This window comes from Synchiropus splendidus, chromosome 2 (genome assembly GCF_027744825.2).
Source record: "Synchiropus splendidus isolate RoL2022-P1 chromosome 2, RoL_Sspl_1.0, whole genome shotgun sequence".
Lineage (NCBI taxonomy): Eukaryota > Metazoa > Chordata > Actinopteri > Syngnathiformes > Callionymidae > Synchiropus > Synchiropus splendidus.
In genome coordinates this window covers 15,321,551-15,465,729 of record NC_071335.1, presented here as the reverse complement: position 1 = coordinate 15,465,729, position 144,179 = coordinate 15,321,551, and the positions used below count along the sequence as shown (strand labels likewise).

At 41.6% G+C, this 144,179-nt stretch overlaps 3 protein-coding genes across 8 annotated transcripts; 1 reads left to right on the top strand and 2 right to left on the bottom strand.

Moving 5' to 3' along the window:
* Positions 1–38,671: 38,671 nt before the first annotated feature.
* Positions 38,672–49,857, bottom strand: LOC128753800 (xaa-Pro aminopeptidase 1-like). The gene is made up of 20 exons (XM_053855900.1): positions 49,730–49,857; positions 48,779–48,897; positions 48,289–48,352; positions 46,815–46,919; positions 46,637–46,729; positions 45,024–45,167; positions 44,120–44,215; positions 43,415–43,496; positions 42,543–42,753; positions 42,183–42,272; positions 42,053–42,103; positions 41,796–41,854; positions 41,405–41,482; positions 41,267–41,338; positions 41,121–41,181; positions 40,624–40,693; positions 39,313–39,486; positions 39,165–39,241; positions 39,003–39,101; positions 38,672–38,936 (listed from the first exon to the last, which is right to left on the bottom strand). The coding sequence occupies exons 2-20, from the start codon at positions 48,893–48,895 to the stop codon at positions 38,817–38,819; spliced, it is 1,863 nt and encodes a 620-aa protein (XP_053711875.1). The 5' UTR covers positions 48,896–48,897; positions 49,730–49,857; the 3' UTR covers positions 38,672–38,816.
* An 848-nt stretch (positions 49,858–50,705) lies between these two features.
* On the bottom strand, positions 50,706–64,207 carry LOC128754461 (uncharacterized). Its single transcript, XM_053857090.1, has 11 exons — positions 64,134–64,207; positions 62,426–62,515; positions 58,076–60,140; positions 57,297–57,396; positions 56,108–56,182; positions 55,748–55,849; positions 55,431–55,563; positions 54,303–54,417; positions 53,408–53,532; positions 51,147–51,227; positions 50,706–51,017 (listed from the first exon to the last, which is right to left on the bottom strand). The coding sequence occupies exons 2-11, from the start codon at positions 62,484–62,486 to the stop codon at positions 50,932–50,934; spliced, it is 2,943 nt and encodes a 980-aa protein (XP_053713065.1). The 5' UTR covers positions 62,487–62,515; positions 64,134–64,207; the 3' UTR covers positions 50,706–50,931.
* Positions 64,208–64,518: 311 nt separating this feature from the next.
* Positions 64,519–133,420, top strand: LOC128753680 (gamma-adducin-like). Of its 6 annotated transcripts, none has more exons than XM_053855616.1 (16): positions 64,519–64,597; positions 106,635–106,854; positions 117,955–118,093; positions 118,434–118,585; positions 119,436–119,516; positions 121,226–121,375; positions 121,814–121,957; positions 122,480–122,578; positions 123,164–123,340; positions 123,427–123,684; positions 124,091–124,195; positions 124,289–124,375; positions 124,768–124,785; positions 125,206–125,329; positions 128,689–128,775; positions 131,928–133,420. In XM_053855616.1, the coding sequence occupies exons 2-16, from the start codon at positions 106,669–106,671 to the stop codon at positions 132,170–132,172; spliced, it is 2,052 nt and encodes a 683-aa protein (XP_053711591.1). In that variant the 5' UTR covers positions 64,519–64,597; positions 106,635–106,668; the 3' UTR covers positions 132,173–133,420. The 6 variants fall into 6 exon arrangements, with proteins under 6 accessions (XP_053711591.1, XP_053711590.1, XP_053711594.1 ...); XM_053855615.1 differs by lacking the exon at positions 64,519–64,597 and adding an exon at positions 83,686–83,932; XM_053855614.1 differs by lacking the exon at positions 64,519–64,597 and adding an exon at positions 100,149–100,561.
* Positions 133,421–144,179: the final 10,759 nt, after the last annotated feature.

The following is a 144,179-nucleotide window of genomic DNA, read 5'->3' as shown; positions in this document are numbered from 1 at the left end:
TTTGATGAATATGACTTGCTTTGCGGGCGTCAAACTACAATTTTTGTTGTTTCAGAATGGCTAAATCCGACAGATGAAGAGGGTGAACAGTAAACTGGGTTCAAAATCAAACACGTTTATTTCACATCCATTGACGTAAACCATCAGTTTGTTTGTAGGTTTATCCATTTTTTCTCTACCTCTCATACCTCTATCCATCCACCAACCTTCTCTTGTGCTTTTTCCATTTTAACTTGGGCAGTTTTTAATCGTTCTTATTTTTATATTCCACATTTATTGTTCTTATATCTTCTTTACAAATGTTCTCCAAGGTTAAAAGTTGCTAGCCACCCACTCCTTGGTTGCTCCAAAACGTTGCACCACTGGGTCATACATAATTGTAGTCTTATTTTGGAACAGAAAAATGTCATTACCCTTTTCCAGTCTTCCACTACTTTACAAAGTATTAACCAGCATGGGCAAACATCTGTCTCTCCTCTATGGAGCATGACACACGCAGCAGCGTGGCCCGACGCGCTGACCTCCGTTAATGGAAGCAAGTGAGAAGAGAATTTCACTCCAGGGATCAATAAAGTAGCACACAGTTATTGACAGGAGCTGAAGTGATTCAGCAGATGCAGTGACTGATGCCACTTCACTGGTTCCTACGGATGTAACTCTATTTTTATTTTTATTTTTATTTTTATTTTTATTTTTATTTTTATTTTTATTTTTATTTTTATTTTTATTTTTATTTTTATTTTTATTTTTATTTTTATTTTGTCATCATCTATAATGTTAATTAAATAAAACTTTTTTTTTAACTGGTTTGTTATCTATAACTTAACTCGTGTAACTTCCTTGTTACTGTGTTGTGTTCTCCCTTCAGAGTTTTGTGTGTTTTTGAGTGTTTTCTCTGCCACATACAGTTTATGGAAATGTAACTCTCTGATAATCTATATATATAATCTATTTATCTATCTATATATATGTCCATACTCTCACATTTATGCAGGTGTGATATAACCAATGCCACTGAGTCGACCTTTTGTTTTGATCCCCATCACTGAATTACTGAGCTGATCATTGTTTGTTTTGGACGATAAACAGGAAGTGGACGTGCTGCTCTCAGCCCGCCAGAATAAAGACAAGCCACTGACATCAGAGTGAAATACTAGTCGCAATATTCATCAGTGGGATGGTGGGGGGACAGAAGTCCCCTGGGCAGGTTGATGCTCCGCCACATATGGACTGATAACCACTCACTAGTATGGACAGTTCAAAGTCATTGATTCACAGTAAGTTGGCTGAAGCAGCATTCAAATGTGGAAGTCACGTCTCCCTTGCAACGTGAAGTAAATTGATGACGCCCAGGAAAGCAAGTGTCAGGACGGATCTTCATTCAGGACATTAACCTCCAATGGGCTGTTACACAAGTTTTTTTTTTGCCCAAGAAACAACCTTCCGCCAATTTACTAGTCTCCATGTGGTTCCGTTGACCTGAGCGGGTCAGTAAACTAAACAGTGGGTCCAGCAGCTCAGGTGGGGAACTGAACACATCCGTCCGTCTGCAGCAGCCGGGGCCCAGACTGACTTATGAAGCTCCGTGGGGCGCCACGACTCGCTCTGTGTTTATTTACACTCATGTTTAACAAGCTTTATAATTCAAAAGTGAGAGCTAGTGGCCTTTAGGGGCCCAAATATTTATGTAAGTTGGACACACACACACACACACACACACACACAAGCACGTTAATCTGTTTTCCACTTCGCCCTGTAGCCATCTCTCATTATGAGCATTTTGAGCATGTGGCCCCCCAAAACACCTCAAAGCGGACAAGTGAGATTAGCAGCTGATGAATGGTCGAACACGAGTGTGTGTTTGGAGGAGAGAAAGTCTGAAAGAAGACAGACGCAGGGGAAGAATGAGCAGAGGAAGAAAAGATGAGCAGAAATATTGTGACGGCACTAAGGATCCAGAGAACTTCTCCAGATGATACAAAAATAATAATAATAATAATAATAACCATAATAATAATAACAATAATATAATTATTATTATTATTATTAGTAGTAGTATGTGTTGTGTTTTTATATTTATACTGTATATAATTTTTCTGTATTTATTCTTTCTTTTCATCAATCAATATTATCAATTATATAAAAAAAACATAAGTTCTAGTCTGCATATACAGCTGTTGTTGTGCTTATTTGCACCTATTGTTATTGAGCTCATGAATTTCAGTTTTGTTTTTTTTAAAAGTCAACAATGATGGGCTGAGCTACAAATAATAAATAATTTTATACACTTATATTTAGCCTCATTTTTATTTTATTTATCTATTTATTTTTGCCTTTCCTGTACATATAAACCATAAACAATACAATCTAAACATATAAACTTAAAACAATTATTTAACAATTTAATTTCAATATCACTCTCCCATGTGGCGACACCTTGATAAAACCCCGGCCTCAGAGTCGGCTGAAATATTCTGGATGCTCGCTCAGCAGCTGTAAAGTTGCTCGTCCTCAGGAATGTGGATCAGTGTTCAATTGAGCGTCTGTGTGAGTTAACCTTCTCCAGACGGTGGATTTACGAGCCCTAATAATCCCTTAATAACCTCGGAACAGATCGGTCTTTACGGCCTGAATCATTAGAGCCGGGGTCAACACACTTAACACCAATCTCTGCTCCATCACTTCTTTCTCACTTCCTCTTGTATCTGCTGGCCAGGGGAGCATGAAAGTGAGAGCTGCTTGTTTCCTCTGTTTACAGAGCGGATCGCTTCCCTAGTTGTCGCCAGGACTTCGTTCCCAAATCATGACATTTGAAGGACGTCAGAAACACTGTAGCTCAGGGTTACGTTCCGCCGCTGTTGGCTTTAATCAGCTGTTGGTTTTTGTGGTCAGGACTGTAGCGTTGCTGAGGGACACTTGAGTCCACATCTGGGTGCAGGCATTGTTTTTGTTCAGTTTCCCAATCACTCCGAGAGCCAAACTTGTGATTAGCTCAACCTGGGAATAAGCTAGTGTGTGCTTAAGAACCGCTGCATTAAAAACTGTTATTACAACGGTCATAATTCGAGCATTAGCGCGTCATTATAGCACCGCCAAGCCGCGACATGATCACATTAGATTCTGGTCTGTTCATTGTAATTCATTTCAACAGGCCCCATAGAGGGCCGCTAAAAGGTTTTTTTGTTTTACACCCATTGGGCCGTGAGGGCCGCGAGATGCTCAGTTTTTATACATGAGCCAGCGAAAGACAGCGATGACTCCAAAACATGACGGAAAAATATCCAAAATATATACTTAAGTACAAGGACAGAATGAACCTAAGGAGATGAAATGTGACTACGGATATATAAGAAGTGTAAATATGCCATGAAACTTATTGAAATATTTCATTTTATATGCACTTAATTTGAATATAAATCAACTATGGATGAGACATTCATGATAAAAAATATAATATATTTCAAAATATATTTTCATTATTTCTTCAATGTGGGGAACAAGAAAAATAAGACAAAAGAAGAACATTTCAGTCTTAAAACAAGAAGATGCTATATTTACTGCTGAAGTGGTGGTGATGACTAAAAGAGAAATAACAAAAACGGGAGAAAAATTAGGACATATTAGTTTTAGTCTGACGTCAAACCGTCCATGAAAATACAGGCATCTGGCCACATATGGCCCCCGGGCCACACTTTGCCCAGGTCTGGTTTAGGCAGATAAGAGATTGAAAGTAAGCAGAGAAAGACATTGACATGCTTCAAGGAGTCAATGTTCACGCTAAACATGACAAAATAAACGTTATATTACATTAGGTTATGATATAATTCTACTCTGTGTGGAAAGCACTGAGATATGAACATCAAGGTGATAATTTAATACAAGTTAGGGTGAACAAAAGTTCTGGAAATTTGGGAAAAAACTTCATACATTAGCCTTCCAACTAGAATTTAGTCTGGAATTAAACTCCTAAATACGACGATGCAGCAGTGAAGGACAACGCTCTCAGTGAGGAGTGTTGCCTTCACTTTGCTTTGTTTCTCAGTTTCAGTTTCATCCGCAAGAATCACCGAGTGACTGTCTCCAGGTGGCGCTGTATGCACCTAAGCCTCGACAAGTGTTTGGCTAAACACGACAAATATATCCATAATTGTCTTGGGAACAAAAAAAGGCTAGAGAAAAAATGGGTTGAGCTTCTTAAATTTTCACGAAAGATGTTTCGTAGCAGAGCTAATAAATCTTGTTTTTTTTTTATTTACATTTCCTCAGTTAAATTAGAGTGTCTGTGCATGGAAGAATGAACGGAGAGTGAACTCCTCGACTGTATGAGGTCCCTCACAAGGCGTAAAGGAGAGGTTCAGTGAAGTGTTTTTTAAACGACTGTGATGATGAGAAGATGTGTAGGTCATAAATCCTGAAGACAGCTCCATGTGGAGGAGGAGACGGATCGGGTCTGTATCAGCAGTTATGATGCCACGGTCAAACTGGAATCAGATTGGAATGTGCATCACTAGTGAGAGTTTTCAAACCTCCCCAACAAGCAGCTAAGAACTGTCAGTCTGTTGTGTGAAGTCGTAACAACTCACTGTCACTGAGTCAATGTGAATTCAGAATTGGAAGTCTCGTCATGCCTCCGTGTCTGAGGATTAAGCTCAGTGTTGGCACACAGACCCCGGACTACTTTAGTCCTCTGCAGCCTGTCTTTTGTACGCCTCTCGCCCGGAGCTCAGACCTCCCCTTGCTGAGGCTCCTCCTGAACCCCTCTCTCCTGGTAGATCAACAGATAACTCCATATTGCACTTGGCAAAAAATCCCATTGCTCGCTTAAGGCAAAAGATCTGGAACAATATTTGGATCAGATGCTGTTTTGACTGCTTCAGACAAACTTGAATGCAAAAGATCGGCCAGCGAAATGGGACTGTTGAGTTGCCAAGACTCCAAACAGGGTGGAAACAGGTTGTTGTGTTAAGCAGAATAGCGCAATGTTTTTGGAAGTACAGCAATGTAAATGATCTTAAGCTTGTGTGGCAAGGTCGTTCTAGGTCAGGGGTGGACAATTACATTTCCACAGGGGCAATGAATATTATCTTCATGAGATGTTTGTGTATATTATTGTCGCTTGTTTAAAATAAAAATAAAAATAAAAATAAAAATAAAAATAAAAATAAAAATAAAAATAAAAATAAAAATAAAAATAAAAATAAAAAAAATATTATGAGCGCAAATGTAATATTATAATAAAGAGTGAAACACAAATGTGTTTCTGAAACTAGAATGTTTTCAAGCAAAAGACACATTTTTTGGTTAAATAGGCCACATAGACTCGTGGAATATCAGATAATTATTACTTTAAGATGTAACATGGAAACCCTAAACATCAGAACTGCTGGAACATAAACATTGGAAAGCTGAACATGGCCACTCTTATACAGGCTTCATGACGGTCGGACACTTTGGTGTCAGAAGACCACTGCTCTTCCACACTGTGTGAAGCTGACAGTTGAGATGTCGGAGGCATCTTCAGGTCCCATTAGGAGGGTGCCCAGGTGCAGACCCAGAACATGATAAGCTCGCATCCAAATGTGGACCAGGTAGAGCATCAGCAACTTGGGAGAGGGAGGTCTGGGCTTCTGGGCTGCCCCCACGACCCGGCTGAGACTTATTTTTCAACAGCAATGAGATGAATGGGTTTTCCGTTGAAAACACCTGATATCTGAATCTTCATATGTCATTGGTAGATCGAACACGTGTTGATGGATAAGTGAAATGTTTGCCCACTAATGCGGCCTCACACCGTCAACAGAAACACTTCATAGTGACCAGCCAAGTGGAACCCAGGTCCCCTCAGAATAGCATTAACCCCATGACTCTGCCAGACAAAAAAAAAAAACCCTGGCCTTCTATGGACCCTCTCAAATGGCTGTTGGTTTTGTGAAGTTCCCTGGCAAACAGCAAACAAGAGTCCTCCTTTACCATCTTTTCACTCCACATTTTTCCCTCCACGCACACAGACAGCCGTCATTCAAAACACACCTCGCTCCACAAAGGCTGAGAGGACGAGCCACAATGCAATCTCTTAAGTCCACGGTCAATCTTTGAGCACTGGGCTGTGAAAGAGCTCTGCTGATGTTGATGAAAGCCATTAAGGGTGGTCTTCAGCGGCACCTCAGTCCAAAGGCCACGTTCCATTCACCCCCCAAGGCTTCTGTTTCCAGATCACCAACCTCCAGTTTAGGTCGTGGAAGCGCTGATCCGCATGATCTGTCCATGTGTGCCTCACGTCCCTGGTCGGACAGATGTTTTTTGTTGCCTATAAAAGTTGCTGTGAAGGATTACAACATGGTTAAAACCCTCCAAGTGTGGTTTTAGGGAAAAGGAATGAGTTCTGTAGCACATCTGCTGCGTCGGTTCACGCTCTGACTCACGTCTTGAAGCTGGACAACTCAAAAGGAAACTCTTTGTAAAATTCTTTAAGAGGTGAGCGGCTGCTCCCGCGAGCTCCCTGTGCTTTCACTGCATCTTTACTTCTTTAAGTGGATTTACACGACACCTTTATGTGATCCATTAGTCAAGCTCGCGGCAGGCAGCGAGATAAGTCAGCCCCGCTTGTTTATGTCGTGTTTCATTCGCTGCTGCTAGTTCATTCTGGAGGAACTTGAAGAGGTTGTGCCTCCAAATCAGGGATTTTTCTGCTTGAAGTTTGTTATGTGGACGCAAGTTTGCTCTTTGTGCTCTGATTTCCTCCCACTGACTTAAAACCGACACAGGTGAAATGATGACCTGTCGTAGCCGGTGGTTGTCTGTCTACAATCATAAACTGCTGGACTGGTGTCCTTTCCAGGGTGTCCCCTGCCTCTCACCCTCTGTAGCTGGGACTCCATCCTCCCTGCATCCATGTCATGTGAATAACTACCATGTAGCTTAAGATATAAATAATATTACTGGTATAAAATGATCACATGAAATGACAGGCGTCAAACTCGAGGCCCAGGTCCTGAATCTGTCCGAGTTCTGGGAGACTCTCTCCCACTTTAGTTCCACTTAAACTGGAATGGGTAACAGAACCAGAACCTATATATAGTTATAAGTATTAAACCACATGTACAACTCAGTTTGGAATGCAATAACTTAAATTAGTTTGTAATTGTTTTACAATCGAATTAAAATTGTTGTTACGAGTGCAACGAAACATTCTTAAAAAAATATACACAACAGAATTTTAATATTATAATATTATAACAGAATATATAATATTATAATAGAATTATAGCCACTTAGTTACTTGCGCTACTATCTGAGAGCAGTGAGACACAAACGAAACACACCTTTCAATGTGCACCATGTTGCTCTGGCGTCGCACACCATGAACAAACTGACAAACTGAGAGATACCACAGGCTGACTTCATTGTTTGAGAGAATAAAGGCATGTGAAAGGCATTTATCTTCCATGTTTCCACCAATCATGTTGCAGCCTAATTCCAAAATGTAATTAAACATGTTTTGTCCTCAAAATTCCACACAAAACACCACTGTCTTTTTGTTTTAAAAACCAGTAATTCATTATTTTTATTTTATTAAAGGTATATTTATTCAATTTTAACTAAAGCTCAGGTGCCACCTGTTTCCACCGATCGCCGCCGTCTCCCTTCTCGCCTTGAGTAGAAGAGGCTCACACCTGTCTCTATATTTCAAGCATGAAGTCCAATAGTCAGCAGACGTCCAAGACAGCACTGTCTCCTGGCACAAACACTGCATCTATTCAACCCTGTTGACTAATGTTTGGAAACCGTTCAAGGACCACTGCCACTGTAGCATTCCTGAAGGCCTTCAGCCCGCTCTGCTGACTGTGCCCCCCCACCTCCTGGTGAACCGTGACGCTTGGCCAAAATCTTTTTCCTGCTGAGGAGGTCAGAAGATCGTGGCACTTGCTTATCTTCATCAACCAGTGCAGCATCAGTGCTTATCTTGTTCGCACCTCACTTGCCATGACTCCACACAAACTAGCTGGAATCTTTTTAGCTGCATCAATATGAACGTGACATAGTTCTTGCAGTGCATGGTGGAGTTTAGGCAACGTTTATAGTGGTAGATCTGTGATGAAGATGGAGCTGTTTAAACCGATTGTTTTTCAAAGTAAATCATTCATTTCCATCAGGAGGATTTGAATTGACACTCATGAGGCAGAGAGGCAAAACTGCTTTGTCCAATAATGTGACTGTGATAAAACTCCCATTTTGCTACTTGACTTTTGTAGTTTGCTTTGGAAGCAGGTTTCTCGCTTTTTATTTTCCGGCTGATGAGGATCACACATGGATCACTGGACATGTTGCTACACGCTGAAAATACTCTGCATGAATATTAGTATTTCATTGATCATTTTCCATCCCTCAGTTATACCAGATATACTAGTCTGCTCATGTGTGCGTAGTAAATACAGAACATTTCAGGGGGTGTGGTGACCATAACTAAGTCCTTCTCAAATAATGGGATTTTTTTTTCAGGCAAATTGATGCACTTCAAGTCTTTTCTGTTAGACAAAAATAATGTTCATAAAGTCATTCTTTATTGGTCTATATTACTTTGTTTTCTCTTTTCTTCAATTTGTAGTTTTGTATCAAGGTACTCTGTTTATATAACAAACTGTAATATGACGGTGATGAGGACAGTCACATGCTTAAACATGTCGGGGCTCAATACAGGGGCACTTTCTCCATGCAAACATGATACATCCGATGCTCATTTCTGGTCAGTCAGCTCCTCTGACATGCTCTTTTTTTGATGGATAAACCTTGAACTTTTCTCTATTGTTGTGCAGTTGGAAAATCTGAGACATAAACTCAAAGTCAAAATGTACATCTTTCTTTTTCCATTAAAGTCCATGACAAATACACAAGAGACTAATGTTGAACTTTGGCCGTGTCCTTGAAAACGATGGACTCCATCGCATCAGCACCAGCATCAGCATCGTGGTCACTTGAGAGATGGAGTCTACACAAACACGACTTTTCTGTCCCTGTCTGAGCTCGCTCCACCACCCACTATCCAAACAAGCATGTTTCATATCTTCGGACTTTATCCTCTTATCACAATCCAGATCAATCTTACCTTGGATTCTTGGGAGGAAAATCTCAAATTTGAAACAAATAGTCCCTCAGAGTTGAGGGGTTCTTATTTTCACAGCTGTATAGACAATAAAGGAGAGTGCACAAGTGAAGGCACTTCATTAGGACATTAAATCACTCTCCGGCTAAAAGCACAGTTTGACTTTTGGGACCTTGTGGAGGCCGTTTGCTACTTGACATAAGTCAGGGAGGTGAAAGAAAATGACCTGCTGCATCAGGATCAGTGGGGAATCCTAAACATCACTGCGAAGGAAATAGTGGTGTGTTTCATTTCTCTGAGTTTGTGTGCTGGAGACGGAGATTAAAATGTGACTTTCCACGGCTGGAGGGATCAGAGCGGCTGGACCTGGGTGAGCCAGAGTGGGCGAACACTTCCTCCTGCTCCGGTGACTGAAGGAAACCATCTGTCATGTGAACATGCCCTGCTGACCTCACCCGCTGCTTTTACGACGCCCCAGACCACAATCTGCCTCTGTGTCCAAGAGCATCAATTTCTTGGTGTGCAGGTAAAAACCGAGCTGCCGAGTCTGAGCGACTCAAGGTCACACACCACGTCGCCATTTGAAAGGCAGCTTTACGCTAATATTTACTGATTTACATAAGGAGGAGAAAAACAAACAGAGGAATAAAAAAGACACGATCCGCTCAAATCCCAGTCGTTCTGTTGCTGCCCGAATAAACGTCTTTACAATGCAGAACACTGCAATATTTTCACAGTCCTTTTTTCATTCCCGAGTCCTGTCAGACGTTCAAATATTTTCCCAAACTTTCCAATGTTTCGTGAAAAGACCGGACGTCATTAACTTGGATGTCTTTTGTTTGTAAGGTCTGTGAGCAGCGCTGGGGAACCATTTGACTCCAATTTAAATATTAGTTTGAATTTGCACTGAGTTTCCTTCAGTACATTATGACAGTTGTTTCATTTGGGATTGTTCTTGGATCAGTTATGAGCAATGAATATCTTCGATTACAGTCCACAGAATTTTGTCATAACCCTGCTTCATCGACTAAATTCTCACAAATGTCAAGCAGAAGGGATGCTGTGCAGGGCCCTTAAATTTGAAAAAAAAAAAAAAAAAGACACTCTGGGACCATGTCCAATGAGGATTGTTGGCATGCTTCTTTTATATATATATATATATATATATATATATATATATATATATATAGAGAGAGAGAGAGAGAGAGAGAGAGAGAGAGAGACATACTGTATATATGTCATAATAATTCTAAGAATAAATAAATATAAATAATAAATAATATTTTTGAATACAGAACATTTTGGTGGTGACCCTAACTCAGTCCTTCTTAAATAGTGGACCGGGCCCAGCTCAGAGGGCGTGGTGCGATGCCATTTATTATCTTTATTTATTATAACAAAGATAATAAATAATACTTTCGGGAACATTATTTTTCTTTTTTTATTTATTTTCATTTTTTTTTTTTTACTTCTTATTTTTCGTTCTGTATTTTTAACTCTTTTTTATATTCATTTCTGTCCCACAAAATTAGACAGAAAATGATCAGAAAGACGCTTGTATTCATTTTAATAGCGTTCAGATATTTTTCCCATTCACTTCATGTTTTGAATGAAATCATCAGTAAATATGAAGCTAAATCTCTCAACCTTAACTTTCCTATTTAGAGGTTTATCACAGAGCGGAGAACAGAAACACCAGGCCAAGAGCTTGAGCCAGAGGTAGGAGTTTTCCTGAGCAGTCTATTTTCGATTTTTTTTTTTTTTTTTAAAGACTCACTACACTACAAGTGCCATAATGCACTGCAGCAGTAAAAGTGCTACATGACTTGAGTCAAAGGTGTTTGCCACATTGAAATTTGATGAGAAGACTGTCCCGATGCTTCTAAATGCTCATGCTGTTCGAGACTAGAGACGTGTGCTGAAGAGGATGAAGGTGGGGTCTTCTCCACCCTCATGAGGCAGAAGCGTTAAATGTTATCTCTCAATTCAGCATTGCATTTATGGACCACCTGGTAACCTCAGAGGATCCCGGGTCCACTGGGTTGCTCGTAAACTGACTTTTAAGAGCGTCCGGGAATGCTGCGAGCCAACACTTGAAGTTTGGTTTAAAGAAAAAAAGTGAGACCCCTCATGGTCCGACAGGTTTATGAGACCCCCTTCCCCCACTATGGGCTCGTAGCTGTCTTCTCCTCCTCTGCTCATCCAAACAGGGAATTCCAGACAGTAGTGATCCAGAACAAGTGGGATCAACGCTTCCCTGGATCGACTCAATGAGCTAAAGAGGCGAGGGTGAGGGAGGAAGACACCGCTAAGATAGTTTACTTCCTCACGTGGTTTCACCACTTTGCAGTGTCAACAAGCTGAGGACATTCATCGTGTCAGTCATGTTCCTGAGTTCCGCTCAAGCTTCACCTTCACTGGATCTGAGCGAGAAAATCTCTCACAGCGAGAGCCGTCTTTGATCTTTTTCCGACGCTTTATTTTTCCACTCCGCTTTTCATCAGTGGCACTTAGGCTCTGCCGCCTCTCAGAAGAAAGAAGGAAATACAGTAGAATCGCTCTAAATGGATCTGTTATCGAGGCGATCCAGATGTGAGCGTGTGCAGACGTCCAGCCCTGACAAATGGTTTTCTCCTTTCAGCTCAGACTTGTTTAGCAGAGCATGATCACGCCGCGCTCATTTATCAATCTCTCGTCGTTCCACAAGCCAAACAGGCAGAAACTGTGGAGTGGTGCTCTGACACCCAACATTATTTTTAACAAAGCCCCGAATACTGCCATCAACCCGGGGTCAAATGACATATTCTAAGAGACAAGCAGTTCGGAGAAAGCAACTGCAGCCATCGACTCTCAACTTCATTCTGACTTTTCAGTTCATTACATGTGAATTCAGTAAAAAATATTCTTTGTCTTATCATTACATTTATTTGTTTTTGTTATTTATTGCACCCATTTCTTTTTTTTGCACCAAAAAGACAAAACATTGTTTTTCAAGTATGAAAGACCTGTGAAAACAGAAAACACAACACAAAGTTATATCTACTGGAGTTAGTCATGATAATGATGATGATGCTGATTGTTAATAATAATAATAATAATAACAATAATAATAATAATAAATATAATAATAATAATGTTATGTTCTATCCATCTTGCTACTGGTTCCATAATGCACTACAACAGTTGAAACTCATCTAACTGGTAAGGTGTTTACAAAGTGTGTATTCTAATAAAGGTGGTCATTTTCTGATAAGTCAATGGAAGTCAATTTGTTTTGACTCTATCCCCTGCTGAGTTTTGGTTTTTCCAGTCTCAGGTGTAGCCTGTAGCTAACAGGCTATTATTATATTATATCATTTTTTTTTATTATATATATATATATATATATATATATATATATATATATATATATATATATATATATATATATATATATATATATATATATATATATATATATATATATATATATATATATATATATATATATATATATATATATATATATATATATATATATATATATATATATATTATTATTATTATTATTATTCTTAGTGGAGAAAAAAGTATGATTTATCAGCTTTACAAACTTCATTTTTTGTTGTCCACATACTATTCCTTACATTGTGCTAAAATGTATATCACACAAAACACCAGAAGAGAAGTCTCTATGAAGATAAGCAGTTTACTCCATAAAAGTAAAAGTGTAAAATGTTCCGAGAGCTTTGTTATTTAATAAGTGATGACATTAATATTTATGGCCTCCACGTCCTGCTGCGTGTTTCTTCTGTCACGTCGATAAAATACACAGACAGACGTTCCGTCGATCGCCATAATGGCGTGGCTTCCCCGTTAATGTGCTCGGCGAGAGGCCATGTTTTTCTCCGAAGATATGGAAACACGATCCGACGCTCCAACAGGCACTTTGGCAAAAATGACAGCTGGTATTCTGCATCACTTCTTCTGGCATTCCTGCACGGCTGATATGGATCTGAGGTCCTTAACAAGGCTGAGTGAAACAGGAAGCACGGACAACGTCTGCGGGATTTGTGGATCATGGTGGTGGTTTCCTCCGTGAATCTGCTTGAAGTGAAAAAGATTGTGATCAAGGGGAAGGCAAACTTCGATTAGGAAAACCAGGCAACATGAAGGAAAGACTGCACAAATATTTTCTGAGGCTAGATAGTATTACTTCAGGGGAGGTGGTGAATAATGACCTGCCACAAGGTCAGCTACTTTCTACGGGGCCCTGCAGGGATGAGACAACAGTTCAAATCCTCAAGGTTTTTATATCAAACATTTGAACTCTATCAACTTTAAAGCGGCACCTTGGTGTAATCGTAGTTTTTTTTTCTCTCTGTGTCTTTGCATTCACTATCATATGATTTAAAAAACAAAATGAACCGGTTTCGTTGAGTTTCAGCTGAGAAGTTCTGCAACATCAAACCACTCCCAAATTGCCGACCCTATTTTTCTTGGGGATTTTTCCATTTTCCTATTTCAAATACATTTTATTTAAAGATTCTAAATATAAATCATAAATATCTTAGCAACAGAACTATGGATGAAACATGTAAACACTTCTATTATAGAGTAGAAAGTATACATTTTTAGTTTCGTTTATTCATTTTGAGGGTCAAGAAATACTAAAGTTTGATCATGACTTTTTTCAATGAAATATTCCGCTTTCATATCACTATTTCACAAGGTTGCAGCTTGAACATTGTTACAGATAAAGGCATTCTGTAAAATAGACGATTTTTCATTGTGACCCACATTTTGGGATCGGAGTAAAAATGCTCATCTAATTTGTATATTACAACTTGACACACAGTGAATTACATTGCTTTTTTTAAATGTTTATATGAGGTACTGAGATACTTTTCCTCATCGCTCAAGTAGAAGTCAGACTTGCATTCCAGGTGTTTTGCTCCTACACTACCAGCTGCCTCGTCTCCTCCACCAGGGGCGAGTTTTTAATATGAATTTACTCCAAACTTGGATAAAAACACGCCCTTAAGTGCTGCTCAGATCGAAGGTACAGGTGTCGCCATCTCTTTGTGTAAAGTAGTAACCACTTCAGGCTCCATATTAGCACCTTGACTTGCCTAAATATCACCATGCTGCCTGTCGCAGTTTTGCAATGGTAGAACAGAAAGGGTTCGTTTCAATGAAAAAAGAAAATTTGACATGAAATGGGAGCAAAGAAAACAAAGACTTATAACTAGTATTGAGAATTCAAATGCTTAAAAATGTTTAAAAGTGATATTTTCTTTGGTAGTTCCGCACAAATCGGCCGCGTGTGGCCGTACTTTGCGACGTCAGGAGGAGGTGTGGCGTGTTAGTGTCCGTTTAAATGCGAGACAGAACCATGACAATCACATGATCGTGTTGTCTGACATTGCAATTACGATCGCGATACTAAAAATACTATAAATGGTTGTAGAGTTCCAGAATTGAGGTCAAAAAAAGCAGGACGTGAAGAAGAAAGTACAGAGCTTGGGCTGCATTTTAGTCTCAGTTGAATCCTTTAAGGCTTTGTAGCTGACAATGGAACTCTGGAACACCATCAGTTCATTGGTCCATTTCCTATATTCCCTGAAAATATCACTGAGATCTGTACTTTTGTGTTCAAAACCTTCCTAGCGGACATTAAAAATAGGGCCTTGTCCACTTGGTCAAAAATGAAACATCTGCAATGATAAAATAAACAAGAACCACAATTCTTTTTATGACACAACTCAATATCTACAATCTCCTAAATGTTTTACAGATAAACTGTAAAAAAAAAAAAAGGTTGGTAGTAATATAAATACATAATGAATCCAGGCCAACAACACACATTCCTTCAGCTAACACCATGTAGAACACAAACACAATCTCAGGACGTCAGGATTCATTCGCTTGTTCTGGAGCACAATGTCACAGGCGACTTGTTAGGTTACCTCATGTTCCTCAGTTTTATCAGCCACCATGTGGCGCTGAGATGAGAGCTGCTCTGTGGAAGTGGTGCTGCGGCTGTTTATTGTCCTGTTAAACCACATGGGTCCCACTGCATGGTTGACTTAAGGATCTTTTCAAGAGAAACAGGAAGACATGTCTTCCCCTGCAGAGTGGAGTTTGATGCTTGTAAATGATCAGAGAAAGACGAGAACGGTGGAAGATGAATTATTTTGATTCAATGATGCAGTGTCTGTTTAGGCATTTTTATTTTAACAACTTGCAAAAATAAATCATGAATAATTGTATTTACATTTGTTTGAAGCAATGGCATTAGCATTCGGGCAAAATTTTAGTTTAGTTAAACACAAAATAAAAATGTCATGGTTATTTAGTAAATCAACAATAATAATAATCTACTACGCACATTGAACAACAAATTAAGCATATTTAAATAGTTATTTAACTTCACTTGTGGAATGTGAGTTGTCATCAGTATGCTGTAAAAATATTAGTCCAGTCAACATGAAATATATTTAGTCAACATAAAGTGCGTAGCTCGCGTCAGACGGATGTTTTTGTGCCAGAAATCACCAAAATTAAGTGATATTCTTTCAGTGTTACCACTTACTTACTGCTCCGTACTTATTTATTAGCTCTGGCTCTTTGAACAGCTTCGACTCCTACAGTGCATCATGGGACCTGCAGTTGGAGTGCTCCATTAATAATAGACATTATGAATATATGGCCTTGAGTTTGACACTGCTGGTCACCTCTTGGACTTTCAGGGTTTTGTTCAGAATGGTCTGGGGTCAACACCTAATTTCCTCTCTGCTCTGACCTTCATGTGTGGTCAAGCTCAGCTTTTTCTTGCAGCCCACCAATAATCCGGCCGAGGTAGGGGGGATGTAGGCAATTCCACTGAGGTCAGAGGTCAAGTTTGGCCCCCGAAATGGAAAGTTTTCCTTCGAGCTGCGAATCACACTCAGCCAATCACAACATCCTGCCTCTCCCACTGGAAATCGCACACAATTGTGGCGTGAGTGATGTCATGACGACAGAGAGAGGAGGAATGTGTAGGATGCAATATTGAATTATGGCAGTCTTACAGGCAGCGGACAGAGCGCCCAAGTGACGGCTGATATAAAATAACAGGTATGGTCAGTTATTTATTGAGCTTTTATTCGTGTGCATTCAATCTCAGCTGCACATTCTTTGACTTAAGCCTCTTACTCAGAGAGCCGCAACCCTCATGTTAAATCTTAAACTCAGCGGGGGTCTTTATAACAAAAGATAGGTTCAGCACCGGCATCAAGCATGTGGGATTAAGTTTCAGTAAAAGCAGCAGCATGGCGGGCCAAATATGTGACTCGCTGGTCTCATGTGTGTACGCGAGCAAATGTATCTCGCTTGTAAGAGAAGGCATCCTCCGAGGAGTCGAGATGGGAGTGAATTATCTGCTGCCAAATGATAACTCAATATAGCTTGGTTACGTTTGGAGCTAAAGTTTAGCATAATGTAAACAGGAGAGGGCCAGGGCCTTCTGCGATCGAGGGCCGGGGTGGAATATATTTGACAGAAAGTGTTGTTGAAACAGTATCTATTAGACTGGGGTTGAGTTCAGGGGTCACCTACATGTGAGATGCATAACAAGTGAAGAGGTTCGGAATTCTGTGCTGGGATCTTTCACCCTCAGACAGAGGGTTTGCCCCTCTCCTGAAAAGATCCAGCATCATGACACGCAGCAGGGATCTCAACAGTTTGAAGTTGATCTGTATTTAATGATGAATCCAAAGCTGAAACTGGAGAAGTACCTGGAAAATCTAAGTGGAAGAGTGGGCTCCACCTGACTGTGGCGCGTGTGGGGCTTCACGAGTGTATACGCAGTGGAGGGAGCGCTCGTGTCACACGCAGCGGTTCATATGGAAGTAATTGTCCTTAACCTGTGTCTCTTTAGAAGCCAAGATTTCCATTTATGATGATTTATAGCCCCTGATGGCGTCTTCCAATGACCCCCAACAGGAAAAGTACATTCATATAAATGCATGTAATAGAGGCGAAATTATGGACAGAGAAATGTGTGCATTAGCTGTCTGGTTTGCATCAGGGACAATTGATTTGTGATATGTTTCAAGTGTTCTCTATAATCTGGAGTGGAAGTGAGGAGCTGGTTATTAAGATTTAAACAGAGAAATGAACTAGAAAACTAGTACTGTGGCCCATCTCAAAGAAATTTCTGCCTAGCTTGTTCATTTGCTTTGGAAAATCAAATATATTTAAAGAATTTCTCTTAAAGCATCACAATATGAATCTTTAAACATGGAAAAACAAAGCTTTTTGGAAGAACAAATACATTCTGTAGTCTAAATAATTGAATAATGAATTATTATATATTATATAAGGCAATATATATTGTCTTTTAAAAGTACAAATATGTCCCGACAAGCACTTAGAAGAAGACTTGGAACTCAATAGTGGGGAAATGAAACCCAGATTAAATAAGAGAAAAATGAAGCAAAGTATAGATTAAAGCAAAGTGGACCTTGTTGGACCCGAGACGCCAAAGTCTGTCTGCACCGCAGAGCTAACAAAACTTTATTGACACTCATGGACTGTCAGAGTTTGCTTTGTGGTTTAAAAGTTGGCAAAAAGCTATATGCACAACAACATAAATGTGCTCCAAAATGTGAAGAGAGAAAGAATAACTGCAAGTTCAGGCAAAGATTGCTAAGGACTTGTCTGGAAACTCAAAAACCACAATAAAATCAAAAGAGAAGTGAAATCATCGAAACAGTAAGTAAATAAATAAATAAATCATGATATATTTTGGCATCTTGCCCACCCTTTTCTGAAGTCATTTGAAACAAATAGATTTTCTGCTATTTGTTTCTGCAGCAAACAGCATGGCAAAATAACAACTGAGTGTCAGCAGCTACAGTTTTTCACAAATAAATAGGGATTTTCTAAAGGACTTTAAGCACAAGTGCGCTTTGGCTGAGGTTCTGTGGTGGTGGTGCCATGGCTAGAAAAAGGTTGATAAACACTGGATTAAAGTAACATGTTCTCACAAACATGGATGAATTCAAACATATTTAAATGACAATAAAATGTGCAAATACAAACCAAAAATGTGCAATAAAAATAGGGGATTAAATTCACTAACACTGCATCCATGTATGCATTCTTCAATGTTTCCTGGGAGGAGAAAATGTGAATTAAAATCCCATGCACAATCTGAGTATCCAATTTTTGTCCATCTAGAAATTAAATCAACATGGTCTAACCACTTCGGTCCCCCTGGCCTGATATGTGGTCATTACATTTTTGCCTTTCAGCACCATGGTACTCAGCCAGAATTCAGGGACATAATGTGTCTTCATATGATGGGAATCTGCATTAGTTAATGTAGCATTATTATTAATAACTGTAGTCATAGTAGTCCATATAAAAGGACGTTTTTCTATGAAAAAACAACTTTCCTTACAAGAAGTTACTAGCCCAAATTGCAAAAACTCAAACTCTAACACGTGGGGCTGAAGAGAGTAAATATTATATATGCATGACTGTGTGAGGTGAGGTGCCGTCACATGTTTTTGGGGTTTAATTCTGTTGATTCAGTTGCATCTCACCCTGCAGGAACAGTGACACTCCCAGTCTCTGATTTAAAGCTCCATCGATTTGTGCACCGTCTGTAGCCGTCATTTTAGGAGGTTTTCTGATCCAGTGGTCCGATCCACACCTTCACCTGCATTTTTGGCCATGGTATACTCAGTAGATAAAGAGAATTAAAGCAGATGACTCCAATCATTTTGCACTCACAGTATGGTTCCATGATCAACCCTCCCTAAAGATAAGCACCTCACCTGCCATAATATTGTGAATGCTCCGGGTCTGTGATGGATTGTGGATCTATATACTGGTCATCCGTCCACTGTGTCCATCGCCTCTCGCCTGCAGATGTTGGGACAGACTCCAGTCCTCCTCAAGAGTACTGGGTGGAAATTTTATGTGGGGGCTCCCGAAAATAAATCCTCTTGTGTCCTGAGTTTCCTCCTCCAGTGCCAGCACTTGGTGTCATCGTGCCAGAAATGTATCAAACAGGTTATTGTGTTCTCTTTTTTCTTACCTGCTCTCGGACTTTCCCTCGGGATTTTGGATACACTCTCTCTGGACGCTGATCTGCTTTTGCCCGAGTCCAAGTCCTCCAGGTTCTAGACATGTTGGTCCCAGGCCCACTCGAAGACCATTAAAAGTCTCAGAATCTATTTAAAAAATATCACTCGGGGTCGATGGAAGGTCACCGCCACCCAGCTACACCGAACCTCCACTGCTCTTGTGTGTCTTGTGTGAAATGATGACAGATTGAAGGGTGGGGACGTGCGCACCACAACACTCACCCTCGATTACCATCTATCACTCTTACATTTGCTCAGAAAGTGGCTGTAAAATAAATAATTGGGAGAGCGAAAACCACCTCAGTTCTCCACTCCAGCGCCTCCAGATCTCCAGCTAACACGGGCGCCATCTGCTCGCTCTGATTAAAACTGATGCTGATTTTATAGGAGCCAACACTGGAACTGTTTGTCTCCCTCAATACTTAAACACAGGCAGGAAACTCAGCTTTTAATAGATACAGTTAAGGAATGCAACTGCAGAGGACTTTTACTGGGCGCGAATGCATTCAATCAAAAAGACAGGATTGCCAGCTTCAATATGAAGTCACTGCTTAAAATCTTATACTATATAAGGGCCACTATTTTCTTTTTTTATTTCAGATTTCAATCAATATTTAATCTTGATATTGTATGAGGAAGTCTGGAGTGGCAGAGAAGTATGTTGGAGTGGTGCAGGACATGTTTGCCAGGTGTGAGACGGTGGTGAGGTGTGCTGCAGGTGTAACAGAGGAGTTCAAGGTGGAGGTGGGACTATACCAAGGCTCAGCTCTGAGCCCCTTCTTGTTTGCCATGGTGATGGACAGGTTGACAGATGAGGTTAGACAAGAAGCCCCTTGGACCATGATGTTTGCACATGACATTGTGATCTGTGGTGAGAGCAGGGAGCAAGTGGAAGATAAGCTAGAAAGGGGAAGAATGAGGTTTAGCCGCAGTAAGACGGAATACATGTGTGTGAATGAGAGGGAGCCAAGTGGACAGGTGAAGTTACAGGATGCAGAGATAAAGAAGGTGGGGGGGGTTTAAGTACTTAGGCTCAACTGTCCAGGGTGATGGAGAGTGTGAGAAAGAGGTGAAGAAGAGGGTGCAGGCAGGATGGAATCATTGGAGAAAAGTGTCAGGTGTGACAAAAGGGTGTCGGCAAGGATGAAAGGGAAGGTGTACAAAAGGGTGGTCAGGCCAGCAATGTTGTATGGTTTGGAAACAGTGGCACTGAGGAAAAGACAGGAGGCAGAGCTGGAGGTAGCAGAGATGAAGATGCTGAGCTTCTCTCTGGGAGTGAGCAGGATGGATAGGATCAGGAAGCAGTAGATCAGAGGGACAGCACATGTGGTCAGGTGTTTAGGAGGCAAAGTCAGAGAGGCTCGATGGAGGTGGTTTGGACATGTACAGAGGAGAGAGAGACAGTACATTGGTAGGAAGATGTTGAGGTTGGAACTGCCAGGCAGAAGGTGGAGAGGAAGGCCAAAGAGGAGATTTATGGAGGTGGTGAAGGAGGACATGAGGTGTGTAGGTTTGAGAGAAGTGGAGGCAGAGGACAGGGAGAGATGGAGGAGGATGATCCACTCTGAAGGGAGAAGCCGGAAGAGAAAGAAGAAAGAAGAAAGAAGATTTTTTTTTTATCTGAGTGACAGCAGCGTACCTCAAGGGACAATTTTAGGTTCATTTATTGTTGCCTATGCTCACATAGCCTCATACACACTGGTGCCAACTCTGCACAGGATCACGTCACCATCTCTCCCTCAGCTCTGAACATGATCCTGGGAATAAAAAAAATGGCCATGACATTGAATGTTTGTTATACACCTCCCAGAACTGAAGTGCACAGTCGGACACCTACAGTATATCTTGTCCTGTTGTTTCCGGATGCAGAGCAGTAAAACCCTGTGAGAGAGAGCAGAGATGGGACCTGCTGCAGACGCTCATTCATCACCACTGCAGAAACATCATCTCCGTGTAGCTCAGGGTTGAAGTGGAGGTCTCTGGATACTGTTGGACCAACATACCAGCTGGTATTTGAAAGCACCAACTAAAAAAAAAAAGGACCTCTAGCGCTCTACAAATTTAATCATTAGTGCTCAGTGTCAATTGAAAAATAGAAAACAGGCAAGATGGAAACCAAATGCCCCTTAGGAGAAGGTCCCCGCTGGTGTGGCCTCCACTCTGACTCAGTCCAGATCTTTAAATAGTGTTCAGCGGCTCAAGCATGTTCATTCTGTTGGAACACTGATGAGCAGGATGCTTCATGTCATTATTGCTGCTGCACAGGAACAGTTTGTTTGTCAAGCAGCAGAACATTGTTTGGAGTCATTGTCTTGTGAGTCAATCCAACTCAAGATATCCGTATTAAATGGTTGTCAACAAGGTAATATTTCAATTGACTTAAATGAAATATTTAATCATAACATATAAAAATATAAAACAAAAACATAAAAAAATATATTTTTATTTTTTAAATACATTTTAATAAAACCTAAAACTAATCCATGTGTCACTACAGTTACTGAGTAGATTCAGCACAGGCTGTTCTCCTTTCCTCAAGATTTCTCCTCTCAACCTCATGACGCTGCAGGCTCACCTGATAAACATGATCTGTCGTCTGCTGTTCACACACAGGATGACGTTAAGGTGGAAAACACTGACGGTTTTCCTCCGTCATCTCTCTCACCAAACAATCTGAATTGTAGTTTCTGGTGAGGCTACTTTTTCATTGGCGTATGACTGACAAAAAAGACAGGAAGCCTAGCTAGTAGTGTCTGAAATGAAGGTAGTGTGCTGGAAAGAAGACGTTCGGAGACGGTGGATGGTGGATATGGCTGGCAGAGAGACAGGGGAAGACTGTTGGGGAAGATACCAGGTAAAAAGTGAAGGATAAAACAAACTGGCTTTGGTGTCACTGATTCATGTAGGCCATGCTGAAATGAAACTCATGATATATGGGACTTTTAAACTGCTGTAAGTAACTCATGTGGAGACACAAAGGAAAGGCTTGTGTTTCTCCTTCGATAGCAGCAGCGCTCTCTCATCGCTCATGAAGCTTCTCCGTCCAGGGAGTGTTGTTTATCAATCCCCCTACTTATTTACACAGAGGCTACAAAAACATCATGTGGTTCGGTGTGTGTAATTCAAGTTTTATTTTCAGCGTCTATCAACTTCTGGACATCAGAGATTGTTTTCTCAATGGACCCGACGATCACAATTACACTTGTGCAATAATAGCCGCTCCTCCGTTTATTGCTGGCAGCCAAAGGTTTATGTGAGTTGTAAAGATCCGACGGAGCAGGGAGCTCAGCTGGTTTCCATTTTTCTGTCATCATGGTTTGGGGTTTGAACACAAAAGGCTGCAGAAGACAGCCAAATCAATACCTCATGACGGAACGCCGCGTCGGTTAATGGTTCTGTTTCTTTGTGCCGGTGGCGGATACAAGATGGCCACTACGCTCCAGAGGGGACAATCTCCTGAGTGTGATTTCTGGATGTTGTGATATGAGTGTTACCATGGAGACGACATGATACTATAGTAGCCCACCCCGAGGACAGTTATTGACCAGTGAGTCGGACGAGCGCTTCACATTAATGTTATGAACGTTTATTTAATCGTTCTAACAGATGAAAAACAGAATTACGGTTCTGGATATGGCAGCCTCCATCTTGTTTTCATTTTGCTTAAACTTTTAGAGGAGAGTGAGGCACAACTCCAAAAGTCCAAAAGAGAGAAAGTTCTCTCTCTCTCTTTAAAACAATAGGGAGAGGGAACTAAACACAGGAATTAACAGCCCAAAAAAAGAAAGATAACATTATTTTTTTTAAAAAGATAAAATTCTCTTCATTTCATGTGAACCAGAAAACACTGAAAGTATGAGGTTGTTGATTATATTGTTTAGATTTGGAGAAAACACCTCGGAAAAAAACATTATTTTAAATAAAGAAACTAAATATAATGGTTTATTTATAAAATCTAAAGTGTCTGGTCTCTCCCCTCTGGTGACAAATATATCAAAATAGGCGACGCAAGGGTTATAGATTCTACTGTAGTGGTAGATGGCTGTGTGAGAGTGAGATGCTGGAATACCAACCTGGTCTCAAGGCAATTTGTTCATGTGGTCACGAATATTTAATCTATTGAATCGTGCATGGGGTTACGAGAAACGGCTTTTTTACGTGCTAGCGTATGAATGAGTCGCAATTGGAGCCCCATTCATTTTTTTTTGTGGTCCTCAGCACGTAAAAAATGCGTTTTTCGTAACCCCCATGCATGATTCAGTAGATTAAATATTCGTGGCCACATGAACGATTCGCCTTGAGACCGGGTTGGGGATACTGTGCTGCCGTAACTGTCGTACACGTTGCTGGGCTGCTACGTGCTGCGGTGCCAGACATTGGATAAAAAAAAAAAAAGCTGCTGGCCGTGGTCGTAAGTACGGGTGAATGTGAGTCGAGGAGGTCATAAGTTGGATGTTACTTGTAATAATATGCTAACAGAAACGTCATCTTTTTTGTAAGTTTGTTGTAGTTTTTTATTATATTAGTATATTGTTTTAACTACTTGGCTCTGCCTTGACCACTTGATGCCTAGCAACACCTTGCCTTACACCATAATAGCTTTTCATCCCTAAAAAAAAGGCTCTAATATGGTAGATAACTCTCCAAATCCCTGTACGATAAAATACATAAAATGTGTATAAACACTTCAATCTTGAATTTAATATTAATATTAATGTATACAAAACACATTTTGATGTTTTGAGTTTTCCAAAATCTCATGCAAATCTGGGATCTCTCTCTTCATGTTATTAAATTCAGCACAGTGTCATATATTGTGAAGTGTAAACGTTGTGTTGTGTGAGTGTAGCACACTCAGTGTCGGAGGGTCACCTCTCTCTCATCCTGCTCTCTTTAATCGGTCACGTTTCCTCACCAACTCCTTCTATCTTGCGCCAGTTGTTTACGGCAGAGACTAATTATGCCAAAGACATTCATCTCTGACCTTTTTACTTTTAAATATGACATTTGGCCGCCGCTGCGGGCTGCGGCGATGGAATTCAGACCACATTCCTCACCTTGTCAGCAAACAATGAAAGCAGGTCTGCACCGTCTCAGAACCCTTTTACAATGTTGTTTAGAAATAGAGCTCCTCCACAACAGCCATTAAAATGTAAGTCACATTTAGGTTGGTTCACGTACACCTGCCATCTCGTGACCTATCAACCTGTAAATACAGACTCGCTCCTCGTGATGATAGATGGTGCCCCACATGTGCGATTGATCCATGTAAGCTAAGACTTTCTGTAAAGAATTGGTGGGCAAACAAGGAAGTCTGTCAGCTATCAGTCTGTTTTATTCACAGAACTTTCTTGTAGATCTTGTAGATATAAGTCATCTTCAGCAGCAGCCTCCAACTCAGCTTACGTGGGGGCCACTCGAGCTAGTGTCTGGGAGGCGGGGCTTCAGCCACAAAACAAAGTTTCAGGTATTTGAGACTTCCCTGCACGCTCTGCTTCAACACCCTGTGGAGCTCAGGACAAACCAACTGAGCATGTCAATAAACGCCGCTGGCAGCTGCCAACGGTCTGAGTCTATAAACTATTTTTCTTATGGTGAAAAGAACGGTCTGCACCACGCTCGCACCAAACTTTGATGGGGGCTGCAAAATAATGCCCACTGGGGCCACAGAGTCGAGTCCCTCAGATTAGAAAGAAGAAGAACAGTTTTGCCTGGGAGTAACTTTTAAGCAGGATATTTTGAGAATGTGGAGAGGGGTTGGTTTTGAGCATCTGACTCCATCAGGGTTGTTCAGCTCCATGTCAACATTGGGCCACAGTTCATATCTTCAAACTCAAAGCCTCTTTGAGGCCCTATCTGCAGCCACTTGGCTGGGGACCAAAGCAGAGGCCATACTGATCAAGGGCCTTGACTTGGCTGGACATTTGGACGTGTCTAGAGAGCATGTAAACAACTGAAGCGTCTCTTCAACTGCCATAGTTTTGTAGGCTGAAAATGCTGTCAATATTGTTGAGGATAGAGCATATGAGTATGTTATCATAAATAAACCACTTATTCATATGTGTATCAACCAGTAAGTACTCATCATACAGTTCTATAAGCCTCTTATTTAGCTTTTACCCTGGAATAGTCACCAGATTTTACTCTAAATAACTCTATAATTTATGATTATTAACAGTAAACAGTCAAGTAATCCACTGCAGTTCACAGGTCACATGACCACACCAGGCCCGTCCAGGACCTCTCTTGTCCGCGGCTGCTTTTTTCACCCGTATATTCCCCGCCTGTCATCACGTCCCAGTGATTCTATAGTGACTTCATCCCTCACAGACATGTATAGCAACAGGATAAGCCGCCCATTGTAACGGTTTCTGACCGCTTCCTCCACTCGAACAATTACGCTCATAAAACTGTAGCCACCTTAGAGATTGTTGTCTGACATCATGGCTTTATCCTTCCAACAATTTCCTCCGTCCACAGCCTGATTGTTCACGCGGAGGCAGCAGGCCAGATGGAAACAACTTGTTAAGAGAATGAGGAAAAACATCGTGATATATGAAGTGGGGCGTATTTGTTAAGGACATTCAGCCGCAGCCAAGCCTTGATAACCAGAACTGTGTTTGGGTGTAATGTAATATTCCCCTACACACACTCAGTGGAGAGGTTTTTATTCTATTGGAAATGTATCTTCACCACCGCAGACTCACTTGCCCTCATCTACATGCAGCTTTTCAAGACTTTTTCTCCTGTTTTGATTAATGACTGAGTTTAAATGATTTTGTTAGAACAGGCTGAGGCAGAATGTGGGCAAATGCGGCCCTTTGACTGATATATGTGGCCCTATAACTATAAAAGTGACATTGTCTCTGACATTTTTTGTCTTTTGCATTGTTTTAAGGAGTACTTCTTGTCCTTTGTAATACATCAGAATCGAAAGTAGATTTGGAAATGTGTGCGACACATCGAGAATCTTTTGAGGTTAGACGCCGGTGCAATGAGCGCTGGACGACAGAAGGCGCAGAGTCCAGATTAAATTAATGATTTAATGGACAAAGACGAGGTTATACACAGACGAACAGGAACGAAGAACGAAAGACGCCGGAACCAGAACACGTTAGTTACACGTAAGGGCCGGGGAAAAACCTGGAACATAAAAGAGGCGAATTATAATCAAGCCTTAAAGACGGAGACGCACTCAAAAGTTACTTGCAAGACCCAATTAACATAAAACGCTCGGCGGTGGAAAACACACACGCACGAGGAAGTAAGTATATCAATGAGAAAACAAAAAGTGAGATCTACAAAATACTGACACGCGGAAGGAAAGTGAAAGGAAAGGAGAGTGAAAAGATGAGATCTTAGGAAGCGGCTGAAAAGGAAATCAAGCGTGCACAGACTTTAGAATATTCAGAAACACGAGAGGAGCGAGGGTCGAGAGAGTTTACCATGAGGACTCGAAGCAACCATCTGGTGACACAAGCTGGCGTCCAGGAGTTGATATCCGTGGACGTCCGATTATCAAATGCACATCAGCTGTGTCGCTCGTAAAGCTAGAGAGAGAACAGGAAATGGAAATGAAAGAACAACCTGGAATCACAAAAATAAAAGCATGGAAAAACGCGGACATGACCTCTTCAAATGGAATGTGGTTACAATTAAATAAATCACAACAAACCAACATTTTCTGTGCATTTTTAAAGTGTGATTTCATTTTGTCATCACTTGATTTCTATTTTCAATGTTCTCATACCCTCCTTTCTTTGGGTGTGACGGCCCCTTTCAACGGTCACAATATATAACCTGGCCCCTGAGGAAATTCAATTGCACACCTCTGCGTTAGAAGAGTCATGAACAGGAAAAGGTTGTTTGAGTTTGAGGGCCGCTGATACATACATGTGTCAGCATTGACACGATAATCATCGGATAAATAAGAAGGTGACACATTGATGTTTCTCTGTGGTGAACGAAACAATGCATCATTAAGAAGCAGGAACACCCAGGACCGGTCCATTCACTTTCCTGCACGATCACGTGAGGCGTATTGCACTGTTCTACAGCTGATATCAAGCAGGTGACTTAGACTGTGGGAAGAAACCAGTGCTCATAAGCACGGAAACATGGTGCAAAAATGCCCCAGACTCTTAACTCAAACACAGCGTTTGTTTATTTGAATAACCAAACTATTCTGCTGGGTCTCGGTGAAAGCCGTGTCCTGATAAACCTTGGAATTCCAGGATGGATGTGTTTCTCTGGGCTCTCTGTAGGTGGTGACGTGCTGCTCAATTATCCATGAAGACAAATATGAACTCGGCAGATTAATCATCACAGACGTCCTGAAAAAACACTCGGAAAGTCAAATCCTCAGGCGTCTGTGCGACACTGTGGATTTAGTGGCTTTATCTCCAGAAGCTTGTTAAAGCTCCATGATGGCGCTGATGATAAAACTGTCACCAGAAGCCTCTGAGTCAGCAGTTTAGGCTGAAGCAGAACCAGTTATTCTGTCAAAGAAAAGTAAGCTTTTGAGGCAATTCAGCGGAAAGTCAGGGGGTTGATGCTAAACTATCACCTGACATTTTGGGGAAAATATTATGAAATAAAATGCTTTTTGAATATGGAAGTATTTTATACATCCAGAAATATTTTCTGTCACTTTATTAAAGAATATATATTAACTTGATATTCGTATTTTAACTTCAATTTATCAATCTACTACATACTATGCAAAATAATAATAAAGAAAAAAAATGCATGGACACATCTTTATATGGCATTTTTCTTTTTGTGTTATTGCCAGAAAAGAAAGAAGTGTATAAATAAGTTTGTGTAGTTTTGATTTAGGGGCAAAATAGGCAAATTCTGTTGAAAAAAATGCAATTTTGTCCTCAAAGGTCAACATTAAGTTCCGTTCCTCTTTGACTTAGTTCTATTATAAAATAATGAATTCCATCCATCACATGAACAAATGTCAAAATAGTCGATGTGTCAGTGACCTGCAGCGAACGCGGCTTTCCTCAAACACTATATGTTTTTAGTCATCACAGCGCTGCCAGTAATTCGGATCTCCGGAGATGTGAAAACAAAAACCTCCCTCTGTCCATGTTTCCACGCTTGAACGAAACAGACTCACCACTTTAAGAAAGGAAGTGTGTGATTTCACAGTTGGACAGCGAGAAACTGGTGTCAAGAATTAAATAATGTCTGTGTGAGAGCACATTAAATTTATGGTTTACGGAATAGATTGTGACAAACACCTCTTAAGAAAACAGCTGTGAGGCGTTGAATGACCATTTCATACAAGTAGTTTTCACAGATGTAGCTGGACGCCTTTCAAATCGTGAGACGTGACATAAGACATATTTGCTTGTCGTATAAAAACAAAATCTGCATGTAAAAAAACTACAAAACAATAGTATTATTCTTTGTTTTCGTCATTATTATTGCCAACTCAGTTAGAACCAGGCAAGCTCATGACTTCCACCACTGTTTTTGCCACTCAGCACTTGTACAGTGTATAGTTTAGGGCCTCTCATGAGTGGTGATGGACTCATGGCGCTTCATGAAGCGTCACATTCAGGGCCCACTAGATGGCGCTCTCTGCTCAATAACATTGAAAAACAATTCTCATTATACATTTTCAAAGCAAGCGCGCCTCCTACTGAGCCTCTGAAAATAAGTTTCGTCAGGTCCTCACAACCTCTGAGTACTGTGCTCCGGTCCATTGTTGACATGACTCATAATCCAAGACATATATCTGAAGCTCCCTGGGGATGAGAAAAACAGAAAAACTCTTCGATGGCTCCCAAGCGACGGGCCTGAGCGCCTCCAGTGGGTTCTGTTGCTTGTTTCCCGGGCTCCACTTCTAAAAACAAACATTGGGAAACCGCTCGTGTCGTCTCGTGTTAAAACTCTGGATGTATTTTGGGGCTCAACTGTGTCCCACACAAACTCATTTCCTCCAGGGGGATGAGGTTTTTCTTTTTTCCACAAGTCATCGCATGCATGAACAAGTGTTTTTGGCAAGTTAGAAGGTCACACACTGATGGTAGTTTGTCAGGACAGAAGACTGTGTTCTACATTTTTAATCATAGTGTAGTGTAAAGAAATTCCACACACCGCACAGGAGATCACTTGTTGCTTCTGGCGCATGATTCCGGAGCTTCTCCCTGGTTACTTGAAGACTGAGCGCAGTCTGATCTCAGTTTTTCGGGAACAGAGCTGAAGCACAGTCCAGAGAAGCTTTAAAAATAATCAATAACTGTTCACTGGGTGAGCCAATGCAAAGAGTAAGAACAGCTGCTTTGTCATCGGTTTTGGGCTTCTTGGGTTCACCGCAGTTTCGTGAAGCTTTGTTTCAGATGGGGAAAGAAGCTGGTGATATTTCAGGATTTGGTCCCGTGACATGACAGCAGTGAGCACACCATCTGTGTGTGTTCTTGAGCGAGTCCATGACGCATCGACAGAGGAAAAAAAATCATGAGGGAGTTCAAGATATTGACGCACATTACAACCGCTTCTGCATCGACATATAAAACCAGACGTGGGCAAAGTGCAGCACTTTCAGCTTGTTGTTTCTCATGCAGCTTCTTAATTTCTACCTATACTTGTGCTCTGACTTGTATCATTTCTGATTTCTTCCACTGCTGCTCAGAGTTTCAGAGAACTCATGTTTTGTGTGATGGAACTGTGGATCCAAGCACGACAATCTCCATGTTTGTTTAGCTGGCTTGACGTTGTTTGTCTGCACAAACAGAAAGAATGGAGCACTCGAGAGCAAAAAAGTGTGCCGGCTGAAAACTATAAACTTGTTTAGATGGGCTGCTCTGAAATGCAGCTAATTTGTTGGCGTGTTCTCTCAAACTGAGGGATCACGTCGGGGTTGTTGTTTTAGCTTCATATACGGAGCAGATCTAGAGAACCCTAGAGGAGGAGAAGTCTCCGCAGGGTTGAGAAAAACCATGGTTCTGTGAAGGCACCCATCCTTCACTGAGCCAAAACTGTTTTGCTGCTCAGATAAGTGATCATGTGACCACATTAGGAGAGCATTTTAAAATAAACACAGACTTCTCCTTTGACTGAGATCAACAGAGCCACGGGAACATGGTGGGCTGGACACCAACAGCCGCTGTTAGAAGACCTGCTATTGAGGGTTGACAGTTGTTGACAGCATATATGGACAGTAAATTAGCATTAGCCCTGTGATAGACCAGATGTCCCTTGCCTCTCGCCCGAGGTAGCTGGGATAGGTCCAGACCCCATAAGCCCCAGGTAGAAGATGAACGAATGAATGACTTAAAAAAAAAACATCCTCACATTCCAGAAAAATACATCCTGAAATTATGAACAATAAACAAAAAAAGCAGGACATCTTTATACATTTACTACATTTTTATTAAATCAGTTATCACCATTAATGGCAATACATGTTAAAATATTTTAGTAAAATAAATAAAATAAGTCTTTTCATGATATTTTATCTTCCCTGTCGGGACATTTCTGGGTTTTATTTCTCGCAGTCATTGTCCAGCCAGAGATTGTTCTCTATTATTGTTTGATATTGGAGTGAAAATTCAGATCTACGTCCCTTTCTTTGGATTATTCTTGAGCCAGTAAAAGTTTTTTCTAAAATAAGAATAGAGACAATATAAATGAAGCAAGTTAGTATCAATGTGTGAATGTCGCTCTTACACATTGATTCTAATTATTTTCTTTAAAAAATAGAATTAAAATGTATTTAAAAAAAAAAAAAAACATATTCAACTTTTGGAATTTTTTTAAATCTCAACTCCCTTTCTTTAGATTATTTACAAGTTAACCACTAAAGGGTTTACCTAAAATAAGAATAGAGACAATGTAAATGTACCTAGCTAGAATCAATGTGTGAATGTCGTTTTTACACGTTGATTCTAATTATTTACTTTAAAAAATAGAATCGAAATATATATTTAAAAAAAACATTTGGAACTTTTGGAATTTTTGAAATCTCATTTATTCAATAGTTTATTTATTTAAATTGGAAGGAAAGTAAAGTTAACTGGGTCATTCATGAATAATCTGAAGAGTTTGGACCATTGAATCTGCTGGAGGCCTTTTACATTACAGCAAACTGTCACAGTGTTAAACCAGTTCCAACACAGAGCACTTTGATTCACTGTTGGTTCCAAGCCAAACGTCCATTTTAAAACCCCCAAACTTTAATGATCCTATCTTGCTCGGCTGTTTTCTTGAATTGGTGATGATTAATGCCCTGTCCGACCGGCAATGCCACATGTTGAACATAGTCTGAAACTAATGCGGTGTTAGCTTGGGTTAACACCAGATTCTGGCTTTTAAAAAAACACTACTCTATTATGTGTCTTTCCACAAAAGTGTCTGCTTGGGCTCAGCGCTCTGTTTTGGCGTCTCCTGTTCCTGGCCTGCAGAAACTTTGGCAACAGGAGGATATTTTTGCAGAAACCGTTTCGCTCAGACTCCCCAGTCTGTTTGGTCACACACACACACACACACACACACACACACACACACACACACGCTCACACACACAGCAAGATGAATTGATACCTGATGGAGCCTTGTAGATAAGGTGGAATTTCAGGAACCTTTTGGTGCATGAATACTTTCACTCTGGTATAGGCAGTGCTCAGCTCAGCAGGAAAGTACCTTTAAAATGATTTTATTACATGAACAAAAGCTGCGACACTTACTCCGGTTTATACTTTTCCTAGTGTGAAGGTGTGACTGAAGTTGCTGTTGCATGTTTCTGCCACTGGGAGGATTCATGACTCACAGACCCCTCAATTTACACTTGTACCAACAGTTCTGCACTTGAATTTCTTTAATGTATAATAATGAATATTTATTTAAATCCCACATCAAACATACATACAACAACAACTCTTTCATCATCAACGTGATCTGAGGGATCGAAAAGGAGCAATGAAAAGAACAGTTCTTATAATTCCTATATATATATATATCTGAATTATTATTTGTGCCACTTCTAAGTTCCTGGAAACATCTTGAGTACTGCATATGTGGGCCATAAATGTGATTCCAAAAAAAGATCTGAGCTTTTGTAGTGCTTCTTTGGTCAGCTGGAGCTAGATGAAAAGGCTTGGTCGAGAAGAAACAGAGTAGAGAAGGGAAAACATTTCATCAGGGTTTCCTCAGTGACATTGGTCAGCGCGTGCAGATGATTCTCATTTTAAAGCATCATTGATGTTCCACACCATGTGCCAAACTGGCTTGACGTAGAGATGGTTGGTTTCTCAACCAATATAAGGTGTTCAATGTAATTCATTGCATTTGCTATCTGTTTGGTGCATTGGACTGTGTTTTAAGTTTAAGTTGAGTTTGTGGTCCTTTTTTAAATTCTATGTTTACCTTCATTTTCTGTTTTCTTCTCATCTCAATGGAGTACAAAATACATTTTCACGGCTCAATTACCTTTACCATGATTAGACACAGTCTGTACTTTCTCCCCTCATATTCTTGATGTTGGTTTCAGATCCAACTTGGTGCCGTTTAAATTTGCCTGAGGTTATCCAGTGTCTCCATTCGACACAGTTAATGCTTTGTTTAAAGAAAGTGTAAGTAAGTAAGTGTGCGTGTGTGTTTAAGCATATCTGTCCTAGTGAGGACCAATTGTGGGGAAAACAAAGCACTTATGGCTTTGTGGGGCCCTTTTGTCGGACCCCACAAGGTTAAGACTCAATATGAGGATGAAGACTTCAAAATAACTGGGTCCTGGTTAAGGTTAGCCATGTGTTTTGGATGGTTTCGGTAAGGGTGAGATGTTGGGGTAAGCACAGTCACTGAGGTGTCCTCATAAAAATAGCAAAACAAACATGTGCGTGTGAGTGTGCACCTTGTTTAAAAGAATTCTTGGAAGCCCACCTTGCATAGTTAGGACTGTTGTGCCGCTCCAAACTAGTTCAACCCTGGTTACATGGATGGAGACTTCAAAATAACCGGCTCACTATAAACGGTTCTATGTTTGGTTCAGAGTCCTGGTCAAGGTGTTTTGGTTGGTTCTGTTTTGCATTACGTCAATGAGAAACCTCTGAAAGTCCTCACGAGGTTAGAAATACAAACTGGTTCTGCAGGGTTTCTTTGTTTTATGTCGTATACAAACGTAGGTAAATACAGAATGGAATCTGCCTTCGATACATATAATCAACGAATTAAAGTACATCCAACCGCAGGAACGCATATTTACACACACAATGGTCGGGAATTGTTTTTGTAAATATACAGAGGCGAGTTTGTCAGGCTCAGGTTCAATGTGAGGCTTCTCTTGAATGATCGATGGGAGATCGTGCTCTATACACAATGTTATTTTAAGTAAGCGTTTATAGCTTCATTCACACAGCACACACATTATAACAATGGCTAGTTTCAGTTGTCTCACGCTCTGACCAGGTGGAAGAGTCAAACCAATCTGGAGAAACCCAGTCCTGACCAGGCTTTTAGCAAGGGGGCGTCCCATGGACTGCAAAATGTGAAAAATTGGACCCATTTCTCTTTCATTTGGACCCAAATTTTTCATCCCTGCCTGCGTAATGCCCCAGTCGTAGTCTCATCATATTTCCGTCATAAATTCGCTGCGTCTCAACCATGCACCGGCACCCGAACCTTGGCCACCGCTGATGCCATATTTGTTCACGGGCCAAATCTTGCTGTTATTCACATCTCGCGATTTGCGACAGGTAAGGTCAAATCTTTTAACAATCGTTTACAAAACTAACTATAAGTCTTTTCATTGGTCGAGCGACATGGCGACAGCTTGAACTCCACAGCTGTGTGAGAACTGCGCTGGAGAGTTCATGCAGCATTTGTCGAACAATGTATGAACAATGTATGCATATTTTATATAGAAATATTTACAGTTGTTGCTGTACTTTTTTCATGTAAAGGCTATAAAACATTTTCCAAACCAAAGCTTTGTGTGAAAAATGAAAAACACAAGACAGACAACACGCTTCTTCCTGAAGGAAAAACAGGTCAGAATCATTGTTTTTGTTTGAATGTTTAAATGTGTGAAAGTTCAGAAAACCATCAGAGATTCACAGCTGATACAACTCTGTGCTTGTCTTGCACAACTACACGAAAGAAGATGAACAAAACTGTTGTTGAGATAGCATACAGTAAGAGTAATAATAATAATAATTTTTTTTTTTTTTTTTTACACAGCAAGTTATGTTTGTGGACAACATTCGTCCTGGTGTGTTGTGGAGGGGAATGGCCGGGGTTATGGGTTGGGGGCGGGGCATGTGGGCGTGGCTATGGACACCCTGTTTCAAAATCCTCGCTAAAAGCCTGGTCCTGACTGTGTGAAGTCTGTGTCACCTGTCTAAACACGTACAGAGGCTGATGGATGACTAAACTGTCTGCAGGTGTGAATATGTGCGAAGGTCTGTTTGCCTGTACGTGGCCCTGCCTCTCACCTCAGGTGCCTGACCCCTCCTGGCTCCATGGAGGGGGCACACTCAGAGAAGGACAGCTATTTTTACCTGAACACATCAAGGGCAGCGATGAAGAGAGTGCAGGCAGGGCGGAACATGTAGAGACAACTGCCATGACGCATGTTGTCGACTGACCAAATGACAGGAAGTTTTCATGGGGAATGAGCGATAGAGAGGATGAGAAATATGTCAGAGAGGAAGAGAAGATAGAAAGATTGCATTATTAAAGGAAACTGTCGTCTCATATGTCAACAGGCTTCAGTTGGAGCCTCTGAGATTTCAAATCGTCACAATGAAGTCCCTAGACTCAAATGTTCATGTTCAAATGAACATTTGAGTCTAGTCCCCCCCCCCCCCCCCCCCCCCCACACACACACACACACACACACACACCTTTAATGTGTTTACACAGAGGTTGGTGAGGAATTAATGTCCTGGTGGGAAACATTTATCCTGATGTGGTTCAGCAGCGAGGTCCGGCTTTGATTTATGACACTTGTCAAGGAAGCAAGTCCACATCTGGGCCAGCACACCTCCGTCGGGTGCCTTGTTTTGGTTTGTTTGGTGTTTTTTATGTCTTTTTTTTTCCCCCTGACACCTGGTCATCGATATTGCGGTGTCACTGGATAACATCCAGGTCAGGTAGACTTGTCACTCTGGACCCGTTTCATTGATATAAACCCTTGAATTTGCTGATCACACTCACCAAGCCATTACAACAGAATTTACATGTCAGAATCTGCAGTATTATATGTTCAGACCGCATCAGGATTTGCATGAAAGAAGTTGAATTTCTTGTCATATGTTTCAGTTACTTTGCTGTAAAAATGCTCTGTATTTTCCCTGCCGAATTATTGCATAATTTATACAAAAATGATATGAGTTTACTTAAAAACAAAATACAAACACAATACTTACATGGCCTTTTTACTGCTGAAACGGGAAAAAACAAAAGAAAATTCTCGTTCAAAATGATCAACTTCAGCGAGCAATAATCGTTAGCCATTGTAAATAACAATGGATGCATTTCAGTGGAAAGCAAATTGAGACGAATGGGTCTTGTTCACCACTCAGCTAAGTTGTTGGTTGAACTTCGAGCAATTGGAAGATGAAGCCGCTACATGACGCGTTATCATGGACCGAGCCACGGATAACTCAGGTGAGTGCTGACACCTGGTGGACAAAGAGCGCACCTACAGTCACGGACTCACGGCTATATCTCAATTCAGATTCATTTTGAAGTGTTGTAATTCATGTTCCCATTTTAAACTCTAAAAATGTAGTCTAAAAAATATTCTAAAATGAGTGATAAAACTTACATTTGTCCATTTTAAAATTCTCAACCACTAAAATAAAATCCCATTTCTTAGTTTCACCTGTTCAGTGTCAGTAAAAGGCAGAACGCACTTACTTTAAAGTGAAGTTGAATTATAAAATATGGGACAATTTTCCTGAATTTTGAAGAAAAAAACTCATGTCATCAAGCATTCACTGTTGATTATTGACAGTTTACCTTTGATATTTTGGAAAGAAAATATAGCTAGTAGCATTTCTTCATGCATTTCTGTCAGTTAGTGCGTCAATGTAGTGACAGGGAGCTGCAGCTGAAGGGACACCAAAGGAATCCGAGTTCATCCATAACCCAGCGTTGCCTCGGGCTCAACTTGACCCACGACCTTCTCGTTGCGCAGACTCTTATCTGGATTAAACCTCTCACTTACCAGTGGATTTGAACCCCTGACCCAAAGATGTGTCACCACGTTTATCATCTCAGTCTGCTCGCCAGTTCCCTAGCATCAGCTTGACAGTATATTTCAGATTGACGCCTCAAAGGCGATGATGAGAACCTCTGATTTCGGGGCAAACTCCATTAGACTGAAGTAATTGGAAATTGTGTCCAGAGGGAAGCGAGGCGAGGCGAGGACGCAGAATGTGGTCTTTGTGTGAATGTTTTTGAGAGTCAATGGAGAGTCATTTGACGCACTGGTGAACCTAAAAAAAACCTCGATGGCAGCAGAATATGAAGGACTGAGTCGGTACAGTTGAACCATTGATGAGTGCGTCCAATCTTGTGTCATCAAGTGCAGTTTGCTCCTCTCATGTGGAGCTTCCCCTCGCTGGAGTTGCAGACATCCCTCATGCTTGAGTGTCGCCACAAAACAGAATAATGAGCAGTAAACAAGAGAGGGTGAGGGGGGGCGCCCAACTTGAAATAAGGGGGTGACAAAAGAGGGGGCGTCTCCACGGCGACCGAGACCAGCAGTTTGAGTCACATGACACAAGTTTCTGTTGGAGCCAATGACAGAAGCCTTGGCTTTTAGTTCAGTTTTTTTTTCGGGCGATGATGGTTGCAGCATGAGTTCTGAGCAAGATCACCGAGAAATGTCCCCGGACCAGCTCCCTCTGAACCAGACTTTGGAGGGAGCGCAGGAGCAGATCGACCCGGCGTTTGGTATGATCTCATTCACCAGCTCTTCATCGCCGCTCGTAAATAACTGCCTCATCTCTCACGCAGAAGTCCGAGTCTTCAACATCGTCATCATCTCCCTGGCCTTGTGCGTCCTCACCATCACCGGCGTCTACTGCATCACCGTCTGCTACAGCCGCACCAGGTGAGGCGTCTTTGGCCCACAGAAGGGAATTCCCAGACTCTTTATGATCAAGAATATTGTCATTTGGATCCTTCAACTTTAACAAGAGCTTCAGTTGTTGCAGTGTATTATAGTACGAGTTGTTTTTTAAGGTTCCTTTATGGTTGTTTGAACATTGTCCTGAAGACTGGAGCCCAACCCAACCACGTAGGCCTGGAGTCTGAGGACACCCGAGACTAGTGGTGGCCAGTTAAATGTCTCAAGAGGTCCCATGTTTTTTTTTTTGTTTTTTTTTTTTAAAGCTAACATGGTGGGTGCATGAGGACCGTCATGTTTTCCCAGGTGGCCAGTCCCTTACAATGAAGTTACCTATGCATGTAGCTGGACTGAAAACTAACCATCACAGTATTCCACTCACTGGATTGCCTTGGCTCACGGTCACCACCAGCTCTTAAAGTGTAGCTTGTTCCTGACTAGCTTCACCTTCCCCACCAGGCAGTCGAAAAGAGCTCAGGTGTATGAGAGTGCGGTGACCCGGGACGAGCCGGTGAACCCAGTCGCCGTCAAAGCCGTGAAGAGGTCGACCAGCTTCGTCAACCCGCTGGCCTTCTTCAGGAGAGGGGAGGAGGCGAGGGACAACTCCAGGATCTACTACATCTACAGCAACCCCTTACCTGTGGGGGTGAAGGAGGAGGAAGAGGCAGCGAGGCGCCCCGTACTCTCAGTCCCTCTGTCCATCGAGGAGTACGCCAAAGACCCCAACACAGGGATCGTCCTGGACCCTCCAGTTTTTTACATGCAGCTTTAGAAAGCAATAAAAAATGAATAAAATCTGCTGCACAAAATTACTTGTTTTTATGAATATGGTTTCAGTCAACAGTGATTTAATATTTGAAATATTTGGAAACTTTTAAGCATAAATTTGTGCACTTCCATAGTGTCAATGGGTCATATTTATTTCTCAAAATAATGTATTTTCCTCTCATTATTTTGCGTAGATTCTCCTGTGAAATTTGAAATACTTCAATGTTCCTTTTCAAAACTATTTTGCTTTCATGACGTTATATTTTGTTGAGTGCGCTCCCACAGGTTACCACAGGGTGGTGACGAAGACTCACTGGCGCCGAGTCCCTGACTCAGGACGGGAACGGTGGGAACAGAGAGGCCCAGGGGAGGAAGATTCTTCAACGAATCATGCATAATTTAATGCAGCCATTTAACTTAGCTTCAAAAGTATAGTGTGGTGCAAAATTATTTCAGCCAATGTCAAGTATATTTAGTCAAAATAAAATATTTGATTGGTGCAAAGATACCAAGCTTAAACTATGGTTGTATATGGAGAACCAAAAACCGTTCTGTATGTAACAGAGTCAGTTAAAATCCATATTTAACCATGAACTTTAATAAAAGCGCTGACACAATGTGCTTTACAAAATCAAGCATGATACACAAACACGATGAGAGACATACAAATGATTATCACTGCACTGCAATCCGTACTTCCTCCGCCTCCTTCAGTGACAGGGATCGCTCAAGCAGTCCCGCCTCAGACGATGGGCTGCGTTTCCCGCTTCAGCCACTCCAGCGCCTCCATCCTGCCCTGGCGCTCCAGTTCGCCGCCGACCACTTCCAGACACGTTCGGTGGTACTCGTTCACCCAGTTACGCTGCAGCAAACACCAGGATCAGACTTGATCAAAATTTTAAAAAAATGTAAAAAGCCATGCACTGACCTCCTTCTGAGTGAGCAGTTGTGTGTCCATCATCTTCACTTGAATAGGAACCAGTGTGAGGGGCTCAAAAGTCAGACTGCCTCGGTTTCTGTAGTTGTACTGCACAGACAAACACTCGTGTCATAACTGTAAAACATTTCATTGTTCATAATCGTAAACTACCTTGGGCTTAGCAGGTACCACCAGCACCACGTTCTCCAGACGGATTCCAAAAGAGCCGTCCTCATAGTACCCAGGCTCTATCAAGAAATATCCCACAGTGAGCGCCTGAGAGAGTCTGAGTCCAAGTCTGAGTCAACATCTCTAGTACCATCACTGACGATCATGCCGGCTTCCAGGGGTTCATCGGCGAACGTCTTGTAGCTGATGCCGCACGGCCCCTCGTGGACATTGAGGAAGCAGCCAACACCGTGGCCTGTGCCATGAAGGTAGTCCAGGCCTGAATCCCACAGAGCTGCTCGGGCAAAGGAGTCCAAGAGATGACCTGAAAAAGATTGGATCAGAATTCAGCAAGGCTTTTATTAAAGAAGCACTTTGATCACACACAGGTTTGAGCCTATTGGCAGCAGAAGACGGCACTAGTTGGGTTTCATTTTAATGGCTGAAGAAAGTGCCCACGTCTCAATTGTTTATTGAAAGTTACATGAATGACAACCTTTTTTTGTTTAAATAACATCCATAAAATAACACTTGCATTATAAGAAAACCTGCTTCTGATTAGTCATAACTGTAGAACTGTAGAACCAAGTTGAATCTGTACACAAAACCTGCAGCATTATCTGTACATTTCATCATGTGGTGCACCTGGAGTTATGGTGATGAAAAATGTTCCCTGTGAAACAAACTTCAGACACCATCATTTGCATCAATACGTTTTTTTTCCTGTAATAATAAATAAAAACAAACACATTAAAGTCTCAGCCATACTTCGCAGTAATGTTATTTCCCTGACAGCAGCATAATAACGAAAAATGTGAGGAGCTTTGTACATTATTAAGCTACATTCAGTCCCTTTTATGCTCGATTTTAATCATCAGTCAAAGTATAGACAGTACACAATGCAAGTATATATAATATATATATAATGAAAAACTTAGCTAAATAATGTTATATTATCAGCTAAAAAGTTTGTATTGATTTGTTTCATAACTAACATTAAAATACTCCATCTGATGTATCCAAGCCACAACACTCTGCAGTACGAGGGTAGAAACGTACTGAAAGATATTGTAAATATGAGACGTTTATTTTTTTTAATATCTGTGCTCGTTTTACCAGTTAACCACTTGGGTGTGCTCAAGCACCAGTAGAAGTTTGCGAAGTAGCTTCGCAACAACTGCACAGAAAAGATCAAGCGCCAACATCACATAGTCATTTAACACGATCCGGATCAGGAACAGCTTCTTCCCCTCAGCCATCAGACTGTTGAATTCGTGAACAGCCTTTGTTGTTTATTTTATTTTATTTTATTATTTCTGTCAGCACTTCATTCCAAAACACTTTCCGAGTTGGTGGGCTCCGCACTGACCGTGGCAATAAATTTGATTCTGATTCCGACTCCTTTCATCAGTAAGAAATATTAATAATAATTCATATTTAAGAGTCTGATAACAGGGTTTACCTTTGGTTCCGTTGGGGAAAACAGCCGCACTGACGGCGATGTGTCCTTTCAACACATAGGTGAAGCATTCCTGCAGGAGTGCGAGGTTGAAATGATGAACAAATAAAACACGGTGATCTTGTTTCAAAGACTACTTTCTGAGGCTCAAAAACTGAACTTAGAATTGGAAAAATTGAGCGATAAAAACTCACAGCTAAACATTTTGGATTTGCCTTTTTTTATGCATTTACTCATTAAACTTTACATGAAATGGAAGTCAAATCTTAGAGAGTCTGTGAAGAAAAAGGAAAACATTTAATCACGTTCTCTCAAGTATTACAAAAAATGAAGTGCTAATTGTACTTTTTTCCTTATGTTGTTGAAAGACTGCAACAACGCTGAAAACATACAACACCGTTACAAAATCATCTTTTCCATGTGAAAATAAATGAAGTAATAGAAAGGACACTTCTGTTCACCGGGCACATTCCTGTGACATACCAAACTCAGAAAAGTACCTTTTCGAACGCAGACGGCGTCCCGAAGTGCACGGTACGCGTAACATCGGTGGTGCCATCGCTGTCCGGGAACAGAGATCATATTTCAATAAAGCACCTGCGCTTCCATGATCATGACATAAAAGGACAAATTCTGTTTTAATCACATGTACTGAGCTCCAGAGTCGATCAGATAAACTTCGTTCACGGTGAGAGTTCTGTTGGTTTCGGGCAGCGGCCTGCAGCAAGCAAAGAACACCATCACAATCTCTCTCTCAAGAGCGACATATGACTAAACAGCCCACCTGTAATGTATGATGGCTCCGTTCGGACCGACGCTTGAGATGGTGGGGAAACTCAGGCCGACAAAATTTTTCTGTTGACTGAAAAAAAAATATATATCTTATTATTATTCTTAAAAGTTTTGAAGGATTTGAAGAATACAGGTATAAAGGAAAACCCAAATTTAAAGATATTGGTTCCATTTCTACCCAAACAGGAGGATTTTCTTTTGAAAAATAGAACACGATGATATCTTATTATTATTATTACATTTACTTTGTAAAGCACATGCACGTTTCAGATGAAGGTTTAATTCTACTGTCATATCTCATAAATGAAGTACAGCAAGCAGGACATAAAGGGTGAACCATTTCATGACATGAATTCCTGGACTGGCACTTAAAAGCAACACACCTTCGAAACTCCTCAGCCTTGTCAGCAGCTGATATTTCTGTGACATTTCCTTTTGGGATCTAAAACACAAGGAACACTTGATTTGGCAGATCACGTTAGTGAAGCCGAGCCAAGGCTTATACTCAGTTCTGTTTCCTGGTGAGCTACAAAAAGCCATTGTTCGTTACTGATGATCTAAAACATGTGTAGTTGTAAGTATGAGCTTCGATAAGAAACCAAAATCGAAGAAAGTAGTTCTTTTAGAAGCCACATTTTACCTCCTTTTCCAACCAGGCAAAGAGTTCGCAAAGTGCAACTGCATCCTTGATCTGGTAACAACAAACAGAAGGTCAGTTCCAACATCACAAAATCGTCCGTTTCCAATCGATTTGGAAAAACCGGACTCACATGGGCAGCTTTCATGCCCTGAATCTCTGTTGCGTTTTTCACTGCCTTGGCCAGGCAGAGGGGCGTGTAGGGGATTGGACTCCGATGAGCCTAGAACGAAAGTGAAAACAACCGACTCTTTAGTCATCTAGCAGGTCGGATGCTTGACAAAAAAAGCAGCTCTAACAAGCAAAACACTGAGAGCTCAGGTTTCAGAAGCTGAAGACACCTGGGCTGTCATTAATACCTGCATGGAAGCCATTTTAATCTGCTGCTGTTTACTGTGCCAAACCCAGATTAAGATAAGAAGATGTGATCTGACATGTCGCTGTCAGATTACTTGCTCGTGAACTCATCAAGATACAGAGGAGGACTGTCTACCCTGGGGATCACTTGTGTGAGGGCACAGCTGGCCTTGTCGCAGATCCACACTTTGTCCTTGGGTCCGAGTCCGGCACAGATGGCCTGGAGTTCCGTGTAGACCGCCTCGTACGGGAACGTCTGGATGCTGTGTTCCGGTTTGCCTGGAGAGTCCAGTTGTAGATGCGCTCGGAGCTCAGGATCAGACAAGCGCTTCAGGTCCACAAAAAGCCTGAGTCAGGGAGGAAAAAAAACAGTTGCAATATCTCCCTTTAGATGTACATGTTTAGCAACTTTGGACATCGTTCTTAAGATAAATAAATTAAAAAAAAGACTGGAGAAAAAGAGAAAAAATGTCACCAGGAAACAATGAAAAAGGCTGCACTCAGCTGTCGTCCCGGTGTGAGACAAAGAAACTCCTTAGGTAAATGCTCACTGCTGTTATTTATATGTCGTTTTAGGTATCAAAGTCCTCCAAACGAAATATAGAATTAATTACAGTTAATTTCACCTGAAATCATGTGGCTTGGGACTAAAGCTACCAAAGTGAAGAAATGCAAGTTTTTAACAACTCAGCAGCTAAAAACAAGCTTTTTTCCCCCCTGGCTGGAATGAGTTTCCATACTTTTAGTAACAAAAATAATTGACACCAATAGCTTTAAATTCAACGAAAAAAAACAGGTTAAAGCATTTAATTGTTTTAATTTAATTTAATTGAACAGTTTGCTCTCCAGACAACAGGGAACCTTTTCCACTGATCCCACTGATGCACAAGACACGTGGCAGCTAGGATGATAACAACAACAACAAACATGGAGGAATCCCTGAACAGAAGCTGGATGGATGGATGGATGGATGGATAGATAGACCAGAAAAGTTTCTATACACATCACCTGATTGTGTTCATCCCCACTACAGCGTACACAAAAAACACTGGGTTGTACTCGATATCCGCACCACGGAGATTGAAGAGCCCTGAAGATAAAGAAATAAACATAAACTACAATAGAAGATAAAACAGTAGACATGGCTTGCAGCTAGAGAGCAAATGATTTGGGTGTAAATGATTATTACTCAAGTGGCCCACTACAACCCTCCAGTCCAAATGTTGGCGGAATTAGAATTCTGGTAATTAGCCCCAGCGCTCGGACTCGACAATCAGAACCGAGAGCTCATCGAGCTAACAAGGTGCTCCAACAGGCGTGGAGAGTCAAGCTCGTGCTGCCCTCGCTCCTTGGAGGCTGATCTCACTACAGAAACATGAGGGGCTTTGCCTTTGTGGAAAAATAATAACAGATATTAGCAATTTATTCAGGTGAGCGTAGAGCAGGCTTGGGTGAACCCCACCTTTGTAGGGGTGCATCACGCTCTCTATTTCAATGTTGCCCACAGGAGACAGGAAAGTCATTGCAGGACAATAAGATGATTCTGTAAACAAGTTCTGCCTTCATAGTCATGCTTCACTACCTCTTAAAACACCTATAAGTAATGAAAGCTTACAAGGAAATGAAACAACCTAAAAGTATTTCACATCTCAAAAAATAGTGCATAAACACTGTATATGTCATCTTCATATCTTAAAGAGGAAGAGGGCTTACATGCGACCTCGTCCAACGCTGTTGCGACAAACCAGGTGATCTTCCTCTCAGCCATCTTCCCTCGCAGCGCGGTGATCTTCTCCTGCCACGACAAACCTTCCAACACAAGATCATCTTTTTAGACGTGTAAACCTGAACATGTAAACGAATGTTAAATGACAAGATTTGTCTGTTATTACATAATTTGACAGACAGATAACTTAAAATGAGGAGAATTAAGGGTAAAATGTATTTTTAAAAAGAGAGAATACTGCTGTAATTGCATTTGCGCTGCTTTATGAAAGCAACTTCCGGAGTTACAAAGACATTTCTGTTCTCAAGTCATTAGTCAAAACAAGAGCACACTGACCAAGACAACATAATAAAAAAGTAAAGCGTCAAACAGACAACTAGTATCCTTTCTTCTCAGAGTTAAACTCACACATCAGCAATGAGACAAAGTGATTTTACTGTCACAGTTAAACGTCACAGTTACCGGACAGAGTTAGTTATTTGACCCATTTAGCTGGAAGAGAATGTGTCCTGAACAAAAGGAAATAAAGCCCTTAATAACCCTTGCTGCCATTTTAATTGTCACTGTCATTTGCTGGATACCCTGTTGTTCTTGGATTGTTGACGGACTGAATCAGGCGGGTGGGGCAGTGACCTGAAGCCGTCATTCCGCTTAATAAACAACGCAACAGATTTCGAGGAAACACAACATGAGGTGTCATTAAAGTCATTTGAAAAAAAAACCCAGACTAATGGGTGGCATTCTTATTGACAAAAAAAAATCAATCAAAATACTAAAAAAGCACTTGTCACAAGTGGAAACAGTTTGAAGACAATAACTTGAAATGACAATATGCAATTCCATACTAAAAATAAACGTTATCAATAATAAATCTCTTGCTTCTGGACTCACCGGTGTACTCCAGTCCCAAACTCCGCAGGCGAGTGCTTGGCCTCTCAGGACGGTCCGGCCAGACCGCATCGATCAGGTTGTCCTGCACCGCCACCAGAGAGTGACCGGCGCTGGCCAGAGCATTCGACATGTTCTTCCACTGATCTGAAAGATGAACGACTTATAAAGCAATTCATGAAGGATTTTTTTCAGTTCAATAAACAGTAAAATGTCAGAGCAGCTCAGAGTGAAGCTCTTTAATGCTCTTTCTAATCATCAGACTCACTTTAGTTAAGTTACATCAAGTTAAAGTTTACAAAATGGCTACCTTGCTCAAAATGCTCTTTTACATTGAAAGAGCAAGAGGAACTACTAAAATGGCAGACGTGACGTGCTTATTGCTCCGTTCTGGTTTCAACTGATGAAAACATCAAGCCTTTAGAGCTGCTGAGAGAAATCACTTTGTTCATCGGTTAATTCAGAATATGCCACAGTGACGTTTCATCTTGCTTACACAGCAGCCAACTCTTTAAACATAGGAAGGTTCCTGAACAAGGGAGGTAATTTGTTGGGCGTTTCCTGGAATGGTTCACTAGGCTGGGTTCACTTCTCGGTTATGCCGTTAAAATTAATTCTATGTTTGAGAAGTAACGCAGTTGCACTTCCTTATCTGTTCATTGTGTGTGCGTGTGTGTGTTTGCGTGCATGTATTAATATTCTAGTGTGGATGAATCTTTGACAAGTCACTGATCTGATGAGGAGATTTTGCTTTGTGCGGACATTATGGCCAGTCCACATAGAGTTTTGAGGGTGACAATATCAAAATAAAGGGGTCACTATAACCGTGTTTCAATTTGTTTCAGAGTCCTGGTTAAGGTTAACCATTGGTTTTGGATGATTAAGTTAAGGGTGAGAGGCTGGGGAAAGGGTTATGGCGATGAGCAGACCCTGCTAAGATGGTGTGACAAACCTACCTGTGTGTCTCTATGCACAGGCAGGTTTATCCTACTTTGTATGGACTAATTCTTGACAAAACACCATCCTTGTGAGGACTGTATGACTTTGTGGGGACATTTCAGGTTCAGCATGAATTTGAGGATCAAGACTAAATAATAATAACTATATAATCAAAATAACTCGGTCATTGTATGGTTATGTTTCATGCGTGCAGAGCAGTAGTCAAAGCGAGGAGTGGCTATCTTGAAAAATCGAAAATATGAAGAATTTCTGGAGTAATTTCATGCTTTTTTGATCACTACATCATTCCATATGTATTGATTCATAGCTTTGATACCTTCATCATGAAAATGGAATCATGGAAATAAAGCAGAACCTTGAAATGAGGAGGTGTGTCCAAACGTTTGAGTGGTAGTGCATCTATGACAGTGACAGAAGTCTGAGTCTACTTTGTTCTGAATGCCATGGCACCTTATGCCACAAATGCTACCTAGTTTAAATGAGCTCTATGGTGTGTCAGGGTTTGTTTGCCTGCGCAGACTGCTGGCACGTGGTTCAGAGATGAAAAAAATTGTTGATCCAACAAAATGTTCACTCCATATAATGCTCATACAATTTAAAGTTCACTCTCAGCTGGAGATGTGACACAGAACAAAGGTGTCAATGTTGTTACAAACCTGCTGCAATGATCCACGGGTCGACTCCAACTTTGGAGTTTTCCGGCAGAACGCTGATCAGCCAGTCTTCCTGAGAGGGCGTCTCCTTTAACCCTGGGAGAACATTGGAAAATATGATGATGACTGGAGAGTGCCAGGGAGCCAAACATGCCACCCATATATACATCAACTTCTTTACCCATTTTCATGAGAGTCCAGTTGTTGTCCATCTGCTGACTAGCCTGGAGAAAATACCGGCCATCGGTCCACAATGCAGCGTGCTGCTCGGTGACAATAGCCGTACCTGTGTGAAAACCATTCACGCTTAGTGCAAAGTCAGCATCAACAACTCTATTTTTTATTTTATTTTATTTTTTGAGTTCATGAACAACACAATTTAACTACTCATATCGCTAATGCTGGATGCTGGAGAACACTGAGTGTTGGTTCCGCTGGACCTTACTGCTGCTTTTGATACAGTCGATCACAAGATCTTAATTTCAGGCCTCATCCACTCGGTGGGCATCGCTAGGTCGTACTTGTCCAACAGGACCATGAGTGTAAAATTGTTGGACTGTGAATCCTCCACAGCGTCTGTTTCCTGTGGAGTTCCTCAGGGTTCCATCTAGGGCCCACTGCTGTTCTCACTCTACCTTCAGCCATCATCAAGAAACACAGAGTTTCCTTTCACTGATACGTGGACGACTGTCAGCTATATCGCCCTTTGAAAAAGGATGACTGCCTCTCTGTGAATCCGCTTCTGGATTGTCTGACAGACGTTGAAGCATGGATGGCCCTAAACTTCCTGAATTTTAACGATAGTTTTTAGACCCAGTAATGACTGTGATCCTCTGTCTTTTAACTTGGGTCCTCTGTCTGACTCTGTTAAACCCACATAAACCCATCTTTTAAACCCATCTTCTATCTCCGTCGTCTTTTATCCAGGCAGCATTTGGAAGCAGTGATTCATGCTTTTATCACGTGCCCCACTACTGCAACTGTCTCCTTTTAGGAGACAGAATGCTGCAGCCAGGTTCTTAATAGGGTCACACAAAAGTGAGAACATCACCCCCATTTTAGCTTCTCTCCACTGGCTGCCTGTGACTTTTAGAATTGATTTTATAGTTAGCTTAAAATGGTCTTGCCCCTCAGTACCTAGTGGAGCTTTTAACCCCCTATGTTCCTATGTTTTAAAACACTTCTTAAAACACACTTTTACTCTTTAACTTTTATACAACAGCACAGCTGATCTTTTTAGTATTTTTTAGTGTATCTGCCTTGTTTTTTATTTTTTGTATTTATAGTTTTTAATGTTTGTTTAATCCTGATTTTACTGTTGAACATCACTTAGTGACAATCTCGTGTTGCTTTTTAAGTGCTTTATAAATCTAATCTGGTATGGTGTGGTATGGTATCTCTAGAAAAAGGCTGTCATCAACCTCTGATATGAAATCATGAACATGGGGGCAACAGATCTGATCTGGAGTTAATCATTATCTTGTGTTTATGACCAACGTCAGCACATGGATGACAGATGTCAAACAGGATTTGGCAACCTGCAGGTAAGTGTTAAACAGACACCACGCTTCCTGTCATTTTAGTCCTATTTCAAACAGTCATTATTATATTTCAGTGACACAATAAGTTTGCCTATATGTCAAACAAGAACATACCTGCTGACCCATTGAATCCACAGATGTATTCCCGTCTGCAGTCACACGGTGCGATGTACTCGCTCTGCAAGTCGTGAGGACAGGAGGAAGAAGAGAGTCAAAAGAGGGATCAGGTTCATTAACAATCAGTGGAAAGTGGTTTGTAACAAGTCAGTCCGACACGTAAATGGCACCTTTGCCGCTGTCCTAATGTCGTGACTTGGATATGGGGAGGGGTGGAGGAAGAGCAATAGACTGAGGGCTACAATTAAACATGAAGGTCAGACGGGTAGACTGGAGGTGAACAAACAAGACACCAAAGCAAAAGAGCAGCAGAAACCGACAAGCTTTTTTTGTCAAAAATTTATAGGAACCTTGCGCAAAGGAAGTGATCATGCAAATGTGGGCTAACTTATGAAGGGAAAACCAAGATTACACAACCACCGATAAGCAAACAAATGTAACTTCTTATTTTGACTTGAAATAGTTCAGAAACCTCGATAGAATTCACCTGGTGTGCGTCTCCAGAGGGGACAATGTAGGCCTGAATCGGCTCACAGTAGTATTTGCAATTCTTCATGGCTTGGCGAAGCTGCCGCAGCAGCTCTCCAGTGATTTTTGGAGACATTTCTAGGCAAAGGAATGCAGTCATGAAACCTACAGTTTACACATAACAAGGCAAGTTTTCTTGACAGCCAGCTTTCAGCACAAAGGCAAACATATAAAAACAAGTGTACCTGAAGCCATGGTCAGACGCTGTGTGCACAACAGGACTCGGATCTACCTGCGTGCGATATCTCACCTGGATTTTAACCCTCTATGCTGACTACGCAATTCGACCATGGATGCAAGGTAATGATTGAATGAGTGAAATAAACTGCTCTTTGACCAACTTTCATAACTGTGATGACTGGGTAAGAAAGATCGTAGGCAATCGTAACTACGGAAGCCGTAGAACTGGCACCGACCAATCGAAACTCAGCTTTGCCCCCCACTCAACTCTCCGATTGGCTGACCGCAGCTGTTGTTTACAATTTTGGCTTCTACTGAATTAAAAATGGGAAATAAACACTGAATCTAGTATCTGCTCATTTAGAATTGGTAACGTGACATATAAAATGAGTTACGATTCTGAGGAGTGAATTTTAGGGACCTGGTGATTCATTGTTGACAACAGGCCAAAACGATAACTGGTCACCGCTTTCTGAAGTGGGTGTGGTAGCAAGATGTGAATAAACCTGGCGGCGTGATCTTGTTACATTTAAAGCAGTTCCACAACAGCGCTGGCTCGCTACAGCCCAGCTAAGGGAGCTGCAGACTCGGGACGATCCGCCGTCGTCATCAAAACAGACTCAAGATTTCGCTATGTGGCACAGACAAACCGATCAAAGACCCTCCAAAAACGGTTTCACCCGACCAAAAAAGTACTCCGCGTGCAACCAAGGTAACGCCAGATATTCACCAGACAGTTTGGGCTCACAATACGGGTCCGCGGTCGAAGAAAATCAAGCCTTCCTTTTACCAATCGGACCTTGTGTCAATTTACAAAACAGGAGGCTGCCATGTCACATGTGACGTCACAATCACGTGACCACCGTCTCCTCCAGTGGTCGAGGCGGGAAGCAGACGCGCCTCTTTCCTATAAACAATTTATTTTTTTCGCAACACAAAATGAGTCATGATTATTTTTTAATAATATCGAAAGTGTAACTTGTAGCTTGGAATGCGTGGTTAATCATCAAATATAAGGTTATAGTTACATTGCCTGAACAGCAGCAGTTAGAATTTCACACTCTGTTGCAGATCTTAAAGCTTTATGTTCAGTCCTTTGCATGCTCGTACTCCAGGACAACAGACACCAATTCACCTCTGGAAGAAACCCATCCAAGCCTCAAGGGAACCACGTATGAACCCCGTAAACCCAGTGTTTCCTCAACTGGATTCAAGCCTGAAGCTTAGTGCTACAGAAAAGTCGAAAAATTGTCTTGTTTTGAGGTATCACTTAGTACTTGCCTCTTTTCTAAAGTCTGTCCATGTTTATGAAATAATTGTGCACTCCGTACACTGGAACATTTGACTTTTAAACTAATACAAAGTATTATAAAATTCGAAAATGCGTTCAATTAGAAATTGGATACATAACCTATTAGTCTTAGACTTTTGTTGAACATTGCACTAAAGTCGTCAGTCTTCCTGAGAATATGAATAATCGAACAGAACGTAAGAACAGAATGATAAATCCTGACACAGCAATTGCGCCACCCTCCCATTAACTGGTTAAGAAAAGGTTTTTATATTTAGTTACTGCCCTCTGTCAGTTGTATAAGAATGTGAAATGATTGGGACTATATCAGACTCTGATGTCACTCAGACTGGATTACAAAACATATTTATTTCAATGACAACATGTTGAAAGATGAAAAACAACACAATTAAAACCAACAGTGCAGTTATACGACCAGAAGTCAAAATACCGGAATGTAAGACAGTGACTTCATGCCACTTTTAAAGATTGTACAACAGTTAAGGAGCAGTGAAGCAGTCGAAACCCAATTTTGATTTATACAAAACCCAGAATTTGCACAGGAAAATATAACTTTTAAATTCATATTAAAAAATAAGGATCCATGAACCTTCATCTCATGGCTGCCACAAATGAAGAAGTCATCGGTAGAATGGCAGCATGATGGAGATGGCGAACATCAGGCCAATGAGGGAATTTGTTGCCACCATCCGCAGACCTGCGTTTCCTAACAGAATGACAGTTTTCCAAGTTATTACTGGTGCAATAAGACACTACTGAAATGCAAGAGAGTCCATCGGCACAAAGTCTAATTGATGTTATGGACTGTTAACAGTACTCCATGTGAGATACTTACTAGTGCATGAGTCGGACTCCTTGTAGGGCCCCATCTGTTCACTTGTTTTCACTGACCTCAGAAGTTCCTCATTGACGTCCCCTTTAAAAGCAAAGCAAGCATGAAATTGTTTCAGTTTTTGCCTGACAAGTTTCATCAATAGCAGTGTTTTGTTTGAAAATAAAAAATACTAAATAGGATGTATATTACAAGGCAAGAGAATTCATTGAAGAAACAGACAAATAAATGATTACTGTAAGCACACTAACACTTGAACTAGTCTAGTTTTTGTTTGTTTCTTTAGGTCTGGGTACTGTCACAAATACTATTACAACTTGTTATGTTTCCCAGAATTATTAATGTGGTAGAATACAAGTCGGTATGTCGGTATTCTTTATATTTTAGGTATTTAACCTGTGTTTGTATCACTGACTGATCTTTCCTTCATGCTCAAAGCAATGCGGCAGATAATTATTTGAGGGGTCAGCAGCCAGTGTTGAATTTGTTTGTCTGTTTCTTCTTGAAAATAATGAGTCAAAATTAGGATACAAACACTGAGCGCCATTTGTTTGTGTATTTGATATTAGACTTTGGTTTTTGAAATATGGAGACCTAATATGAAGCAATATGAACAATATACTTCTAGGGACCAGTGGTGATGAGAAATCATGAGCATATTTCATTTTAATGTATTTTCCCAAAATATATTATATATAATATGTATAATAATCATATTCATGTCATAGTATTCCCTAATGTTGTTTTTCTAGGTTCAACAACAGTAGCTTGCATTGCCAGGACGAATGAATTCAGTCCAAGGCCTTCAGCAGCAACAGTGCAGGCGCAGGTGCACTCTGAGTGAACAGGCACATATAGCCGATGGATAGTTGCGATACCCAATCAGATCACAAGTTGGGGACAGCAAGGCCTTGTAGCTGGCAAGGGACACCCTGGACAGCAGTCCATCATTGTGTACATACAGACAGACAACCACTCACACCTGTGGACAGTTTAGAGTCAAATGTTAACCTCTGTATGCTTGTTTTGTTGGACTTCCTACACCAAATTCAAACAAACACCAATGAAGCCCTTTTTAATTTTTAACAAAACAGTGGGAGTGGAGTCCTGACAAATACTGCTCAACCAGGTCCTGGCAAACTTAACACAAATGGTGTCATTTGGTTACACTGGTTTTGTGTGACTGACACCACACTCACCTCACCTCACCTCACCGTTCTGTTTACGCATAGTTCCACACACTGGACTGACTGGACTACTAAATCAAAAATTCATCTTTAGTGTTCATCCCATGCCAAGTGGGTGGAACGTTTGAGAAAGACCGGTGACTGAAAGCTTAACAATGTTCTATAAATGCTTCTTTTGGCACGGCCTGTGGACACACAACTTGAATAATGAGGAAGTTTCATTCTTGGATGGGAGTCAAGCATTGTTTTGAAAACGTTTTGGAGTGTGCTTGTGGTGACACGAGTAACCAGAATGAACTGACAAATCTAAAGAATATTTCCAAATTATGACGGACGTGTGGACCTGTGGTTAGGTTAGCATGAATCTGTAAAACTGATTGTTATTTAGCATTTTTATTATTTCTTTCTATTTTCTTTAAATTCTAAATATAACTTGTTAAAGACCAGAGGCTGGGCAGAGAACAGAATGTTCACTTAACTCTCCCAACTCTCCAGTGTGCATCAGGGTCTACAGTGTTTATCTTGATAGCTATAGGAGGCAGTCTGAGTGGATAAAAACACTCCTCTGCTCAACTGTGTGAAATCTCCACAGGTGCCTCTTTGTTTCAGTCTTGGACACAGGCATGGACTGAAAGCGATACACAGGGACACTCAGGTGCTGCGTCAAATTACTGAGTCATTTTTATGGTTAGGGGATAAGATTTTCGATGCCCATAGTCATTCATTGTCTTGTGAGCACAACCTGAGCTCACACCACAACCAACTGGGGCAGCGAGTCCGACAAATAAATAACAAGATATGGTTGTTGAATAATAAAATTCAGGCCCCCAAGATTTCTACTGCATACTCATATTGTGATTTCTATAATAACGTTGGGGTGAACTAGAAGGATAGTCATTGATCTTTTATCTTCTTTTTTTTCTGTAGTATAGTGACAGAACCAGGCCGATAGGACGACCACTTTACGTTGTTGTCCGGTCTCTCATCAGCTGCTAACACAATGACTTTTTGTGAAAATTCGCTGTCAAAGGAAACCTGAAACTCTTTCTTCTCTATCTTCCAGATAGTGAAACGTACCAGATATCATGAAGGTGACCTTTTGGCATGCCCCATTAGCCGCACGCTCAGGGGAATCTCCGAGGATGGTGACTCTCTGCAAATCGACCTGAACGATGTCAGCAACCCTCTTCCGAAAACCATAACTGAAAAAGAAACAGTGGAATTCAGTATGGGCAACAAGGTGTTGCGCCACAGTCCAACGGCACCGGCCGGGCCACGTTCTGTATTTCAAAAGATGGATAACATTGACGACTGTTTCTTTTATATCTTATATCTGACATTTTCATTCCTTTTTTTCCTCCATTTACCTCCTCAAAATGCATTAATTTCCATGTCATCCAGTGATATACCTTTCGTCCGTAATAGATCGCAGATAATTCGGATTTTATATTCAAATGTGCAGTATTAAGGAATAGAATACAGTTTTCAAACTGACCACTAGTAGGCGCCTGTTCACCACATATCTTTGAAACAGCTGAATTTGCCCTTCCTAAGGTTTCTTCATAAATGGACAACTTCACAATGAGAAAAAAAAATCCATGTTTTTCTTGTCTAGTTTGTCAAATATCTTCCTCCATCTTGAGAAGGACCCAATGAATGGAAGAAATTTGTAGTTTGCCTTTGTCAATTAACACCTCCAATAATATGTGTCAGGGTTATTTTCATTAGCCACTTTCTCTGGGGCACGATCGAGATAGTTTACACATGAGCAAATATTAAAACATCATGTTTAAGTTGATGTAGTTGAAGCATGTGGAAAAGCCGGTTTAATATTGTTTTATATATATTAATAAAACTTGCTCGTCTGTATTCACTTGCCAAGAAAGAATGGACCGACATCCTGTTGCTGAAAATATCCATGACAATATTAGGGAGGCCTTGCAGCTCTTTGACAGTGATTTCTACAGCTTACCGGCTAAACATTCTCACTGTGGGAAAAGTCTGATCCGCTGATGGAGACTCTGGAACGATGTCAGCACAGGCGATGATGTCGGTGCCATTCTTCAGCACGATGGCTCTGTGGACGACTGCGAACAGACCAGCAAAACCTGTTTATTGTGTGTCCTCTGGGTGCTTAAGAATTAAAATCATGGCTGCCTTCTTAAAATCCTAGATATGAACCAATACAGAAGCGGCTAAAACAGGACACACATCAAATGTACCCAAACAGCTCATTAACTTTTCCAACCTCACAGCAGAAGCACATTCATTTCAATTTGAGAACAGATTACAGTTATTCACTTCCTTCTAGTCTGCCACAACAAAACTGTGAGGCTTCATTTGGGTTCGTGGCTCTGCTTTCTGCGTTGTTTCAGGTTCATTTTAACTCTAATTATTCCAATTTCCAAAGCCTAGACAGTCTACGCAGACATTTAATAACATAGTTTCAAGCATCTTATTGCAGGTGTTTCGATCACTTTGAAACCATTTAGTAATGATGATTCTCAGCTCCATTTTCATTCCTTCCTTCACCATCTATTGTGCCAAAATCACATAAGGACTGCTGCTGTAACCCGAGGATGGAACTGAAATGGTTTCCCCTCTCACTGGTCTCGGCCGCAACTTGACTTCAAAGTCTTGGTCTTGTACCTGGTCTGTGTATGCTTTAGTCTTGGTTTATTTGGTCTTGAATACAACACTCTGCATTGGCATCAAAGAGCTGAGCCAAAAGACAGTGTTCTTGATTTACTGGTCACCTCTCAGAAACTCTCATCGCATGCTCAAAGATCAAGCTACAAGATGGGAGACGCTGAGATGCTGATGTGTTTCTCTCAAATCATGACTTCTCCATATCAGCCAGACACCATGCGTTTGGAACACCGGTGAAGTGATAAGTGAGTATTTACAAATGGGTGGAGGCCTAGGGCACCCCCAGGAGGGCGCTGGGGCTGTTTAGGAAAGGGAAGTGTGAGCTTCTTTTCTAAGACTACTCACTTCCTGTATGTGTATGTGAGAGTGTATGTGCGGTTACGTAAGTATGATGAGTCAACATTACGCTTTACTTCTGAATTCAGTTTGAATGATTGACAAACAAACATACTGGTATTATCCCCGATGAGTTGGAGCCTGTTGTCAATAATCAACTGTCTCTGTGTGAGGCTGATGTCGCCATGTCTTCCAGAAAGCTCCCCCAAAATACAGGCGAAGGGCTTCTCCAGTGAACAGGTGAAGTTCTGAAGCGGAAGAGAAATGCAGAAACAGAATTGATCACAACCACTAAAGAAGTCACACCACTGGCAAGTTTTCTGTTGTCCAATGAAATACTTCAGCTTGCTCTTGCTTCTGTATTTTGGGATATATTTCACGTAATATGATACATCAAAATCCATGATAAAGAAAATGTTAATGCTACGTCACCTTTGATGTCATGTTGAAGGGATTGAATGTCTCCGACAGGCCACTGCAAGTGCTGCTGTTGCCTACTCTTTGGCTTTGGATGAACAATGTCGCTTCTGCCATCTAAAAGAAATCACATTATTCAGCATGCTAACAAGGCAGGAGGTGGAGTTAGAAAAGTCAAAGGTAAATGTTTCAGATATGAATGTACAGTATAAGGTAGACCGCTCATTTGGACAGGTTTGGAGGCAGAGTTAGGGAAGCTGGGAAGATATTGTACTGCGGTGAAAGAGTGAAATGGGCGTGGTTGTTGGAATGGAGAAGTCAAGCTTTCATAAGTAGGTTAACTTTAATCTTGGTCATGTCTTCTTGTGTCTTTACCTGTCTTGTGGCTGAACGAAGGTCCACCTCCAAGGTTGTGTCGTGGCTGGCCCCTCTGGGAACCATCTGCTGCCGCTGTGAGGTGAAAATGTGTTAGCATGAAGACATATCCAACAGAGTGTGACATCGTATATGGTCATGTTCTCTGCTGGCAAGCTGGGATTGCTGCCTCATCCATTAGGTGGCGACTAGACGTCTAGACTAGTGGGTTAAACCTTTACAAGCGGATCACGTGTGCAGGCTACCATATTTCTCTCAGCTATCCATTCCTTCTCCTGCCGCCCCGTGTTTGAGATAATGAATTCAGTTAGTGTCTGGCCAGCAGAGGTACAGTGTCATGTTTTTGTGGCAGCTTTTGTGGCTGCTCTGCTGATACAAAGGACATGAAAGGAAAGCAACTGATTCTTATCTCGCCTCTCTGTTGTCTTCAATTTTTCAATTCTGTACTGGGGATAAAATACTGCATTTTGATATGTAATAGATTGATATATAATAGTATATAAAAGCAGCCCTCACCTCAAGCACATTTGACCAGTGTTCAGTATTAGTCACCTTACTATGAATCAGAACTCTCATGTGTATAACATGAAACTAAGTTCTGAATGTTCTCAGTTATAAATGAATGAAATGAAACAGATGATTTAAAAAAGCAAAAATGTGTCAGGTCATAATGGGATGGTTACTATGGGGTGTGTTGGTTGTAAACGTTTCTTTAAAAATACAGCACACAGTCGAATCAACAAAATAAGTAACTTTCAAGTGACTTTCATGAAAGACTGCAACTGCTCTGGAACGTGGCTGTTCTAGCATTGTTCTAGCAAGGTTGGGTGGGTTATGAAAGTTTTTTGAATATAAGAAAATGTGCCATGTGTTTCTTGGCAGAGGTCTGTGCTGCTGTGTTCTGTTTTGTCTGAAAAGTGGAACACAAACACAGGTTCCTCCATTCACCTTTCACCGTCAGCATTTGCATGCCATGACTGCGAGCTACGTGCAACAGATAACGTGTGTTTGTGTAACCCCATTATTTAAGAGACAATTTTCTGCTGTCTTTTTTTTTCATTTCAAAATGTGTTTTGGATCCTGATTGGTGTAGCAACATTATCTTGTGCAACTAGCTCGAGCCACCACCAGATTATTGAGGTGGCGGTCGGGAACAGAGGTGTCAGATTGTGCAGTCACTTCTTCTTACCAGGGTAATGTTCCCCTCCACCACGCCGTTGAAAACAGCTTTGGCAAGAGTCCAGTGCCCACCTGGGTTAGTCTGAGCGGAGATGGTCGTACAGCGAATTCTACAGCAAATAATGGACCAGATTAAAGACTCAAATCCTCATGGATCGCATTCTAATCCATTAATCATATGCATCTCTCTGCCAACAACACAATTCTGTGACACATTCACCACGTGTATCTGTCAAACACAGCATTCAGAACACATGCCGCTAACAATGTTTTTGTTTTCCTCTATGTTGGGTAAATGAGCAACGACACCTAGGAAGTATGAGACACTATATATGAGTTACTGTAGATGCTTCTTTCTTGTTTTATGAATCATTTTGAATAGCCTTGTTTTGGCAACTTTATAAAATCAGAATCAGAATCAGTTAAGCCTAGTCACTCCAGTACTGTCCTTTCACCCACTAAGGTCATGTAGAAAAATTCTGTGAGATACAAGGAATCGACTGATCCATGTCGACTTCATGCGACTGGGAATCACGCATGATCCGAGGATATGAACTCAACACAAAGGCTGTTCTAAGTTTATCTGTGGCCCCGGCTAACCTCTTCTTTCTTTGCATAAATCATACGTGACCCAGGTGGTCCGTTCTACCCTTTTCCCAATGACCAAGTAAATTCATATTTTGTACCATCATGAGTTAAATGCAACAAGGTTGGCTAAACTACCTTCAACAGTAACATTTTAAGAGAGGGTGAACATATCCAGACGTGATATAAAAAACGATTCCTCACCTTGATCCATTTCTGTTGTTAATCACCACGGACCGTCCAGCGATGCTGCGGGGCCCAGTTATAGGTAGGTATTGGTCAACAAACTGTTTAACTATTTGGTCCAAGTCTTTAATCAACCCAAATTTTCCAGCCAGATCTCCAACTTGATACTGGTCAACAGTTCCACTGCCAGGCTCTGGGGACTCTGATATGTTCCAGCCACGGGGATTGTAGCGACCCTGAATCTCCGCACTAGAGCAGGGGTCAGTGCTGCCGGGTTTGAGAGGGAGCACACCAATGTAGTAGCTGTCCGCTGAATTATTCAGATTTGTCAGGGAGATATCTATGATTGTCGGGCCCCCTGGGATCGACTGTGAGAACTGGATTTGTCCGTCGGATTGTCCCGGCCCGTGCCAATTACCTGAGCTCACTTTAGGGATCTGAACCTCAGTTATGTTGGCACACGCAACCCTCGGACCGCCTCCCTCTGCCTCATGAATGACCACAGATCGGCCGATTGCGCCAGATGGAGGTAGCCACAAGAAGACATCAGTGAAGAAGTTCTTTGCTCCAAATCCACCTACTGCAGTGTCTAGGTTGACTGTGGAATGTTTGTTGGAGAGATCTCCCACCTCACAGGCTAATGGGGAGGAAGGGCCACAGTGACTAGTGTAGTTTGGGTTTGCTGTGTCAACGTTAAAGGGGTTCCAGTGCCCTCTGGCAGTGTTGCAGTGATTTTCCTCATCATCCCGCTCGGAGCTGATGGGGTAAGTGTGAATATGCCAGTTGTGGTTTTTTGTTCCAGCCATTGATGGATTTCCATAGGACAGATCCACGAAGATAGAGACGTCAGACTGCGGGTTGTTTTTCTGCTGTATGAACACAATCTCACCCACCACAAGGTTCTCAAATCTTGCCCGACCAACGACCACTTCGCCGGGGTATCCGATGGAGGCGCACACGTACCTGGATCCATCAGGTCGATGTATCACAACTGAGCGACCGACAATGCTGTTCTTCCCAAAAAGAGGAAGGTTGAAGTCGGTGAACATCTCTGTGGTTCTGTTCTTACCAGCAAGTGACAAATGCTTTGCGCTGAGGTCACCAATTTCATAGCGGTCATGAGTTGATCCAGGCACTTTGGGGTAAGAGGGATCACTAGTATCAACATTGAAAGGATTCCAGTGTCCTCCTACGTTATCATTTGAACACTCGACGGATGCTAAGGAATACGGAACAGGGAAATGGTGCACATGAAAAGGGCCGACTTTGCTCTGCAGGTTCTCCAACTCCAGCCGGATCTCGGTCACATCAAACGGTGACGCCTGGTGGAAGGTGAATTGTCCTTTGATCCCTTTCATGCTCACGACAGCGCTGACCTGTTTCTCTGGCATGTTATAGACCTGCGCGCACTGGAAACTGGAGTTGCGGCGAAGGAGAAGGAAACTAGTGTTCATGTTGAAGCCAGTCGGTTCAAGGCGGGACTTCTCACGACTCAAAGGTGATCCCACCCGGACAGTGCCAAGATTTGTCAATGCTGAGGCATTCAAGCTGCCAAGAAGAACTTCACAACTGGCGGCCGTGCTTGCTGAGCTGAACAGAGTGGTCTCCTCGTGCGAAGATCTGAGCAGATTGATGGTGAAGAGGTCTGAAAGGATCCTTGTGCTCCCGTTGTTCTGACGAATATAAACATCACCAGCAGTCGGACCTGTGAACCGGGACTGCTGAGTCATCGTTTTCTGACCTTGACTTACAACAGTGCACACCTTAGTGCCGTTGCAGGTCTGCAGGGACAGTGAGAGGTCATCCAGACTTGACCGGTCAACAAACAGATGTGATACATTAACATTTGACACTGGGTCGGCGGTGAAGGTGAACATCGTCGAACCGATATTCGACTCTTCACACGGTTGGGCAAAATGGCCGTACATGACCGGAAATCCAGTGACAGTGAAGTTCAGAGCACCACATGATCCAGCGCCTGAGATGTTGACAGAGGCCATTGTAGAGTTGGAGTCAAAGTTCACTTGACCTGTGACCCCTCCCATGTTCAGTGTGGCCAGGAATTGAGTTGAAGATGAGACACCTGAGCGAGAAAATGGTAAAACAATTTACTCTCTATTGGTTTACATTAATGCAAAAGCACAACATGAATCACGAATGCATTAATTAACATAATTCTATGTTAATTCATTAATACATATTTCACATTATTTCACCAGTTCGTTGAAATTTGTTCCAATTTTTGTGTCAAGGTTTCATTCATTTATATGTTAATCATTCACTTCAGAGCAGTACAATTCTAAATTTAAATTTTGATATAGGATATATTTATGTGCATAAACTTTATTTACATTTTATCTAGTGGGAAAATAATATTTCAAGAATGCTTTTTGCATCTGCTGATTAATTTTCATTTTAACTGAATTTTAATTAGGGTTTTTTACGCTACCATTTCAATGTGTATAGATTATGTCGTTTTCATTTTGAAAATCTTTATACTCTTACGGAGAGATGTCATTGATGTCACGTAATTCATTTTCAGCTCATTCCACCATGAGGTTCAAAGTACAGGTCAGCTATGAAAACCCAGAACGGTCCACAGTGGGACACACAGACGGAAAACCCTCTCATACAGTCAGACTAACAGACAATTTGGAAATCATAAGTTAACCTCCCTTGTTTTTGGACAGTGGGAAGACACAGCACTAACCACAACAACGCTGTGCAACCAAGGGATTAATGAAAAATCCTAAAATGAAACAACAAGTATAGTAACAAGTACAAGTATAGTATAATTTTAAATATATTTTAACATAATATATTAACATTAATATTAACCGTTTATCAAGCGCTGTGAAGGTGCAACAATTTGTTAGCTTTTTCTTCCCTCATGAATATGCGATTTCTCTGTATAAAGATTGTTAATACTTAACAAATCACTAAATAGTCTGACGTGTACGGAACCAAGAATGTTATTTTTATTTATTTCGTTGATTTATACACATACAGTGGTTGTTTTCTTGGAAAACCATTCTTTGAATTCAGTTTGGCATGATGATGAAATACAATATTTTACAGGGGAATAAAATGTAAATGAGTTTATCCAGCTTGGAATTTGGAACAGCTGACTCGAGTGACTTTGTGGATATAAAGTCTCAAATGTTTGCATTTGTACTCTTATGGCAGTGAGTGCAGAGAGAAGAAGAACTCTGAGTTGACTCACTGGATTCCTGCTGTGGCAAAACTCTTCCTAAGTTTGCTTTTCTTTTGCTTCTTAAAGCTTTTCACAGCTGAGAGTTGTAACAGCTGGCTGTATACTAATAACACTTGGACATCTATGACATATCAATACCTTGTTCATTACCATATTTGCCCATTCAGCTGGAGTGATATGAGTCTCAACTCCAAAGCAGCTCCTCAGAACTGACAAAGACTTCTATCCATGGATAGAATGTCAAACGTTCTCCTTGACTGTTGGCTGGTCTGTTTGCCATATTCAAACCTCCACTTTTATGATGACCAGGATAGCTGAGCCCTCTCACAAACATTATTCCATCAGGTCAAATGTCACTTTGCGCCCGCATCTTTCTGAACTCATCATGCTGCAAGCCCTGATCAGTTAAGATTTGAAGGTGTTTAGCTTGTCATTAGTTATGATTTCATCCATGGTTCTGCCGTCACAAACATCCAGAGCATACATACAGATCGAAAATGGGACATGACTAGTGAACTGCAACAACTATTTGAGTTCATGATGGGTGGGAATGCCGAAAGATCATTCATCAGAGGCAACAGTCACATAAAAATGTTTTTGAGTTTGACATGCCAGACACGTTTCCATATAGCTTTGTTGTGCTGTTTAGGAAGGACCGACAAATACGACTTTGATGTTTGGCATTAACTTTACAAACATTACAAAAATCACACTAAAAGAATAAACCACTGATAATACACCACTAAGGTTAAAGCTCTTCTACAATTTAGGTGTGAATGATAAAAAAAGACTTATTTGTAATGTGTTTGCAGAGGGCTAGCATTGGGTAAATAAAAGTTTGAAATTTCCTGTAAAATGCCTGTTCAAACAAGCTCTGTTCTGCCGTATTCAGGGTCAAGTAACCTGCCACATAATGCCTTAGTTTCTTACACATAAACTTATTTCACAGCTCGACAGGTTCAACAAAGAACGTGGAGAATGCTTTACTATTCCTGCAGTAGGATGACTGAACTGGATGATTGATGGCGCCTTTGAACATCAACTAGAGTGGAAACGATGTTTAACATCCTGCCTCTCTACATCCAAAGCACATGGTTTAAGACTGTTGGCTGCTAAATGAAGTTACTAGACTGATTAGATTTGAGAATACTCACCAAGCAGGGATGCGAACAGGAGGGCCCTCAGAAGACACATTTTCGCGGCGGGAAACCCCATCACAAAGGCAGGAAACAATCTTCCTCAACCTAAACCGAATGAGCGAGCAAAATCAAGGTCTATTTCAGTTGGAGAGGTAAACAGGAAAGATGGAGTGTGTTGTGTGTGTGTCATGAGTGGCTGGTTTGCAGATGTTATATATCAGCCCTCTGCTTGTTCATCTCCCTGTGATTGGTCAGGGGAGTGACTGGGGCTCGTGTTTGAAAGCAAAGGGGAGGGAAAATCATTTTTGGAGGCTGGCTCGGAGGATGTGGTCAGGAGGAAAAGGTGCAACATGGTGTGTGTGTCATAGCGTTTAGTTAGAAAATCACTCCTCTCAGGAAGCAGGCAAACTTTAGTTGTGAGGAATGTGGACGAAAATAGCCTCAAACATGGAAGCATTGACCACACTGTCTTGTCCTTTCATTTTAGTCTGGAATATTTGGGTTTTTCTCATCTGATTCATCACTGCTTACAGTCACATGAGTTTTGAATCCAAATCCTGTTCATGTTTTATCCTGCCTTCATAGACATATAATAAAATAACAAAGATTGTTTGATGAATTCAGTGTTGTAGAGTGGTGTTCGCATTACTGTATCATGTTATTTGTGTACAAAACGTTTAGTTCCTCCAGGCACTCAGGTTTCCTCCAGTACACCATGGTGTGGTTTATCTTAAAATCAAATAAAAAAAAACCAACACAAAAAAGGAAGTACTAAGTTTCGTGATCTTATTATGGTGTCTCTAACCGAGGTACAGCGAATAAACCCATTGGTCAGTGACAACAACCTGGACTCTCTTGAGGTGCTACATTAAAACTACAGCAAGAACAGAAACCATCATGGAACATTAAACTAAGAACATAACATGGAGGGAGTATTGAAGGTGTATTACTGTACTCAATAATAACATTTCCGGTATCTCTTAAAGCTAACTATACATGAAAAAAAAGGAACATTTGACATGATCGTAAATTAAATATTATACACTGTTTTTGTATAAATTTGTGTTTAAATGAATTGCAGATACTGCAACACATTATGCTCATTATTTATCATTTAAGGTGCCCTTAAAGCCTCAGTTTTAAGTAGAATTTGGAGGTCATATCTTGTGACATTCAAAGGTCACATATTTGGCATTCTAATTTTATATTCCTCTTCCACGCCCCATCATCTTCCCCAGCTGTCCTTGTGACATTGTTGCGACTACAGGGGAAAATAGCTGGCTCTATAAATAGAAAGTCATTCATTGCGGTAATTTTGGTTCTACTACACCGGAGCTGTGAAGTGGCCCAGACCCTTCACCGTTTTTAGATCACTGATTGAAGGAGATGCAGCTGTGAGGTGAAGACAGGTGACGCGTGGATTTTCTATTTGACTCGCTGGTCATGATATCATATCACATCTTCATGCATTCAAGCTATTTTGATCAGTATCTCCTCTTGCGTTGGAAGAACTGAAAGTGATAAAAAACCGTGCTCGATTCAGCGCACATGACGGTGCGCGCGCAGCGTAACTGGTGACAGCGGCTCCACCTAGTGACCGAGCAGAGCACTACACGTGACAAGATTTTTAAAAAGTGTTGTTAATGAATTAAAAAAACAACAACATGTAAGGAGAGGCTAGGAAGTCTGGTGGGGAAGCTCAGTTATAGATGTCTTCACTCACCAAGCATATCTAGCACGTAGCGGGCACATGTTGTAATAATGGTAATTGACCTGTAGATGGAAACGTTATACAACGTTGACCGCGTAGTGCCGTCCGCCAGAAGAAGAAAAGTCCACGAAGAAGTTGAATGGTGCCGTAGCAGAAAGCTGTTTACTAGCGTCATGGATCTATGTGTTAACAAATGTGTCACATTTATCCGTGTAGTTTGCAAGCAACACTTTATCGCTTCCTGCAATATTGTGCACATGCACTTCCGCTTTGATCATAAATCCAGATCTACATAACATCCACACGGACGAGAGCGTTTGCCGTCAAGGGCTTGGCCTATCCGGATTATTTGAGATCAGTAAAACGTGTTCCGCCTCTCGGAGTTCAAGTTGTGGAATTCGCACGTGAGTAGTAGTGGACAAAATTTGGATTGTTTTCTTTACGGAGTGCTACGGCTCATCGAAACGCTACGAAAGGTAAACGTATATTTTTATATTTATGTTCCATAGCCGCATATTGACTGAAAGTTGCTGTATTCGTACGTCAGAAGTCACCAATGCGCTCTCACTGTTACAAGGTCATGAACGTGAACTTGGTGGGTACTGCCAAAAATGACACCTGGTAGTTGCTGATTTAGCTCTCAGCAGTGGTCAGTACCCATAGAAACTGGTCCTATTAAAGGAAGTCCAACTGGGCTGCACTTCTCGGGATTGAGAGAGAAACGTCTTAGAATACAGTTTGTCATTTACAGTAGAAACTGTGGCAAGTTTTATGTGTGATTATGGTGTGATTTTGAATAGCTAATGTTGAGAGCCTTTGTGAATACTTGCACCGTAAAGTCGCCCAACAAAAGCATAATGATACGATACAAATCATGACGCATATACTGTAGTCATATTCAATGGAGCTTTATTCTGAAAATACACATTAGAATCAAATGATACTTCCTGTGTGTCTTCATCTGGTCCACTACTGCAAGTCTGTCTGTTTCATTGCTACCAAACTAAAACTCTGCTCAGGAAAAACATATTATTATACTAGCAATTATGATGCATGTGGTCAATGGAGTGTAAGACTCTTTTATGGCTTCCAAACTCTGTTTTATTCACAAAAGTAGGAAATGTCTTTTCAAATCCTTGATAGTGCTTTTATTTTTTAAGTATTCTGCAAGGACCCTGCTGGATATGGTATTACGGGAAGTAGCAACGTATACACGCAGGATAGAATTCTGCCTCTCCGAGAGGGTGTGGGCTTGACCGAAAAAAAATGATCGCTGCTTCTTTTCCAGCAATGAATAACTTCATGACTTATGTTTCTGTACTCATTCGGTTGATTTTCGCCCCTCATTGGTCTTGGTCTCAACAGCAACATCACAAAACTCAACTGCTAAATAAATACAAGAAATTCAAATATAGACTCTTGACAGCCTTACGTTTTGTCAGCCTTGCGTTTATTCTATATTAATATATGTGGCCATAGAAAAGTATAATATGGCATGCCATTTTAGATATCTATCTGAAATTTACTTTTATACACGTATCTGCATCCCAAAGTTGTTCCCTTTAGTCTGATCATTAGGGACGAACCTGCCACTCTCACAACTTCAACATCCACACATATAAGCTTTAACACACAAAAAGCCTTCGGTTTAGGAAGTCCAGAAACTACCCTTATATGCCTATCATGAGCTGTGAGTTTTGATGGTGTTTTGGTCAATATTCCATTCATTGATGTTGTGTGCCCGAAAATGTTTTGACTGTTCATTTCCCTCAGACTGCTGTTACTCCCAGATGAACTCTTCAGCACCACCTGCTCTTGGACACTTTGCGAATGCTGTTTGTGGATATTAATTTCCTCATGAAAACTTTGCAAATCTCATCACTAACCAAACTTTTTGAGTCTGTAGACCACACATCATGGCAGGTCTCACTAAAGCGCTGTAAACCTCCTTCCATTTCACTCCACCTTCCTCTGCATCTATCTGTAAACTCCTCATTGTGAAGCAGAGCGAGACGTGTTCGGACACAGCGTGATATTCTACAGCGCCTCCCAAATTAAAATACTCCTTCCAAAAGTCTTCAGGGCATTTTTGGTTGCGCACAGCCCAGAAAACCTGTGCTGAGATGACTTCATCATGACCTCATGCAGCTCTGCTAGTACACTTATCAAAAACATGTGGCTCCACTCCTTCTGCACGCCGCAAAGCGATTGATTCTTGGACTCCAATGTTTTTCTTTTGTTTGTTCTCAAGCTGGAGTCATTTTATTATCTTGGCTTTTTCTCCCCACTCTGAGGGGATGACTTCATCTTTCATTTATTTGCTGTGGGGGTTTCCTGCCAGCAGTTCTGCATTTAGTCATTTGGGGCAGTCTTGATGTTAAACATGTTGGCTGTCTATTTCTTTAGATCATGGTTCCTGCAATGTAATTGCCATTGTCTTTCCAACATGAGGGCCCCTTCTCGTGATACTATTGAAATGGGGGCAGAGCCTACTGCAGTCTGACTAAATTATAATTACGAATATAAACATTATTGTACACCTTACTGGCCAAATCAGTGAAAATGTATTTAGCTGTCCTGAAATACTGAACACATGTCTTCCACTTTTCTTCTTCTCCTTTTGACAAGCTAGCATAAAGGGTTGTCAACAAGAGTGAACTTGGGAGTCGCACCCTGAAAGGGTCATTGTGTTAATGTGTCTCGTCCAGTGGAGAAACTCAGCCATTGCAAGTGAAAGGTTCCATGGCAGAGGAGTAAAAGTATCTCAGTGTTTTGTTTACCTGTGACAGAAGGATGGGAGATTGACACTGAAGCTGAGCCTGAGTCTTCAGTCATGACAATGCAGTTGCCAGGCTTGTCCTGCTGTGAGGAGATGCAGGACACACTTGAAAGATGTGTCCTTGAAACACATCAGTGTGCCCTCTCATTTTTGCCCGGGCCTCTTTGCTTGGACCTCATATAAGAGGATGACAATTGATAGATGAATTTCTTAGATTAAAAGGACGACCACACAGCACAAACTATGCTGCATTGGCCTCAGAGTCTTCCTTTCAGTCCACTGACTATGAACCTTCCTGAATATATTACCAGTCTTTTATTTTTTTTCTTACTTTGTACAACTTTTCATTGGATGTTTTCCTATATATATCGTCTTGCTTTGACCTTAACTCAATCTTTAAAAATATTTAAGAAACAATGGCTGGATGTAAAACGATTCCAACACGTAGCGGTTTACAGCAGGGTTGTGTCTCGAAATTGAGGATGAGCCTTCTCTTGTTTCATGCTATTGTGCGTCCACAGCGAGAGGGTTGTTTGATGTGATGCATGTGTGGGCCGAGTGTTTGGATTCCACAGTTGTTTGGTTGCCAGAGCCAAAGGTCCCAGCGGGGTGGGGTTAGAATAACTTTTATTATACACTTGAGAGTGGATGAATTACTGAGAGCATCCGGCCCGACAGGGAGAACAGATGACTTCTGTTTATCCGCCTGCATGTGACTTTCTATTTCTATATATAATGCAAATACATCACATTGCCACAATGTCCATTCAGATCAACAGTCAGCTGGAGTGAAGGTTATATTTCTGATGAATAGTCACAGCATGTGTCCAACTGCCAACATTTCAGTGCACAGCAGTAGTATTTTATATTGTCTGCTGCTATTGGCTGTTACTGTGTTGTATTTTGTGACGAGAATCTTCTTTGTGTCTTGGGCGTGTGGCACAGTACCTCTTTGTGTTGAAGTCATTTTCTTAAGTCATTCTATTTTCATTTTTTTATTAGACGCCTGGAGAATGAGCTTCATATTTCTTGTGTTGATTTTTTTGCTGCATTATTTCTTCAAAAATATATAATCTTTTGCTTAATATATTTTCCATTTTATTGTAACACTGTCTTTAGGATACACTAAAATGAGGAATGTAAGCAATATATTTTGATTAATGAATGACAAAAATAATCCATCCAAATGACACAGATTAATCACGGATAAACACACGTCTCTCACATTGACCATTTTTCAGTGCACCAATTCCAGGGTCACTGCATTAAACATAATGATGTCATCACAAAACATCCATGAAGTAGGAGCATGAATTAAGATTGCACTGAAACATAAATTATGCTGTTTTCACACATCTCTGGAGTACTTTCATCCTGATGTTATGCAGCCAGATTTTGTTTTTCATTCAGTTTTCTTTTCAAATGTATGTTGCCTTTGTTGTACTTTAAAAGAGCTATTGTTGCTGACCTGAATTACAATGTAGAATATGAATACGCACAACAGTGTCCAGGGGTTCATGTATTTATTGCCCACACCAGGTGCAGTTTAAAAACTGTGTTCACATATGTCACACCAGAACTCAGCAATTGTCACCTTTTTCATGTGTGTAGTTTGGTGGTGTGTGTGTTAAGATGACCATCAAAGCACCTTATCACTCAGTCAGTCTTTCTAAGCTGCCGGGATCCATTCACACTGATATTGTAGTCACCATGGTAATGAGGTCAGTGTTGGACCAGGCAGAATAGTGCCAGGATTTCAGTCAAATGAGCTTTTGAGGAAGCAGACAGCAGCTCTTTTGATAGCTCCAGTCGTCACCTTGTAGATTTATCTCCCTGAGGCAAGAGCGCTGAAGGTCCTGGCATGTGACAACTGAAATAAAGCAACATGGACTGAACAGCTATAATGCCTTTATTATGTGGTCTGGAAGTTTAGGGGCTGCAGCTGATCTAGTCACTTGAGTTCACGAATGCGTAAATAGCAACAACACTGTCATGTGGCAATATCTGTGGTTCAGCACAGTCAGTTGTTTATGATTATATAACCTAAATCTGCAATTTGTTTTCTTCTTGGAAGCTCAGTCCTCTGTGGCCAGGGTCAGTTAATAATGGATGTGAATCTTGGTAAACAATGAAATGGGTGGGCTGTGAGATGTCACAGTCGAATCCTGAAGAGAAGCTTTTGTCTTAAGTTAATGCAAGGTTTTGAAATGAAGATTCTTTTCATTACATTTGAAAAAGACTGTAATGCCCTCACAAGGTTGGAAACAAGAGCCTGGATTTCTATGATCAGGACACCAAGACACCAGCTTCTTGAGTCCTTAGGACAAGTCACAGCTCCCAATCTGCATTCCTACAGCCAGCTATGCTCAATAGCGTTTAGTAATGACCCAGAGAACAAGGTCAAGGGTGTCATGCTTGAGAGGCAGAGCTCGGCTCATCACGACTCCAGCACAGGCCCTCTGAGTGCAATTATGTTGCACTCTTGGAGTCAGAGTAAAACTATAAAACTGACCACGTTAAAATGTTTATCAACGTTATGACTCTCTTTGGAAAACAATAGCCACTCAAGTGTATGAAAATGTAAACCCTACTATTAGCAAATTATTATTGTCGCAACATTTGAAGTCTTTATCACTGTCTAATCCACTCCTGAAACATAATTTCTTATGCTGATATACAACATCCTGAGCCAGTCTGTGACTCTGAGGTCGTGGTTTGTTGTGGCAGCAATTGTCAAAGTTTGGGTTTTAGTTAATCTGTGTCAGGATGTAGCCTGTAGTCATGAGGTTCTAAATCTGTCTGGAAGGGAATCCCGCCTCTGGGCCTTCATTAATATGCAGATTGTATTCAGAATCTTCCAGGTCACAAACTTTTAATCAACTGCTCCACTGTCCCTTTCTGTACTGACAAAAGAGAACTGCAGCCTTTTTGTCGGCCGCAGCTCGTGGACCCAGTGGCAGCGCAGTTTAATCAGCCGGTGCTAGTGGTGCGCTTTCTCATGATGGGGTCATATTGTCACTGTTTATTGCAGGATGCATTGTTGCTCTAAAATATGTCTAATACATCTTGTCAGTCCATTGCAGTCCAAATGTTCTTCCCTTCACTTTATAATGCCATGCTTTATTGCCCTCTGTAAAAGTCCTGCTGCGCTACACACAGACGCACACATAAAACACAAACTTCTCCTCTTGCAGAAGTCCTGTGGGAACATTCTGCGCAACACAGCTACTTGTTTTGGATTGAATCTCACTGTGTTTCAATGCCCTGGTGCTGTGTTTTCTATCAGTGCATCAGGAAGCTTCTCCGTATGTCTTTCTCCATGCTGTAGTGTCATGTATTTTAATGATATGCTTTAGAAAGACAGGTAAGGAGAGCAAAAATTAAGACTTGAGTGATTTTAGACATGTTTAGTTGACTAAAATTGACACTCTATATCAATAAGATATTCAATACTATGGAGAAAGAAAATGACAAACTGTTAAAATGGCATAAAACAAGAAAAAAAAACATAATATGAAAAACAGATTTCTTGTTTTATTTATATTATTTATTTTCAAAGTTTGGGCTTGTATTTCTGTTTTTTTTTTTTTTTTAACAGCATAGGTTGAGTCGGTTGTAATTTTCAGCATGCGTCCATGCATGTTTCGGTGTCGCAGTTCATCATGAAGGCTAGAATCCTGGTGTCTGTTGCTGCACTGAATGGAGAAACTTGTATTAAATGGTTGCAGTGCTGGATCAATACCAGTACTTTTCCGACTGTTGATATTTTTGTAGACCTGACATTTGCTTAATGCTTGGGTGACAATAATGTCGATCCAAATGTTTATCAAATATTCCTTCACACACCAGTTTTACATCAACCATAAAGGCATTTTGTTTCAGTGTTGAGCAATGCAAGCTTCGATCGAAGTAAAAATATTGAAGCGCATTTTGTGAAAATAAGAAAATGATAGGAAACATGGACATGACTCATCATCGTCAAACTTTTCACGTGTGACTTACCCACTTATTTTTTGATCGTCTGAATGAAGGGTGGAGGCAAGTACAAAAGGCAAATCTAAGCAAAATGTTCTCTTATTGTCATCCTCACTGATGCATGACGAAAGGTAAGCAGCTGGTTTCCATATGTGTGTGTGAGTTTGGTCTTGAATGGTGTGGTGGTGGCACATTTCTGACTAATCCCAAGCCTGGTCATCCTGCATCACGCTGTAATATTGGATTCCCTGCATGCCTTGGACATTTCTGCCTCACCTAGCCTGTTGATCTGAACTCTGTCGGCTGACCACAAGAGGAAACATGCTTTGATGATGCCATATCTACACTTGCAACATCATCAGCCAGTGGCAGACACACCCACACTCCGGTTCCTGTTTGTGGATGCACACTTGTATGTTGTCTCATCAACCTCACAGTGTCAAATCAAAGTTGGCAGAAGCGTGCTTGGCTGAATCCTGGCTTCGCCGTAGGTATGTGTTGTCTGTTCTCTAACTGGGTCACTGCCTGATGGTTCTCACCCTTCCCATCTCTTGACCATTGCGCTGTGTCAGTGATTTAGTGCGCAACTGTAATATTTAGTTTCATTGTCTACGGCTGGTTGTTGTTGTTGTGTTGTTGTTCTTTAGGTGCCTATAAGTCACTTTATTTTCATTAGTTTTTTCCATTGGTTGACAGGAGAATGAGCATGAATGCAGCACTCGCTGCGATTAGCTGTACACATGGCAATGTTAAAGCTTATCTAACTTTGTTTTTCGCTTGCTAGCGCCACCTGCTCCCCAGGTTTCCAAAGAGCATGATTGTATTATGACACAACATACTGTAGCTGTAAGACCAGCGGAAACTCAAACTTCTCGACTCATACGTCTGATTTGTCCTTACGTTGGTGAGGCTGCTGCTGTAGGGCCAGCACATGATACCAGCGATACACTCAGCACAGCAACTGCTGTAGACTGTTCCTACACACTCTTCTCAAACAGGGCGTTTTCTTATTGGAGTTTCAACATATCTCTACAATCATCTGACGCAACAACCTCCACAACACATCATGCTGTCACCTTTTCTAACCTTCAGTTTTCTGGAAACAGCTTTGATCGTTCACACTGTGAGCATGGCAGATCGTTTTTTTCTTTCTTTCCAGACCTTTCAGGCAGGATATTTCAGGGGTCAAGCTATGTGTAGTGCATGAAGTGCAGTAAAGATGTTTAGAATTTGAGTCAAATACATTGGCAACACAAAAAATGGTCATAAGAGCTACACTCTCTCCATCATCAAGCTGCTTTCTTCTATGTATATACAGTGGTACCTCGGTTTTCGAACGTCCCGGAATTCGGGACGTTGCTTTGTATTTCGAACGAAAATCCAGAACCCAAATGCCCCCGAAAAAATCCGGAAAAACATAACGTGCGCGGACCGATCAGCTGAGCCACGACGCGCTTTGTTATTGTGTATAATGCAGCCTCTATATGCAGACGTGTCCCATTAGCTACATTTACTGACTGTTTTTTCTTCATATTGAGGTGTAAAACCTTTCCTGTCTCCACACTGGACCATGGTAGAGTGTCACTCTCGACACCTCCGAGGCTGGAGCGTGCACTCCAGGATCTGATGTCCTGTTGTGGGCTGGAGCTGGGACAGGGATGAGGCGAGTCTGGGACAGAGCGTGACTTGGTTTATGACTTTGTCACAGCTAAACTGCACAGAAGCGCACATTCAGAGCTGGACACGCACCGGGCACCTCTTCACTTCTGGAGAGACGTCACTCACTCGGCAACCCCTCCCACATGCAGCGGCCACACACATAGAGGAACAGCGCACCTGCAGCAGACACTCTACATTCACTCCTACAAAAGACTAGTTTAAGGCTTGGAACGCATTATTTCTTTTTCCATTCATTGTAATGGGAAAAATCGATTCAGATTTCGAACAAATGCCTTCTCGAACGGCCGTCTGGAACGGATTGTGGTCGAGAACCGAGGTACCACTGTATTTCTCAGTGGCTTCCGCTGAGGATGCATCTGGAGGAGGTCAGATGGATGCATGTTCCCAGATGCATAGTGTCCTCACATTACTCGACTACAACGTTTGGAATGGCTGTATTTCCTTTACTTATAGCGTGCGTTGTTCTTTCCCTGAAGAGCAGACACTGATAGGCTTCAGCCAGGAAGTTAGACAAACATGACACATAGCGAAGGGTCATGTGATATCCCCATATGTTGGTGAAGACAAAACAAGCGTGTTATGGAGACAGTTCATGAGAGCTGTCACTGAATGGAATCCAAAAATGATCTAATAAGGTTGGTGGCAAAAGTCAGGGCAGGTTCCTCAATCTCAAGGTCAGGACACTCTGCTGTTAGCCTAAAATGGCTTAAATTCAATTTATTTTCTGGTTTATTGCCCATCTCAATAGCCAGAAATAAGTCTATTGATAAGAGACGCTCAAGCTCTTTGTTTTTGTACTCAAACTTTATCGATATTATTGTTGTCAAGTTAGCAGTAGGCCGGTCACGAACATCAGAACAGTGTTATACCGCTGCTCTTTTGTCTAGTTCCTGATGGGATATTGGCTTTTATTTTTACCATATACAGGAAATTATTTATTTTCCACTAAACAAAAATCTTAGATTTTTTTTGCTACCACATGTTTTATTATGTACCTTGTGACAAATGTATCTTGAGAATTTCCTCCAATTAAATGTATGCAAGAGCAATTGGTTCATTTTTTTCCCCCTCAGTGGCTCCACATAGTTTATTTCTGTGATCTTCAGTGAGACTTGTTGATACAGCTGTTTGGTTAATCCTCTCACTAATGTGCTGTAGTGTGACAGTCATGACTTCATAGAGATCTACATGGTCTGACAGCACAGTGGAGGACTGTCGACTCGCTGTCTGTCAAAACAAGTTTTGGAATTGTGATCGTTGGGGAGTAGGAGGAAGTTGTTCAAGTGGTTTATGCAATAAAAACTGACAAAGTATTAAACTGTTGAAATAAATGTTAGAAGCTCTTTTTATTTCAGCATGCTGCTCATGAAAAATGAATAATAATGGCACTGTCATTCTCTGCCAAGTTCTCTGGTAGTGGGCAGTTTGTTTGATTAATGACATTTTTAGCAATAATGGAACCCCAATGATTCAATTTTGCTGGTGTTTGCGATACATAAATCTTTGTAGAAATTACAGTCACTTGAGACTAGAGCCACAGTCTGACCTCAACTGCTGTTCTTCTTAGTTTACTATGTTGAAGCAAGCTCCAGAACACTGCTTCCACTTGCTGTTGAAATCATGTTAGCACACTCTATTCATCTGCTGTCGCAGCGCTGTTGTAAAGGCCACTCTTCTTAAACACTACAGATTTTCAGGTACAAAATTTCCTTTTATTTCTGACTACAAGACACACCACAAACCAGAGTGAACAATACAAAAACCTATTGTTAATACATATATCCGTCCTCCTCCACTTGCCAGCAGCCGTCTGAACATGCTCGCTGATGTGTTTAGGTGCGTGGGAATGCCTTGTTGGCACTTGTAAATAACAACATTAGTTTCTCACATATCCAATTTTAAATATTGACTTTTGTTGTGTTTGAGTTTCAAGTTCCATATGTATTGTTTATTTGGAATTATGTTGACTGGGAGTTAAGGGTAACCGGACTGCTGCCATCATTTGTTTTTTTTATTTTGTTTTGGAAAAAAAACAATAGAAAATAGGAAAAAAAAAGGTTTACATGAACTTCTAAATATTTTTAGACCTGACACCATTAGCTAATGTGTATATTACCTTCTTTCTTTACTCAATTTGTTCTTGCAAAATGAAACATGATTAAAGTAGATGAACAAAAGAGTGTCTTGTGACTTATTGAAATTAATCCACTACAACCCTGTGAGTCATTGAATTGTAATCGTTTGACAGCACTTTTTTTATAATTACACAGAACTATGTTCAATATTTAACTGCTTTGAATGGAGAGAATCTCACTAGAACTGCATCATTTGAGCTCGATTGTGATCTCATGCTTTAAGATATGGATATGATTTCACCTTTGACCTTTTTAGAGGTTGTGCAATGCTGTCAAGCTGCTGAATGTTAGACAGAAGCTGCAATACTGTATTTGTTTATATGTACATCTTCTGGACTAATATTTATCTATTAAATATTAGTCCATATATCTATCCATTTATTTATTTTTGGACGTATAGTTTTGTTTTTGGAAACCGTAGGCCTCAGACCTAAATTTCGTCACCATCATATAGTGATATGTTTTTGTGCAATGACAATAAAGAAAGTCTAAGTCTAATGTTTTCCTACCAAGAGGCTTTGAGCCAGTCTAGATGCTGAAAATGAAAGGAGCAATGTGTTGAACGTTTGAACTCGGATGTCCCTTTGATGTGACGCTAGTACATCATGTTTGAGTTGAATCGCACTCAGAAATGAAGCACGATTAAACTCAGATGCTGTTGAGATTATGATGAGCTACAAACTTTTTTGGGGGTAAAAATGTAGTAGAAAATGTTTCTATGGCATCAAACTAGCCAGTGCCAACAAGAAATAGTGCTGTGGTTAGCCAGTCTTTTTTGCTCAATCACAACGACTGTCTAACCTGCCACCCACTGCCAAACCTAAAGAAGTGAGAAGAGAGAACTAGCTTCATTGATGAAGCATGACAGATGTCTATTTGACCTTTCTCTGTCGACCTCCTGCTGTATCTGCCCATCGCTGCTAAGACCGTCATGACTAATGAGCCAGCGCTGCTCAGATGTTATCTTCATACATCTGGATTAACTTCCATAACAACCATGTGACCCTGCTTGTGCTGTTCTCACACCGTCTCTACCAGCCATTTGACAGAATCAGATTAATGTGATGCTGTTGTGTAACTCACAGCACTGCGGTTGAGTCAAGCTGCTGTGTTGTTTTCCAATTTTATTTAGCTGAGGCGGGGCAGATTTGTTTACTAGCGGATATAAATCTCTGAGTGTTGATCAGAATTTTCTCGTATGAGCTCAGTTATTCTTCCCGAAAGACAGCCGCCGCTTCTTTGAGTTGCTCCGAATTAAGAATAAGGGCAACAGAGGGCATGCTGTGTGCTTAGGCGGTCACATCCAACAAATCGCAGCGGTCATGACAGTGGTCAGCACAAAATGTTGTTATGTAACAGTGTTGGATGCTGCTGATTCAACCACAAAAGAGCTGAGTAGTTTCTCAAGAATGGCTACGTTGACTTTTCACTCACCCACGGTGTATTTTTTTTAAAGTTTATTTGAGATTATGCCATCAATTGAAAGGTATACTTTCTTACAGGTTGATGATCGGTCATTCACTGGGAGTGCATTTGCACATTTTCTGCAATAAATAAAGTCATGTATAATTTGCTCCGTCAATATAGTGTGATGTGTAATCTGATTTTAATTTACCTTAGCTTGCATTGACTCCAGTTAAGTTGTGTTTCAGCTGAAGAATTTGGAATGGGAAATTTGATTGATGGTGGCCGGGAAAGGTCACAGCAAATGCAAAATGCCGCAACAAATGCACCGAAACCCAACAACATTAACTCGCAACACATCTGCAAAAAGCGCAAAAACAACATTGATTTATGTAGTTTCTCCTGTTTATCTGTGGCTGGGTTGTGGAGGCAGCAGCCAAGTGGTACTTTGTGTCTATGTTGTTATCAACAATCGTTTGCTCCTTGTTATAACTAAAACGGTGCTGAAGACAACAGCAAAATTATTCTTTATTATTCAGTTCTACCCTGACCATGAACGATACCGTGTCTTCATGGCTGATGATGCCGCACCGATCCATCTGTCCATCTCAAGGTCCATTTATACTGTGAACTACACTTCACAAAGATGGTCAGGTTCTGCAGCCAAACAGCAGACTCCCGGCAAACCTACAGCCCCTCCCTTTTAATGGAGTCAGATCTCTGAGAGGTCACCTCAGAATGTATAATCAGCAGGCAGTCAGAGGTAAAGCTGTGGCCATTCAATATTGAACTTAATTCATTATTAAAATGTATGACTAAATGTAAAGACATTAACATTTCATTGCAGTTTCCTTTTGCTCCTTTGTTGTCCTGACAGTGCTTCACATTTCTCTCCTCAGGAAGTTCATTTTGAGTTCTGTAGTTCCTTTTTTTCTTACAGACTAGCTTGATATATTGCTTTTTATAGAATTAAATGCATGGATGCTTTTAAATTACAGAGCAAAAGGATAATAACCATCTTTTATTTTCACTCTGCACTTCTTATCTCAGGTACTTATTCAGGGATGTCTCTTCTGACTTAATCCATTTTTTCAAAAATTTAAATTTGTCCGGATAAATGGATTAAAGGCTCCTTAGAAGATTAATTGTGAGTTCTTCACCTCTTTGCTTAAGTGAGAGGCCTTTATGGATCACAAGTCACAAGCTTTTTTTTTTTGGAAAATTCAATGATAAAAATCTCTGGCAGAGTTTGTCTTCCAGGCAGCTGTGGTGGATGAAGTCATTATTACAGTCTGAATAAACAGCAAGTGAGATCATATTGGATTTCTAATTTCTACCTGCAACTTTGGCAGACAAGGTGAAGGTAGTGAAGGTCATCCCTCACTAGAAGCAGGAGACAAACATGAAACGAGTATGAATATGGTATATGTGTGCATTGGATATTAATGGGCTTCATTGTGTTGCCAAACATGAAAGGTACTTCGAAGGTCAGACAACTTTTAGAAACAAGAATCGACCTCAACAGATTTTTGTTGAACAAAAAAAAACAAAACAAAAACACTTGCTCAATCATTAGCTATATTTCGGGATTCTAATGAAATGAAAATGCAAAGATTACGGGAAAATTTGTGTGCATCTTCAGGGCGGGGGGTATGAGTGCGCCATTGAGTGATGCCATGAAAAGTGAAAAAAAAAAAATGCAGATCAAGTACCTCAGTACAGGATGCTCTCTGCAAGTCTGGTGCTTCGACACTAATACGTACTACACGTTATTGTTGTGTTGTGCAGAAACTGCCACTGAAAGTTACTCAATGATGACAGCGTTCAGTGTGATGACGTAGGCGTCGACAGCAGCTGTGCCATTGCGGAATAGTGTGACCACAGGCCTGATGGGGCTGTGGGGTGATCTCACCCTGAAGTAGAAGTGTTCAGACCCCAATAGACTCCAGTATATCGACAGAACCAAATCATAAAAGAGTATAGAGTTCCGTGAGGATCACTTCTTGGCCCCAAATTGTTTATCTTACATCAATGATATCTTTGATTTGTAGATAACATAATTATTTTTAGCTATTCGACCAATCATTAGCTAAGACAACAGGACAAAAAAATCTGTAAATCGGCTGTTCTAGCTTGCCAAAAAGTCATCAATCGGCCAGAAGACTGCGATTGGTGCTTCACCAGTCATGATAATCTGCCGCTCTCTTTACAGACACACCAAGCCATCTGGCCAAGCCAGTGATGCTCCATTAACAAATTGTGCCACAATAGAAAGTGGATTAACAGCTGTTGATATAATTCCTGTGTTTGTATTGTCCTTTTCTGGTAGCCATGATCACCCTTTGATGTGAGTAAAATTAGGTTTGTAGGTAACAAAGACATCTAATACACACTGCATTAAATAAAACCAATAATGTTGATGTTGTCTGACCTTATTTCTGCATCACTTCCAATAAATTTAACGATAATATTGTATAATGACAGCGTTTATTTAATTTAAAATATTGTTTTATTCCTCCAGGCTTTTAAATGTGACCGTTACCTGGCAACTAAGTCACAATAAGAAAAAGCAGACATTCCAGAAAGCCTCCAGAGTTTTCAGCACAATGAGGAAGGCTGAGAGTTAAAAGAGCTAAAAGAGACTGAGGGGAAAAAAAGGGAAAATACAATTCCAGGAGTCGCTGCTAAAGCGTTCTCCAGGTCTGGTCAAAACTTTCCTCCATTAATTTTCTGGCCTTATTTTTTTTCTGTCTCCCGTTGTCTTTTTTTTTTAAGGCAGTCACCTATTTCTAAAATATTTCCAGGCAGCCTTTTCTCCTTTTGACATTTTCAAATGTTCCAGTAAGCACAATTTGTCTTAACTATATTTAGTTTTAGAATGATGTACGTCACTACGCCAGTCTGCTTCTCATACATCAGAATTAATTCATTTGTTTAGTGTCTTGTGGCACCTCTTCCAGCGAGGAGTGTGTATGTTCTCCCTGTGTCTTGTTAGTGTTTCCTTCTGGCTATCCTCTCACAAACCAAAAGCAAACAAAGGATTATTTATAATTAAATAGTTTGCGGGTGTGGGTGTCATGCTCTGCGATGGACTACCTCCAGTGCAGGGTGTTTCCACCGTCAAATAGTTCTGACTGGTTTCCCTGCAACCTCGTGAAGAGCCGGAAAACCAATGAGAAGGTGTGTCGCAGATGTATCACACAGCAAAATCATTTTTCTGCTTGTCGTCCTGGCTCTCATCTGGCCACCATGGGGAGACTATTTTGAGTGTCATCAATGATGGGATTGGAGGACTGTAGTTCGCTGCCATGATTACAAAGGATTTCAAAAGTCCACTCACTGTGTGAGAAGTTGCTTTTTGAGATTTAGCCAAAAGCTTTGCACAAAGACTCAACAAGTAAAAGATTTTTTACTCCCCGGTATAATTCATGTTCTATTATGCGCAGTGGCCTGCAGAGCTGCAGTGCTGAAAGGCCACAAACGACAGCTTTGTGTGTTGGCGGACTGGGATAGTTGTGGTGCAACACACACACACATGCACATTCACACACACATTTTGGCAGTGTCAGCCCTGCGCACAAATCTGTCTGCCTCAATAGGCTGATTCATTAGTGACTCACCATGACACGAGAGAAGAAATCTGACTTGCTGGAGAGGGAGGAGGAGCACTGCTGTGGACAAACCACCCGACCGAGTCGCTCTGATCATCTTCATCTTACACTGAACATTTCAGCATCACAGTTGTGCTACGTGTATGGTCCCACAAGTCGCCTGGTTTATGCATTTTGCAAGTGAACTCAGGGGAAAATCTGTGCTTGGTCTGCTTCCCTGGTGACCAGACCTCATGGAAGCAGAAGAAAATGGATAGATGTAGAGAACTGGAGATTAGCAACAGCTGCGCTACATTAAGCAGGACGCCGTTGCACTAATAACTGCTTTCATGTTACAATGCATTTGTAGTTTCCAACTCAATTAATTCAGTTCATGCGATAATTAATGAATGCAATGCAGCAGCTGTTTCTTTTCTTGCTTTACAGCAGCATGATTATTGGTAAATAGCTGAAGAATATATGACCAAACGTGCGTGAAATTCTTACTTAAATCATTGTACAAAATGGTTGTTAGGGTCGCACGGGATGAAATAACTCAGCCATGATCGGTTATCTAGTGGAACTAATTCCCATAGTTCCAAGCTGGTCGGGGTAGTCTGGGTTTTGAGCCTGCAACCATCCTTCCATTTTCAACCCTATCACATTTCGGCCTCCGTCAATAAAGCAGAAGTTGGTTCTGTCTGGACCCAAATAATTTCATGAGGCACTGGGAGGTCCTTTAATCATACAAAATTCCTCACAAACAAAGAATTCTGTACCTGGCAGCTAACCACGGAAAAAAAAGAAGTTGATGATGTAAATTAATGGTTCCTGGCAGCGTGCTCAGTTTCTGTCACTCAGCTGGAGTCGAGCTTAAAGCAGCGGCCTCCTGCAGCTGAGAAGCTTTGCCAGACAAAATTTATGTCTGGAGCTACTCAAAATATTCGATCGATTTAAAAAAAAATGTATACCAAATTAGGTTGCATTCAGTTGTTTCCCTGGAGACACACTGCTGTATAGAACCCAATTAACATGTCTCACTTTGATCCGGACAGAAAGTCTCATTACGAGAAACACTGTTTTCTTCTGTCACAAGTGCTTACAGTCATTGTCCCCTCCCCCCACAGACCAAAGGGACTGTGCACCCCATATTGCGAAGTGCACTTGCCTCAGGGCATCAGTAGTAAGAAAGAATTCTCATTATTAAGGTGCTTAAAACCTTTTGTCCCAGTCTTGTCATGTTTAATTACAAAATGTTCGCTGGCCCCTAACTATTGCATTTGTTTTCTATATAAAAATGTGCTGAATGCATGAGGTCGTATTATCAGCAGTGTTTCCTGAGGTCACCGAGTATTTCACGTCTTCATGTGACACTTTTCCCACACGTCCTGGAACGTTTCCTATCGTAAATGAACCTAATCTACTGAGTGTGAAAGTATAAAACTAACCCTGCAGAGACTTCAGATTTCTGTTGTGATCTACATACTGTCTTGGTGTTCATTATGTCAATCCATACATTTGTTTTCAATTATTATTTTTGATGATTCAGTGTATACCTAACCCTCTACTGCAAGACTTATTGATGTTGCGAGCCATAAACTCCTTTTTTTAAAGGCGTGGTGTGAGGCATAATATTGTGGTGTGTGGCCTCAGGGCAGTGCTACTGTTGCAGTAGAGGGATTACGTGCTTCTAATTTAATGATTTTCTTATGGTAAATTATGTTAATAATGGACTTCCTTGTATTATTATTTGAGTTATATGGTCTATATTAAATGATTTTATCATTTAGTACTTTATTATTAACATTAACATTTTGAAAATAAACTCTATTTTTTGTTCGGAGTAATGCGTTTAACAAGTAAATCTCTTTTTAACATGTACTGTACAACATGCCCCATTTGAGTGTTGTGTTGAACAAACACTGATCCAAACAGACCTCTCAGCATTATTTGTGGAAAACCTCATGGGCTTTTCTCGGTGTCAGTCATCTATGTTTAACATAAACTTATGTATGTTCTGGTATCCTATCTTGTAAGGTAATGTTGTAGTCATGACCACCAAACCCAAGACGAAGCCCAAATGAGGGGCGAGACTAAGACAAATAACTCCCCCTCATAAATCTTGGTCTCAAGTTTGGTGGTTGTGACAACAAAACTACTGTAAGGTGATATTGTTTAGGCCAAGCTATCAGTCACTAGACATCTTAAATCTTGCCCAGTTAGAAGCCGTGCTGCTCGTGCTCCTGTATGTTTCACTCAAGTATGCGCTAATGTTAGAACAGCCATGCAGCCGAAGCTATGGTGTCGAGGACCTTGGGGTGAGGTTTATTCTGGGACACGTATGCAATTCTTTTGGAATTGTGGTTGAATAATATGCAATTAATTTGGTGGAGTTCCAGTTCATCACGCCCGTTTTAATGACGGTGCAGAAAGTTTCCTGCTAGCATAAGCAGAAAGCTGTGACACGTATTTACCGCCAGCAGTGGCACCCCTCAAAATATATTCCATCCATCGGGATTTACAGCCTGAGCTGAGGTTGATTTACACAACGTAAATGTATTTAAAAACGCAGCAACAGCAGACAGGGCAAAACAGCCTCTAGAGGGCTAACAACAGCCGGGTTTTACTGTCTCCATCTCGTCTTGAATAATTTATTCTGCAATGATCTAGCTCCAGCAAATTGTCGATCATGTGTCTTACAATTACGGTGTGCTGAGTTAAATGCTATTTGCATTGGATGAAATTGTGATTTGTTTGTATTTTGAACTGTACATATTTTTTATTGACTAAGAAGACATTTTTGTGGGATCTTCCTAAGAATGTGTTTGAGATTTGTATCACAAGTCGGTAAGAAATATTTTTATGATCAAAGTTAAACTCCTGTTCCTCTGTGTCAAGAGAACCCAGATCGCTCCGGCCTCTAGCACGTCCCACAGGGTGGAGACTGTGGCCCAAGACAAACTGAAGCTATATCTCTTGATAGATGACAATGCCTCAATAGTCACCTGATGCTGTAACGTCTATATCCGTAGATTACATTGAGCGCTGAGAAGACAGGTCACACCAGCAGAAACAATATTCACGTTCTCTGCCAGGAATTTTTTAACCCCTTCCTCAAATACATAAATAAAACTGAAATGCAAAGCAGCCAATCGAGACGCAAATAAAAGTTTGGTGACAACAAAAACACTAGCAAATCTCTCTCCATTCTGCAGCCGTCCTCACACGGTCCCTCTCTTCATATGTCCGATCAGACGCATGACTTTAGTTCCGTAAGCCATGGGCGCATTCCCGTCATTTAGTTGTTTCTTTTGGGGTTTTTCCACTTTTTTTTAATATGTATCATCGCGTGACATTTTATCTTTAACAAAGGGATCATTATTTTGAAGGCATGGCAGCCCTCATTTAAGCCGTGGCACTACTTACATGTAGCGGAAACCCTGATGCAAACGTGGATTACTCACAATATTTTTCAACTGGATGATACTTTTTCATGTATTAGATGCATTTTTACTGTTTTTTTTTTACAATAATTTAATTGGTATTAGTGTAAATTCCTTAATGTTTGTAAATGTAAATGTAAATGTCTTTACCCCTGACCCAACTGCATCAGAACATGCATGGTCAGTAGTCAGTGTTTCAGCCAAGAGGAGAAGAAAGCGTTTTTTGTGAACACAACTTTGAAATTCTTGCCACATTTTCATTCACGCACAGGTTTCAAAATACCTTTTATAAAGCCAAAATAGGGAGGACAGGTTCACTTTCATGTCAGCTGAAGTTGATCCACAACAGAACAGTTGAAAAAGCTCAAATATTTTTACGTTAAATGACCGATGCCTCCAATGGGGGGACATTGACATCTCACTTGTGTCATTTCAAATCACCGTTGCCCCTCCCCCTGTCCCCTCAACCCCTCCACCACAGCAAACACTGAATGGCCAGCATGCTGACCGCTCCTCTGCAGCCCGGGCAACTGATAAGTTGTGTCCTGCTTTGCAGAGAACCAGATAAAGCTGACTCACTGCTGCTTTAAAGAGCTGAGACTATCGCCAATTGGAAGAAAAAGGGGGAGAGGAGGAGCAAGTTGGAGCAGAGGCAGCTGGAGTAACTGCACTCAGCCAGAATGAGAGAGGCGTGCTAGAGGGAGAAGAGTGCTGGCACAGAAGTCGCTGCAGTGCAGGTGGATCCCATCCGTGGAGCAGGACAAGATTCAGTGGAGACTGCAGTGACATTCTGATCGTCCTACAGGTTTGAAGCCTCTTTATAGCAATGACGACGACGTGCAAGTCTGTGTTGTGGTGCCGGTGTGTTCTTCAGCTGCAGCCGACATAATGACTGCTGTGTTCCCAGCTGTCAGTGCTATCTCAACTCCCAGTGTGACTGATCTCAGAGCAGACTGTACCAGGAGAAAACTGTTCTCTAGAAACATATGGTTCTCACTCTTAAGTTTGTTCTGCTCCAAGAAACTTTGTCGAAGCAGAGTGGGTTTTCTGGGTCTGGATGCCTGAATAGTCTGAGCGTAGTGAATAAAGCAGCAGAGGCCCCCTTCCCTCCTTCCCAATTGTGGGCTCTTGCTTTGCAGAAGAATAGAGTTGGGAGCCGTGAATGGGCCTGAGATGGATTTCTGTGTGCAAGAGAGGTGCCGCCCTCTCGAGTGTCAGAAGTGGGTGGGTGGTGGGGGACACATAAGTTTGCAGTTTACATTCCATACATCAAGGCGACACTAATAAGAAATCATCTTCTCCACCTTCCAAACCAAGAAGCAACTCCTCTCTTATTCCCTGGATTTAACCCCTGAGGGAAGGGAGGAGCAAACCAGACAAGTGTTCCTGATAAACTGCCTTTTCATTGGTGTCTGTTTACCATTGAGTGAGTGCTGCTGAGGACCCGCTAGGTGCATCTATTTCTGTACGGTCCCCTATGAAAGACCGTCTTTCACACCCGAATAATTGACTTTTCTCATGATGTTATTTGTTGACTTGTCTTAACCATGTTCACGTGCTTGTCTCTACCGAGGGTGAGGGTCCCTTTTGATCGTGTTCCTGAGGTAAAAACAGTTTGTTGATGACATCTTAGGTTTGTGATATTAACTAAAGATATGAGTTTGGGTTGGCTTAGATTCATTGTATGGGCTATTAGGTTTGGGATTCACATCATCAGTTTGAATGCAACCTTTCTTAAGGTCTGAACCATGGGCCACTCAAACGTGTTGCTGAACCATAACATAGAATATAGAATCATCAGCAGAAGTGTAGAAGCAACAGTGTTTTATGCGAGAAATATGACCTTGAGAGCATATTGTCTTGTGCTGAAAGAAAGTTGCACGAGCAGAAACAATGCTAATAAGGTCAGTTACATGGTTTTCAGTGGTCTTTCAACCTGCTTCTATTTTTTATTTCATTCTAATAGGATCTCTCTAAAAGTTTATTAGAATCGGACCTCATCATTGTGTCGCCTTGTCTTACAATGTCTTGTTTTAACCTGTAACTGTTTGGATGATGGATTTTAAGTTCATCTCTGATGGACATGGTAAAGGCCATTAGAGTCGCGAAACGAAAGAGGCGCTCATGTGCTCACAGTTCAACTTCAGCACATGTAAATATGCTCAAAGAGCATGCAAGCAGTTGCCTTGGTGATGACTGTGAAGACGTTACATCAAATATTTGTTGAGCTCTTTTTAGGGAAGCAATAAAATCAGCATCCAGGCAGAGATTGGTTTAATATTGTTCTTATTGGTGTTCTCTTACTCTTAGTTTATCATTTTTGAAGTTCAGACCAGAGGCCTTGGAATTGAATTTTGTGGTTTCACTGGAGGCAACTTGATTTGCAGCTCTTCTGGTTTTGATTTCCTCTGCTGTCTGAATTTGAAAACAAGAGCCCATATCTCGCCACGTTGGGGAAAAATCTGTTCCTTATTGCGTTTGGCAGGAAAACTTGTTACAATGCAAACACTTGAGCTGAACACGGCGTGGTTAATGAATCACTGTGGTGCTGACTTAATTTCGGTGTCACTCCCAGTCCTCATGTTTGTACAGGAATGATTGAAGAGGATCTGTCTCCAATTGTTTGCTTTCCAAAAAAAAAAAAAGCAGAATCATATAATCAATCTTTAAAAAAAAACCCACTTGGTCCATTACATAACCTTTTTTTTTTTTAGATGTGTACGTCCTTGCATGTGTTTGCGATTCCTCAGTCTCAGATTATGTCATGCAGCATGGGCTCCAGCTGTCAAAACCAGCTGCCCCTGGTTTGCTTTCAAGAAATCCTTTCCTGACATGCGTTGCTGTGTGTTTGTATACAAACTCTGTTGCTTTATAACTTCAACCTAGCAAGTGCTTTAAGCAGCATCAGCTATGAAAAACAATCCAGGCTTCATTTTGTGTTGAATGAATCAGATTTTATTTTAGTCGGAGATTGGAGCAAGTGAGCACTGTTGCCCAGCTTAAGTGAAACCAAATGTATCTGTTAAGTCAAGCAGCGCTCCACTCTGTGCCAATATGTGCTTGCAAACTATGTGCGGACAAATAACTGAACCTCGCTATTTTATTTTTATAGTGGACCCTGTTGCGTTTTTATTGACAAAGCCTATTGGTGAGTTGCATGTCCTGAATCACTGTCGCTGGTATGCAACGGCACATGACCGGCACAAGCAGGTGTGTAGTGTAGAGGCAAGTCTTGAACATTCTTTTCTGTACGATTTCATTTGAAATAAACCTTCTTAGGTTATGCTATGAATTTATTTTCTGTTGCTGCAGCTTCCATCTACTTTTCTTATATTTTATTTTATTATATTTGTTACTTTCTGCGTCTAGCTGCCAGTTAAGGTTGAAGGTACTTGACAAAGCAATGACACCCTTAAGTTATATCTGGTTAATGTTTGAGCCTTCAATCCACTGTGGGAATTTACTCACGATAGTACTCACAAGCCAAGTTGCTTTTATTGCCCATCCGATGTCCCACCTGTTGAAAACGTGATGGATGTATTGTCAAGGCCACTGATCAATACATAAAACACAAAAGACACATCAAATGTGTTTGTGTATTTGACATGTATTTGTCACTGTGTTACTGGAAGATAACAACCACATGCACCACATCTGTAAAACTTTGTGTCAGATTCATTTAGCTTGAACAATTAGATTTAGTCACTCATGAACTGAGACACCTAGTGCTGGAGATCAAATAGCTCTGTCTGGTGACCCTGACTACACCAATGTTGGTCAGGTCAGACCAATAAAGACCTTGACTCCTCACACCTCAGAGTTCAAGGGAAAGCTATAGGAAGCCATCATTGTTGACATAGCTCTCTCGAACTTATCCACGCATCTAAATTCTGAGCCTTTATTGATTCTATTATTGAATTATCAACTATAACACTAGAGGGTGAAAGTTAGCGTTAATTTCTTCTTGGTGAATTGCTACATTCCGTAGTCAAGTGTAGCAAAATACTTTGAGAGAAATGCTGTTTACTTGTTTGTTTGATCACATGTGAGCCATTACACTGCAAAAGAACCAGTATGACTGTAACTACAACAGGCTTCTGTTACTTACCGTCGCCGATGAAACAAACATTCTTATAGTCAGCTGGTCTTGTTCTCTGATTCCTTGTTGAGGGTCAGGGTTTTAAAGATGAATTATCTCAACTGCATTTTTCCTTTTATTTTTACTCAGTTTTACTCAGTTACTAACCCCCACAGAGGACATTGATAGAGCGTGCCGGCTGAGAACATTCATATGAGTATCTCAATGATTGAAGTCGTATTAAAGTCTGCTTCAGTTTTATAGTTATCTGTTGGTTTCTTATCTCCCACTCTGGCTTGGTTGTAAAAAATGTGCAGACTTCTGGGTTCAGTAGAGCAAACAATGAAGTTTACAGCCTGTCCTTATCTTGTTCTAGTTGACTCGGGCTGTCGCCAACAAGTATTCTTTGCCTTTTTCATTTCATATGGACGTAGTACTTGAGCAGCTTTTGGTACTGTACATTAAGTGCAACTCTGTGCTTGTATTTGCCTTCACCTGCTACTGAGTTGCTATGTGTGTTTGACCGCACCACTCGATCTACAGTACTCCCAGGGTCATGCTACTAAATGCTTTCTCCTCGTTGATAACACTAAATTGACTGGCTGCGCTTTCTGAATTCTATGTTGTCACATCACTTTCTTCACCAAACAACAACTGTTTTATTTTACTTTTGTTAAAAACTCCTGATGAAGGCTATCCTGACTGACAACAAATGACAACTAAGGTGCTGCTGTCAGACATTTAAGCACATCAGCATTGCTCCCTGTGGCTTATCTTAACCAATCGAGGTCTGTATCTGTGGGAGAACCAACAGTGTGCTATTAAGCGTCTCACTACAGTATGAAAGACAGATCTCATGACAGAGAAATGTGAAAAGGAATCAACTCAAGTGGGTGTTCCCTTTGTATGCGGGGTCAAAATGAGTCATTGCGCCATGGATTTTTGGGAGTGTGCTTTATCAATCTTTGTTTTTGCCATGTTTTGTTATTGTCCCTCCAGCTGGTCCCTGATCGAGGGGGAAAGGAAAACAGTGGAAAGGTCAGAAATCTAAACACTCAGTCTGCCAAATAGTGGGGAGTATTTCTCTGTTGACACATCTGTAATGAAACTTTTTCTATCTCTAGTCTGTAATGTTTCCGGGGATTTAGTCTGGAGATGAACCTAATTTGAGAAATAGTAACACAGCATATTGTTGTATACAACAGTATGAATACCGTATGTAGTCTTCTTTCCTGAGATGGCATGTTAGTTTTATTCTGCCTGAGCTTTCAAATGAAGTTCATCCTGACATGATCAAGGTCATGCCCTCTTTAAAGATCCACTCCCTACATTCAGCAATCTTTGAGCAGACGTTGTCATCCACCCCTCTTCATCATTATATTGCTATCTCAACTAGATAACTAGATAAATACAGAAATAAATTAATAAATAAAGGGTCCTTGTCCTGCATTGCCAACCCTCCTGACTTTTGTGCTGCATGTGTGCGGAGCATTAAACTGTTGTACAGGTGCCACACCGTACAGCTGGTACTTTGAATTTATCCTTGTTTTAATTCTGCGCTCTAATATGTCATCAGGTACAAGAACTTTTTCCATGAGATCTTGAATTTTTAACGTCACAACATGTGTTTTTTTTGCAGCGGGGAGAAAATCTAAGAGGCTTTGGTTCACTAACATGTCTTTAAAATATCAAAGAAACAACAATGTCACTGTCTAACTAACTTCTAACTAACCGAAAGAGTTTGAATCCATTTAGCAATCTCTTTTTAAAGTCTTCATCTTCCACCTGTTACTGTAGTTAGGATAGTTTCCTCAAAACTTTTTTTTTTCCAAGAAAATACTGGATTTCTTTTAACAATAGCGTGGGATAAGGTCTGCCAATGCCTCATAAATCTTATTTTAATGTGGAATGTGTCCCCAGCTTTGACTCTCGTAACCAGAACTGAGGCTTGATTGGTTTAACAGATAAGGTGGGTTACCTTTATAAAGAGGAGGGAAAGATTTTCACCTTTCTTTGGTTATTGGCATTTACATTAATATCTTCTTTAAAACATCTACTGTCTACTTTTGCGACCTATCTTTTAGAGTTGCCTTCTACTATATAGCAACAGGGATTTTTTTTTCCTTCAGCTGTATGAACGATGAAAGATTGGCTGAATATAGCTTATCATCTCGATGCTGACCAAAGGTTAATCTGTTGTTCTTCAAACCTTTTAAGGTTCTTTCTGCTAATGCTGTTCTCTTGGTTTCCACCTACAGTCCAATATTCATGCCCATTTCCTTATACTGTATCTGGGCAATTCATCCGTAGGTGTCAATGTGAATCGCTCCTAGCTACAGATGACTGAATGAATAATGTAGGGGATTTAAGGGCAGGCCAGGGAGGATGGTTGAAGGATATGAATGTGTGTTGCTATGGTGTCAACTTGCACAGCTGAAAAATGTATCAGAATAATGATTCTCACCGCGCCCACGTCAATGCTCCTCCTCAGGGCCCCGCAGACGATACTTTAGCTGGGTCATAGTAGCCTCTCTCCCAACTTCCCAGTCCCTCTGCGTTTGATCACTCTAACTGGGTCTGACACTGCAATGCCGACCCCGCGGTGATCGCAGCGGTCACCTGTGTTGCCAACAAATGGCTACTAATTGAGACGTAACATGAGAGTCTCCCACATACATGCTTGTTCCCCTGTGGTGCTAAGACGCTGATTTCAACTGTGATATTGGTGTGACTACATTAAGTCTCCTCTATGCAGCGGTGTCCAAACCTTTGAAAAAGCCTCGAGCCAAATGCTCTTCCTCATCATTATACAGTCAAATAAAGGAGGGTTCCACCGATTGCAAAAACTCTGACAGGCTGACTTTGTTTGTTTTCCTGTGATGTTTGACTACTATTTTATAGAAGAACAATATCTGTTAACAGGCCAGTATTTTGCTTCTGAAAATAAAATGTTAAATGAACCTTAGAAAAATTTACTGGACAAACTAACAAAACTGAATGGAACTGAACTGGTGAATGTGAAACCACTAGTTTTTAACCATGAGAAGTAAATCTATCTCCAGTCAAACACAATCCGTCTCATATGTCATATGTCCAGCCGGAATGCGCGACTTGAGTTCCATGAGTAACGGACTTCAGTCTTTGTGATGTTTCTTTCTGGATGTTTCCATGTATAACAAAGCAACAACGGTCATGTTCATGTATACCTCGACATGCTATGTGTTTTCTGTTTGTTCAGATGTTTCCACTTCGTTTTAGTACATGAGAGTTCGTCTTTGAAAAGCAATGATTTTTCTGATGGTATGGTGTCTCTCATTTATGCTGTGACGGTGGACCGCGATTGTTTAGTGTTGCTTTGGATTACTGTTGTTCTGCAGGTGTGTGGTGATGGTGGCCTGTGAGTCTCTCAGCAGAGCAGAGGGGGGCGATGACAAGAGCTTCACAGGTAGATAAGATTGGTTTCAGAAGAACAGTCAGTCGATTAGTGAACTCGCAAAATGAAGGAAATCAGTGTGTGCACTTAATTTAAATGAATGCGTAAGTGTTGTGTTCTATGAAAAATCTCCTCTCATGTCTTTTCATGTAGCAGTACTAGAACTTCAGCTAAATGGCACCAACATACTCCACATTGAAAGGGCATACAGTCAGTTTGCCAGCAACTGAGTGTTGCTGCAAGTTGGAAGTAAGTGTTTCGCTTTCAAACCACATTAATGGCTGCAACTAACGATTATTTTGCTACTCGATAAATTGATATTTGACTAGTCGCATGTATGGATAGATGAACATGGCCACGTCTGATTGTACTGCTAATAATAAATATTGATTTAAAAAGTAAGTAAACTGTTGTAAACACTTTATTATATGTTGTTTTGAAACTCTATATTCAGTTTTTCAATTTTAATTGCTCAAAATGTGGTGTGAAAGGGATGTGTCCTTTGATGTTTCCTTTGAAATGGTCCCATAGTTTCAACAGTTTGTTAACTCATGAACCAGTCAGCGTCTCAAGTCAACATAGAGACTTCACTCTGGTGTCATGTGTACCTGGGTGTCACTTGTGTTATGTTCTGATGGTTTCCAGCCCCAGTGACCCCACGACTGGAATAAGGAAGAAAATTAAATCATCAAACATACATGACACTGCAATATCTTAATTCATTCATACACTCGACTCTCCTGCTGCTCTCAAAGCTTTGGTGAAAATGGGTAGTTTATTTGGATCATCACCCTCACTGTCTTCCTTATGAATTAAGAAAAATTGTTCATGCTAGTTTTATGTGCTAACTCATTCTTCAAGCTGTCCAGCCATCCAGCATGGCCAGTTAAACATCTGCGCTTTCCTGTGGTCTACTCCAATGCTGACATCACTGATAGACCTGATACATGTATCTGTGCATGACACACCCTTCCCTTCTCACACACCTCTCTTGGGACCACCACAGCTGTTTGAGCATTCGTCTTTCCTTCCTCATTACATCACTGGTCCCCTTGGCGACCGTGAGTCACAGAAGTCACCGGTGGTCAAGAACAATGTCGTAAGTCTATTTACATTTCCTTTAAGCTCTTCCTGGTCAGGAAAGTAGGCTGGTGTCTGTTTGCCCTCAAGTGAAAGATAATACTGTGCTGCACCAGACAAACCTTCTCATCCAGGCCATTAAGTGAAGTTGTTGCTGAACTCCACCCACCTTCATTCTAGTTGGCAGGTTATTTATTCGTCGTGTTGAAGCTCTCTTAAAGAAATTACAATTCTGCAGTGTAGAATGTGGTGCATGCATAGATGCTGTATTGCGATTTTGGTCAAGCTAAGAAGAATCCAACAAATGGCAAAACTGCGACAGCTTAACAGCGCTAACTATTGTTTCGATGCCATTTTAGGTAATTCATAATTTTATTTCATCAAATTGCAGAGAGCCCCTTGTGATCATCCCTATACTTTCAAAAATATATATTTAATTATTCAAGAACAGAAAATTTTAGAAGTTGTTGTTCACTTATGTTTTTACTTCTATGCTTCTATGAGTATTTTTGTTTCCTACATTTTCTGACATAGCAAAGAGAGGGAAGGGAGCTGGGTCAGAATATAAGAGGCCTGAGGGCCTCAGAGTTTATCTCTCATCATTGGTGGTCTCATTATCTAAACTGGTTCCAAATCTGAGAGACTTCCACAGCACTCATTGTGCTGAAGAGATAATGATCTTCTTGAGTTCATCCACCAATTTACTTTGGGAAAGTTGGACCTACTTTGAGATGTGTTTCCTTCATTTTTTGATGAAATGACTTGTGTGAAATGGACTGTGCTCTGTGAGCGGACACAGCAATGAGGATGTGGACAATTGCACACGAATGAGGACGAATACTCACATGCACACGTGCACGCGCTCATGCTGTGGTCACACTCTGTATAGCTTGTTTTCCACAGAAAGTTGTCACTTGTGGCTTAATGCCACTGTCCCCCAGCTGGACCCTTCTTCCTGGCAGGAAGTCGGACCTTCCTCATTCAAACACACACACACACACACTTTGTGTGTCCCTTTTTTCTCTTGTTTATTTTGAAATTGTAAAATTTCAGATTTTAACAGAATATTCTGTGATTATCTCATTGACAGATTGGTAAAAAAAAAAAAATAAATAATAATTGTTGCGGCCCTTGTCTGAGTAAATATGTAAATTCGAAGGAAAAAAGCACATTTGCTAACTGACTTTTTCTGTTGAGACCCTGAAAACAAGATGCTCAATAGGCGGCTAATGAGGCGCGGAAGTGTCCTGGGATTGTTCATCTAGTGTGCCAGCAGCATCATTTGCCTCTTTCCTCTCTATGATGGATGTTGTGTATAGATTTGTGCCATGACCCCCGAGGCATGGGCTTGACAGGGCCGGATACATGGACACAGACACGAACACACATACTCTCTTGCTCTCTCTTTCCTCGGTTCAAAACCCCATCGAGCGGTCAGACGTGATGGAAAGGGTCACAGAGCAGTGACAGTGACTTGCTTTGAAGAGCTTTGTTTATTTCCCTTCCTGTCACAGCTGAAACACGCTGAGGATTTGGTTTAAATCAAAAGAGAACGTTTCAAAGATGCTTGGCCAAATTCCAGTCTGTTGCGACCAACCATTTCATAACCCGCCACATGGGTCCAAGCTGTGGCAGGAAGTCCCAGTAAGACTGGGGCCCGAGTGCAACTGTTGGAGGTTTGTAACCTCATCCGTAACTCCATGGTTCAGGTTTGAGATCTGCTCAAGTGGCGTCTTTAGTCAGTTTGAAATTCATACTTCAAAGTGAACAGCGCAGTGAAACGCAAGACTCAAACAGATGTTTTCTTTTAGCTTTTTTTTTTTTACTTGAATGTCAAATAACCTTATAACATGAAGCAAGTCGACGCTTGTTTGATATCCAGATTGGGACTGGTTTCGATCATGTAAATGTCGAAAGTTGAAACAGATACTTCTTTCGTGGACAGAGAATATCAATGCTAGTTTCTGTGTGAAATATGGCTTGTGAAAATTTTAACCATGTAAAAGCTGTTTGGCTTCTTCTACATGTATACATAATATGAAGTACTGTGCTTTCATCCATGTGTTTCAATAGAAATGAATGGCTTTAGTTTTGTCATTTTGACTGTTGGATTATACACCTACCTACATACCTGAATCTGCATTTTACAGTTAACGGTCTGTTTATTGTCAAATTACCATACTTCTGCAAACTTGAATTATGTGCTGATCAACAGTCGGTATTTATTAAAGTTACAGCCACTGTTCATACATTTTTCTTGTTTAAATTTGCACCAAAGTGATGTCAGCATTTTACCGTATAATTGTTGATTGTTCATATTGATCTTGTAATTTTCCTGTGGCGTTCAAAGATAGTCTGATGAAAATTAATATTCGCTTTATACCGTATATACAAACGTGTGTATTATTATTATCAAAAATCAAGTTGATTGCAGGATGTTGTATCTTGTTGTATGTTGTATTTTGCCTAAAATATCGCAATACTTGATTGTGTGATCCTGTCTTGGTATGTTAAGTAGGGTTATATGCATATTTAATACACAGAGTAGCTACTTGGAAACGCTGATGCTATTGTGACTTGTGTAACACCAATAATACTTCATCAGAGTTATTTTGTTGATTAAGGGAGCTTTTCTTTCCTTTTTTGGAGCGCAACATTTAATTGAAAGTCTAACTGCACTGCTGAGTTCATAACTTGTTTTCATGCTCATGATATTGCACTGCGTTATCTGATTCCCCCCTTAAAATGATGGCTCATGTTAACAAATGACAATACATGTATGTTGCTGAAATTACAGTATCGCAATGTGCATCGGGACACGAATCATATCGCAAGATACCTGTCAATACACAGCCCTAGTGTGTATGTTCGAGTGGATCTCCATTGGCTGTACAATTTCACCCTTTTTTAAATGAAGCATTCTCTTAAAAAAAATAATAATAATCTGAGTCAGCTGTTTGTGACCCTTCTTCCTCTTAAAAAAAACAACAATCAAGCCCTCACTCTGGAACAAGGAAGGCTTCCGCTTCTTTGCTGTGGATGGAAGTTAATTACGCTGTAACAACGTTGGCAAAGAAAACAGCTAAAGATTCGGTCCTCAGACTAGGTTACATCTTTGCAATACTGACAAGCTAGAGAGTTCAGATTTTGCGCGCAGTTCTCTTCTCCATTACTAATTCATCTGCCCCATTTCCTTTTGTCTGTTTTTGTGCTCTTTCCTGTTGGGGTGTGGTGTCCGAATGTTTGTTTGAAGTTGCCATGGAAACTTATGTGAGAGTAGGCGTGTGAGCTCAGTATTAGTGTGTGGATGTGTGTGTTCTTCTGTAGCGGTTCTCCATGCAGAAATGACCTCATGCAGACATCGGACTGACACATCGCACCCGTCTGCCACTGTGGATTGTGTAACTCTGCCTGGACGGTGCACACTCAGTGATCTTGTGCAGCATATTTACATTTGTTTTGATACATTTCTGCTCTCATTGCTAAAGCAAGGAGGAAGTTCATGAACTCACAATGAACCCTTAAGCTTATTTCCCCCCCTCGCCCCATGTAATCTGTATCTTAGTGTTGCATGTTTTTGTGAAACCACCTCAACATTTCCACCAGACACTCTTCAGCTGCTAATCTTAATGTGAAAATCTGGACCACAGTTCACCAGTAAGATCAGCACTGGGAAATTGTTGCCAGACGAGTGCGGCAACCTCTGACTGGGAAAGGTTCTGCTTCATTTCCCGACGATTTGCCCAACCTCTGGTTTCTAACCCAAAGCATAAATACACATGCTCTTTAAAGGCCCACTCATCGATCTGCCTTGTGACCGTGGTCTTCTGAGAAAAATGCTGTTTCCTGTTGTTAAAGAGCAGATTCTGAGCTGATGCCATTGACTTCGTCCGATGAATGAGCCCTCATGACCATGACTTCTAATCCCTTTACACCACCTTGAAATTGGAAGGTTCCACTCCCCTCTGGTGATTTTAAAAGGCAAACTTTTGCATGGTGGTTGTCTTTTGAAAGCTATTACTTCATTTGTTTTCTTTGCCCCAAGATGAGCTTTTCTTCCTTGCTTTCAGAAGGTGAAACCTGGATCAGGGGCTTCAACCTTCAACCTTGAAATGTAGGGGTGTAAGAAGACATATCAATATCATCAAATAATTCGATACTTGATTCGACGATATTGTATCAATATTTTTGAAGGAATATCTGCTCTCTCTATTGACTGTGACATTTTCTCAATATTTTAAGACGTCTGTATTGACATTTAATACGTAAATACTTGTTGTACTGCATTATCTGATTTTGCTCTATTTAAATGATGCCTCTTGTAAACTTTCAGTATTGCAATATATCGCAATGTATCATATCGCCACTCCTCTATTGAGATAGAAACCGTATTGCAAGATACCTCCCAATACTCCGCCCCCTTGTGAAGCACACACAATTCCCCATGTTGTAGGGAATTATTTTTCTAATGTACTTGGTAATGTCTTCTGGTAGAGTTTTGTGTTTCTCCTGTCATGCATATAAATATGTGATTCTCTTTCTCGCAGCAACATTAAAAGCTATTCTCAAGTCTCTCAGTTTCGTCTGGTTAAGACGTGAGCGGACAGAGAGCATTTGTTGCCTCTGCTTTCATGTCCGGCTTTCAACCAAGTACTTTAATTCAGACTTTCACATACAGTTTTTGAACTTTCAGAAGTTCAGAAGTCCTGCCAACTGTCTGACACTGCTCCTCACATCCCTGCTGAAAACATGGGTTCACAGGAAATTAAATTTGACGTTCAACTTTGACTCTTTGACTCTCAGCTCACAGAAAACTCACTTTCTGACCTTCCTATGCTTGAGATGTGGAAATGGTCTTCATAGCATAACTGAAAATCCTCCTCAATGTAGCTTTTGTTCCGCTGATTTTGTTGACCCAAGGTGGTATTGTGTTGTCGAGCAGGAACAGAAAAGGTTATCTGATATAGGGAGTTGATCTGATTGCGTTGGGAGTGTCAAGTGCAGTGCACGTACGAGAGAGAGACGATGTAAACCCTCTGATGGCTGGCGTTGATAAACACGTTCAGAGGAATGAGTTTGTTCCTGAAATCTGACTCTTGGTTCATGAGCAGTTTCTCCTGGATCTTAGGTCAACAACACTGGATGTCTTTAAAACTCTGTTCGTCCAGTAGAAAAAGAAAAACGTTTAAGATTTGCTCAGCTGTCTAAAGCAAACACCTGACTTCTCTCACAAGAGTCCAAAGAGTATTTTATTTATTTAAAAAACTCTTTGTATGAGCTGCGTTTCCTCCCATTATAGTTGGTTTGAAGCAACCTGACCCAGAATAGCACATCTGACCGAGCCACGTCTGGGAGGCTTCTTCCTTGATTCCAGGAATTAGTTTCTCTTTGTCAGTAATGGAAGTGACCATGAATTCACACCCACACTCACACAAAAGTTTCTTTCTTGGTCTGAGTCTTTAGTGAGCAGATTGATTTTCAGTGTCCTCGTAATTGTGTTGGAGCATGGATGTTCTAAATTGAGTGTGTGTCTGTGGACGCGCGGCGACTATTCCCTCCTGACAGTAACAATATTGTTCTCTCCCTCAGCGCTCCAGGAAGTGAATGTGACTGCATCTCTGTGCGTTAAACATTAGCTTCTCTCTAAATGACTCCTCAGCCCTCAAACATGGATTAGCAGTACTTAGGCTCACTCCCATACAAGCGTAAAACTAGACAGGCTGTTAAGAGCCGGATAAACATCCCAGTGACAGCTTTACGGGTCTGTTGTGTGGTGAGTGTGTGTTTTTGTGTGCTGGTTTAACATCGTAATATGATATCGGGTGATTTTTCACCCTCAATGATATTAGCCTCTGGCACTGTACTTGTCATAGATATATTGATGATATTTTTTAATGAACAAATAGATATTTATACCAGTCACATCACTAACAAAAGTACCCAATGAATTCCATAAATGCCAAACATTCCGTACAATCGGCTTGTTGTTAGAGCTGCTGTCCATTGTAACTAGCAAGTTTGATTCCAGATAAGGGGAAGTTTCTAACAATTTCTTTTTCCCTAAATTTCCCTCTATTTGCGTTTATATTAAACTATACCACTTTCCAAAAATGCCCTTTTTGTTACATATTCTTAAATTAATCTTATGTCATTGTTGCATATTCATAATACTATCTTTTATTTTGAAGGTTTTCTCTCCATACATCCTGTTTCTGCTATTTTTTTCTCTGCATGAAACTTTAAAATCTATTGGAATTGTAATGATATGTCTTTCTTTAGACAATATAAATCTGGTGAATCTATAGTCGCAGTTTGTTTTTAGTTTTTGCTTTTTGTATCCTGCTGGTTAAAAGCACTCTCAGTACTTGTACAACAAGTTCCATCTTACACTGGAACAAAGGCTTCAAAATAAATTAACATTCCTGAGCGATAAAACACGATCCATTGCTCATCTTGCAAAATCTGAAAAAGATGAAAAACCTGGAGCTGGAGGCGGATTTTCTTTTTGTTTTCCCTGAATTTCTTTATTTTCTCTCTGGTAATGGAAAAAGTCAGAAGTGACATAAAAGAAGTGAATGTCAAGTCAGTGACGTAAGTGAGCCATTCCCACTTCTGACATGTTTCGGCTGTGTCTTCCTTGTTCTTTGGGGGAAAGTACCCAATATTCAGTCCAGTGTTTCTGCATTCCACAATATTGGTCGTTGGAGAACCTCCGCCCCTCACTGACGGACTTGAACGACACGTGTGTTTCTGCTCTATAGATGTGCGACTGTTTTGCTTTTGTCTGCATCTTATCACTTACGACTTGGAGCGATGGTGAACGGAGAGCGTGCAAAGGCTTCATTTACCAACTGATAACTGTCTTATAGAAGCCAGCACAGCTCTTGACAACCTCATTTTTCATGTGTCACACAAGACCGACCGCAGAGCCAAAACAGTAATTTGGGGTTTTACAGGGTCATGATTAGCTGTTTTAAAGTGACAAGGCCACACTTATCACAGAGATGTTACTGGCTGTGTAATGACCTTTTGCATGTCTGCTGGGTCAGTGAGCTGTTATGACTTTGAGTGTTCTTCAAAGAGTTTCTGTGATTCTGTTTCTAAGGGGACGGAGACTTGTCATGACTTGCTTTTATTGCGGTTCATTGTAGATCATGGCTTGTTTCGCATGAGATCCAACACCAGACACCAAATGTCCCAGTTATAATTCACTGAAAATCAATTCTACAGGCGTCTCCTTATTTTAGTTCTAAGAGCTCACTTTTACTCTGCCCCTATACTGTACAACAAGACACTCAAAGCAACATTTTGACAGTTGTTTGTTTGTGTCACCCAGAAACCACTTCAGTTGTTTGCGACTCCAAAGTCACTCAACGTGAAAGTGAAAGTCTTCCTTCATAACTGCTGACCTGGTAGTGACAGAACCTTGGCAGCCCAGGAGCAGTATCTGAGCCAAGAACTACAAGTGACGTGTGTGTGTGAGTTTGCATTTTGCATTGTGGCTGTCCCTTTCCTGGTTTGTAAAATGAATGTGTGAGCTGAATCTCGACAGATATTATATTTAAACATGCTGTTCATGGCGCAGTCTCCTCCACCATAACCTCAATCGTCCTCTCCAGTCACACTTACTATCTACATGTCCTTGTTTGTCTTCCTCCAACATGTTTACCGTCTCTCCTCTCAATCTGTCCAAACCATCTCCAAATCGCTTCCTCCATCTGTCTTAAAAAACCCTTTAGAGACGAGACCTACTGACTACCCCGAACTAACCACTCCATTCAAGCCTCTGGTTGTCTTCTTCAACCCACACAAACTACAGAACCCCACTAAAATCAAATCACGAGTGAAAACCATTCCCAACCGTCTGAGTTATGCCGTTGACAAACCCAACAGTCAACTTTTGGTAGTCTGGTTGTCATGTGGCGATGTCTGAGTTAAATTTATTTGTTTTATTTTGTAAACATTTTGGAATGGTAATACATTTTTAGTTAAGACACTGGTGGTCATCCCTCAAATTTTGACATAGATTATGACTACAGATGTCTTAAACATTTTGTTTGGTCACTGCACTGCTTGTCCAACGGATCAGTCCGATAAAGACTGTGAACTCATTTGTTGCTGTTGTTTGTTTTGCCTGCAGTTACCTTACCACACCTACCACCACTCATAACCTCTGACCTTTACTACAGACACCCAGAGGCAGAGTCAGAGCACCAATGAGAGATGAAAAGGAGGGAACATCCAGAATGTGAATGGATGAAAGGAAAAAAAGCGACTCGGAGGGGAGGAGGAGGCATGTGTGTGTGAGCTCAGGATGTGATTGGACGAAGTTGCTCCCTCTTTCACAGTGTGTGTGTGCGTGTGTGTGTATGTCCCAGTGGGCGGGGGATTAGGCCATCACGTGGTTCCTTTAGCTTCTTTCCAAACACACACCCTCATTCGCAGAGGACAGAGTCCTACACACACTCTCATGCACGCACTCATACATACACTCAAACAGACAAACTGATCCTCTCTCTCACACACACACAAACTCACATATACAGACTTCAAACTGGATTTAAATCAGACGGATAAATAGCACAAAGGAATTTGGAAGAAAGTCCATTGTGGTGTTTTTGTAGCTCCAGTGACGAGCATCTATTTGGAGGCTGTCAAGCGGATTGACCGGTTCCCACTGTCCGATCCCGATCTGCTGATTCTATCTGGCATCGACTTCTCACTGCGGGACTGTTTAAGAGCAGGCGACTACGGCTGGGACCAACAGAGACATGTGTTGTGCCTCAGCCGCCTTCTGCTACCGCATGTTCTCTTTCATCCAGTGATCAGAGGCGCAACACAAGGTTTGTGTGTTCATTCGCTCAGTGTGTCTTCTTCTCGGGATACAATTCAGTCGCCTGTAATTTGGTGTGATCGCAGCAGCCTCAGAGGCTACAACTGCTGCACTCCACTTGCTGAATTTGGGGAATTCCAGTCAAGTATAGCTGCATGTGTGTCACCCAGATGCAGTCCTGCTCTAACACGCTTGGCAGCAGGCATGTACAGAGCGTGAGCACCAGAAAAGATTAGCACTGGTTATTAAGTCTTTAAGCGTCCAACTGGGTTTTTAAGATGTGTCTGAGTATGTCAGGATCCAAACAGAGCAACCTGGTAGTTTCCCTCTCTCCTCACCACCATGAGGAAACAGCAGGCTGAGGTGGGATAGGGTCCTGCCAGCTTTGTAGTAAAGCTCCTGCCTGATCTGTAAACTGATATGTTTCACTGCTGTCATGCATGTAAGGTGGAGCACACCCACTACTCTGTTTATCTGTGCATGCGTACCAAATTAACCAGGCGAGTGAGTGTAAGTGTGTGTGTGTGTATTATTAGCCAGTTTATTTCCTGGTATTGTTGCTGTCGGGATTGTAACTCAATCTGAATAGCAGTTGGTCTATTTTAAGAGTGGAGGCATGTATATACAGTCTGGTGCCCATTGGCACTCAGGTGCCCTCCGCATGCTATCTGGTGTCCCTCGCGCTAGAAATGTGGCTATACTTGGACTGTAAAGCTTCTTTAAAGGCTGCAGTAAACCAGGCTGACACTTTCAAACTAGCTCTGTCTGTTTGGTATGGTTTGGGATACAGTCTGAGATGTAATGGAGAAGTCGATAAACTGCGGTGAAGTTAAATCCATTGAAACATTTATTGAATCAAATTCAATAGGACTAATTTTATTTTTAAAAATGTATTCCACTGGACATGTAAAAGCATTATTATTAGAGAAGTAGATTAAGATTGGATTGACAGCTGATGCATGTGAAGATTTCAGCTTTATTCTGTTGTTACTGAGAACAGTAAGATTAGCTGTAAAGACGCAAACATGCGGTCACATGTTTAGGGGAGCTTTATCAGATGAAGATGGCATTGTGTCATTCGAGCCGCTGGCTTTGATCCAGCCCGAAATGTCAGAGGACCACTCGGGCATTAGACGCGCTCCGTCGGCTTATAGTTGCAGTCCGTTCCCATCGCAGCCAGACACAGAGCCACAACAACTCTAATAATAATTAAGATGGGAAGGCACGCGTGTCTTTCCCCAAATGTTCACGTGGCAGAATTGGTGCTATGTTTTGCTACGTGTGTCCTCGCACGTGCACAGCTGTCACAGATGCACTTCCTTGGCTCCTTATCAATTCACTGACTTTAATTAACAGTGAATGATGCGGCTTCCGGCAGAGCAAAAAAGACATGGTCTGTGAGAGCTGGTGGCCCTTTATAGGCCAAGCATCTGCAAGATATGTGGATGTTTCTTGAGGAGCTGTGCATGAAGTGGACGCCACAAGCTGTGTTTCCCACAGGGATTGCACAGAATGGACTCTGAATGAAGGAGCGGAACAAATGCATTTCTCCTCGTGTCTTGACTTCCTGTTCCGTTCTCATTCATGTCTCATTCCGCATCATTATCCCATTGAACTATACACCTTTATTATGTTTGACTAATGCTCACAGTTTAGTCAAGGGTCTCGTGTTCATCTCTAAAAGCATTATAAGCATCAAAAAGGAACTCACCTCTCACATTGACATCTTCCACAATATCAAGTATGAAGATCGCTTGATAAATCTGAGCAAGGGAATGACAGGTTTCAGGACAAGGCAATTGCAGATTTGGGTTTCAGATGTTTCATCTTAAATCAGAAATGTTTTAAGCCCTTAGCAACTGGTGATGTGTTCACAATTTAAACCCAATTCAGTGCTACTTGTGTGTCAGTGTTATCCCCTGCCTCCCATCCCAAAACATCCACGGTTGACTCCATTTAGGAGAACAAAGCGAAAGCTAATGAATGGTTGCATCTAAAGATATTGAAATATGTGTTTCGAAACTTTCGATAGTCATATGTGACATTTGAGCTAAATATATCAATAGAATAAAAGACAGAATATATTCCTGAAGCACTCAGTCATGTCATATATCAGTTGGCAGACATAAAAAAGTTAAGTTGTCCTCACTTAAAGATCTCAACAGGGGAGTGAAATGCAGAACAGTTAGACCTAATGCAGGTGTTTTGCTGCAGACAATGTTGGTCAAGAAAGAAGAAGCTGCAGAAGCATGATTGTTAGTATTATTCAAAACATCTGCATACAGCTTGTATGACTTCCTGTTCTCTGTACATAGAATTTAGCCCCACCCTTCCTTATTTTACTGTCAGGTTTGTTTGCTTCCAGTCAGTTTTAGAATTATACATTACCGGTAACTGTTTACCTTGAATTAGTGTCAACTGCATTCATTTCTTTAACTCACTGTGGTCACAAAATACATGTTAAAGGAGAGAAATACAGTGCATATTATGTACATATTAAATACATATTAGAAGAAGCCAGACCCCTGCATACAATCCGGACAAAACAAAGTAATCTTTCGAGAGCGCTGTGAGGAGCGGTGTTCCTCATGGTTTTTGATCTATCGGCGATGACGTTCGTAACTAGTGTGATCATGCCTCACATGCAGTGAGACGCGCACAAGTTGCAACTGGTGCACCGAGAGTTCTGTCTCTGGATCTGTTAGTGTTTATTCTGGCAAATGGGAAGAGATGATGAATAACAGGAACTTGTGAGGAAGCGTGATGATGAAGCCCATGGGGGTATGTGTCTTTCACTGTCTTGTGCCGCACAGGACCGGTGGGACTTGCTCTGTTGAGCTTAAGAAAATGATTATTAGGTTCAGTAAGTCATGTTTTTTAACTGCTGTTTCTGCTCATCACATTTAGTTTTAGTGGTCAGACTGTTTTTCTTGAGGTTTTGAACCGTTTCTTTCAACATCTGTGTCACAAGACATTATTTAATGATTCACTCTCTCCTTTTGCTTTTGAAGAAGTGAGAACATCTCCGGACGTCAACAAGGATGTTGGTTTCCAAGCTGCTATTAAACCAGAGTTCTGGGTCATGAAGGGTCATTGGGTGGGAGATAGCGGTCACTTGGCCTCGGGCTGTGGTCACAGTCTGGTGCCCTTTTGGTAAACACAGCCTGCCCGATCCATTGAGCACAAACCAATCCAGCCTGTCAGCGAGGACACAGTCCTCAGACTTATAAACAATTGCTGCTAACCATTGCATGTAAGTTTCAGGGTGAATACCTGGAGAGCATCTGTGCTCAGGCGTGAAATTTGGATTATTTGGATTAGGATGGTTTGCAGGAATGAGACTCTTTCTGAGATAAATCAGACGCTCTCTCACCATGTCTCTTGTTAAACCTAAACCTCAGTATTTTCTGGGATGTGACATATCAAGGGGCTAAAGAGACAAGACAAAGCTCTATTGAGAAGTCCTCTAGGGCGGGGGTTCTGCTGCTGGGAACTGCTGGAAATGTGAGGAGAATATATAGTGGTGTCACGAGAGAGGAGGTTGTCTGTGTCGCTTTTGGGTGTCTTTTCGACTTTGAATTCTGCTTATTCAGCAGTATTTGGCCAAAGTTAATCCCATCTCACACGGGAGGTGTCAGGTTTCGAACAATCTCAAGCACGCGAGTATCACAAACATATCACATATGACATGCTTCTGACAAGCCATTTGACCACAGAACAAGGCAAGAAATTGTAACTTACGCGCCTCAGAAATGCAAAATTGCGTTTAGCTCTACAGTATATAGTGTAATGTTGCTATCAACAGTGTACAGTAGAGCAGGATGGGTAATTCATTTTCACATTGGCCACATGAAAACACGGTCATTCACGATGACAGAGATTAAATATAGCAGAAGCTAAAAAAAAATTGTTACAAATGCATGTTTAGAAAAAGTGGCTCTTATCTAGCGGAGTATGAGGTAATTAATTCTCTTTGAAAAGTGCAGTCAGATTGAAAGAGAAACAGAAATGATGATATAGTCATGTAATAAAAGGAAGAAAGAAATGAAACTGAGAAAAATATAATGCAATGAAAGACACAATCCATAGAAAACGGTGATTAAAATCTCGAATGCAGAGTAAACTGTTGTTGTTCTACTGAATGACAATTATGAAATAATTTGCAATATCTGAACAAAAAAGCGGATGTATGATGAAAAGCACGATGACAGTGTACCATACAGTTATGACACTTTCACTAATATGTACTCTTTCAGTACAAAAAATTGTTTTAGACACCGCATCTTCAAACTCCTTCTGTCCCACTGGTGTCAGCCTGAAGAAATGATCCCCTGCTCTGTCGCCACATAATTTCTTTTCTCAGGTGCAGTTTATTTTTTTGTTGTCCATTGTGCCCTAAAGTAAACACATTTTATGTTTATTTACAGACTTTGTTGTAACAGTTTCATTCACAAACTGTTTGCTGGCCACGTTGTGCTGAGCTTCTCACAGAGCGGGAATGCAGGAGGATGAATTCAATATCAGGTTACATAACTCCAGATGACCCATCTGCCTTCACTTACCCAGTACTTTTTGAAGAGCCTTTATTTACTCCCACGGCAGAAATTTCGGCTTCCGTTGCAGATAAGACGGGTCACTAAAATTCTAAGAGGATGCTAAGTCTCGGTATTCTATCCTAATTTTGTAAGAAATAACAGAAACATCATGTTTGTTTATTTGAGCGCTCAACGCTGAGGCATGTGTGTCTCTTGTCTAATCATCTTCTAAGTGGCATTTGACCTGGATGAGTGGCTTAGAGACGTGTCAAACCAACTCATCTCTCCCAACTCCACGTTTCCCACCGAGCTGGCAGCACAAGAGGTCAAACGTGGACAAGAGGTCACGTCTTGATTCATAACCCCTGAGTTTCAGTCCAACCACCTGACAAATGACCACAGGGGCCTGGAGACAGAAAGCAACAGGATCTTTTTAACTATTACTTCCTGTCTCATACTCAAGCCAAGACACCATCTGGTGGAGCTCCAATAAGCCACGCCCCTCCTTAATACACCACCAGCTTATCCTCCACTAATGACCCATGGTGCAATTTTATTTATTCTATCTGCCTCTTACACTTTTCTGTTGCTTTGTCACCTACTATGAGTTCTTATTTCTTTAAAAAATTTAGATGCCCTCCCAGCCCTGAAACAATGTTCCAAGATATGAGTTAAAGCTCCTTCATTTGAAAACATTGTAAAAATTACTGGTTTGCAGCAACTCATTCTTTGACAGTGAAGCGGGAAACGCTGATCATCACACTCTCGCTCACGTCATGTGATCTGCCATTATAGTTTCTTTTTCTGACATTGTGCGTCATTAACTGAAATCTGAGAGGGAGTGAAACAAGATGACTCTCGATAACAATGTGAATCTACCCTGAATGAATGACCTAAATATTGACTTGAGTCCTGTGAGATTTGTCTATTTCATTTTTGATGTGAATTTATAGTTACATTGCTTTAGATTGCAGCGCTGAGTGAAACTAAATGAACTTTCTTGACAACAAAACGCAACGTGTACAGAAATAGTTACATGGCTACTTGGAGAGTTGACAGGTAACTTGTCCATCACACAGCACATATAAACAGGCAACGTCTCACACACACATCTATGGACTGAGTCTCCAGTTTCTCAACCTGGAATCTTGCTGTGAGGCAGCTACACTCACCGCTACACTACTCTGCTGCCCTGAATGAAGTGTTGTGTATTCGTAATGCAATATTAATTGTGGCACCGCCTAGAACCTTTTTCAAGCTGTTACTCATTCCACAGTTTAGGTAACTTGGTACAACATCAGTCGCACTTTCAGTGACACTATGACTCTAAGTGACCCATGAATGACTTGCGACAGTAAATATCTTAACGGTCAGATAGGTGCTGAGCAGACACGCCCTTGGTTGGTGCTCTGTTGGAACTGTGTCAGAGTGTATAGCTCGCATCACTGTGGGGCCAGTGGCAACATCCTGAGATTGGACAGAGTTGCTGATCAGGGCTGTTGACATCTCATGAGTCACGATTTAAGTCAACTGTAAATCTCCTTTCAGGTGAGCGTCGCCGCAGCAGACAGCTGAAGCAAGCATGAGCGTTGATGGCCACCAGGGGGTTGTGACCACCCCTCCCCCACCCACTAAGGAACGATACTTTGACCGGATTGACGTCAACGATCCAGAGTACATCAGAAGCCGAAACATGTCGCCCGATCTTCGACAGGACTTCAACGTTCTGGAGCAGAAGAAACGGGTCACGCAGATCCTCCAGAGCCCAGTGAGTGCTTCATGTCAGACCTACATTTGAAAATGTTTTGTATTGTAAAATATTGCATGCCTCTAACATAACCACATGTGGAAATAGCTTTATTCAAAAAAGCTAGTTCACTTTCTGCAATAAAAATAACAGCGCTGCAGGTGATTCATTACATTGCTAGTATACGATTCATGAGTTTGAAAAGTATTAAATATGACCTACTTATTAAATTAATTGATGACTTATTAAAGTACTTCTGACTTCACACACCGAACAGTTCCATTAATTTATCGTCTTCCACTAAGTCGGAGGAAGGCTGGGTCATAGGTCACTGGAGGAAATCCCAGCTTACACCCAGCGGGAGATGGGAAGACCCTCCGTATGTGTACAGACCATAAAACTGGCAATGGCCCTATGGTTAACCGCAGGGCATTCATCCTCAGAGTCAGAGCCCTGAGTCCTCTGAACTAAAGTGTAGGCACAGATCCTTTTGTTGCACCTCATTTGATTGTTCTCAGTTGTCTGATGTAGTGAGTCTGCTTCCACGTTCCAGACAGTCCGCAGCTAAATTCTTAATATAACCACCAGGGACCACACCCGCGCTGAGCTTGACTTGCCCTACAGGCCCTCATCTCTCAAGTTGGGTCAGGTTTTGCTGAGGTAAACAGCTCTGAGCTCACGGCACCGTCCAGTCAAATCACATACTGCTGTTGTTTAATTTTCTCTCCCCTGAAGGATTGTGTTCTTTTCAGTTACCTCCAGTCCCCTTTCCAGGCTCAGTTTCTCTGCAGCTTGCTGTTTAAACCTGTTAATATCTCACCACTATTTTGGGAATGTTCAGGTGCCGCCACTGTTACATAAGGCCATAGTTCAAGATCACCTGGAACTCCAGTCACTCTATAAAGATTCCACACTAAGCAGCCCCGTGTAAATTTTGTTTTCCAGTTTACTGAAATGATCAAGAAGGAAGGAAGACAGTAAATCAGTGAGATTGTGATTCAAGTCAGCTAGGACAGAATCAATGAGTGTCGTGAATGAATGTGCCTCGTAGGGAGTAACACGAGCTTGGCAGTGATTGATATCTCCGTCGTGTCTAAGGTGGTTTGGCTGGCTCTTTTTAAAGCTTTAATGTGATCCGCATTCTGAGCATGCCAGATTTTCTGGGTCCACTGTACTCCATGCCAGATGTCTGGGAGGGCAGGAACGTAGCGCTGCTGATGCAGGTTCTCACTTGATACTGCTCATGCACGTCTGTGTTGTGGTCCGCACTGTTTCTCATTTGACGCTGAGGAGGGGCAAATGTTGCGGCTTGGCTAGAGCACTAAGCTCATCAGGATCAAAGAGTTGCCCATGGACATTTGTTACCTGTGACTTTTTTTGTTGCTTTACCATTCTTATTTTGTCTTTGATGAGGTGCTGTATATTTCTATAATGCTCTGCACAAAATTATCCATCAAGCTTCATATACCAGGTATTCAATTCTAACTTCAAAGTCATCCAAAAAATAGGCGCATTTTGGCAATGGAATTGAACCCTAGCACCATCTACATAGACGTTTGTTTGAATAAAATAAAGGTTTTCTGTGCTATGTGCTAACTATGTCTGTTGTGTGGTTGGATAGGTCAACAAACAGCCATTATTACATCATCACCGTTGACAAACTGAATGGGTCTATCGGATGAAATCCGACTTCAAGGTTACTGGTAAAGACTGAGCTGACAAACCTCTCGGTCATAAATGGCAAGACAAGAATCAATAGATCGCTCATTCAAGCAGTCCGGAGCTGTGTTCTCTGCATGGTTACTGGACTCTTATCTAAATAAGATAGCTAGGGTGAGAGCTTAGGTCATCCAGCTGAGGCACAACGCACATGGAGAAGTCCATAAAAGTGGCTTGAAGGTGGACTGTGTGGACTCCTGCTTAGAGAGGGCTTGACCAACTGACAAGCTTCAGGTGGTGGCAGTGTAGTACATTGGGTTGAGATTGTCTCAGGCTGTGTTCTGATTATTTATTATATTTTTCTGTTAAATTGTGGACATGAGGAAGTGAGTGACAATAACAGCACGTGGCTAGGATCTTTGTAACTCCTTGTGAAATAAAAGCAAGATGTGCCAAAGATGTATTAATGCTTGATAGCATCAACATGTTGTGGAGTAGGAATTTTTCAGGAGAACATCTTGTCAAGGCGACACAGCGCTGTGGGAAGCCCTGTGGTGGAGGTTTGTGGAGAGAGGAAGTCCAGGGCACTTGGCTTCAGCTCTGTGACCCATTGTCTCTACGCAGAAGAAAATGAATGGAAGCACAGTGAAAGAATGCTTTCTTGTCTAATGTTACCAACCGATTGGTCCTGGTGCTGTCTTCACCTACGTAAATAAAATCCATTTCTTAATGTTTATTTTGCTTGTTTGTTTTTGTTTGAAGAGCGTTTTCTGGGTTGGTATTCTCCGCTAGCCTCATCTGAATGACAAGGTCATGTTAAAGTTAAATTGTGCTATGCTTTGTTCATTCTTGTGCACATTTATTGGTCCCTTAGTGTTGTAAACACTGTTTGTTATTAGCAGTGAAACTGTCATTTTACTGCCTCACCATCGTAATTATGCGCAGCTACGTCTCACTGCGTCACACTGGAGGTCAGGCACTGGTATGTGTTTTATTCCCTGTGATGTGGTTTGAACCCGAGCCAGGACGCTCAGCCGAGGGTAACAGGTGTCTCGAAGCACGCTGCTCAGTGTTTCCATTCCTCACATCAGGATATTTGGCATCTGTGTCCTCTTATAAGCTCAACAGCAACAACATAGAGTGATACCAGATTGTTGAGGTTCACTGCTCTTCCAACATCATTATCACTGCTTTGGTTGTGTTAATGGAGCTTTTATGAAACTCTGTAAAGCAACTTTAATTCACACAAGCGTTTACTGATTTCAGTAGACGCAGAAGTGAGCTTTCATGATGAAAGTGTGAGATGAAACGACTCGATGGCATGTTTGAGTCAAGTCAGTGTGTACTGCAAGTAGTTGTGTTCACTGTAATGCACTCTGCCTAAGATGTATGTATTAAGATGTATTTTTCAGTCCATTGAGATGACTTTACCTTCAAGTTTTGCCACAGCATTCATTCAATTTCAATGCAAATAGAATAGGTATGTTAATGGAAGTAAAGCCGAACAGTCATTGCTCTCAAAGCACTGAAATTAGCTCTAAAATTAATCATGAAACTGATGTGTTATAGCATTTGGTGTGACAAAAATTCATAAAAAAACACCTCTTTGCTTTCTTCACTGCTTCTGTTATCTTGTCAAACTCCCTTCCCTTGTTTCATTTTATGACAAGCTTTAGACATTATATTGCTGTGATTCACTTGCATTTATTTGGTTTTGTATCTTCAGTTCCTACAATATTTTTCCTCAGAAGCCGACGTTTGGGTTACATGAGGTCATAGTGAGGGATTACGCAGTAAGTGGAAAAATGAGGAAATGGACCTTGATGCTTTGTGGATCACTTCACTGCATTTGAAACATTCTTTGATATCACTATGAATTATTCAGGAAGACTTTTTCAGAAAAAAAATCTGTTGTATTTGTAATGCTTCCACACCAGCTCTGTTTGTCTCGTACTCATGTTAAAAAACATCTTCCACTTATTTGCCTTTCCATTGTTTTCCGTCCTTCCTTCTCGCTCTCTCTCTGTTTATCTTCACTCCAGTGTTATGAGACTGGTGGCGGCTCCAGAATTACATGTTTCCTACGCTAAAATGGCAGGTTGTGTTTAAGTGAGACCAATATAGACCAAGACACAAAAATCTCCTTCCACCCATTTCATTTACATGTCTGTTTACCTTCAGCCATCTTTGAGAGACATTTAAGTCAAAGTAAAAAGCAAGTCAAACGAAAAATAGATCATATTCAAGTATATTGCTGAATCTTACTCCAGCTGAGGTACAGTTACTGACCGCTGTCCCTTCTCTTCTTATCTCGTATCTGGTGGCAACAGCCCAAAAACAGCCTGAAAACTTTTAACCAGAAGATGTCCCCTCACCCTCCCAACCTGTGGGGAGAAGTGCAGCGTTTTTTCTGTAGATTTTTTTTTTTGACTAATAGTAGTGGGTGCCTCTTCAGGCAGCTGATATTGATCCTGCAGCTCCTCTCAGTTCATCCACTCTTCATGGCCTTGGCCTCAATGTATCATAGTTCAAGTCAATACTTCAGATTCTTCTTATTGCGAGGATTGCTTCATCTAGTCAAGCACATATTCTACTTCTAACCTCTGGCTATTTAGCTTAAATCCAGTGGATGAAAATGCACCAAGTTTCAAATCATCTTGTTTTGGCCATCAGCATTGTTTTGTCATCAGTGATTGGTATGACATGCAAGCACCTTGAGGGGATTTTTGGAGCATTCTGCTGATGATCATTGCTATGTTGTGAATTATTTCTGTGGTAAAGCAAAGCCTTTGTGTCTCTGGCTACAGATGTTATTAGTGATTCTGTTTCTAGTCGAAAGAGTGAAAAGATAATCTAATGCAGAAGCTTGAGTCATTGTTTTGTTATTCCTTTATTCCTTCCAAATCCCCTCTTCTCTTTTTTTATGCACAAGGAGTTTGTTACGAACGAAACCAGAATAACTTCTCAATAACTACAATTTCCTTCAGATTTTTGGTGAAGGAACTTTTCTTTTTCTTCCACCATCTTCAATCCCAAGTGCATTCTTTACTTTGTTCTTGCAGGTTCCAGTTAAAAAACACTCACAGGAGGCGAATGTCACGGCTGCTCTCTATTTTGTTTTTCCTTTCTCCTTTTCAAGTCCTGAAGGCCTCATTTGATAGAACATTAGTGGTCGGACCCGCTTCCAAGATTCTTGTAGGAAACCATCGCCTCTCCCCTCGGAGCTGTTTTGGCAGCTGTGTTTCTGTTTGGCATTTCGCAACATCTGTTGGGCGCTGAACTTAGCAAAACTTCAGCTGTGGAGTCGTGCCCACAGGATTAGAGGGCAACATGCTGAAAGTCTATTGCAAATCGGGGGCGACCTAAAAAATGAAAACAATTCTCCCGGTGCTTAAAGCAAACCACGGAAATTGAGGGAATTCCTTCTAAAAATGTGGATGTGGCCATAGTCATTTGTAACTGTCGTACTTCACCACAGGCCCTTCCTGAAGCCTCCACCTATTTGTATTTCAGTAGAGAGACAGACAGTGTGACTCTGGGGTTAACCACTACAGCCAGACTAAGCGGGTATCCCCCAGACCCTGCGGCAAGTGGTGTCACAAGTGGGATCTTCACATAGTCTGAAGCAGGGAGTTTGCTAACTGGACTTCCAAGTGGTGAACCTAAAAGAAAGAGATGCCCTTTTAAATGTAGATGTAAAGCAACAGATGGTCTTGTATGAAGGATGTTTGAGTCCATGTTTGCTTCCTTAAGAGAAGGAGGTTCAAGTGAGTACAGTGACTCGGTTGAGTTGGCTCCTTTACTGCATTACTAATGTGTGGTTTCAGGGTTCAAGGCTACCACACAGTGACGAGTCTTGCCGGTGGTAGTGTAGCTTAAACTATTCTAGAATTATTCTACTGTTACAAATGAGATATGATATTCATTTGGCTAATCAAAAAGAGGTGGAAATTTAAGTAAGAAACTCATAACGTCAAAACACTGGCTCAGAAATAAACTGAACTCACCAGGGGTTTTCATCTGAAGGCCATTGATATTTCCACATCCATCGAGCAAACAGTACACAGAAACATTCACCATGAGGTGAAAGGTCACAAGGTCTTCAACTGTGGAAAGACCATGAATAAAAAAAATGTGCTGCCCATACTGGAATTGTTTTGAGTTGAGAAAGTTGGTGTGTCCAGGAGGATGTTAACTGAATGTGCTGGTATCTTGCATTACTATCGCTGTAGATCCCTTTGTGTTAATATCGCACAAAGCTGAAATGATCTGAGTTAGGAGACGTCATCAAAACACCTGAAAATGAAGGTCACTGTGTTCTCCCTAGTGTACCTGTGCAGGATATTTGTTACTGTGAGAGCGTAATCTTATCCTGCTGTAGGAAATGACCTCATACTCGGATAGTGCGACAGAAAACAGCAGTTTCAGCTCAACTAAGAAAAGAAATGTCCAAGTTTCTGACTGATACAGTTAACCACAGCATGCTCGGCGGGAATAGCCTTCTACACCTGGGCAAGCTGCGGCCCTTTGTCTGTACAATTAAAATACTGAATATAACTCAGGTATTTTCAAAGTGTTTGTTTTCTGTTCTTCTTCCCCATAACTACATTGAAATTACATTTGACACATAACGTCACCCCATACACTTTCCCATTATTTAATAATTATCAGTATTTATTAATTTAGATCATTCATATAACTTAAGTTAAATCTAACAGTCTTCTATTATAATCTAATTTCCCTTCAACAGTCACAGTAGTAGTAGTAGTCTGACTCGCTCAGCAAGGTCTCAACATGTGGACAAGACTACGACTTGTTCCAGTATTGATTCAGAAGATTTATCTAAGTCAAACCAGTGTGTTGTGTTGTCCAGTGGGGCGCTGGTGGTTATGACGAAAATGAAGCATGAAGTTGCCTGAAGGTTGTCATGCGACTGCAGTAATGTGCTCCACGAACAGAAGATGCCTTTTGTGAATGCTTGGCCCCAGAATAAATGTTAAAAAAATCTTGGCTATGCAGTCATTTTCAGATAAACTGCTGGATTCCGAAATGTCTCCCGCTTGTTTTATTGGAGTTACATGTTGTGCTAGTGATATGTATGAAGTCATTTCTCCTATATACATTTTGGCTTTCAAAGACACTAACTTGGACGTGAGAAGAGCTGCGCAAAAACACATGGCGGGATGTTATTTTGGTCCAACAGATGTGGGGGGTTTTGACAGAAATATTAATGACGAAATCCACTTTCAGCCCCTCAAGTAATCTCTTTGGATGATGGAAATCAAATCCCTGATGTTGTAATCTTCTTGCCTTTGCTTGAATTGTGTACGTGTGTTGATGTGTACTGTACACGCTAGCTTACTGAGACAATATTCTCAGACATTTGGAGTTTCAATACAAGTCTGTCTTAGTCCCAGCAAGTCATTTATCTGTGGCGATGGGAAGCTCTTCCATAATGGGTGAGCAAACAATCCACAAAATGTGTTTTAATGTGTTAGAAATGCCTGAAAAAATACAGCCGAGTCCCCTTTTTGTTTTCCCCTCGAGGCTGCACTGTTGAGCTCTTCTTTGCCTCTCTTCCGCAACAGTCAAATGTCATTGCTGCTGGAGAGATACTGTTTTCAAATCTATATAGAAATATACAGGGCATATGATATGTGTGATATACTTGCTTCTTGATCAGACATACGCTAGCAAACTGTTGGCTTCTTACCTAAGTAACCAGGAGTTAAATGGTCCATGACATGGGTTCAACCAAAGCCACAATTAAAAGGAAGAAATACTGTTTTACTGTGGGGGCTTTTTTTCCAGATAGAATGGCTACATAGCATAACGCTTGAGACCCTTGGGTAGACATCAGTAGTACCCCTTCCATCATGTGTGGTTAATAACATCCACCACACTTTCCCCTCAGCAAGCGACATAGCTTCCATTTCCCTCATCTGGAATAAGACCTGTGGCTTGATGGGCAACAGCCTTGTCTTTGCCACGGTGGCAGAAGTGGCTGCTCAGTGTGTTGCTCTATGTGTTCTTCAGGCTGGTCCTCGTCTCCAAGTATCTCTGTTGCTACATCAGCCGCATGGTGTGCCCAAAAAGAGTTCTGCTTTGTGACACATTTCTTGTATTAAATAAGTATGCAACAAGAGGGGAAACCCCCAGAATTATTACCAGAAACATGTTTGAGTGGAAATACTGTTTGAATCAAATAAATTATTTTAATTTTTTTTTTTTTTTTTTTTTACAATGATGATCCACTCAGCTACTTGTCTTGCAGAAGTAGTAGCTCATAATGTAGCTTATAAGTTTATTGCCTGCACATTTGACCTGAATAACGGCATGAATTGGTCTTCAAAGTGATTGAGCACACTGTGAAAGACTTCAAGTATAAATGTGTTTTCAGATGTGCATCAAAAGTGTTGTTGAAGACATAACCATCTGAAGTCTGTGAGGGAACAGGTTGCCTTTGTGTTGTTGGATGTTGACAATATGGTTGAGCAGAGACCATTTTGCCACAATAACATCAGGCTGACCAGGAGGGACTGAGATCACTGGCCAGTCCAGGAAACTAAACCTAAGTTTGTTACGTCTGACCCGCTCTTCCGCAGCCAATTTTCCTATCTTTATTCCTTCTTTCTCCATGTGGCTGGCACTACCAACTTTATTACTCTGAACGCTCACAGACCTGCTTGGGTTCCTGATTTAAATTAGATGAAAAACACAAATTCTATTCAGCAGTCTCCTTTTTAAAACCCTTATTTCACTGTTGTTCAAGTGCTGTGGGTCATTGAAACCACTATCTCCAGCAAGAACCAGTCTGTCATTCAGCTCACAAAGCTGCCAACAGTCAAGTTTGAGTGTGGCAAACTGCTAGGACCAGATAGTGTTGGCTGTGCCAGGAAAATGTCCTGGCTGAGATGATGGCCACAGTATGTTTGTGCACACACAAAGTGGCAGTTGACGTGCTTCCGGTTGGTACATATGTTTGGCTGATCCACAACAGAGAGGAGCCTGAAGCAATGAGCTCTGTGTAATTCTGGTTGTGTTTGTTTTGGTGAAAGATGATGCAAAATATGAGCAGTGGAAATACAGCAAATTTAGACCCAGATACCAACCAGTCAGTGGTGGGCCGTGCATTTTACACATAGGCCTTCAGTCAAGTCCATGACGTTATGAGTATCCAATCACAGGACGCGTACAAGTCACGTTCAACATGAGGCCAGTTAGAAGGCCTCGCTGTCCCCAACTGGTGATCTGATTGGCTATCGCAACTATCCATCAACTATATGTGTCCGGTCACTCTGAGGGCACCTGCGCCTGCACTGTTGCTGCTGAAGGCCTTGGACATGTCCACACAAGCTAGCTGGATTCTGATTGGATAAAAACGCTATCCTAGAAAAACAACACTAGGATACACGCTGACATGAGTATGATTATTATGTATACTACAGTCAATATTTTGGGGGAAAATGCATTAATAATGAATTTGACTTTTGTCATAAATATGCTCATGATTCCTGGTTATGTTAGGGCCAGCAGAGAAGGCCTTGCTGGCCCTGACAGTCCGCCACTGCAACCAGTACACATATTTATTTTCTTCCCTATTTGATCTTGTGGAGTCCTGTGATTCTGGGCTGCAGGTCTTCTACTTTGCAGGTCCACGTCTGGTTCATGTGATACTTATGAGCTACCAAGTCTACAAAGTCTTGTAGCAAATTGTCTATGTAAAATACTGGTAACACTTTAGGTTGAGGGGCACATAATAACTACATTCCAGGGCAAAATCTAGTCAGTCTCAACAAGACACTAATCAGTACTGTGTATTTATTACTTGCCTGGTAACATGCTGCAAATACTCATATCAATAAGTAGTTTGTTTGTTTTGTTTCTTGTGCCGTTTTCTTATGTGTCTTGTACCCGCACATTCCTTCCACTGGGGCGGGACTGTGCACTTTGAGTATTCAAAAGATTCATTATGATGAAATGTATATTGTCACGTGTTGTTGTGTAATTTATTTTGTGGGATCAAAAATATGGAATCAAGTTCCGGAGAATTTCACATCGACGGTTGAAGAACAATCGCCTATTCTAAACTTAAAAGTGTCGAGCCATGTCCAATACACGATCATTTATGCGGCGATTACCTTGATAATGTGTAAATATTGTATTCGGATATTGTTTCTTGACGATACTGTAGCTTCTCGAGTTAGATGGAGGAATTCAGAAACTATTTAATGGAGGCCAGAAGTACAGTTTGGAAATTCTCTGCTCTCATAGTCATCTTAACAAACACAGGGATTGTTTATGTATTTACAGCAAGTCTTGTTTATATCACTGGGCTACAAGTGAATATCTGTCTGACAGCACAAAAGTCACTGAAGCAAACGGCTGACAAATATCCGGACCCACCACCATGGCACATCCGCAGCTACTTGGTTGCCTGAGCAACTCAGTGGCCGAGTCAGAAGAATGTCTGGGTCAGTCCAGCATCGACTCTTGTGTTCTGACTTCGAGGGCCGCTGGAGCCAACTCACTTGATGAAGCACTGGTGAATCATCTCCAGGGCGATGGGGGGCACATGTGAGTGGAAGCTAACTGTCAGAGATGCTGGAGACTCCAGGGGAACTGAGACGGAGCATTAATATTGATAAAGGGCAGTGAACACCAAGTGGATGTCTCTCTGTGGCACAGGGAAGCTGGGAGCAGTTATCATGGAAAGATTAGTGTTTTTCACTTCACTTGAGACTTACTTTTTTCTTCCTGACTAGACACTTGAACCAGGGTTCAGTTCTGAGCCACGACCCATTCAAGTCTTAATTCTTAGTGCATGAATCTTCAGTTTATCCCTCAGACTTCAGTTTCCAAACCTCCAAGCGTAAATGTGTCACAAATGAAGTGAAGAAAACAGAAATGTCTTTTTTACTGCCGTAAATACAGACAGCTGTGTTTTTACGACCCCACATAGTACACTGTTTCACAACCGTGGAGCCACACACTTTCTCCTCCCAACCGACCAGTGGTGGTGTGAGCCAATCTGCTTTCAGCAGCTCTCTTAGGATGATTTAGATTGACAACATAAGGTGCATGTCTAATCTGAGATTAACAACGCTTCCTTATTTTCCCTCCTGTTATCCATGTTTCCTGTCCCCCCCATTGCTAAACCCCTGATATGAAGTCCGTTTTTGTGATCCTCACATAACACACTTGCATAGCAATAAATATATCAATATATGTTGACTGTTTAGCTTTGGTTATTTGCAGACACTTATATACACACATGCACTTGAATTGTGCTGTGAGGTTTGTGTCATTATGTGATGAATAAAAATTAAATATGTCCATTTTTGTGCTGTAAAATACATACTACTTTTTTTTGTTTTGCAAAAGGGTTCATTACCAAACATTGGCTTCTCCCATCATAAATGACTGTACTCTCAGTTGACCCCTGTTGTTGTCTTCTCGCAGGCCTTCAAAGAAGAGTTGGAGAGTCTGATCCAGGAGCAGCAGAACAAGGGGAACAACCCTACAGGTCTGCTGGCCCTCAGACAGATTGCGGACTTCTTCATGGCCAGCTCAGTCGCCGGCTTCAACAGCTCCCCGCTCAGTGAGTAACTGACCTCTTTGGTTGGCAACCAGATGCTGACATCCAGCATGGCATGTCTCCCTGCTCATGTGGGTGCGACTACTTTGAGCCACCCCCCAAAAAACTATCTAAACACAGGAGTCCGGACTCCGGAAGAGGCACAAATACTTCTGCTCTTTCATGAATTCTGGTCCAGACGTCCATATGGAGCGCCTGCTTCCAATCACAGAACTGGCCCTGACTGTGTATAAGAAATTAAAGACACTCATTTATGCTCTTATTTGAAATCCAAGACGATGCAGTGTGGGTCTAGTAGACGTGTAGCAGGTCTTCTAATATTTCCCTGATGTCTTGCGTGCAGGTCTGGGAATGGTTACACCCATCAATGACATGTTCGGTGTGGATTCATCCACCATGGTGAAGGGAGAGAAGCTGACGCGCTGCAAACTGGCCAGTCTCTACAGACTGGTGGACCTGTTCAACTGGGCACACTTGGCCAACTCCTACATCTCGGTAAGACGTCAGCAGGGAGTTAAAAGCAGTTAGCGCTAAAAGGCTCTTTCCAAGACTCGTCTTTATTTTTACCCGCCATGCATTATTTAGATGGAACAAAGTTCAAAGTTAAGCCGTGTCTCTGCGAGAGAACCTTTGAGTCAGAAATAGTTCAGACAGTTGAGGAGGAACTTGAAGTGAATGTTTGTAGTCGCTTAATTGTTTTTTACACATGTGAAGTTGTTTAAATCACTATCAGGTCACAGAAGATGATTTAAAAAGCCCATGTAAATGTATTTAAAAGACTGCCACTGAAGCCGGTCTGTTTCATTTTTGAAATTTCATGTCATTTATTTTTCCAGACTGCCCACAGTCACGCCTCTTCTCAACTGAGGTGATAAATAAGGACCTCATCTAAGCTCTCACTTCATGAGCCAAACAAGAATTTTGCAATATTCTTGACAAAGTTTAAATGATTATGATTTATAAGTAACATTTCAGCATAGCTGTTGAGCATATGCTTGTTTCACTGCCTGAAGGTTATCAGCCAAAATAGTGTTATTATTTTAGGTGACATTTTTACTTGAAGAGTTGTGTAAATATTTTGCGTAAAGAAATGTACTGAAGATGAGAAATGGAACTCATAAGTTTAGTTTTTTACATGTCAATGTCAAGGTTTTTGTCTCTCTTACTGTAAAAAATTCCTAGTGGGAAATGAAAACTACTGTATAATCCTCTGAATTCCTTTTTTATAATGTAAACCATGAAACTGTTTTAATTTCCTTACGATAAAGGTGTAAATTCCAGGCCGTAAGGCAACATTTTTTTGAGTTATGGTTTGGTTTGACTGACATGTTGTTTTGTCCTCCAGGCTCGAGTCAGCAAAGAGCAAGATCACATCCTCATCATCCCCAGAGGGCTTTCATTCGCTGAGGCATCCGCTTCAAATCTGGCAAGTTCCACCAGTTGATATTGTTTGCCTAAATATTAATTCTTTCACTTGCCAGGTTCCTGAATTTCTTGAGGTCTAAGATGCAAAAGTAACGTCTTTTACTGTCTGACGCAATTTCTTTTGCGGAGTTCAATATTTTAAAAACTAATAGATAATCATTTGAATATTTTTTTATGTCATTATGTGAAAGCAGTACTATTATTTTCTACCTCTGTTTGTTGGCGCCGATGGCACCTACTGAAGAACATTGTGTACTGTTTCATTTCAGTAGTCTGACTTCATCTGATGTTTGTTTTCAACCTTTAATATTCTTCTGATCTCACCGGGTTTAGGAGTCTTTACTGAGACACGATGTTGTTGAGCTGGAAGTTGCTCTGAAAGTGTGTGAAGGTTCACGTGCAGGTCGCCCTGGTGCCATCAGATAAAGACTCTCCTCCTCAAGTTCATACCATGTGCAGCAGCTCGAGCTAAATGATGTCATCATAATTGTTCTCTCCAATAATTTCAACATAATGATTGCGGAAAATGGAGCTTCAACAGGCGCCAGCTATAATCTGCTGTATCCACATTTATTTTTGCATTTGATTTTCGATTGTTTTCCCTGTGGACCACATGTGGTGGTGCTCTTGGTGTACGTGTGTAGTTTGTCCTGACATGCCACAGTGTTATTGTTAGAGTCACAACTGTCCTGATGCTGTTGACATCATGGCCACTGTGGCAAATACTTCTTTATTATTGGGATGGTGAACATAAATTCCCTGTCGAATTCAAGGCGCCGTGCTCCTCTTGAAGTATCTATTCTGGAACGTTCTTATCACCTTCAAACCGTCCAATCAGAATCCAGAGTCCTTCTAGCATGGCCTTTGGCATTCCCATTATATTTAGACGTGTGGTGTTTTGGGTCACAGAGGGTCTTTGTTCAGCCTCTGACTGAAGGACACGGGAGGGTGAAACAATAGTGGACCGGAGGGATTCCACCCAGTCCGTGCTGCTCCGTCCTGACAGCTGGCTACCACCATGTGTGGAGATAGGGCGCCGTGTTTGGGGTCGAATCAAATCAATCAATAAAGTCTCATTCGATGGATGTTTAAAGGCGGTGCTGGACATGTTCCAGGATTTTCTGCCTGGATTCACGCAGGGGTCGCCAGCAGGCTGTTTTCGGATTTTGTGCTTCATCATTTAGGAGTGGAATAATCGTGGAGGTGCGTGTGGGAATGAGACAGGATGGGCGGGTGTCTTCGCCTCAGTCTGAATGATGGATGCGCTTCCTGTTGTGATACACAGCATTGTGAGAGAGTTAAGTGAGCTTCTGTTTTCTATCACCGAGCAACATGTGGTTGCGTTCAGGTCCGGCGCAGCCAGTGAGGACTCTCTGTCTGTTATCAACCTCTTAACTGCGAGCGCTGACATCTGCACTCACTTTTCCTGACGCGATTCCTTCTGTTTCATGCCTCGGTCCCATCCAGCACTTATCTGTCTTTATTGTCCCTTTTATGGTCGTCCAGCTGTCTCTCCTCCAGCTATCAGCCTGGATCTCCGACGTCTCCCGTCCTGTAATCCAATAACCAGCCTGGGCCGCTGGTTTCACCGTTGTTGTTTTGTTTCCGTGCAGAGTCCGCCTAATGTGATTTCTGCTCAGGAATCATGACGTGTGTGTGAGGCCGTTTGCACTTGTTCACCTCCTCATTGCTCTCCCTGTCGTTTTTCAGGTCAAGGTCAATATCATCGGGGATGTTATTGAGCAAGGCTCCACCAATCTGAGACTAGACCCCACTGGTTTCAGCCCCCACGCTGCCATCTATTCCATGCGTCCAGACGTCCGCTGTGTCGTACACGTGCACACCCCCGCCACGGCAGCAGTGAGTCCTATATATTATTAATCTAACTGTAACTGTTTCTCACCAAATCAAATACGAAACTATACTAATATAATAATTTAAAATACTAAACCAGCAGGGGCGCTGTTTGGGGCATGTCATCAACTGACAGCGCCGTAATTGTTTTATGTGGACAGACCTGCTGGTGGCACGTGCACCAAATGAGCCATCATTAAAATGTAAAAGGTCATGAAAGGGTGTCATCCAACCGAGCAAGAAAATCCACTACTTCTAAAACACTTGAACTTCACTATTAGTCATCAACATCTTAAGGGATTAAGCTGCTTATTTAGCCCTTTGGTCCGCAAAAACATTGACATAAAGCTGAAGTTCAACTACCAGCAACGAAGAGCAGGTGAGGTCAGGCCCTCTCCTTGGACTGCAGTCGTCAACGGCTCTGCTCACTCTCGCCCCCTGCAGGTGTCGTGCATGAAGTGTGGCCTCCTGCCCATTTCCCAGGAGGCTTTAATTCTGGGTGAGATCTCCTACTACAACTATCATGGCAGTCTGGACGACCAAGACGAGCGCAAGGAGCTGCAGAAGGCTCTCGGTCCCACATCCAAGGTGAATCACACAACCTTTGGTTTGTTTTTTTTTCTATCAGTACAGTCTCTACTGTACTTCAAGCAGAGTCAGTAGATCATTTAACACTTTGGGAAATAAATGTGGAATTAAGTTTGTCAGTATTTCTGAGTTATTATTATTATTGTTATTATTATTATTATTATTATTATTATTATTATTATTATTATTATTACAGGCATGGTTCAACCAAATTCTCTTTAGATTCTTTTTTTTTAAAAAGCATCTTATTCATAAACAGGCTTGTAGTAAGGAGGGTGTCTGGTCCGATGTTTGTTTAAAAAAAAGTTATTTTTGTACATATCAATGCTTACAGCTTGTTTTTCTACAGAGCAAGTAGTAAAGTCAGTCATTGACATTTCATGTCTGCAAGGGAATGGCCTGGGGGGGTGTCTTTAGACGCCCTGTTTCAAAATCCTTGCTAAAAGCCTGTTCATAAACAACAATAAAGTGGTTGAATAAAGATGAGAAATGAATTTTGTTGTATGTGTGTGTGTGTCCAAGGTGCTGGTGCTGAGGAATCATGGTATCGTTGCCCTCGGAGACTCAATAGAGGAGGCGTTTCATTACATCTACAACGCAGAGTTGGCCTGTGAAATCCAGGTGAATACACACACTGGAACGCAATCGTGAAAGCGCACGCATTGAGGCCTAAACCCGAGCACCAATAAAGACAATGTTGTCGTGCAGTTATGTATGTTGTTATACACACATGAACGTGTTCAAAACCACTCCTCAACTCATACTGTAAAACGCTCATATACAGAAATATATTTGTATGTATGCAAAACAAAGTGCATCCCTTAGTAAAGTTATTCAAGGACGATTTCAGAAGACTTGGGGAATACAGTGTTTCTAGTTTAGCGCTGCGGCTGGACGCAATTTACTGAGTGTTGATCACAAACAGTCATATTCAGAACGAGTCAATGTCTGAGGTGATTAATGACAGTTCAGCATCCTCCACTGTTGTGTTTTAGATGATGTTCTGCACCAAATCTCATGAGAAAACATTAATCCCCCCCCAGCAAAGCCAGCTTAATTTCTATAAATAAATCCCCTGCCATGTTTGTTGTCGGTGCTTTCGTGTGCTTTAATGCTTGCGACTGCGACCTTCTTTAAGCCTCGTGACCGTTTTTGGAAGCGCCGCTATTGTTTTGTTGATTGTCCCTCCCTGCATGTGGGCGTCAGGTGAACGCCATCTCATGTGCTGGTGGAGTGGACAACCTCATCGTGCTGGACCAGAAGACCTACAAGGCACGCGTCGCCGACGTCGCCGCAGCTGGCAAGGTGAACATGGGCGGTCAGTACAAGTGGAAGCTCGGCGAGCTGGAGTTTGAGTCTCTGATGAGGATGCTGGACAATCTGGTGAGTCTGCTCCCGCGACTCAATGAGTTTCATTTTTGGATTAAATACAGAGTCATGCGTATTTAAAACAACTCCTGTTCTTCCAGGGTTACAGGACGGGCTACACCTATCGGCACCCAATTGTGAGGAACAAGCCGAGACACAAGAGCGACGTGGAGATTCCAGCCACTGTCACTGCCTTCATGTTCGATGATGATGAGGACGCCGGCGCCACTCGCTTGCCCTTCAAGTTCCTGCAGCAGCGGCAGCAAAGGGAGAAGACGCGCTGGCTGAACTCACCCAACAGCTACACCAAAGTCAGCGTGGAGGGAGGAGAGGAGCGGCACAACAGCAGGACGACCACGGTGACTCAACCTTCTTTAGAATATTAGTGTTGCATATATATTACAGTAGCGATGCAATGGGTCCATCTTGTGGTGAGGCTAGGTATTGCGTCGTAAGCTTCAACTTCATATTCTTCAACTGATTTAGTCTGTTATCTGTATGTTGTTTGAATTTATTTCAGCCAAAGTAATATATTACACATGAAAGCAAACCGATGAACCAAGTGGGAGATCACCATGTCATTTCCTGTCAATCATCATGGTTTAAACGGTGGATGTTTACAGCCGTAAACAGTCAAAACACTAATGTTGTGTGTTAGCAGAGTAGCAATAATGTAATAATCATATTAATAATTGCTATTTTTAACCTGCACCCAAATTACTTATTTGTTATCCAAACTTTACCTTGTCCTTTTCCTTTATTTAGTGGAAGAAAGCAGATGAGACTGGAACTCCGATCCGTATCGAAGATCCAAATCAGTTTGTTCCTCTCAACACGAACCCAACCGAGGTGCTGGAGAAGCGGAATAAAGTGAGTGTTGAATTAGCGACGAACTGCCTGAACTCTGAACCTTAATATTTTTAAACATAGCATTTACTGCATGTGCTCTTTCTAATCCCACAGATCAGAGAGCAGAATCGGTACGATGTGACGACATCAGGGCCGCGATCTCAGCACCTCGCTGGCATCCCAATTGATCCTCCACGACGGGTGAGACAGAGGAACAGTGCATTTAGCCAAATATATCTATTAATAGTAATGCAATATATATAATTCATTTAGCTTTTTTAATTTTTTTATTTGTTTTTTCATTGTTGCGCCAGTAAAAATGTGCAATGAAACTGCCATGTGTTCATAAAAATATTGAAGCTATTTTGTTCATAAAATGAATTGCACGTGATTTTTAATTTATACTTTTAAACATTTTAAAATGTTTTTTTTAACTCAGTGATGTGAAATAGCTAATGTAATTACATTATATGTGCAGATGCTCCTTCCCTCCGCTAGATGGAGACATTTTCCATTACATTTAAACTCACACGGATGCGACTCTCGTCGGTTAAGTGAACAAACAGAAGTTGACTGCGCATTTTGTCTTTAAGGTGCAGATAAAAGTGACGGTAAATATCCACTAATAGTTCTGTGTGTTAATTTGTTTTCCTCATGAAAGGCCGCTGCACAAAATGTTGGCATTTTGGCATGTTTTTAATTATGTTTTTCAATGTGTGCATGGGAGTTTATAGACATTTGAGGGTGTTTCCTTCACTGGTGTGTGTTTCATGAGCATGCATCAGAATTGTTTCAGACATATTAAAGCTCTGTTCATCATTTGTGAGGTGTGATGTTTCTCATATCTGTTTTAAAGAGCTTGAAGTTTGTGGATAAGCAGCGTGAGATTTGTTTTGCAGACGTGATGGTTGTGTGATGTGGTCACCACCACTGGAACATGTTTATAGTCTGTTTTTTTTTTTTGCTGTACTCTTGTTAACATGTGTGTCTGGTTGTTACCATGCTCACGCCTCCTATCTGCTCCTCCTCAGCCATACGTGCCCACAGAGGAGGACCAGATGGCTCCCCAGCCTCCCAACCCCTTCACCGAGCTGTTAGAGAAGGACATGGATGAGTACCGCAAGAACATGGAGAGGCGGCAACTGGGTCTCAGTGGTACGGCAACTGACAACACACTCACACGCATCAGCGTGCACATACACTATAGTTAAATCAATGTTGTTCTGATCTGGAGGCACAAATACACACACAAACACCAGTGGCGGTTTAAGGTTTGAATTGGAAAATAAAAGGCTACTACTTGTATTTGTGTTTGACAACACACATCTCTTGTACAAAGTTCATCTGACATTGTGTTATGAATATTACTTCCTGCCATCAGGTGCCTCTAATGTACATGGAATGTTTCCAGAAGTAACTGCTAAACATTAGATTGAGTTAAAAAGCCTGATGGAATTTAATTCCCAAACTTGTCACCTAAAAAAGAATCAGGATTTTCATTATTTTTACTTATTTATTTTCCTTTTTCTGGTGCTGGAAAAACCCCATAACCTCTCATGGGAATGCACATCTCTTTCAAATGTGACTTTAATGTCATGTAAGATACAAATAGGGGTGAGTGAAATCTGCGAATTGGAAGGTAATAAAAGAATCACTCACATGAGGGATCAGATCTGAGCCCCTTCTAGATTGCGATGGTGAGTAGTGATGTGTAGTGAGAGTAAAGGAGGAGATACTGGAGCTGCAGGACTGGCATCACTGAGGACCATGTGTGCAATAGGAAGAGGTTGGTTCTGAATGGAGCTGGTACACTTCAGCAGGAGCCCCAAGAATGACCTTTGGATTGAACTATTGATTCTTGTTAACTTAATGGCTTGTGCTCATTATTCCAACACACACACACACACACACACACGAGAGTCAGTGCTAATCATATCAGCCGTCTGCGCCCTCACCTTCTTCCAGAGTGGAGGAAGTGATCAATAATGAGGAGATACTTAAGGGTGGGGCTGTCACCGGGGGCAGATGAATATCTTCATTAAGGGTGTGTTGTTTTGAGGGTCACACCTCCCTTCCCTCCGTGGAAGGTTTGGCCCACGTGAGGGACGACATGACGACAGCGCCAACAGACAGCCGCTCTAATAACAGGCGCTGGTTGCTATGGCACTGGTGCCCACATGATTCCATGAATCCCCAGTGACCAATCTGGATTCAAGCTGGGGACCGTCTGGAACCGAGCGCACTCACACATTTAAACACACGCATATGTCACGCTCTGTCTTGTGTTCGTTTGAAATGTGCAAATTAGAGGCGCGAGTGGAATTCAAAGCGATGTGAGGAGAGCTGCAGCCACGGATGCTGTCAGCTGAAGTCCATTCAGTAATAGTGTGGTGCCGAATTCCTTATATGGCTCAGATGTTTCACTGAAACTGCACTTCACTGAAACTTTAGCACATCAAAGTAGCCTAGTCTGAGGCGTTTTGTGAGTCCTAATACTGAGGTAAATACCATACAGGGGACCAAAAGGCAGCTCTAGACGTGCCCTGAAAGAAATGTTAAATGCATAGGATTATTGACATGCACGTTAAATGATGAGCAGCTTGAACATTCACAAAGAGACTGGAAACACAGTGAAATAGTATATGTAGCAGGTAGTTTTGATGAAGAAATGATTCACAGCAACTTAGGACGCTCCTTTAATGCCTTTCACTGCGGACCCTGAACGCATCAGACTGACAAAATCTCTTCAGTGCATCATATCTGTTTAAAATGAGATTGTCTGGATGGATGGAGGCGGCGTCTCAATCCTCTCTGCCTGACCATCATTCGCTCCACTTTCTGCATGAAAACTTTCCGCTGTGGATTCTGGTCCTGGTGGAGAACAGGCGCTTACATAACTGTCGTCTGTCGGTGCGGCATGAGAACGGTTGTGAATGACGGCGACGCCTCCACTAACTCGATGTGCGAACGGACGTGTGAGTGTGGTACAAGAATATTACTCATTCACAGTGAGCGAAGTGACTCGTGATGAGATGAATCGTCCATTGTCCTCGCTGTCTTTCCTCTGACAAGCATTTGGGATGCAAGTGCAAAGTGGGCTCTGCCTTCATCGTTCCCCGCCATATCGAGTGTTCAAGTGTCGCGATGAAGTGGCCGATATATCGACCCGGAAACTTTGAGTGGTGAACCAATGAACTATTTTAAAGAATTTTGGCCTGTGCAAAAAATGGAATTAATACAAGAAATTAGACTGAGAAAATTCACCAATAGTGTATCTAAAATCAGAGCTCGGTATTATTTTTGTTTTTTAAACTTCCTGTTTTTTCTGTCTATTAGCCAGTAGCAGTTATAACAAAATGTTCTCTTAAATTAGCATTACTCCTTAAAATAATCTAATTTAACAGTATTTTTAAAATAACCAAAATAAAGTGAAACATATAACTTTTATGATGCATAGTATTATTGTGTATTATTTGAAGCATATAAGGTCATGGCGTAATTACACGTTTCCCTATTTTCCCAGAATTTAAGTCAATTTTAAGACTTGTTCTTCTGTCCTTTTAGCTCGACAGCGCCCCCACAACAATCCCAGTCTGTAATGTTGCCCCTGGACATTTTATTGTGTCTGCTATAAAGTGTATTTTGTTTGCTGATGATGTACACAGAGGACTAAAAGTCAGCAGTGGCACGAATGAAGACAACAGTGTGTCAACAGAAGTGAGGATGATAATGCGGAGGGAGTGAAAGCAGGAAGGGAGTGAAAGAAGGAAAAATATTTGGGGTGTGTCATGGATTGAAATCTATGCAGGTAAAGAAGAGAGTGCAGGCAGGGTGAAGAGGCATAAAGAGTGGCAGAGAACCTTTGCAGGACAGTCATGAGACCTGATGTTTGGTTGAGAGACTGCAGCTCTGACACACATACAGGAAGCAGAGTTAGGGCTTGAAGATGCTCAGGTTTTCAGTGGGAAACGCTGGAGCTTGACTCCCAAGTAAACAAAGTCTGGCAGCTTCTGGGCTGATTGACCCATTTTTCCGATGTGATGGCCTATTTCTTTTTCCACTTCCTCTTCAACAACTGGAAATCTGCTTCAGTCTGAATGAAAACTGCAAATCATGCTCAGCGGTAGCATCTCTCATGCTGTGATACTGTCATACTTTTGATGAATCCATCCTGCTTTATGTGGACACCGACGTGTTATGTGTCGCCAAGGTTATGTGAGGGAACCGATAAAAGTCGTGGTCAATGAAAAGTGCTGATTGTGACCTAAATGTCAGGCTCAGAATCACATGATCAACAGCCGAGGATTTTGGAAATGTTTGAGGAAAAGCATCTGTGCATGGCCTGATTCTAACATGTGTGTGTTTCCACTAATCTCTCCCCCTCTTCACTCTTCATCCCAACCCCCTTTTGAACCCAAACCTCCACCCCTGCTGTCGTCCCGCTGCTCCAAAACCCCTTTGCCACCCTGCAATCCGCTCACCCGCCGACCCCCTCCCCATCCCTCACCCTGCAGATGGCGAGCATGAGCTAACCTCCGACGACGGCTCCACGCTCTCTCAGTGTCTGTCTCTGTCGCCGCAGAGCACCCCGGCGAAAGAAGGTATCACTCACTCGGACAGTGACGCTTCACTCCGCCGAGTCTCACTGTGTGTGTGTGTTGGCACGTGTGACTTAATGTGTCTGACTAATGCTGGGATTATGCTGCACTTAGGGGATCACTGCTACAACATGTTGTTTTCACACCAAATATTTTAAGAGTTGATCAGAGCCTTTCAAAAGAAAACTTTGTGTCATGTAGTGAAGTGGGAAGATCCACTGGTGGTGCGGTGTCCCTCACTGGTGTGTTCACAGCTACAGATCTGTTCACAAAAGCAACAGCCAAACATCAGTTTGTGGGCAGCCACGTTGGATTCTCTGGTTTTCTTTAATTCATGAGCGGTTTCTTAACAAGTCTTACATTCAAATCCCTCACTCTCAAGTGTTAAGCCTCAGATCTGCATAAACAAACCGAGAACGATCTGTTCTTTTATCAACAGTTAGCCTTTTTTCAAGGGGAACTTTTACACTCTGTGACACCAGTCTGCTGCACCCGCCGGCCTCTTTCTAGTCAGCGGGGCACGACAAGGAAGTGGGGAACTAAATCACAAAACCGGTTTCAACACATTTTTTATTTTCCGATTCGGACCATACAGTTTTGACTCTTGTGGAATAACCACCTGCCGCGGTGCTGTGGAGGGATATCTCTGCCATTAAGATTTCAATACAAAAAACAAATTGAATTTAAAAATAAATAAATAAAAATCCTAATAAAAAAACTGCAGTGCTGAACCGCTAGTGACGTTGCATTCAATGTTGTTGGAGGAAATTGGAAACGTGACGACAGACTCATACAGCGTGGCATTTTTTACCTCTTTTATATCGTGTTTGATGGCACCTTAAATAGCAAGTACATTGGAGCAGTGTGTTGTATCTGCACTTTTTTCCGACATCCACGTGACTCATCCACTTATTCATATTTTTTTACAGCATCACAATATCTTTGTTGCCTGTAAACATCATACCTCAAATTCTGCGGTTTGAGTGCTGCCTGTCTTGATTTGGCTCCGCCCACTGAGCAAGGACACGCTCCCAACGCCACTTCTCTGCCATCAGTGTTGAACTCGTAAAAAAAAGATTTATAATTGTAAAAAAAAAAGTTTCAAATCTGAAAAAAAAAACTTGAATTCGTAAATACAGTCTGAAACCGATAAAAAACCTTTATATTACTAACTTAGATCAAATTATTAATTTTCAGGCTGTAATGAAAACTTTTTTAAATACAATGTTTTTTTCTAATTCAAACAGAGCATCAAAACATAGAATTTTTTAATTTTTTTTTTAAATTCATTTTTTTTATTAAAATCTTAAAAACAGGGCATCAAAACATCATTTTTTGGAATCTTTTTTTATTATTTGGATTTTTCTTTCTTTATTCAATTTGGGTTTTTTGTATTCAAACCTGGCGTGCAGAGATATCGACACAAGTGCGGACCAGATAAAGTACAATTCAATAGTAAGACTGTGATCCGTAAATGAAATCCTTCCAGTTCCAACACTCCACAGGATCACAGGGCGGTTTATCGTGCAGTGACTGACTGTGTCACTTGAAGACAATGCTGTTTGAACGCAGCATGGTGGAACACATTACATGCCCAATAAATCCTTGTACATTAATATTTTTTGAATGAATGTGTAGCAGAAATACGTACAACTTTATTTACAAAATATAACAAAATTGTTCTACTTATAATAAAAGTGTTTGCCTCATTTGGCCACTATGAACACGTAAGAGTAAGAGTGGACACGCCGTCCTTCAGTGGCCCCTTCTACTGTTGTGCTTCTGTGCTTGGGGTGGGTTGTGTTTCTGTTTGTACGCATGGCTTTAACACTGTTGTTATTTCTTGGCCTCTCTCGAGCACAAACAGACACCAAGCTTTATGATACGCTCAGATCAGTTGCCACGCTGCAACACTACCCTGCTGTCCCCGACTCACCTGTCACAGACAGAGAGCGCAGCGTTACGTGAACAGTTATTCACTTGTCACAGTTTCAGAGGTGGAACCAGGACGCGGTCTCTGGGTCAAAAGGGTTTTTACGCAGGGAGATAAGTAGAGCACCGGGACACGGCGTCTGAGGGAGCACACGAAGAATGAAGCAGGGCGATGCCAGCAAGGAGTTGGTTTCACTTCTACAGGGCTTTGTGTTATGATAAGACACATTATGGTGCTGTAAACACACAGGCTCATCATGTCCTGACCCATTTAGGGTGCTCTCATGAGCTGATCCAGATTGGATATCTCACGAGGAAAAAAAATGTTTTAGCTGATGAGTGATAGTGTTATGGTGAGGAGGAGAGGGAACAGAGTGGCAGCAGCAGAAGCTGGTAACGTTTGTGGAAAGAAGGAGTGGATGGTCGATGGGAGCCGCTACGGTCTTCCGAGGAGTTTCAGGAGGGATGGGCAATATGGACAAAAAAAGTTATCGCAATAAATGTTCTTATTTCGACGATAACGATAATTATCACAATAAATTCATTTTCATTCTATTCCATGTGTTGGACACTACAGTCTCTCTTGAAACTGTTTTATGATGAAACTTATTAGTGGAGTTTGTCTCCAACATCATTATTTGTTTATGTTTAAATACGATAGTTAACGATGTGTTTCGCTAATACTTTGACCGCTTTAGAATTTGTTGTTGGTCCCTAACTGATGCTGGGGTGTAGCTTTAGCGCTGCCTGTGAGAGTGTGTCCGCGATCAAGTGGACCCAAATGGGGACGCGGACAACGATACAGCTGCCAATACTGGAGCGGAGCTCCGTCCAATATCCACCTGTTTTCGCCACGGTGTTTCGCCGAGGCGCCAGCGCAGCGTCACAGAACCTCTGAGGACCACTCCATCTAATAAAATAAACACGGATCCAAAGACTCAGAGTGGACCGATGTCATTATCAATATTTTCCCTGTATAAAAATAAGTTTAAAACTACGATCGTGAACCAAAGTCCACCACACTCTCCACAACTGTCAAATACCGCGGAGCTAGACAGCGCGGCGCACCGTCACGGCCTCGTCATGTTCACGTGTACAAGTCCAATGCAGCCGTGTGTTTATCGAATTTATCGTGGAGATTATGTTTTTGGCGGTACATTGTGTACAATAAGTTATCGCCCACATGTCTAACTCCTCATCCTCTGTCCATTCCTCCCCTCCAGAGAACCATACGGGCCTGATGAACGGCAAGGACAACCACGGAGACGAGGAGCTGTCCAAGCGCATCAGCCAGCTGACCACCAGCGTCGAGAGCGTGGAGATCTCGGTGCGCTCCGGCGAGAAGATAGAAGAGGCCTTGACTCCCGAGAGCTCGCCTTCCAAGTCCCCCAATACCAAGAAGAAGAAGAAGTTCCGCACGCCGTCCTTCCTGAAGAAGAACAAGAAGAAAGAGAAGCTGGAGGCCTGAGCGGGGGGAGCAGCGTGAGAGCGGCCCACCGCCACCTTTTCCTGTTTTTATTTTGTATGTTTTTATCGTCCTTTTATGATTTCTCTTCGTTTGTACGTTCATTCAAATGTTTCAACGGAAGGTGTCGGCAGCGGCAAGAGCCAGGCGTTTGTTTTCAACCGTGGGAAATGTCGCTCGCCAAACCTGTCGGTCACTTCCTGTCAGTCTTCAATCCAGAGTAACTGGATCCACCTGAAAGATTTACAAACGATTTAAAGAAGAGTTCAAGTATCTCTTTTATCAACTCTCACGACTCGTGTGTGTGTGTGTGTGTGTGTGTGGGTGTGTGTGTTGCTGAGGGTCACCTGACTCTGCGCTGGGAACTGAAAGGCCGCATGAAATTTGAAGTCACACTGGAAAGTTGGTTTGAGACTAAACAGCCACAGGGCCTTGGGGTTTTCTCACCGTTCTCTGTTGTCGCAGACGTCAGCGCAGATCCCAGCACCAAACTGGAAGATGGAGACTGGCCGAACCTAAAGCAGTCACTTTGAGTATTTATGTAGCAGTCTTCCTTCCTACGCGTTTCCTTTTTGCCAAACTGAGAAGTCTGATGTCATCTCCGGAACATACGCTCTATTTTGTCTACGCTGGAACAGTGAAGCTTATTTTTGCTAAAAAATGTAAACCTCTATATTCTAATCAGAGTAACACACACAGATAGAAGAACTGGATTGTGTTTTTTTAAAGACTGTATTTTTTAACAACGCTGCACTTTTCTTGTGGTAAAGTTGAACACTTGAGTTTGCAAGTGAAGGAGGTGGAGTGCAAGTGCTGTGAGGGGAGATATCGGCTGTTTTCGGGAGCGTTGGTGCCGTCTCTCATCACTTCGGCACCAAAACAACTCTGTATTTTCTTGCTCTGCCGGCTGCAGGTTTGAACTTCCCTTCATGTCAGCGCGAGGTCAGAGGATCGGGCAACGTCCTCCTCTTGCAGGTGAACCAGATGTACCAGAATCCCGGGTCGTAATGTGAAGCTCAGAGTTGTTGCAGGGATGGTACAAGGCCACATGTTTACTCAGTATTTGGCTGGGATCACTCAAAAGAGGGCGAGGAAGGTGCGCGATTGAAACTGGAACTGTACATGTGAGTCATAGTCGGATGAGAACGAATACACTGTGACATGAGCATGTTATTTTGATTTCTTTCTGCTTCTCTTTTCATCCTTTATTTGTATCACAGCCGTTTTTTTTTTTAGTTTGCAGATCAATAACCATTTCAAATCGCTCTCCAAGGAACATCCTTTTTATTTTTTTGTCTGCATCTTGCTTTACTAATAACTATCCATTTTTTTTCTCCCTCTGTCTCTTGTTTTTTTTATGCGTGTTGCTTTGGCGTGCCAGAATGAGCCAAGCTACGTTGTGACCTGTGAAAAAAAAAAATCCTATATAAATGGTTATCTAATGGAGTTGCTTTTAGCTGTACCGCTAATCACAAATAAACTGTACTTTAAGAACTCCGAGCTCATTTTCATCTTTGCGTCCCTCCATCTACATTTTTACTTTACATTGTTCTCATGGACAAACATCACTGTTATTGTTCATAAACCCCTCGGCTGCAGAGCCCAACACCACCTGTTGATATACAGTTGGGAATCAAATGCTAATATTTGAGTTGAGGGAAGCAGAATTCCTCATTTTCCGGGGAGAACTGTCACTGATGAGCAAACAATTTAATTTGTCAACATTCTGCAATGTATGCTTTCATCACAGTCTCTGTTGTCCATGTAAACACATGTTGCAGCGTTTTACTTGAGGAGTGTTGAAGTCAAAGTTTCCACTAGATATTAAGATACTCTCGCAAATAGATAGTGAAAACTACTCAGGATGGAAGGAAACGAGTCCAAAAAGTTATAGGATCATCAGAAAATGTTTCAAGATGCATCATTAATTTTGTCCCAATGTTTGTTTATTTATTTTAGTTTAAAATTTGTTTCTTAAGTTCCATCTGTGTGACGTCTCGATACATTTTCGACTCAACTTTTTATGTTTGATTTAAATATTGATGACTACTGTTAAACTCATTTTTTTATTCTAAAAAATATATATCTTTTAAATACTTTTTTTTTAATATATATGTATTTTGAGTCCAAACAAAGTGGCTAGAGGTGGCGCCGCTGACTTCCGCTCCGTAAAGAATGGCACAAGAAGGTAACAAAATTGCACAAAGCCGATAAATGTAAAGTCAAACCTAATAAATAAAACATGGAAATTTGTTTTTGATGCCCAAGATATAAGTTGTAAGCGAATATATCCTCGTTTTACGCTACAATGCGAGAAGTAGAATGGCGGTTTCCGGTTTCAAAATAGAAGCCCGGGGACTTGTCTAGTACGGGTCCACCTGTTAGCGCGTGTGGACTGTTGAAGCACTTTAGGTAGGTAGCTAGTAAGTCGCCGGTGCGCCTGGATGTTCACCAGAGCTCGGATGCAAGACCTGCAAAACACGCTCCGGAGAACCGACGTGGTTGATTCCTCTCATGACACCGAGCGTGTTCGGGTCAACAGATGGCTCTGACGAGGAGTTTGTTTTGACAAACCATCGTTTTGCTTGACAACTAAATGCTCATAGGTGACGGGACAATCGGTGTGTTACGCGAGTGATGGTGACGTCATGGCAAAATACGATCAACTTTTTACCGTTTGAATTGCTTTGATTTTGTTTTTATTGAACAATATTTTGTATTTTGCTACGTTTTATCAACCCTACTATGTCACAGATGTGCATTGTTTGAAACAACCAGTTATTGTTTAGTGCTTATCACATTTGTGACACACTAATATTCTTGTTTATCATTTTTTTTCTCCTGATTCTTTGAGGCTGCTGTTTCCTTGTCAACCAAACTGTGAACCTGAGATGAGCTCATGCACTTTGACCCGCCCAACGCCAGAATAAAGCCAAATAATAAAAACAAATGGCTGTAGATCTTCATTGAAAACACTTTATTTTTGCTGGCCAACACTGAATAAATAAGAAATGGACAGAAGAACTCAGATGTAACACTCAAACATGACCTTAAAGTCCAGGTATGTGAGTTTATTTTTGTTTTGTATTTTAAACAAGTTTAAGGCGATGAAGGTATGAAAACGTAACTACTGAAAACTCAAAGACAAAATGAGGCAGATAAATGCAAGTTTTTGTTTTCTTAAATAGATAACTGCATGTATTTGTTTAAATAAATGTAAATAGTAAATAGACCTATGAAAGACCTGTAATTCATTTTAAAAGCTTCTATCTAAAAACTATCATTATAGTAAACTCTCCTTTCATTGGAGACTAATATACTACTAATATTGTTAATATGTTATGGACTAATAGTGTGAAAAAAAAAATATTTTTCAATATTATGGACTGGAACTGAGATGTAGACTTCCAATAACCTGGCGGAGGCAGAGGATATTTTTACTTCTTGTCACCATGATTCATATTATCTACAGTGTTTTGCAACACGCTGATATTGTGACACTTCTGTCGCTCAATATTTAGCCCCAGCCCCACTGACCAGCGGGGGGATGCAGACGCACCTCTCTGGGTCTTATGAGTCATATCTAGCAATATGAAGTTGGCGGAGAAGGGTCTGGCTCCTGCAGACGACGCCCCGCTGTGACTGTCAAAACAATCTGCCTGCTCATGTTCACATGCAGCCTCTGCTCCAGCAGGGTGGGCACCATGATACGCTGGTTTTAAGCAGACGGCCCCCAAAGTTCTCCACACACACACACACACATGCAACCTGGAGGAACCGCCGAGCCACCGGTGTGTGCTGACACTGTTGTGATGCCGGCAGATGAATTATGGGCCCAAAACAAGGTCAGTAAAGTCTGATTCCACAGTCCAGACCGCACGCACACACATTCTTGTATTTTGATCCTTGTGAGGACTTTTGGTTCTCATTGCTGTAATGCTTTTTAAACCTGACCAACCAAAAACACATGGCTAACCCTAGTCAGGACTCAACAATGACCCAGTTATTTTGAAGTTTTAACCCTCTAATTTAGGCTCACCCTTGTTAGGATCGGCAAAACTAAGTCCTCACAAGGTAGTTTTGCCTAAAATTGTCCCCCCAACACACACTCACACACACAGGTTTATCACATCATCTTTGTGAGGACGTCTCATTGACATAATGCTTTTCCCAGCCTCTCGCTCTCCAACAAAACAAATGGCTAAACTTGGCTAAACCAGGACTCTGAACCAAACTTACACCCAATTACAATAAACTGCTTTTACTGACGTTTTAACCCTCCAAACCTTGTGAGAACAGGCAAAAATGTCCTCACAAAGCAAAATGACCTCACAAGAAGGTGTTCAGACTTAGTCCTCATAAGTATGGCAACACAGACATGCACACATATTCTTGAATTTCTATCCTTGTTAGGACTTTCGGAGATTTCTCATTGCTGTAATGCTTTTCAAACCTAACCAACCAAAAACACATGGCTGACCCTAGTCAGGACTTGACAATGACCCGGTTATTTTGAAGTTTTAACCCTCTAATTTAGGCTCACCCTCGTTAGGATCGGCAAAACTAAGTCCTCACAAGGTGTTTTCTCCCAAAATTGATCCTCCCTCACACACGTTTGTATCTCTCTCTATCCTTGTGGGGTCGTCTTATTGCAAGTATTAAAGTTTTATTCCTCAAATTGAGGCTTAACCTCATGGGGACTGACAAACGGTCCTCATTAGGAGGTGTGTTTCCAAGAAAAATAACTGATTGTTCCAAGTTTCAAAGAAAACAGCTTTTTTTAAAACCGAAATACAATCCTCCACCATACATGAGCAAACACTTTTTAAACACCACCACAAACTTACCTTGGCAGTAATCGCTGCTTGTTTTGGAGTCTACAACTTGAGCCCTCCTTTTGGCTGCGTCAAAACAGAACCAACAAAGGTCCAACAAACAACCCCAACCGGCCGCACCAGCCACTGCAGCTGTGCGCCGCCTGCCTCTGATGCATTCGCGCACACAGCGATCACATACGAGTGGTTTACCAATCCTCAGCGAATCCACTACAAGCGTGAAACACAATTCTCTGCTTATGTTGTAAAGATCCCGGCGAAGCTGAATTATTAAATCTACTGCAGGCACATCTCGTGACGGCGTAATGGATATCTCAATAAATTATGGTGTAATGGGAGCGGGCCGCTTCAGTGCGCTCAGGTCCCCACGAAACACAACCATGCATCACAAAGCAGAAGACCCGGGGTCGCTCAGTTCACATTTATTAGCTTGAATATGCTCCTCTCTCTGTGCTATTGATCATGTCAGGTTTGTGGTATAAATCTGTGCCGTATAAACTCTATACTATTAGGACATCATTTGATTTAAAAGCAGCCTATTCTCTTGTGAAGGATTCCACCGCCGTTTTGTCTCTCCTTGGCCCATGGGCCGGTGGTAGCGCACGTCCTGCTGGGTTATTATTATTGACCCCATGCTGGAGGTGAAACGAAGAGTCAGTACCAGTGTGAAAGAGACCTTCATTCCTCAGATATTGGAAATGTAATCTGCATTGGAGATCAATAACGCGCTACTAGCTTGTCGATAGCAGCTCGCGTAGCTGCTGTCTCGCCCACTAGATTTATCTCTCATGAAGTCATGTATGATGACTCAGCATTACGACGCCATCTCTAATTGTTCAGATCAGAGCGATTTAAGTCGCCCGATTGGTTCAACCCAAACAGCCCTGTTGGGACTCGGTCTGATGAGAAACGCAGGAGCTGTGTCTCCAGTGTTTGCACTCGTAAGAGCAGATTTGGTAAAGGTTTGCGTGTTTTCTTGGAAGAGAAAATGTCCTATTGTAGTTAGTTTGAAGTGACCTGTGTGTCAAATGTGCTTTTGTGACTCCTTCCTGAGCCAGAGACAAAGCAGCAGAGACAGAAGACAATGAGAGAGCATTTTGTTATCCGCTGTTAAAAGACTGTTTTCGAGCTGCCAGAGGAATGAAGTCAGCCCAACACACAGCAGCTGTTACACCCAATTGTCTCAATCCTGTTGAAGTGATTTTCTAAGTGCTGTGTTGTTCAGAGTGGGGGGTTTGTAAAGATTTTAAATTGTGTGTGCAATCTCGCTAAATTATTGACAATAAGACAAAATTCTGGATTAGCAAATTAGCACACGCAAACCCCATTAAATCAGCCAATTGGAGTTCAGCCTTAGTGGCAGTGATGTGGAGTGACACTTTAGCGGAGAGTAGAGGGCAACGTGTCGCTCACAGTGCGGCTCCAAGTGGGTGTTGACGGAAGGTTACATTCATTTGATTGACATCCCAATAGAGGTGACTCAGCGGATTATGACAAACTGAACACACTGTATGTCGTCAAGCGTTTTGGAAACTCACTTGACAAAATGATGGTGAAAATTTCCAGCTCAGGAAAACTCCATTCAAACGTTGGTTAGCTTGACATGCGGCCGCTGCCCCTCCCAACTCTTCATTGTGAATGAAGAGGCAGCGATTATTATTTCATCGTGGAATTTCCCTGCTTCAACCAGGTCCAGATCAGAAGGTGACCCTGAAACAAGTGGTGCTAGAAACAGGTTGGTTGGTTCTTCCTCCAGAATCCAACTGGGCCGCATAATCCAAGATAGTTTCCCCTCACGGAAGTTTTGAATGGATGAAATACACTGAAAGAAACAAACATATTCATTAAATTTAGTTTCCTCTTCCTCCGTCAGATTGTATGGTTTCAAAGGGTGAGTTGTTTTCCGACTTCAAAGACTAGAATGCGCTGACCTTGGCAACAGTATTCCCAGCACTGACTTCCCACTTCCAAGGTAAGTGGAACGAAAACAAAACCTTTAAGGTTCAAAACATCAGAGCTTAAGCAACCTGAGATGCTCAGCTAGTCATGAGCGTAAATTAGCTCTGCGTGTCAATTTGCATGTCAGTTGTTTAAAGGTTTTCTAGTTCATGTTAATTGGAGACTCGGTCTGTTTGAGAGGTGCTTCAACAATGTAAGGTCATAAAAACCCAGCGTCCTAAACTCTCATTTGAATGTGCTTCCATGATGATGTTGATCAAACACCATGGTCTCAAAATCAAACGTTCAACAAGAACTTTCTCGCCCTGAGCAGTGAGCATCTAGTTTGCTCTTCTTGTTTTGCTTCTTTTGACCCGTTTTCTGTGTCAACACACCCCTACTGACACTTTGACTTCCAGGATGTGAATCAGCAGTTGTGCTCCATGTGCGTATTGGTGTGACTCTTGTGTGTCCTGTGGCTTCTTCCCTGTTTAGCGTGGCCCTCTGTAGGTGGTGAGCACATCTTCCTCACTCTAGGTGGCTACTGGGAGTCTCGTGTCGCAGACTGTCTCTTCAGACGTTAATGGAGGATGACCCCTGATGAATGTTGCTGTTATGAGTGCAGGAACACGAGGAGAGGATGAAGAAAGGAGTTCATTTTGGTGCCTCGTGACAGTGAGCATAAACCTATGATTTAAAAAATGTGCTTGGATCCGATGCTATAAAGCAGCAGAGATGTCAGCAGGGTGCCTTCAAACAGACGCAGTGTCCTGCTCCTGACACATAAAATTAAAGGGTCCACGTTGCTGCTTTGAAGATTTAAAACGCCATGAAGTCATTTCTCTTCACCATCTTCATAGAAGTTTAAGTTTTGCTTTCATAGTGTGGTGAGAGACAGACCATCTTACAGACAGATAGACGGAGGAACGGATGGACATATGGATGGGGAGGTAGTTAGACAGGCAGACAGGCGGGGAGGCAGATAAATGGTTGGACAAGTAGCTTGACAGATGGAAGGACAGACAGGAGGACGGGCAAGGAGACAGAGAGAATGGGAGGTAGGTAAATGGACAGACAGGTAGAAAGACAAAAAAGACCGAGAGACAGGGAGGATGGTGAAAGGACAAGCTGACAGGTAGAAAGACAGACAGAGAGGCAGACAGACGGGACGAAGGTGAATGGCCAGACAGACAGGTAGAAAGACAAAAAAGACAGACAGAGAGACAGGGAGGATGGTGAAAGTACAAGCTAACAGGTAGAAAGACAAAAAAGACAGGTAGACAGACAGGGAGGATGGTAAAAGGACAAGTTGACAGGTAGAAAGACAGACAGAGAGGCAGAAAGAGAGATGGGCTGGCTGATAGACAGACTAACAGGGAGGCAGACAGACAGACAGACAGGTAGAAAGACAAAAAAGACAGACGGAGAGACAGGGAGGATGGTGAAAGGACAAGTTGACAGGCAGAAAGACAGACAGAGAGGCAGAAAGAGAGATGGGCTGGCTGATAGACAGACTAACAGGGAGGCAGACAGACAGACAGACAGACAAACAGAAAGACAAAAAAGACAGACGGAGAGACAGGGAGGATGGTGAAAGGACAAGCTGACAGGTAGAAAGACAGACAGAGAGGCAGAAAGAGAATGATAAGGCAGGTAGGCAGAAAGACAGACAGTTTCCCAGTATGTTCAATATGTTTCTTCCGTTCCGAGAAACTCCAAAAGTAGGTGGGCAACGTTCTCACTGGGCGAGCCAGCAGTTATTAAACCTACCAGACGCCCCACCGGGAGGATTTTCTGGCTAAATTAATTAGGAGACAGGTGGCTGAGTTTTTTTTTTCTTTTTTTTTCCTGGAATCAAACAATGTCCTGAATCAGAAAAAAAAATGGAGTGTGTGGTCTTTTTGATTCTGGAACGTTCTGCCTGCTAATGTTGCTCCACTTGAGACGTGTGTTGTGTACACACAGACACCACCACGTCCACCCCCCTCCCACCCCCCCGGGAGCCGCCAATCGTTTTGTCTGGCCTGGTTCCCTTCTTTTGTATATCTTCATCTCTTTCTTCCCTGTTTCTGCCCCTTCAGTCTCTGCCCCGGCCGTGGCTCCAAACCCTAGATATTAAAAAAGGATTACAGAAAATCAACATGAGCAATTTCCTTCTCCTCTCGTGCTTCCTCTCTCCGTCTCCCACTCCACTCTCCTCTTCCACTGCTCCCCAGCAGGGATTTGGAGGAGCAACCACAACAACAACAGTGGGAGGTGGGTGAGGTTTGGAGCGTTCAGGGGGTGCAGAAGTCCTTGTCATCCTGTCTGTATCATCTGCCAGCAGAGATCTGGAGGGCAGCAACAACAGTGGGGTGTTCTGGAGAGAAGGAGGGGGGGAGGTGGGCTCCCCAATGACCAGCTCCTGCCAAAGCAGCAGAGCAAGATAAAGTGGATCAGGTTTGAAGTCCAGGCAGCACTTACTGTCTTTAACCAAATCATCCCGGGCCAGGTGATCAGTCACTGCTGAGACGGCCATCTAAGAGGGTGACGGTAAACCATGATGTCACACTCATCCTACGCTCGTTGAATTTCTACACACATTAGTACAAGATATAATACTGTGCTTTATAAGCATCATGTCGACGAGATCCTGTCAAAATTTAAATTCCACACTTAGTGTTACTTTAGTTCAAGACTTTGGTAACTTTGCATCACTCACATGTCTCGTGACCTGTTTTCTTCTTTCTCTTTTGGCTTCTCAGAACAGAAAGAGAAAGAGCTGTGGAGGATCATCCTCCTCCATCTCACCCTGTCCTCTGCTTCCTCTTTTCTCAAACCTACAAACCTCATGCGTGAGTTTGATCAGTGAAGAGTGTGGTCCTTAACAGTGACCTCTATTGGCGTATTGGCACTTAACTGGTTCTCCACTGCACCAAGCAGATCTTGTGCATTTTTTAACCAAACAGTGATGATTTTCATCCCTGGTTCTACAGAGGGAGGCTGAAGTACTCTCCAACTTCCCTGCCTGGTCAGTAAAGCCATGCGTCTTCCGTGAGACTTGAGAGATGCTGATGATGTTTGTCATCACAGAGACATCCACTAGTTGTCACAAGGTTTTTCAATAAACTTTTTAAGGTGACTTACTGACCTGTACCTCCATGGTCCAGGAGGTGTGGACCTCTCTTGCACATGCAAAAGTTGAAAACTACCGCTCCCACACAGGATCCATCCAACCCTCCCACGCTGACGTCATTGAACATGGTCTACCTCACAAATCTCTCCATGAATTCCAACTGGTCCGTCACCAGAACATTCTCAAGGCAGCACTGCCTCCAGGCCCTTCTCAGAATCCAATATCCTACTGCTCCCTTCCCTTGAAAACTCTATCAAACCCCACCTCACCTGTCTGTAAACCATGTCTCAAAAGCTCTTTGCACTTGTTGTGTTTGAGTGGTATTTGCTTGTTTTGTCTGGTTGGTTATATTGCTTTGTTTGTTTAACCATTTTAATTCTCGCTTGTTTCCAGTAAGGTGAGCTTGACAGCCTTGAAAGAGGACTGTTATTAAAATGGCACATGCAGTTATTGTATATTGTATATATGAGCTGTATTTTGCTGACACAGCAGTATAGATCATGGGCAAGCCAAACCTAAAGTGATTCTTTGTACATTCAAGTAAGCATGCAAAATCCAAAATCAATAGTTTCCCTCCCCCCGACTTTACTCTATGTGTGTCTCTTTCATGCTACAACTGCTCAGTGAAAACACAAGCAAGTCAATAACATGAACAAGCCAAGCGCTAATAGTTCTGTCACTGTTCTGCAAAATTAAACGGAAGTCCTTTACGTCTTGTTGTACAGTACTTCATGCATTTTTTAAAATTTAATGTAGCAGAGACAGTAGAAAGTCATTCAACGTCTCATATAAACTGAACCCCGGTTCAAAAAGCAAACTACATTCTCTCCGCGCACAATGAAATTCATCCCCAAAGCCTCACTCTTCTACACGCTACACAACACATGCTTTCTTTGACTGACACATACTTTCTCTTGTCTTTTATTCCATGGCTGCACACACGCTTGCATATGCAAGCCTCCCACCCTTTCTTTCTCCATCACTGCACACACACATGCCAAGATACACACACTCCTCTTTCTGTACAGCGTATGGGACGTCTGTGCTTACATACATCCCACTGTCTGTTATAATACGCACATTGTGGTCCAATCCCTCGGAACGGAGTGGGCCGACAAGCGTCTCACTGTGCCTGAGGTCCCTCCAGATAAGCCATTGTAAGCCTTTCACTGTTACAATATCGGCTTCCCCCTTCGACAAGACAGGATATGGGTCATTGGGTCAAAGGGACTAAGTGCTGCATATAACATAGGAATTATGAATGTGGCTCCGTCTCTTTTACTCGGCTCCACCAGATTATCACCTGCAGATTACCCTGCATCAAATGTTGCCCTTAATCAACCTGGGAAAGCGACACAATATGTTGACATGAAACATGAGCGGGATCAAGTTATCTGTCTGAACAAGGAACTGGCTGGATCTGAAGTGGATTAGAGGCGCCGTGGTTGGGGATGTGCCATGAGGAGTTGAGCTTGTTGTATGCCGGTGAAGCGGCAGACATGAAAACCTCTGTTGGGTGGGATTTTATTTGTGTTGGAGAATATTATTTTTTAGCTATTGAGAGAATAAGGCCACGTCATTGAAGGCGCATGAAAGGCCTAAACTAGTGGCTGGCCTATACAGGCTAAGGCTGAAGAATGTAGATGTGGAGGAGTGACTCAAGAGTTTGGAGTCTGGGTGAGAAGCTTGGTCATCTCCACTTAAGGAGGCGCCAGCATGACTCAGGGTGTGTCCTGGAGGCCTGGTGAGGTGTTGTCCTGGGAACTCCCTGGTATTTCCACAGGAGCGCTGGAGGAGTTGAAGGAAGCATGTGCTGTTTTTTGATCCTGGGACAGATCTGTAGGAGACTGGAGAAAAGTCTGACCGACCAGCCTTGTAAGTCTGCCAGCTCACCTATCGGCTCTCAGCTGAGTCTTACTTGGACATGCCCTTCTCCTCAAATCTCAGATGCAAGAACTTCCCGCCAATGTGTCAGATATATTTGTAGGAGTCGTATAATATAAAAGGTTGGAGGTTTGTCCATCAAAACTGAATAAAGGGTCTACTTTCCCTCCCCCAGTGCACTTGATAGTTTCCCTCAAGTATTGCTCCAGAAGCTGGGTTTTCAGCTACCAGTCAGACT

Coding starts and splice junctions, on each gene's coding strand:
- LOC128753800 (XM_053855900.1), bottom strand. CDS start 48,895: ATGTCTCCAAAAATCACTGGAGAGCTGCTGCGGCAGCTTCGCCAAGCC. Junction 45,168..46,636: donor CCCGTGGATCATTGCAGCAG/GTTTGTAACAAC, acceptor TTCATCTTTCAG/ATCAGTGGAAGAACATGTCG. Junction 42,273..42,542: donor TCACACAAGTGATCCCCAGG/GTAGACAGTCCT, acceptor CTTTCGTTCTAG/GCTCATCGGAGTCCAATCCC.
- LOC128754461 (XM_053857090.1), bottom strand. CDS start 62,486: ATGGGGTTTCCCGCCGCGAAAATGTGTCTTCTGAGGGCCCTCCTGTTC. Junction 54,418..55,430: donor ACTCATCGGGGATAATACCA/GTATGTTTGTTT, acceptor GTCTGTTCGCAG/TCGTCCACAGAGCCATCGTG. Junction 51,018..51,146: donor GGAGTCCGACTCATGCACTA/GTAAGTATCTCA, acceptor TCATTCTGTTAG/GAAACGCAGGTCTGCGGATG.
- LOC128753680 (XM_053855616.1), top strand. CDS start 106,669: ATGAGCGTTGATGGCCACCAGGGGGTTGTGACCACCCCTCCCCCACCC. Junction 118,094..118,433: donor CTTCAACAGCTCCCCGCTCA/GTGAGTAACTGA, acceptor TCTTGCGTGCAG/GTCTGGGAATGGTTACACCC. Junction 124,196..124,288: donor TGCTGGAGAAGCGGAATAAA/GTGAGTGTTGAA, acceptor CTAATCCCACAG/ATCAGAGAGCAGAATCGGTA.